The sequence below is a fragment of the Rhinolophus ferrumequinum genome, chromosome 26, assembly GCF_004115265.2.
Source record: "Rhinolophus ferrumequinum isolate MPI-CBG mRhiFer1 chromosome 26, mRhiFer1_v1.p, whole genome shotgun sequence".
NCBI lineage: Eukaryota > Metazoa > Chordata > Mammalia > Chiroptera > Rhinolophidae > Rhinolophus > Rhinolophus ferrumequinum.
Window position 1 is genome coordinate 20,043,166 of NC_046309.1, and position 141,780 is coordinate 20,184,945.

A 141,780-nucleotide genomic window follows, 5' to 3' on the forward strand; every position below is an offset into this window, starting at 1 on the left:
GCTATAAATAGCCCCTATATGTATAAAGTTAAATAATATATATTACCAAATCTACATTCCACTGGTTACGTCCATGAAACCGTAAAGAATAATTATTTTTAAAGCTTCCTTCTTCACTCTTAAATATAAGTAAATAAGTTAATCAAAGCCCTGATTTATATAAGAAGTCCGATTGATTCTAACAGCCTTCATGTCATTCCAATCTGTCTACCTCCCTATTCACACTGCCTTATGTATAGCTTTCAGTTTATTACCCAATCCACTTCCCTACTGTTTCCAGAATGTTTCTCTGTGCTGTGCAAGACATTTTAAAGGATTCTCTTTGATTCTTATGTCTGATTTCTGAATTGGCTCTCAGGGAAAAATTACAAATTTGCACACAATTCACAAAGAATAATAACATAAAATGCTGTTTGCTATAAATGCTATGTAGCCAATTGGTTCTCACAGAACAATTTTGTTGATTTTTGCTGAACTCTTATGTCCGTAGTTAATCCATGGAACAAACAAGTGTAACTTCAATATTAATGTTGGTTGATACTTTCATTCTACTAACAAGTAAGACGAAGGTGAAGCAATGAAGAGATATCTCTGAATCTTATTTGTTGGGTCAATGGCATGAGGGACTTCTTTGTTGAAACACATTATAGTTTTCCAAACCGGGAAGAACATTTATTTAATGTGTTTTGATACATTGTAACACCTTATAACGCTTTTCAAGTTTAATCTGTATGACTAATATTTTCTCTATCACTTTCTTAGGTTTGTACAGTCAACAAAGCAGTAAGTCAAGTTCTGATTAATCCAATTTCTAGCATTTGCCAATTTCTGTAATGTCATACTCCGACCATGGCTAATTTCAAGCTACCCATATGACATCGCTAAATGCTTAGTTGAGAAAAGCTGCACAGTAGTGCTTCATTATATGATATTTCTGTGATGCAGATGCAATTGGTTATAAAATAAGAGTAAGCCTCAAGATACTAGTAAAATGTAGTTCAAAAAATTAGGAAGTGAAAAGTTTTGAGTATGTATTGCCTTTGTTTCAAATCTAATGTATTTAATCTTAAGTCTGTATAATGTCTATAAGTTTTAAAATAATGTCTGGGTTTAACAACTGGCACACAAACTTCCTGAAAGTTTAGCTCTGACAAGTGGATACAAACTTCTTCACAGCAATGTGCAGGGGCCATATGATACAGTGTCTCACAGGCCATGTTGAAAATGTTTGATATCAAACTAAGTGCAAAGGGAAACCATCATGTGCTTTAAACATTTAAAAGTGAAGTAGTAGGAACAGTTAGACCCACAGAAATATTATTAGTTTATTCAATACATTCTTGGTGGTTGCTTAGTAATTCAACAAAACAGGAGAATTTAAAACCATGATTTGATGGATGTTAGGAAGAATAACGTTGGAATATGCCACAAATGGTTGGCACTAAATGATTTTTTTAAATCCCTTCCAGCTTAGTTTTTCTGTGATTCTCCAAGACCACACCAACTGTTAGGAACATGAAAATATAGGGCCCACAGCTGACACTCTATAAGAGAGACCTAGGATGACTGATGCTTCAAGCCCAGTAGGTTTCAGTAGAAAGCATGCTGATCTCAGTTCTGGTAAGCTCTTTTGCAAGGTCCAAACTCTTCTGATAAATCTGGTACAATGAATAACTCGGCAATGTTAAAAAAATAACATGGTACCCCTGGGTTTCTAGTACTAAACTAAAAATGTATGAGTGGCACACATAATCAAAAGTGAATATTAAATTTGGTTTTATTGCTATAAAGCTAATGAAAAAGTAGTTTAGGAAAGAAATGAGGTCATGATAATATTTGCTAGTACGTGCCATCCCTAGCAGGAAAACTTGTAAAAGAGACAAGGAGAAATGAATTCACTCCACAATGAAAATGTAGCCTGAACAAACCTGAAATCCTTAGGAAAACCAAAATTAAACTGCAGAATTAAAAAATGTGGTTTCTATACATGTGACACTAGCAAACTGGCTATTTTCAATAGAGCTCTAAAAAGTGGTTTGATAGGAGCCAAACTGTTTTCTGGCTTGTGAGCCTCAGTAATAAATTGCTCAGCCAGCATGTTTTCCCTCTCCAAACCCATAGAAGCTTTTAATTATACTGTCAGTGACAGTTGGTTAACAAGTCTAGATAATCAAACTCAAAACCACTCTTATTAAAAGTTGAGAGCTTTACCGTAAGTCTTGAAAATAACTTGAAAAGTATACTTTGTAGTGAAATAATATTATAAACCACAAAATGTAACTGTGGCTCCAAGACCTAAAAGGAAATATTTTAATTAGAGAAGTGGGATGATTAAAAGTGAAATCTCAAGAGAATTGATTGAACATTGATTGAGCTCTCTTTCAAATTATTGTAAAAAAGTGATAATTTTCTTGCTATTGTAGATAAATAATTCTCTTGAGAATGTAGAATTAAATTGACATACCTAGTTTTCATAACTTAGCTATATATTTAAGAACTTTATTTATTACATCTGTTTCATATTCTTTGTTGATCTATGCATAGAAAGGGCAGTATACTTAAGTCATTGTTATTAAAACGTTATTAGCAAAAACAAGCCACTAATAACTGTTATTATTCATTGACAAGCATAGATATCTAATGTAACATACTAACACAGAGGAATAAAGGACCTAACTGGAAGCATAAAAACTAAAAATAGAATGAATTGATTTGCATATAATGATTTAATATTGTAACACCATATTTCCAGAACTCCTTTTCTACCTAATCCTGTAACATTTGTTAAAAAGCAATTACTAGCTAATGCTTTGTAATTCCTTACCAAATAGTTTGTTGTTACGTAGTCCCAAATACGTGATGTACCACATTAGGTAATATAATATGTAGAATGACTAGTTTTCACTATATAGACTTCTTAACCATCCCCAAAACTCTCCTCTATAGTACCTTTTTATTTGGTAGGATAATTAATTCTCATTAATTTTCTTTAGAAATCAGTTTTGTTTTCCAAGTGTCTGATTCAGAGAGAGATTCTTAATGAGTACATGGCTATTAATTATCCATCGGGCTGAGAGATAATAGACAGAGAGGAAGATAATAATAAGAAAAATGGTAGCAAGTAGTTGTATTCACAATTTGACTTGAGAGAAGTGCATTGTCGTAAGTTCATGAATGAGTTGGCAGAGCAGTTTTCTAGTTTGTACCTCTCTCCGTTAGAAAATCAAAGCTCTTCAAGGCACAGGGAACATTAGCAATATTAAGTCAAGGTTTACACAAACAACCAGTTCACATAAAAGATAAGGATACCTACTGCTCACATGATCAAATATAAAAATATAAGTGTTAAAAATCTGAGTTATATTCTTCCAAATCAGTAAGTTGTGCATAGTAATAGTAAACACTAAGGATTCTGTTGTCCCAATATAAATGAATAAATAAATAAGTAATCCATGTAATGTGAGCTGTGTCGAACACACAGTAAATGTTCAAGAATGATGACTATGGTGAGAAGGAGGATAATGAAGTCACCTCAAATGTCTTACCGTACCTGTCTTTAAAAGTATCTTTTAGGAGGAAGTTACATACACTTTGACCCAGCAATGTCTACTTTGAGAAGATTTTCCTAAAGAAATAATTACATATGCATGCCAAGATTTACATGTAATGATTTTCATAAAAGTTAATTAGAGTGAAGAGTGTTAGTAACCTAATTATTAAACAAAAGGGTTTAATATGGTTAAGTCAAACACGATGAAATACCATGCAGCCATTATAAATGGCGTAGAATAGTACTGGACAACAGGGTCCATTTTTCATAGTGTATTCCTAAGTGGTAAAATTTGTACATCTGGGATGATTTAGATATGTTTTGAGTATACATAAACAATACATACTTGATATTATTTACATTTCAAAATTTATATACAAATTATACACATAATGAAAAAATATATATCTAAAATGAACAACTGTATTTGGGTGGTGATGACTTGTGTTATTTCCATTTTTTTCCCTTTTCTGTATATTTCCAATTTTCCTGGGCTTTCCAATGTGACTGTGCTTTATTTTTATAAAGTTAATCTCGATTGAATGATCTACTAAAGGAATTTTTCTAGACACTAATAGGACCAGGAAAGGTATTTAGTGAGAACATTAATTTGATTTGATGTGAAATTTGAGGTTCTAAAGGATCGTTGACTCATCAATCAAGCAGTAGCCAATGCTGGTATGAATGCGGAAATGGATGACTCTGGGAATCTGTAATGTCAACTTTGAGTATTTTCACAAGCCACAATCTGATAATAACCCACAGCGTCTTCAAGCAGTTTACGACCTTAGTTCACTAAATCAAGCAAGCACTTCTTTGACAAGTTCATTTTGAGATGATCTCAGTGATTACTAATGCCTTAAAATCCCTAATTAGAGAACATGGCCCTCCCTCCACTTCCTGAACAAATGAAGGTAAAAGCTAACAAAGTGGGCAAAACGGGTCTGAGAATTCAAGAGACAGATGGCTCTGGTGGTCTTCAGCAGGTGCTCGTTTACATATTTTGACCATCACCTCCCTCGCCTTTTGCCCAGCATGCCAATATGCTCTGGCTTGCATGCACATTTAGACCAAAAGCTGTGTGATCTAGTGATAAATGTACTGAATAAAGAGGCTTAGGTTTGGTTTATAGTCCTGGACCTTATGCACAGGCACAGTGCGTACACAGCCCTAAACATGTCCCTTCAATTCTGTGGATGCCCCTGAGCTCCCTGGTCATAATATTCATACTGAGATTAAAGGGAACTAATGGAAAATCGTGCTTGAGAGGACTGGGATTTTACCATAAGTTACTGATATTTCAAGGGCCCACGTGTTGGGGAAGAAACAGAATGATGTAGAGGGCAAAGCCACAAAAATGGGAGACAAGGAGATGACGGTCCTCTCCCTGTCAATAGTCATAGCGTGAACTTCAATACTCAGATAATTTCATCTGTCTTCAATTTATCTAAGTGCAAAATGGGGATAGAAGAAAGGGGAAAGAAAAGGGAGGAGTTAAGCTAGATTGTGTGTAAGATCTTATTAAAGTATACAATGCTTTAATTATGTTCTATGAAGTGAATAATCTGATAGCTTTTTTTTCCAGTAAAGTAAATTTATTTTGAAATTTTCAGTGACTATCATGTGTTAATGGGAATATACAGTAGGACATCATTGAAACAAGGAGTAGGTAAAAAAGAATATCATGACACAAAAGGATATGTAAGGGGGTATAATATTGAAAAAATACTTTGCCAACACGTTTATCTATGAATAGAAAATAATTGAAATATCCCTTAGATATATGTTTTTATCTCTTTTCATACTAGCTATATAAGGGTTCTTTCTTACATGGAATATCTTCCTATATCAGTATTATAAACTTCTATCAATATGATTCTTTCAGATAGCAGAAATATTGCCTAATTTAGTCTTTACAGTACCAGTGAGACTTTTGAAATAGTAGATTAAGTAAATATAAAAATTGTAAAGAAACTATTCAAACTAGTTATAAACACTTTTGTAGAAAGTGACGAGTTGTTTTTTTTGTTGTTGTTGTTATTTGTTTGTTTTTATGTTGTGTTTTTTTTTAATGTTCATATTTCTAGTATGGTCACTTCATAATCTGTGCCTCATAAAATCAAACTGATTATGGAAAAATTGTCCTCTGCAAAGTAATAAAATCATCTGGACAGTTGATAATGTAGTAAAATGTTTTACTATCACATTAAATAGTTTTAAAGTTTAGTTTTTAGTTTTAAAGTTTTAAAATTAAGTGTACAGCTTTATTCAAAGTTCATTTGTTGAACAAGCTTTAATCTAGTGTCTGATATGTAAATAGCACTGCCGTAGGCATTCAAGTCTTGAAATAACATAAGTGAATATTTGAGAAGAAATTCACTTAATCTCAGTTTCTTTACATTGTGCTTTAGTCTTTACGATATGCTGATCTTTGTACTTGTAATGGCATCTTTTTATCCCATGAGAACTTTCCGTTATTTAGAAGTTAGAAAAATATAAACAGAGAGCAATTTTATAACCAAAGATCAACTTAAATGAATAGTATTAGAGATCACAAAGAACCCCACCGACCTAATTATTTTTATTCTAGGATGCAGAAAAATGAGCAGATTTCAAACATCATAGAGTTGAACCATTTTGAGAATGAATTATGTCATCTCCTAAAAGGATAATATCTTTTGTGCTGAATTTCATAGATTTTAGAGAGATGACAATGAAGCATACTCAAAAGTGACAAATTTTTTGCCATAGATTTTTTGCTGATAGAAATGCATTTTCATCCCTGAGAGAAAATGATGAAATTTTGAAATTTGAACAAGTTACCAAGTTTTCAAGCAAGTATAAAGCAATACAATAAAAATACTTATGGGAAAATACAAGCTCAAAAATCTTGTGAACAATCTATTTCTTTTGTGATAGTTGCTTCAAATCCAAAGAGAATCAAGAGCTTCCCTGTTACTGAGCATTAAATATTGTCTGAAGATCTCAGTTTCTAAACTTTTCAGAAACCCACTCTGCAGATAGCAATTGAATTGGTTTTTAAGTTTTTTAACACTGATAGTGAGAAAAATAGGCCAAATCTGTCAGAAGTTGTATCATTTTTCAACGGTGCTATAAAAGTTAATCATAATACTTCAGGTAAATGCACTTAACATATTTATGCATAAGTGTAAGGAGAAAGAAATAATTTGATTATCACGGAAAAGTAGAGCATTTGCCATTAGGTCTCTTAAAAGGCTAGGATGCAATTAATGCATAAATAATTACATCACAGGTTGCAAATCAATTTTTAGTGGTCACCTACTAGAAGCCTAAATGGCCACTTTTGATCACCTTTTACTCTTGTGACATTTCATGTTTTCTTGCATTTTTTGTTTCCTTCCTGTCTTTTAAATTAATCCTGACAGGTAGCCAGTTTTAAAACAGACTTCTTTCTCTAATGGAAAAACGTGCAACAAAATTATTTAAAATAATAATAGCTAATAATAAAATTTTGTATGGCATCACATAATTGAAAAATAATTTTACATTGATCTTTTTGTTTTCAGATATCCCTTTAAAGTCTTTACTGATATGTCATAAGCTATTTTGTTTCTTAAAGATAGGCTGATATGCATGTAGAACTTAAGTGAAATTGTTTCTGTGACAGTAAAAATTGAGTTGTATTCAAAGTCATTAGTGAATCTGCCATTTTTAATGCATATTAAAAGAATGAAATTGAACTGCTAAATTAGTCTTTCATCAATAAAATCCATATACATGTGTACATATATATATATACATACATATATATATACATATATATATACATATATAGTAAAGGTATTTCATGCAAGTAAGCATTTTTGTATTCATTCTCAAGAATGAGAGAGAGAGAGAGAGAGAGAAGAGAGAGAGAGAGAGAGAGAGAGAGAGAGAGAGAGAGAGAGAAAACAATTGTTTTTCTTTAGAAATGGCTCTTTTATTTCATTTTTGTCCCGAAGAAACAAAAGTGTAATATGGAACATTTCACTTTGACAGACCTAATATCTTAAAAACAAAGGCAAAATGTGACAAGCTATTTTAACAAGGGCGAACAAGAACTCTGTTTAATTTGGAGCTGCACAATGAATTGTGATGCAGGAACTTAAAACTGGAAGAAAGAACAGATAGGGTGTTTTCTCATTAAGTATCTTCCCAAGAGCTTTTAGAAATAATGCTCTCCTCTACAGGTTATATATTGTACATCAGCATCATCTTCTTAATGACAGATGGCACATACCACGAGGGAAATTTAAAAGCTGGACAACAGAATATACACAAAAATGAAGTAAAATCCTCTAACGTTATATTACAAATCTGTGGGAAACAAATAAGAAACAGATGCCCAGACTTTGAACTTTCTCTTTGTTGCTCAATCCATTAGACATGTCATCTCTCAGGATGTGTTGAGTCGAGCAATTCTTATTCTCAATACTAGAAACAAATGGGAAAACACTGATTTGGTTTCCAGCCCGAATGAGTGTAAACCGACAGGTAGTTTGATGAAGGTAGTCATATGATGACTGTTCATAAGAAAATGTTTGACAAGCTATCAAAACTCTTCTGGAGAAAGAAATAGTGGATAGAGTTTCTCTAAGGAATACATGTCAATTCAGTTATTCCTACATCATATTTCAAAACTAAATGAACGATGTCTGTGAATCTCACGCTAGAAATCAGATTAAAGTGACTCAGATTGATTTTGAAGCATTCAGTTAACGTTATCAGAACAGTAATGACATCCATGTCAAAATTTTGCCACAAGGTAGTCGTGTTTTTACCAAGACTTAAAACAAATTGGTGTACTGACAATACACAAATACAAGTTTATGCTTCTCATATGGCTTAATCAATTAATTCAATACAAACACTATAGTTCAGAGGCTCATACATCAAACGTCAAAAGTTAGAATTTGAAGAGAAAAGCTATCAAGGAATAGGGAAAGAAGAGTCATTCTCTGGAAGTCAACTGAAACCTGCAATCTATCATCTGGGTAATGAAATCAAGAAACAGTTGTATAGTAGACATGTTGAGTAGAACATGATTTTAAAAATATATATATTATCACCCACTATACGTTTTTATAACTTGGCATTTCCTAAGGAATATCATCCAACTATTCTAACTTTGGCATTCTATGCTCCCTGTGATCTCAACCACATGTGCCTCTCCATCCTTAACTCCCTGTTCCTTATATTCCAGCTCACTAGACCACTTACTTGCCTGATGTTTACACTGACTGCCTACAAGACTTTGCTGCTATTCTCTTTGCCTGAATTCCTTGCTCAGTTTAGTTACTCAAATTCCCTATCTTCTAAGAAAACACCTCTGACTTCCTACTGAGAATCATGCTTTCTCGTGTACGTATAGATCTCAGTTTGATTCTGCAATTGACTCATCACATTCTGCCATAAATCATACTTAATTTTATGTATCTGTCTCTTCCCTGTATATGTAGTCCTAGATTACAGAAACTACATTAGTCACTTTATATTTGAAAGATTTGTGGAACTTAATTGAATGAATTAAGAAGCAGATTAGGAAATCATGGAGAATGTTACCTTTAAATACCCTTTACAAAATAAACAAATACTAACAAAACCTTAGGTCTTTGCAGACCTTGCTTTTCCAGTTTATGTAAATGGGGGAAAATATACTGTTGGGTCTTCTGCTGCATGTCTTCTTTGCCATTTGAGCACCCAAGTGTTATGCTTAGGCGGTAATGTATCTCTGAAAAATTCATCTTAGACTCACCCTGTATATTTATGTCTTGATGCTCAATTATAGCGTCTTGTACAGTAGTATCCCCTTATCCCTGGGGGGACCAACACCCCCACTTGAAGTTTGAAGTCATGGATAGTACCTAACCCTATATATACTATGTTTCCTTTCTGTACATGCATACCTGTGATAAAGTTTAATTTATAAATTAGACACTGTTAGAGATCATTGACAATAGCTAATAAGATAGAACAATTACAACAATATATTATTGTAATAAAAGTTATGTGAATGCGGTCGCTCTGAAAATATCTTATTGTACTGTCCTCACTCTTCTTCTTGTGATGATGTGAGACGATAAAGTGTCTTATTAAGTCAAGAACTTGCACCTTTTTGCTTAAAGAAAGCACTATATATGACTTCTCTTGGGCATATAAACTGCCAACCAACATCACTACTCTTGCACTTCGGGGCCATTAAGTAAGATGAGAGTCATTTGAACACATGCACTGCAAGACAACGGCGGTGGATCCAATAACCAAGCTGGCTGCTGAGTGAGTAATGAGCAAGTAGCACATACAGCTTAGAGACGCTGGGAAAAGGGACGATTTGTCTCAGGCATGATGGAGGTGGAGGCTTGAAATTTCATCATGATACTCAAAATCTACACAATTTAAAACTTAAAAATTGTTTATTTCTGGAATTTTCCATTTAACATTTTCTGACTGCGAGTAACTGAAACTGCAGAAATAGAAACTGCAGATAAAGAGCGGGAACTACTGCATTCAGGCCCAACAGTACTACACATTTTCTTCTCATTTGGGATTACCATAGTTTCTTGGCAAAACACCACACTAATTGTGCTCTGAATGTTGAAAATTAAAGTTGGAGCCATGATATATTGACAACAATTGTTACATACTTTTATATATACATGGACTTTCAGATGCTAGACTAAAATGAGAAATATTCTTTTACTCTGCCATAACTGCAGGGTGTTCCTCAATAGCACTGAATTTTCCTATGTAGTGACAAAGAAAAGTATCTTTGTACTGATTTAAAAGAGAAATATTATGTTGGAGTTGTAGTCCAACATGAACTCAGATCTCACCAGAGGCTCTCAGCAGTTAACATCTTCTAACTCAGCCATGTAGTGTTAATATTTTATGAAGAGACTAGCTTAAATGATCAATATAAGAACTACCTCTGCTAGAAAATTGTGTCGGCACCCTGCTCTGGCAATCCCACAGTAGTCAGCTATTTGTTTTTAGATTCTAATACCTGTAAGCAATCAGGCAAGAGTCACTCAGGACGAAACTTATCTGTATGAGACAAAAATAAAGGAATCTGGCTGGGGTGTGGGGGAGCATACAGCTTCAGCTGCGGGATTTTTCCTTTCCTTTCTCCAGTACTCTGGCTCTGCATCACCGTTCTCGTTACATGTCCTTGTTCTTTCAATTGATGAAGATTTGTGATTCATCAATGTTTCCAACTAATCCATCTCTTACTGCTGATTCAATTTCTCCAGATCACCTTGTTGCTGATTACTTACATGAACCTAGACACCTGCTCCGCTCTGTTTCTTCATCTGCTTACCCAGCATTGGATACTTCTCTTGCCTGGACATACCATATTTATCTCGTTTTGCTTCCCTCATTGTGGTTTTTCCAGGGGCTTCTCTACCCACTACCTGAAGAAGCAATCACAAATAATAGCATTCCCACTCTCAACTTTTCCTGAATACTAGTCATCACTCATCTTATGGAAAGTATTGAATTTAAAATAGTCACTGTGAAAAATGGATAAGGGAGGAGGGTGTTATATTAGTTATCCGGGGCTGCATAACAAATTACCACAAACTGAGGGACTTCAAAAAACACATTTATTCTCGGGCCGGCCCGGTGGCTCAGGCGGTTAGAGCTCCATGCTCCTAACTCCGAAGGCTGCCGGTTCGATTCCCACATGGGCCAGTGGGCTCTCAACCACAAGGTGGCCAGTTCAATTCCTCGAGTCCCGCAAGGGATGGTGGGCAGCGCCCCCTGCAACTAAGATTGAACACGGCACCTTGAGCTGAGCTGCCGCTGAGCTCCCGAATGGCTCAGTTGGCTGGAGCGCATCCTCTCAACCACAAGGTTGCCGGTTCGACTCCCGCAAGGGATGGTGGGCTGCGCCCCCTGCAACTAGTCACGGCAACTAGTAACGGCAACTGGACCTGGAGGCAACTGGACCTGGAGGCAACTGGACCTGGAGCCGAGCTGCGCCCTCCACAACTAAGACTGAAAGGACAATAACTTGACTTGGAAAAAAGTCCTGGAAGTACACACTGTTCCCCAATAAAGTGCTGTTCCCCTTCCCCAATTAAAAAAAGAGAAAATTCTTAAAAAAAAAAACAAAACACATTTATTCTCTCGCAATTCTGGAAAACCAATGTGTTTTCCAGAACTCCAAAACCAAGGTGTTAACAGAGTGGGTTCCTACTGAAGACCCTGAAGGAAACACTCTGTTCCATGCTCCTCTCTTAGCTTCTGGTGGTTGTCAGCAATCCTTAGTGTTTCTTGGCCTGCACATACATCACTCCAATCTCTGCTTCCATCATCATGTAGTGTTCTCCCTGCATGTCTCTGTCTCTATGTCTCCTCTCTTCTTATAAGGACACTTTTCATACTCGATTAAGAGCCCTCCCTACTCCAGAATGACCACACATTAACAACTAATTATATCTGCAACAATCCTACATACAAATAAAGCCACATTCTAAGGTATTGGGGATTAGAACTTCAACATCATTTTGGAGAACACCATTAAATTCACTACAAATAATTATAGGCTGACTGGACCAATCAAGTGTGTTAGTCAACATTTAGGACTATTCAAAATTATTCGAATTGTTGCTTCAGATAAACACATTCCTGCTCCTGTGGATATGATTATGGCGGGTTTCTCTGCTTTTATTTTTCATCAAAGAAAACTTCTCAAACTCTGAATGTCTTATGTATATTAATGCAATTTAGCTGTTTTGTTTATTATGTTTGTCATAATTGCAAATAGTTTCACATTTGTACCCTAAACAGGCTTATATTTTATTCAATACACACTTACATTTCTTTTCATTATAAGATACTGTTTCAGGAGCAACAGGGGGTTATAAAAAATATATAAGAGCAATTCATTCCTTCAGGAATCTTAATTTAGAAGAAGAGTAAACTCTAAGGTGCTTACTATACTAAGCTGATTAGAAAATAAAAGGTACAAATGAAGCATTACAGATTCCAATAGAGGTGAAAATGACATCAGCTGAGGAATGAGGAAAAGCTTCCTAGAAAATATAGTTTTAATTTAGATCTTAAAGGGTAAGTAAGGAAAAAAGCAATGCATCCTGGATTAGGTGGAAGGTTGTATATCTTGTCCCCCTAAATTCTAAAATTATGAAAGGTGGGCAAGGAGAGTATTTCGATGTGGTGGATTAAGGCTAAGGGAAGCAACTGGGGATTAGACTGGAAAGGTGGCACAACGTGGGGTTCAGGCTAGCACCCAATAGCCTCCGCCCAACCTCCTGCTCTCAGGACCAATCCTGATCAGAAAAAGGAGATATATAAACACTTCCCAGCCAAAAATCTTGGGTTAAGTTTTAAGTTCCCTTTACTGCATGTTCTGCCTCGTCCCTAAAACCCATCATGTCATTGGTGTCCAAGTCTATAAAAATCTAAAAGAGCACCACGGGAAGTGGGTAGTCCCATGCTTTGCTAGTGGATATTTGAATTGTAACATCATATTTGCAGAGCAATTGTGCAACATCTGTTAGAAATGAAAATATATAAATTACCTACTCAGGAATTCACCTCTGAAAAATCTATCCTCAAAAGTATAGACAGTAGATAAGAATCTAGGTACAAGGATATTTATGGTAGTATTGTTAGTGATGGCAAAAATAATAAATAAATAAAACCTTAGGTGAATAACCACCATCGACAGAGGATGACTGAATGAAATAAAATTCATTAATAATTTAATTTAGCATGTATGAAGCTGCTATTTAATCCACTCAAGTTGATCTGATTTTATTTGTTCTGTTTGTAAAGGATTGCTCTATGACTGTAAACAATAGTGTTCTCTCTCAATTTTCCTTTATATGTTGAGTGCATGTATTTCATCATACTTTTGAGTATCTCAACTAAAATCGTGAAAACCATTCTTTTTCTTCTTTAAAAAATCATATATTATGAAAGAAATATGTATGGTAGAAAAATCTGAAAAATTGCATAAGTAAAAAGGAGAAAAAACATTACTCATTAATAAACACTGTATACCTTTCAGTGTACATTGCCCCAGTCTTTTTTCCTGGGAAAAACATTTTTCACCAAAATGGTATCATATTGAACAAAATGAGATGTTGAATGGTGAGTTGGTTTCCTGTAACAAATTGTCACAAACTGAGTGCATAAAACATGACAAAAAAAATATAATTTCACAGTTATGGAAGTCAAAACTCTCAAATGGATTTCACTGGATTGAAAGTGAGTCTTCAGGACCAAGCTCTCTCTCCAGAGGCCATACAGAAGAATTTGTTTCCTCACCTTTTCCAGCTTCCAGAGGCTGTCTGCTTTCCTTGGCTCATCATTGTCCTTTTCTCTATCTTCAAAACCAGCAGATTAGTATCTTCAAATCTCCCTCTGACTTTGTCCTCTGTTTTTTGGCTGTTGTTGTTTAGTTTTGTTTTGTTTTATTTTATCTCCTCCTCTGACTCTGATCTTCCTCCTACGTCCTAATGAGGACCCTGGTGATTAAATTTGGCCCACTGAATCATCTCAAGATTCTTAACCTAATCACATCTGCAAAGTTCCTTTTGCATGTAAGGTAACATATCTACAGGTTTCTGGGATGACAACAGGGCCCTCTCTGGAGGTGGGGAGTGCTCTACCACACTGGGTTCTCCAGAAGCAGATGCTGAGATGGAGTTTGGGAGGCAAGATGTTTTACAGTCCATAACCTGTGAAAAGGCAGGGAAAACCAGGTTGGCTGACAAAGCCTCAGCCAACTCAAGGAAGATCTCTAGAGCAAGTATTACCTTTCATAGTGTTTTATGGCAGGCTCCTTAGACCCTGACCTGCTTCAACCACTGTGTGTGGGCTGCCCCAAGAAGGGAGTGAGGTCAGGCAAGACAGATCTCTGAAGCTGAGCGGACCATGGAAGTGACAGCTGGAGGCTGTCTGCTAACCACACACCCTGTAGCTGAGCAGCAATCTATCCCTGAAGGGGGAATCTGTGTGGCACACCCCCATGTCACCTCCTTAATGTATTTAAGACATATCTATGGATTACTCTTGTATTGCTTGATTTTTTCACTTAGACTGTTATGAACATTTTCCAATGAATTGTATATTTCTTAATGTCTAACTAATACCCATAGTATCTGTAACAGATACCTTGGATTTGAACATCTGGGTTATTTCCATTTTTATGCTCTTTTGAACAATTAGGCCATGAACTACGAACATTAGAAATACTGAATAATATTCACCTTGGACTTGCTCTTTCCCACCTGCCCAAAGAAGTAATCGCACTTCTCCCCATCCCGCATAACAATCAGATCATATTGGAATAGGACACGTGAAGCCATTCAAAGCTAAAACTGCAATCTATCTTTCAAAAGTTTTATTATAGGACAAGATGTCCTTTTTCTGGCATTAAGATCTAGAGTTTTTCTTACGAATATACTTTTATCCTAACGAATACTAAGATATAGGAAATCTTGTCATAATTTTTTAAAGTTAAACATTAATTTTAAAAATAAAAATCTATAGCAAATCTGAAGTTCTCCATCCACGGTCAAACTGCTTCCCCCGATGTTAGGTGCCCTAGATGCTCCTGACCTCTCCCCACTCCATCCGGTCAATCCCGTTGTCAGGCTCTTCATCTTTATTCCCATGACACACAAGGACCGCTCTCCCAGTCCTTGAGATTTAAGGCGATGTCTTGGAGGCATGCAGACTAGGGAGATTTCTACATTCCCCTTACATTCAGCCAAACCCGAAGGCACATTTATAGTATCAACCAAGGAGAGCTAAGCATTCTCCAAACACAAAGAGTGATTGGGAGATTAACAAAATTCATTCTTCTCTGGACCAAAAAATTAGTCATCTTAGGAGTCATGTCCATTTATCTTCTTGGCAAATGTCTTTATCCAGATGCACGGAGAAAATTAGGACCCATTTGAAAACAAATTCATATCAAATAGGGAGAATTTTGATAACATATTCAAGTATGAATTTATTTTTACATAGACAGGTACATTAATAATTCTCCCAGCATTTGGAAGTGAAAATGCATTCACCAGAATGACTCTGTGTAGCCTTAAAAACATCCCACACATAATTGCTCAGTACAGAATGCTTCTCCCATGCCTGTTTCTTTCCCCTTTAGAAGAACAAAATTCAATTGGCTACTAAACTGTCATGTTTCAGATTATATAATATATTATATTATTTACACATGTAACTTGTAAATATCCTGTAAAGAAATAGTCAGGGTAAATATTTACAATGTTAAAAATAATTTTAGGCTTGTATAGCCATAAAATCTCATGTACCTACACTGTCTTCCTTCATTCAGAAAGTCAAAATGAAATATCCTTGAAGACACATAAGGAGTTAAATAATAAAAACTTCTTGTTTATGAAATAATTCATTAGTAGAGTAAGTGCATTTTTCTTGGTAGAATTTATCAGCAAACTAATAATTACATGTCTGTGTATGTGTAGAGGTTTTTTTCTTCTTTTTATCTTCCAAGGTAAGGAATGTTACACCTGAATATAGAGCAGTCACTATGACAAATTATTAATGAAAACAAACAATAAGCTATTGTTCACTTTTAGGCAAAGGTGTTGGGTAGAGATGAAATTAATTGAATTAAATATGATCGGACAGTAGTTTGAACTAATTAGTATAACACTAAGTGAAAGGAAAGGATAATTGGGCACAAAACCAAGATATCTCATTTTAAACAGACTCTTCTGCTCCCTTTTAAAGTATGTGAAGAAAGTGACAATTTCCAAATTCATTTCTTACCTACCCCATTAATTAAGACACAAACAGTGAAGAGGATAAAAAAGCATCAGTGAGATTGTGGACCATTTAGCACTTCTACTTAAGGAGCGAATTTTTTCTCTCATTGTAAGGCCATTTTTTATATAACAGTTAAGATAATAATACCTTGAAATGTAATAATTTCATAATTATTGCTATAACGTGGTAACTCTTCTGTCAAAGCAGCTGCTATCTGTGGAAGCAGAGTACAGGTGAAAGATGACAGTTCTCTCCAGGTCTTGGTTTTAAAGCAGACATTGATGGCAGCAGGAATATAAACGCGTATGTATGGTTCATGCTAACTCCCCAGTTTTAGTTGCTGAGACAGATCACAAATGCATTGGATGGCCTTCACAGAAAGTGGGACTCCACAAGGAAGAGTGGAGAAAATGCAGACCACAGCAATAGAACATCTTTGTGGTAAAAGTGGCTTAGGCTCATCATTTCTACAATCTGTATAGAGCCAGAAAATGGTCTCCCAGTTCATAGCAGTATTGGTTGGTGTGGAAAGGTTGATGGGTTTTTAACAGCTCTGGACCTTTATCTGAGGCTCACTCCCATGTGTATCCAATGAGGTAGAGCTTTGGCTGTTTCATCCCTGTTTTGGGCAAAATATTTGGACCTTCTGTTTTTGCTGTGATCTTTTCTTCTCCTGTCTTCTTTTCCTTCTTCTCCCTCCTCTTCTTTCTCTTCCTCTTCTCCTTCTCTTCCTTCTGACATCACTCCTACTCTCTCCAGATATATTCTTGATTTTATTTAGCTTTTCCTCCTCCTACATGTGTTACCCTGAAAGTTACAGAAGATTTGGCTTTCTGGTTTGATATTCCTCACTTACTCTCTGACTCCCTTTACCTCTACCAGGAAAATAATAGGAATCAGAGTCAAGGAAAAGTAGACGGCAGGAAAATGGTATTAAAGAACAAGTCTGACAAAGCTATAAATAAACAGGGGGAAAGGACGTGAGATCCAAAGGGTGAAAGATCAGAAACAATTAGAATGTGGTGGATGTAATGTTAGGATTTACTCTTTAAGATAGTTACCAAAAACAAAAAAGAAAATTGCAGAGGTTGGTGACCAGTTATTTATTTGAAGTGCCAGCTGTGTGTTGTGGAAAGGAGCCAGACAGCTTACAGGGAATGCCCTGGTCCACCCACACCCTCTGCCGGAACAACTCCTATTTGTTACTCAGCTCTCTCTCTCCAATTGCCTCTCTTTTATGACCTGCTTATTTTTTTGATAACATTTGCTACCATCTGTAATGAATATATTTTATTTATCTGTGAACATGTTTATTGCCTCTCTTTTCTAATAGAGTGTATGCTACATGATGTTAGGAACCTCTCTTTCCTTTTTACAATTTACAGTCAGCACTAAGCTCAGTGCCTGCCAAAAAAAAAATGTTGCTTAATAATTTTGATAAATGCATGCATAAGTAAACGAGTGAGTTTAAAATCTAACTCAAGCACCATATCTGGGCACAATGGCTCAGTCGCATGAAACATATTCTTGCTTCACCCCACCTACCCCCCATTCTTTAGCCTTGGGCTCTCCCTTTACACACACACACACACACACACACACACACACACACGCATGCATACATGCACACATACATACACACATGCATACACACGCATACATGCACACATACACACACGTGCTCACAGGCATACGCGTGCGCGCGCGCACACACGGGAGGGAACACAAGAGCTCATTTTCTCTGCTGGTTTCCTAAGCCCAGTGTCGGTGCAAGCTGCATCTTTAAGATTGTGTGATTGAAACCAAACGGCCACCGTACTCCAAAAATGCTCCGTTTTGCATGCGCCAGGCACTGTTCTCAGCTGTTTGCAAAATTCACTTATTAATCCTCATAACAACCCCACCAGGTAGGTACCATTATTATCCCCATTTCAAGATGAGGAAACAGGCACAGAGAGAGTAAGTGACTGAACAAAGTTCACACAGGATGGAAGGAACAGAGCCAGGATTTGAGCCTGAGCAGTCAGGTCAGACTGCATGCTCCTAACCACTAGTCTACACTACCCTCAGAGGGATTCTCTAACCTCTGAAAGCAAGTGTAGGTCACAGTCAAACTTTGGGGCCACATGACAGGATGTGATCACAAATGGGGGCTAACAAGAAGATGGTGGCTGAGCTAGCAAGAGCACATTGCAGAGAGGCGGATGCCGCCAGCGAGAATATAGTGGTATGACTCCTCTACCTATGGCTCCGTGGGTGTTCCTTTTTGGCCTCACCATGTCCTGCATTCTTATGTGGGCAGTGGGAGCTGAGACCCCGCATGCCACCCTGCGTGACAGTTGCTTAATAATTTTGATAAATGCATGCATAAATAAACAAATGAGTTTAAAAATCTAACTCAAGCACCATATCCTTTCTGAAGTTTTGCTATACATCTTAGTAACATATTTCTTGTTATAATGATGGCACCTTCTATACACAATTGTATTGTATTGTACTTGTGAGTTCTAGCAGGATATAAGCCCCTTAAAAGTTGGGTTGTGTTATTCCTCTTTGGAACTCCACTACGTATGCAGTTTTGTGAGTGAATGAACATTTTTGAGAAAATGTTATTAGCTTCCTAGAACAATTTTGACAACATAAAAAAAATTAAATTGTACAAGTCATCAAATATAGAAAACATACTTCTTTAAAATTCAGATAGCAGGGATATCTATATTGTTTATGGAAATATTATATTTTAACCACATATTTTCTCTTTATCTGTAAATTCTATAGTCTATTTTAACCACTTCTTGGCTAAAACATTAGCTGTTCAATATAGGCGAATTCAAGACTATAAAATAATTTTTGAAATATTCTGCTTAAGAATTGCTGACTGGTTTCATAACTCCTTAACTTTCTTCAACTTATCAGATGCTGTAGTGCCTAAAAGTAATTGTGCATGTCTTTAGAATGCTTAATAAAAATTTCAGAAACACCAGAGACTGCTTGACAACAGATATTAGTTTAAGGGAAAAGTCATTTTCCACCATTTTGCAAATTTTTCACTTAACACCCTGCATTCAATCAAATTAGAAACAGATACTTAGGCTACAAAAGTGTAGACATTTTCTCTTTTTAACAGTAGAAATAGATTCAAGGACTCTGATTAAGAAAAATTATACTTTTTTCCATTATAGATGTTAACTTTTGATCTTTTACCTAAAACTTCACTTAGATAAAACATCTAATAAAAGGTGTAAGGTTTATGTGCTTTAGATTTCTTAATAGAAGAGTGACGTTATTGTGCAACCAACTATCCCAGTTTGCCTGGGACTCAAAGGTTTCTTGGGACATGGGAACTTCAGTGCTAAAATCAGGCAAACGAAGATGGTTGTTCACCTTTACTGAAATAGCATTATTATTATTTTCGCTTTTTAACTTAGATAATATACTTGAAAGAGTTTCTAGAATTTTACAAGGCTCCATCTCTAAGGTATGGTTAAATAGAGGAAGGTAACTCATTTTTGTTTGAAGTGTTGACACTTTTATGTTTTATTTTCATCCCAAGATGATGATGATTATTTATTTATAATGGTTGTAAGGGTACATGGCACTTACAAACATATACAAGACAAAGCTCCTGTGAGGTTTCCCATCAAACTCAATATACAATGTACCTTATAAGAGTAAAACGGGAGGTAGAGAAGGGTTGGAAAAAATCAATACTGGAAGGCTTAGTGAAAGAAATGTGTCCTAAACTTCCAAGGAGAAACGGGAAGAAATGAAAAAAAAAAGAAGTTTGCTGAAGTATGACTAATCTAGTTTTAAACCATTTGAGAATTATACATTCATAAGTGCTAGGAAAATGGATTTCTGTATCTTTTTATTGTATCTTCCTAGTATTTTTTTTAATTTATCATTTTATAATGACCCTCTTTAACCGTAATGTTTTTTGCCTTAAGCTGTTTTCCCAGAGAGGTATAAAGCTACACCATCTTATTTTCATTAGTATTTGTCAGATGTGTCATTTTCCTTCCCCTTTCAAATTTACCATGTCATTATGTTTTAGATGTACCTTTTAAAAAACGTATAGCTGAAATTTGTAATCCAATCATAGAATTTCCTTTTAATGGTCAAGTTTACTTATTACATTTCTCTTTACTGTGTTTGTTAGGATTTTATTTCTGCAACTTACTTTGTATTTTTGTGTTCTTTTTTTCCCCCTTCTTTGCTGTCTTCATTTGGATGAACAGTGTCTTTCTTCCATTTTTCTACTCTAAATTATTGGAGGTTATACATTATTTTTTCTGTTGTTTTAGTGGTTCCCCTTAAATTTCTAATACGTGTAACCTAATCTGGCAAAGTCTAATATTAGTTAATATCTTTATACTCCCCATTGCTTAGTGAATTGTCTTGATACCTATGATGGTTAATTTTATTTGTCAACTTGGCTGGGCCACAGTACCCAAATATTTATTCTCTTTCCATATCGTTGTGTGTACACACACATAGACGTACACGCATATCTTACTGATTCTGTTTCTCCGGAAAACACCGACTAATACAGCACCATCATCAAAAATCAATTGGCCTTCATTGTAAGGGTTTATTTCTGGATTTTCAATTCTATTCCTTCTATTTCATTTATCTACGTTTATCCTTATAGCACAAGTGCCAATGTTAGTACTTATGTTTCTATTTCAGGATTCACACATATAAACAAGTAGTTTAGGATCAGGCTTCAAATCCATGCACGGCCAACACTTGGTTTTGACCTCTCATGAAGTAGTTCTGTTTTCAACCTAGAGAACTGAGCAGATATACGATAACTCGATGCTTACTAAGTTGCTGGAAGCATTTTGTAACCCCTTTTTCACCAAAGGTGAAAAACCAGAGCCCCCCAGATTTGTGCAGTTATAACTCATGCCTTATTTGCCCCAAATGTCTCACCTTTTGTCTCTGCCTACATTTTAAAACTCAAGTCCTTGAGCATGGCAGCCCATCTTTAAATTTGATAACCCCCTCCTAGATGTGCAGCACCAACTTGTGTTCTTAATTGATCTTTTTAGCACTTGAAGATTTTCATTTGTTCATTGCAAACATGTCTATATATAGAGAGACAGATATATTTACACATATATTACTTTGAGTTACAATGTTTCCATCTTTTCTAGTTATTTATCAGGGTAGACCTAAGTTTAGCTACAATCTTTGCTAGAAGCACAATTCAAATATGAATACAACAATTTTGTTCGACATCATCAAAGGTCTCGATTATAACTTCAAATACAGTTGAAAAAATGCAAATATGGATATAGTCTCCTATAAAAACAAGAACATGAGTACTCTAAATTCTATTAATATGAATACACTAAATTTTTTATATATTGAATGTACAAAGCTATTATCAGGATTAAATGAGATAGTCCAAATAAAGATATTAGTAATTAGAAAAAGTTAGTAGCCACTTAAAAATGGAAATTATTATATTAATTTTGTTATTATTCAGTTATACATTGGATTACATGTGTGTATAATTTGCCTTGGGAATTACTTAATACTCACTGTAGTGTTTCTTTCTCCATAGGAAAAAACATGCATTCCGAATTCCAAATAACTAATTTACAAATAAATTTTGAAATAAAAAAAAATTAGTGTCATCACATTTTATATTATATATAAGGTTCTATTTACTTGAAGGCAAGACCATTTGTTCAAATATAAGGCAGGATATGTTGTAATGAAGTATGCAATTTCTAAATACTCTCTCTCTCCTTCCCTCGCTGTAATGAAACATTCATTGAGATGCATGATTTGAATAATTGAGTTTTAATGTCTCAGAAAAAAGGCTCAAGGGAAAATTTTAACTATTTTTACTGTAAAAATAATTAGCTCTAGGGAATTCCCCAAGTTCAATTATTAATGCATAGAAATGATACAACAAACCACAATAATCTTGAGAACATTTATCATTAATTCTTGAGATGGACCATCCATCTTCCATTTTCTAATGAAGGGACAACAAAATAAATGTTTAATATTTTTATTTTAAAGCTCTTTGAAAGCTGATTTTATTTACAGTGACATTAATGTTATTTTAAAAGTTTAGCTACAAAAATATATTTTTAAACATTTAAAAGTTTTCTTGTCAAAAAGTCTTTGTTACTGGAAAGTTTTTCCTTTCTTGTACACTGTCAAATACATTTGGAGAAGCAATAAATCAGTATCTTAACACCAAAGCTGATTCTTTTCAAATAAATAGATCAAAAAAATATTTATTACAAATAAATGTTTCTTACAAAATATGGATGATTTTACATAGCCCCAAAATATCTTCTACCACACAGCTTTGATTACCTTAATTTTACCTTGTCAGAGAGCTAGCCAAGCTGGGTATTCATATTAAATGTCTATGGGATTTATTCAGAAAAGGAGACAAGCAAAAACCAAGATATACAATGTGCTCTGTATGGATAAATTTACAGATATGGTTACGTCATCACTTAGAACAACTGCTAAGCTACACACCTCATAACTGTAGGTACCATACTGTATAACCCTAGTTTTCTTGTCTTCAATACAAAGGTTTGACAGGAGCACATGGATATATGTACAGATGTAAAACTTTGTTTTATTTTATATATTTTTTAACTTGTGTTTGAGTGAAAATTGATCTAATTTAAGCATACTTCCAATTTATTAGGTATTTGGTTTTGCATTGTGGAGGAGGAAAAACAGTTTTCCTTCTACCTTTCTAAGTTCTGGCTAGTCTAATAATAAAATTATCATAAAACAGATTAACTGGAGAAAATAACCATGTACATATGTACATACAAGGATTTTGTAAAAATATGTCCCCACCACCACCACCACCTCCCAGGACAAATTGGCCAGTTGAGGCTTACACTAGGTGTGATTAAAAAAATACAGTGAATGTTTAAATTTAAAAAAATATATATATATATTATATATATATATATAAAACAACAGGAAAAAACACATTGCCAAACACACTTATCCCATCGTTCCTGCCACTTTCTGAAGCAGTTCTGAGGTATCTTTACTCCAGAGTATCTTCAGTTGCGCTGTTGAGGCTGCATCAATGTCCTGAATCATTTTGACTTTGGGGAAGAGCCAGAAGTCGCATGGTTCCATATCCGGTGAATAAGGTGGATGAGGACACACTATAATGTTTTCATCTGACAGAAATTGCTGTACCAGAAGCAATGTGTGACAGAGAGTATTGTCATGATGGAGGATGAAATAAAGACACTCATGAAAGAGGACTTCTAGAACTGCTTCAGAAAGTGTCAAGAACAATGGAATAAGTGTGTTCAAAGTGCCGGGGGGGGGGGGTATTTTGAGGGGGATTAATGGCAATGTGTCTTTTACTGTAATAAATTTTTTAAATTTAAACATTCACCATATTTTGTGATCACACCTCGTATACCATCTTAAGCTTAGGAGAAAGGCGGGTTGGTTTGGGACTCCAAAGGACAGGAAGGCAATTTACATGGAGATGGAAAAGCAAATGTTTTGGTACAAAAATGTTTGCTGGACAATCTTTAACCATGGGACGCAGAGAGGACTTTGATCAAACTGGCCTTGATAGGTTCCTCCCTGTCCATACATGTAGTTCACATTAAACTATAGTTATCTATGATGACAGCTCCTGGAGCAGGCCCTCTACCTAAATTCTTTTAGGCAGTTAGCGAGATCAAAGTTTCTTCCTGAGTCTTTTCTTTCTTAAAACTAGCTTAAAATAATCAGTATCCCAAAGAGCCATATTTTGCGTGACAAACTCTGTTCCACCTCAGCATAATTATAATATATAGGTTTGATAGTGTGGAATGAAGCTTTAAACAGATGTTTTCTCAACAAAATGAACAGCTGACATAATCTGCCTTAGCTGTGTGAGTTTATTTCATAAAAAAATTTTTTGCCCTGTTACATTTCTATCCTGATGCTAATCTCATTTTCTCATAATTTAATCTTTTAAAATCTTTAGAAAGAATGTTTTATTATTATGCTAATTAACTTCTAAAGAACATTTTTTCCCCCTTTAGAAATAATCTACTCATTTTCACATTTAGGTGAAAGTGTAAGATTTTAATTTTTAGCTTATCTGTTTCTGTAGCTCATTTGCTTTTATATCATCCATTATTTAAGAATTGCCTTTGAGTTGTTTGATGTCAAATAACAATAGTACATAAAATAAATATAAGGGCTTTCATTAAAGATATATAAGATACAGTATCATCTCAATTAGTCATGAGATAAATGCAATAAAAAATGCTATTTTTCCCAAAATGACAGGAAAAACCTCAGTATATTTATCTCAGAATTTTTCTGTTAAGGTAAGGGAAAAGTTACGACTGCCTGCAACCTCGTATTTGAAGGTAAAAATTCAAAGTTAATTTTCCGGCCTATCCCAAAAGAGATTTTGAAAATGTTGGTAATTTCCTAGATATTAAGCATTATAATTTAGTCCTAAAATAATTCTTAAATATTTTTGAATAAATTAGTAGAACTGCAAGAATAATGTCAAGTACAAATACAATGCATAAGTTTTTGTCACTTGTGATATTTAACTTTCCTATAGGGAAACTCATTGGTATTATAGTTTACCTACCAGTTTTTCTGAAATATGTACTATCTTTCGAAGATTTTTGAAGACCAGTATGAGGTAATGGCTGGACATAAGAACTGAGAATAAATATGACATTTTTCATTTTAGGACATCAATTTTCAGCTGATTTACTTTAAATTTCACATGAGCTGTGTTATGAGCAACAGATTATGAGGGCATACTATTCTCACTGTAGATTTTGCTGTGTTCACACATTCTAAGATTCCAGTTACCAAATATTAATAAAAAAGCTAGCCTCTCTGCTTGCAGAGATAGCCTTCATGCTATAAATCACTGTACTGTCTTCTTATGTAAGCTGCTTTGCAACCAGACAGTCTGGAACAATTTAACACCAAGAGAGGTGTGAATTTCCTCTATTTATCTTAATAAAGTGTTAACTTCAAAATATTTAAGTGCTTGCTGTCTTAGTCCAAGATAAAAATGTTCGGAACAAGTTATGGGAACTTAATTAAATTACTTTTCATTTCTGTGTCTTTCTTAGGTTCTGTCCGCTCTTAAAGTACTATATAAAAAAAGGTTTTCTCTGGAACAAATTAAAATGATTAGTAAAACAAATTTCTGAGCATAAACTTAAAAAGCATTTTACTATACTGACAAAACTTCTATCAGTAATAGCAATAACAAAATTCTATCAATAATTCTATCAGTAATAACAATTTGTCTATCATGTAATAAAACTACAGAATTTTATATATTACTACAGTTACACATTGGTATAGAACGGGATTGGGCTTGGTTATAAAGCACTGAATCTGGAGTGAGATTTTTCTGGATTGTGATCTTGGTTCTACTATTTGCGATGTCAGATTTTCTTTGGGTAAATTATGTAACTATGCTGTACCTCAATTTAGTCATCTGTATATGGAATGATAATGATACCACCTCATACAGCTGTGATAAAGGTTAACTGAGTTGATACTTCTATGTAAAACAGTGCTTGGTACATATAAATACTTTTTAAAAGATAAACTGAGGTATATATAAAATTTTAAGAGTTTATTTGAGCAAAAATCAATTCAATTTGGGCAGCATCCTATCAAGCAGATTCACAGGAGGAGCTGTACAAAATGAAAGACTTTATAGGCAGAAGGGAACAGAAACAAGAAAGTTATACCAGGCCAAAAAAGTGGTTGGTTATTGCAAAGTTACTTTCCTTTAGATCAGGAGTATCCAAACTTTTTTCAACGTTTTTCACCAGGGCCATATGCGGTAAAATACACAAACAGCCGGGACCCTCACTCGAGGTGAAGTACGTATTGCCTCACCTGGTTTATTTAAGTAAACTAAATATGTTTTTTTGGAATTTGCTGCGGGCCAATTAACAATGGATTGTGGACCGCAGTTGGCCTGCGGGCGCAGTTTGGACACCCCTGCTTTAGGCGATGGCAGAGGTATATCAGGCAGATTTCCTAACTAGTGCTAATAAGTGATTCCTGATTGATTTATTTAAAAATCCACTGCTGCAAAAGAGCCAAAACTGTAATTAAGTCTCAGTTTGGTGACAGGAGGCTTTAGCACTAGCAGATGCAAAAAAAAAAAAAAAAAAAAAAAAAAGACAATAGATAGGCTCATCTAAGGTAAAGAGTCACCTTTGTCAATAAAGCTACAGGCCCAGGATGTGACTACCCACCATGGCTTGCTTTTAATTAGGAATTTTTTTTGATGTTCATACCATCCTGTGTGCTTACTTTGGGTCTCTGAGTTTGTAGCGCATGCCATGCTGGTCTCCCCTGAGCTTATCAGGTTTAATATGTGGCCCCTTTTCCATGCACATGAGGCACTTTAGTCTAAAAAGAAGAATACAAAGGTATTTCACAGCTGTTTTCAATGTCTTAAGCTCTATAAAATTCTTAAAGAGTATGGGACCTTAGTTCTGTTACTTTTGGAGACAGAAGTCATTTCAAAATGCTTAAACATCTACTATTTTAAAAAGTTTTTTTTCTACTTAAATATTTTTGCTTTTGAAGTGGAATGGAATTTGCCATTCCAAAATACGTCTCTGTCACAAGGATTATCTTGAACTGATTATTTTTAAGAAACAGAAGACACAAGAGAAGCTTTCTAAACCCAATTAGAACTTACCCTTTTACAAGAAAAATTTTAATTTATAACAAAAATCTTCATTTGTAAGGATATCTCCCTCTGTGTACCTGGAATAGGAGGATGACTAGATCTTTAGAAAGTCTTATCAGCGGAGAAGGCAGTAACTTAAATCTGCATAAAACTAGATGATCTTTTACTGTGTTTCTGGCAACCTCCTATAACTGGCTTTTCCTCCCCCACCAATACGTCTTTTGTCTTTAGTTGATACCTTTGTCTTTAAGGTAGTTGCTGTCATGCAGGGCATCCTGCGGGGTCTCTGCTCCCACTCCCCACATAAGAACGCAGGATGTGGCTAGGCCAAAAAGGAACACCCACGGAGCCATAGGTAGGGGAGTCATACCACTATAGTCTCACTGGAGGCTGGATTCACACGACGTGCAACCTGCTGTTCGCTTTTCTGCCAACCGACCGACTCCACTTACTAGCTGCAATCCGCGCTTGCTAGCTGAGCCACCATTCATACGCTAGCCCCCATTTACTGCTAGCCTAGCCACAGTAGTTATATTAGTGGCCAATGGCTCACTGGTTACAGCTGATGGCCAACTAGCCACAGCTGATGGCCATCCAATCACAGTTGATGGCCATTTACTACCTGAGCCAGCACCTTTCCACGTGAGGCCGAGAGCCTGGAAACTGCTCTCCTGGCTCTGTCCCCACACTCCACCGCTACAAGGTCTTGCCTCACAATCTACGTGACAAGCGTCTTCCTTCCGCAAGGGGCCCTGTGCGAGGAGCCTGGAGGTAAATACAGTATCCTGGACACAACCAGGCTTTCTGGACACAACCAGGGTTTCTCAGGGCACCACCAGTCCTTCTGGGCACAGCCAGACTTCCTGGGCTTCTTAGGGTACCACCAGTCTCCCCGGGCACAGCCAGGGTTTTACTGGCACCACCAGTCCTTCTGGGCATAGCCAGACTTCCTGGACTCAGCCAGGGCTCTCACTGTACCACCAGTCTTTCTCACATATTCTCCACGGCGGCTGGTCGAGACACAAAAGCAAACATCTGCCAGTTCCAGTACATGGTGGTAGGATCCCAGACAAACAGTCAAGCGGTCCATTAAATTAGGGATGGAGCCCATTCCCCATAGTCCACAGTCATTCACCAGGGCTGCACGTTAGCCTCACAATGTGTGCCGTCTCCGCAGGGCAAAGGGCGAGGGCTCCAAGTCCTCCCCAAACTGGGGGTGAGGGCCTCAGCAAGCCCTTCCCAGCCCACAGGGCCGCAATGTCCTTTGCTTTCTCCAGCCTTTGCTGGTTGGGGAACTGTCCACGTTTTTCCATCCCTCCACGGGGTTCCAGCTCTCCCGCAGCTGCTCTACTGGTCTTCCTGAGACTGAGTGTTCATATGTATAAATGGCTCCACCTCCCTTTGGAGAGCTTTGGCCGGCAGGAGCTAGAGCCTTTTTGTAGTTACTCAGTTTTCCTGGTCTCTCTCATGTATACAGGAGGTGTACATGTTATTAAGCTTCTGTTGGTTTTTCCTGTTTAATATGTCTTTTATTACTGTAACCTCACATGAACTTCATTACTTTAGCATGCATTTTGCTTTAATCCAAACTTCTTTTGTTGTATTATTAGTTTCCTCTGAGTTCCTGTATCTCTGTCTTGAAATCTTCATGCATGGGGGCATTTTTTTTTAACCAAGCACTTTGATTCCATAGAAAAAGACGTCAGTTTTTATCTACTCCATGTTAAAATAATTTGTTGGTCATCTTGTTTTTAGCTTTTTATATTCTTTTGTGACTTTTTTTCTTTTATGTTTCGTTTACATTGCTGCACACCTATCAATGTGAGACATGCGTCCTGGCCCTAGTTATTTACAGATTTCATGTGGGACGAGACCAGAAGTGTACTTTAGGCTAACCTGAAGAGTGTGGCAAACTGCTTTGTTGCAAAAATGGAATATATGTAGGTTTTTTCCTTCAACTCCAACTCCCTTGCCACCATTCCTTGAAGACAAAGAAGGATCAGGAAGGCTCTTCAGCTGCACATTCTGTCCTAATGTTCGACACTGAGTTAATTTTCCATTGGGTGGTGCTCACTGCTTTGCAAACCTGCTGCTCTGACAGATTTGCTCATGAAGTGGTTGGTGATATTTCAGCTTTCTCTCTCAAAATGGTCCAATTTTCAATGCATTTAGTATCTTTTATTAATATGTTTGAAAGTTTGGGATTACTGGTGCTAATATTTAAGACCAAATTTCTATTTCTACTGATCATTTTGTTGGAAGTGGCAGGGACTTTTTCCTCCTCCAGCTTAAGAATGAATGTCTCCGTTGTGAATTTTTTGAGTAGAGCTTTTACTGTCTTTTCCATTTTACCTATAAACTCATTAATTCATAGTTTCTATCACTCTAGAGCCACTGTGGGTAATTTATATTTCCCTAGAGAAGTGCCCATTTTATTTAGCCTTTAAATCTAATTGGTGTAAGTTTGTGCACCCATTAACATCTCCACATCTATACTTCATTTAACATTCTACATCTATAACAGGCCTCTTTATTAATTCTGATATTTTTGTAACATCTTGACTCATTCTGAAGATGTTGAAGTCTTCTGTTTGTTCTCTAAAATCTTGAGATTAATTTCTTGTCATATTGGGTTTGGTGACTTATGTCAATAAAATATATTTTCCTCAAAACTTCGGTGTTATTTTTTCTAGCTCCACGTATTTCTGTTGGATGATTTGTGTTTGCCTGGCTGCGGATGTATGTTCTAACACCAGGGTTGGCCCCAAAGGATTGTGGGAGCAATATGATGGTAGACAATGCCAGAAATGTCTATCTGATTATGTCTGGCTTCAGCGATGCATGCATTCACCTTTTCCACTTTGCTCTGAGAACAAATGCAGCTGATGGCCAGGAAAAGAGACGACTCTGTCCAGTTATTCCACATGCACTCACCCAAATCCCTTCCCTGGGGGCCTCCCCAACTGTTTAAATGTGTTACTCTGAGCTTGAGACATCCTTTGCTACCCTTCGCATCTGCCACTCAATCCTCTTCTGTATGCTTTTTGGGTTGTGGTTTGCATGAGCCTCTTCTGTTTTCTGTATTTAACTAATTCCTCAGATGATATGGCTAATTGATAAGATATTCTGCTTTTTCATCACCATTTTAGACTTATCATATTGTAAAATATATATGACCATTTAAAAGTGATTTGGATGGTGGGGGTTCTTATGTTTTGTCAGCCATTTTCATGTAATGGCCTTGTTTAGCACTTCCTGTGATTACTGATTTGAAATGTGGTGTTTTATTCTGTGACCGGGGTTAAACATTTCTAAGAAGGTAATATAGTATCTATGTGGATTTAGTCTCATCTTCAAATTTGGGGATTTGTTTATTTTAGCGGGAATTTTGTGAGGGAATTTGTCACTTGCAAAATGTTCTTCTATATGTGTTTAAGGGAAGAGGCAGCTTATAATGGTAGAACGGCCAGATTATACTTTGTGTACTAAAACACAATAACTGGTGGTGGAAAGAACTGAAGAAAATCATTAGTAATTTTATTATCTAATGTCCCTAATTGAAAGGGGCCTTTTAAAACTTGTGATTTAGGTTGTCTTGAGGGTTTTAGATATTTAGTTGTGCCCATGTTTTTCATTTCTGTGGTAGTCATCACCACAGAATGCAAACATTAGGGTACAGGCATAGCTGAGATGAATCTCTGCAAAAATGTGGATATTTGCATGCTCACATAAATGGCTGTTGATCTCATGTTTCCTTTCATTAAAAAAAGGAGGTACATCAAAGATAACTTGAAAAGTCTTCTATTAAAACTTGAAGCTTTCTGAATGTACGCAAACTAGGCAATTATAATTAGAATTTGCTTAAGACCATCAATCTACAAATATTATTCTTACTGTAGTGTGTATTTTATTATTTGATTCCAGGAAAAGTTGGGAAATTCTGAAGTTTACATAGGCCTATGGAAATTACCCTATTTAAACTTCTGGGAAGAGTCTTACAATTTTAATATTTCATTTTTCCATTAATATTTTATGACTTTTGTTATAGGCCTTTGGGATTTACAGCGATGCTAGTAACATATTGTCACCTACTTGCTTTAAAAGATTCCAAGATGATAAAGAAGTAATAAGTAAATGGTTAGGAAAGTACTCTCAGATAAGGTGACTTTCACCAGAGACTTGAAGAGAGTGAGTTTCATGAATATTTGGAAAAGAGAATTTCAGGTAGTATGCTTGGGATGTTTCAAAAACAGCAAGAAGGTCAGTGCTGTTTCACAGAGGGACTGAGGGGACCTGTTTGGGGGAAAAAAAAAAAAGTAGAGGTGGTGAGAGGCCAGATTGGTTTGGTTTTGTTTTTTAAAGAATCACTTTGAGTTTTATGGGCAGAATCAGATGTAAGAGGATAAGAATTTGAAACAATGAGAGTTCCCTTTTGGGCTTGTTATAGTTTGAAAATTAGCAATACATTCTAGATATACAAATGGAGATGTCTAGTATGCAGTTAAAAAAAAACAAGTCTTCAGTTCATGGGATTTATAATTTTTGGACATAAATATCTAGAACTCAATATATAAATTGAGAGGTCATGAGCATTTAACTGCAGTGAAAGTAGCAAGGGAGTGGTTGGTAAATAGGATGTCAAGGTATTGTGGGAAGGTGGATGAACAAGAAGTTAAAATCAGAATTCTTAGAAGATATTTTCTTTTATTCTCCCATCTAGTATCAGATTTTGTTAAATGATATTTTGTTAAAAATAAGTTTCAGAGTTCATTGATTCAAAGTGTTAACGCTACCAACAAGATAGCAGGATTTTGTTTTTGTTTTTGTTTTTTTAACTTGACATTCTGCTCAGTCACCACACACTGACTTCATCTTACATCTGGTTCTTTTTGCTTATGGAATGGCTGCCAGGAGTATTCGGTCTACATATTTTTGTTCTTGTTTTTCTTTTCTTTTTTTCCTTTTTTTTTTACTTGATGCTAGGAAGAGGAAAGGCTGATTTGTCATGATATCTGCACATAGAAAAAACACCTGTTCCAGAAGTTCCAGCAAGTATCTCTTCACCTCTCCTTGGATTGCATTGGGTCACATGATCATTCCTAAATCTGTAACTGCGGCAAAGATAGAGCTTTCCTGATGGCCGAACAGATAGTTTGATGTAAAGGATATCCGGAGAAATGGCAAGAAAAAGAGGAATTTCTAATTCAAGGAAAAATTAGGAATATGTTGATTAAGGTTAATATTATTAGTATTTGCCAGTCTAATATGAGTAAAATTAGCAGATTACTTGGGTTACATCAAAAAAAAAAAAAAAAAACAACTCTTGATGGTCATCTGACAAAATAAATAATAGGACAAAAAGAACAAATTTTCTTTTCACCATACCCTTTCATTCTAATAGACTTACAAAACTCTGTTAAATAAATATGCTTCTTGAATTTGGACCTGTTTACACCATCTTAATATGAAAATAAGTAGGAATGGCAAAGTGTTTTTCTCCATCTGTTCTGTTCCGTTGGTTGTGCTACACTCTGACACTGCATCCTAGGTTGAGTATACCCTCATTAAAAGGAAGTTTTTCAAACGTGATTATATGGTAATCAATTCTCTTCTGCTTTAATCGTAGGAAAGATATCTTGGACTAATTTTTTTATTATTGAGAATTAGATAAAAGTAGGGCCAACACAAATGATATTTTATTCTCTAATTAATACAGTAGTTATAACCCTATCATTCTAACAACACAAAATCTTTGATGGGCAATTTGTGGGGAGAAAAGACAAAATGTCATTTAGACATAGAAAATTTAACTGTTATTGTACACAAGTGAAATATGGATAAAAACCCTCAATTTTCATCAAGAGGACTCGATGTTTTCCATTCCCTGAAAAAAAAAGTATGAACATAATGAATAAATGCAGATTCTATTTAAACTAATAGAAGGAAGATCCAACAAAGTTACAAAATGTCTTTCTGTGTTAAAAATGCATTTTGAACCTTAAATGATCCCAAGTAGTCCAAATAATGATGAATTTAAAAAACATGCAAATGCCTAATCAATTTTCCATTCTTCAAAATTACTTTTTATAAAAGTGTTAAAGTGTGCCTATTTCTATCTCTCATAAAAAAGAGGGTAAAGAAAGAGAAAAATATCAGACTAACATATTGCTACTTGCCGCTGTGCCTTCCATCTTTTAGAGTTGGACCATTGTCTTTTCAAGACAAACAAACCATCAATACAATTTTTTAGTCTAAGATTAGATAGAAATAAGGTTTTCTATGTGAGTATTATTGCAGGGTTTTTCAGGACATATCCTCACGGTATAAAATGTAGGGCACGTACAAAAGAGAGACTAAACTCAAGACATAAACCCTTACTTCTACAGTGTTCAGAAGTTGAAATATTCTCCTTGATTTATTTATCTTTCATGCTTGTTAATTTCCAGCAGATCTTTTCCTCTTATTTTTCTTCATCTCCCTTCTGTGTGTGCTGCCTCAATTATACTTGTATCAATCTGAACATAAACTGAGCTCCTTACTTCCTTACTGTAACTCAATAATTTTACTTTGTCAAAGATTTTTTTTTTTTTTAATGGTTGAATAGGGACAGCACAGGCATCAAAGGGTGACATCTCTTTTGAGAATCATGCCTACCTTTTGGTGTTTTTTTTTTATGGTTCCTCCTCAATTTTTCTCTCTCCCCCACCTCTACAGAGAAACCTGAAGAACTAACCATTTTCTTAGACGACCTGATTCTTACCACACATAGGCACCTGGAGGTCTTGGTTGTTTCCTGTAAGCTGGTCAGAGAAACTTTTTCTAAATTAACACTCTGTTAGCGTTTAGGAATGCAGTTGTTTTCATCTCAACATGTATCTTTGGTGTAACTTAATCAAAGGTCATCTCTATTGAGACAGCCTATCTCAACCCTGTGCCTTTTATACATTATGAGCCACCCAGGTGTCACGTGGCATAGTCCAAAACAGAAGAACCATCCATCCGTTCCTCTTCATGATGAAAGTTTGGCCCTTCATGCTCTCCCTGCTGTTCTTCACACATTTGGATTGCCTGTAATGCTAACTTGGCTTTTAGACGTTGATTTTTTGTTTTCCGCCATTGACTTTTCCCTTAGCGTATGGCTTGTCCCCTAGCATTCCTCTCAGACAGGGCTTTTCACTGCATTTAATTTGAAGGAAATTGGAAGTTAGGTACTTTGAGTGTTCATTTTTTATTAGTGAGAATCTTATTTTCACTTTTCTTAAAATTAAACATTTTTATATTGTAGATTTTATATGAAAAGTTTCTCCTTTGCACCTTTAAAAATTACAACTTGTAATAGTTATTACATTAATTGCTAGTCTTGGAGTAGCTTTTATGCTTCAATAGACATAGAAAAATAGTAATGAATTGTTTTGGCATATATGACTTCAGTGCCTTATGTAGGTGATTCCATCTTTTTCCCCTTTCTCATATCTTAAATTGCACTGTACATTCATGTTCAATTTTCTTGATTTGTAGAACAAATTGCTAATGTGAGGGAAAGCAGTAGAGGGTCTGGAGTCATGTGCATCCCTAGCTCTGCCAGGAATTAGACTGTGAAAAAGAAACAAGATTGGAATGTGCTTGGATTTGTAGGAAGTGTTTAGGTCCTAAAGAAATGAGAATAATCACAACAATAAGAGCAGTTATAGACTTCTGTTAGATGTCTTCATTACACTAGAATATGGACATTTATAGGCTAAATAGAGAAAAACAAAAAACCTTGAATAGATTCAATGGCTAGAGGATAAGAGGAAAACTAAGAACATATGGCAGAAAAATGAAAATGCTTTAAAAAAAAAGATGAGTAAGGAAGACTAGAGAGTGTTCTTTTGTCTTAGTAACAAAGAGGTCTTCAGTGATCCTGACAGTTTCAATATAATGAGGTGGGGGTGTGGTTAAAATGAAGACAGGGAAGCCACAGAGGAGGAAAGAGAAACATTTTTTCCTGAACATTTGTTCATTCAACAAATATTTAGCCCCTACAACGTGCCAAGCACAAGAGATTCTCTATGTAAATAATAGTTAAACAATTCTCCCTGCCCTTAATAAGCTTAGGCTGTGGAAGAATGTGTTTGAATCTGATCGCAAAGAATAAGAAGGAACAGTTGAAAATATATAGACAGAAGATGTAATTGATGATGGAGATGAAATGAAAGTAGCCAGATCTCAGGTGGAGGACTTCACTTACTAGGAAGGAGGAACAGTTATTTCTGAGCTGAGTGAGGCCAGGGTAGGAAAGAGGAGAACATGTACCGGTAAGCCTTAGCATACTTTTTATCAAAAAAGTCTTGTGTACTTCTAGTTTATGCATTTATATGAATACAGGGGTGGGAGGGAATATGGGCTGACACCAAACACTTCCTACTGAAAAAACTTACGTTAAAAATAGCTTTTTCCTCCTGCAAATACGTACCTACAGCTGATATCTGAGTTCAAATTTAGCCTTGGAAATATTTAAGTAATTCTTTATTACTGTTTTGCACTGAGGTGGTTTCACTTAAATGAAATGATCAGAGGCATGAATCAGATATTAGCAGAGGATTCACATTTAACAATATCTTGTCAAAACTTATGAGACCTTAACCAAGACCGGAATGGGGAGGGCCTGCAGGTGGACCTCTTATATCCTATGTCAGTTGTGAAAGCCCTACAGGAAGAACTCTAAGGTCATAACAGAGATATATGGTTGTAGCCCCCCTCCCCCCTTACCTTTTCCCTGCATAAAAGGGCTTCCTATTGTTTGGCTCTCTTTTTCCAAGTGGCTTGTCATGACTGCACGTTCTTGATTACAAACCTTCCTACCGACCCCCCACCCCGACTAAATCCTTTTCGCTGAAGGAAGACCTGACCCACTTTTTGCGGTGGACAGTCTTACTAATTACACCACAAAATCAAAACCCTATAGACAAACGGAGTAGAATGTACATTTGGGTGATCGCTTGGGGGGGAGGGGCGGGAAAACTGGAGGTTAAAAAGAAGTGCCGGTCCACAGGAGCTTCCAATCTACTTAACGAATCTCAAATCCGGCCCTGGTGTTGGAATAGTTTTTAATTGGTTACAGGATTTGGAACTCAGGCCCCGCCTCCGCTACGGGTTCCTCGAGCCCCGACAGCGGGAAATTGACGGGCGGGGGGGGCGGAGCTAAGGGGAGCGGCGAGAATTCCGGGCGGAGATCGTACCTTTGTCTCACCGTCCCCCAGGCACCGCACCCTCTACGTATTTTGTATTCCAGGGCGTCTTCGAGGTAGGGAAGCATCACACAGTGTGTTCTCTGCGGGCGCGGGAGCGAGCGGCCCTTTAGCCCTAGCAGTCGTGTACGCATGCGTGGGAGGGAACGGAGCCGCCGGCGTGCGTGTGACGTCACAGGCGCGCCCGTCTAAACAACTGCTTTGGAGCGCGGTGGGTGAATGCCTTGGTCGGTGTGCCGTTCGTGGCGTGAATACAAGGTGGGTTGGGACCGGAACTGGCATTCTAAGGAGGCTGACTTACTTTAGAAGTAAGACTTACTTTTGATGTAGTTCTTGCGGAGAAACTCTTCAGACGTGTCTTTATCGTGAGCCTGCTGTGTTTCGCATTTTCCCTGGCGTTTTGGGAGCAGCTTACTTGGGTTAATGCATGTCCCCTCACGGAGCTCTACTGGCTTGGGGAAGGTTGGTGCGTACACATTAACAAACATTAACTATTCACTACTAGTGCATCCCCCAGTCAAGAGTTTTGAGAAATATGATTGACCCTACAATGCACAAGTTAACGTCCGTGAAATAGTCGTTTCTTTCGATTGCTGCAGGGAGGAAGCCACAGATATGCTTTGGAGTAATTTGCTTTTGGTGTCCAGGTTGCGTACACAGTATTAAAACGGTCAAAGGGGTTAAAAAACGAAAGCAAAACTTTTCAACGCCCCCCCCCCCCGGCCCCCTTCCTCAGTAGCTTGTGTATTTTCAAGCACAGTGTAGGGCAGTTGTTAGCGCGGTTTTAACAGAGCTTAAAAGTGGCTTTTCGAGGTACTTATTTAAATACAAAACTAAGTAGAAAGGGGTTAATTAAGATTCAGTGCTTTAGGAGGATGCGTGTATTGATCCTTGTAATAAAATTATAGAATCATCCACTGCCCTTCCCTACCCCCAAACAATGACTAACTTGTAGGAAAAGAATAGCACTGGTCTTTGTGTTTCAGCAGCCAGATACCAACTTCGCATGTTGAATTGGCTTTGGACAGCATTGTGAAGCAAAGCTGCTATGCCACTTGAATTAATAAAAGAAGTCAATGGGGTGCCTCAAGTTGAGCCCCTAACTAAATTACAGAAAGTACATTTCAGATCCCTGCAGCCAGGCTGTGATTATAGCGGGAAATATGTCCAGGTAAGACTTTTCATAACACAGAATAGTTATCTTTTGCTTTTAGCAGATTGTCAGCTGCCTGCATGTGGCTTTTCTTTGAATTTCTCCTGCTTGTTGGTAACTGAGCTTCTTAGATCTGTAAGTTATTGTTTGTTTGTTTGTTTTAATCAGGGAAATTATAGGCTACTGTTTCTTGGAATTTTTTTTCCCTCTCACATTATTACTCCTTTTTCCTAACAGATGTTAATCACATGTATATTTATTTGTATGTTAGGCTGTTAGCTATTGTCCTACAAGTCTCTGAGGTACTGTTCCTTTTTCTTCAGTATTGTTCTTTTTTTAGTGGAGGGCGATTTTGAGATTGAGTAATTTCTGTTGATCTGTCTTCAAGTTCACTGAACCTTTTTCCTGCCATATCCAATATTCTGTTGGGCATATTTAGTGAATTTTTCATTTTCGTTATTCTACATTTAAGTTAGGGACTAAGGAGGGAATGACGGGAGGGAAGTGAGAAGCTTATTAGTAAAATGGGTCTGATAATGAAAGAAAGAGAGATAATGCTACATGTCAGTTTTACATTTCTAATCAAGATACTCCATGTAGACATATGTTTAACTTTTATTCTGTTTATTTTTCATTTTCCTGGTATTTTATTTCAGAGGAAATAAAAGTTTTCTGTATTAGTTTTTTTCTGTTTTCTTCTTCCAGCTGCAATGGGTTTTCACCAAAGCTTTAAGATTCATAGGTTTGTTGCCCTTCTCCTAGCATTTTAAGGACTTGGTTCTGGAAGAAAGATCCAGGCAGGGTTTCTTGCCTTTCCTGCAGTAACTAACTGCTACCACCCTTACCCTGCTCCTAGCCTGGATCTTGTCCGGTTTGTGGAGAAGAGCTTATAAGTGGGTATGAATTGCCCTTGTGTTTGCAGCTCCCAAAGGCTCCCTATCTTTTCACTAGCCCATAGTAGGCCTTTAGCAACTCATTAAAAATGTTAGATGAATTTTTCTTAATAGATGTCAGGCAGCATTTGCCATTTACCTTAGGTAAGCAAGTGCTTACTGCCTATCTCTCATTGGAGGGCTTCTCTTTACTTAGATTTCTACTTAGTTGTGGTCCTTTGACCGCAGCTCGCTTGCCTCCCGAATCTCTCGTTGGAGGTACTTCTCTTTTTCTGGATATCTGGTTAGTTGGTTACCGACTTCAACTCTGGTGGGTGAAGAAAATTTTTGAATTTGCACATTATCGAACATTTTTTTGTTCTTTCCCGCTTCCTACCTCCTATGTGGAACTATTTACCTTTACTTTTACTTTTTTTTTTTTTTTTTACTGAATTTATTGGGGAGACATTGGTTAATAAAATTATATAGGTTTGAAGGGTACATTTCTGTAATAAATCATCTGTATATTGCATTGTGTGCTCACCACCCAGAGTCATTTCTCCTTCCATCACCATAGATTTCACCCCATTTTCCCACTTCTACCACCCTCCCCATTACCCTCTGGTAACCACTAGACTGTTGTCTGTGTCCATGAGTTTTTGTTTGTTTGTTTGCCTTGTTCCTTTTTGCTTTCAGTTTTATATACCACATATGAATGAATGTAAACTGGTACACTATGGAAAACAATATGGATGTTCCTCAAAAAATTAAGAATAGAATTGCCATATGACCCAGAAATCTCTTTTCTGGGTATCTACCCCAAAAATCTGAAAACATTTATCCATAAAGATATGTCACTGATGTTCATTACAGCATTATTCACAGTGGCTAAAACATGGAAACAACCAAAATATCCTTCGATAGATGACTAGATAAAGAAGATATGATACATATATACAGTGGAATCTTACTCAGCCATAAGAAAAGATGAAATACTGCCATTTTTGACAACATGAATGGATCTTGAGATTATTATGCTAAGCTAAATAAGTCAGAAAAAGTCAAGAACCATATGACTTCACTCATATGTGGGATACCTTTACTTTTGAATGAATCGTTATAGATTGCTGATAGTCATATTTTTAATTTTTTTGATTCCTGTCATTTAAGTAAAATTGATGTGTGAACAAAACATATTTTTTGTTGTTGGTATACTAAAGTCTGGAATATTAGTGTGGGAGATATGTATTATAGAATCTGTTTAAACTATTAAATAAATTACATTTCTGTGTGGATGTTTTCAAAGAGCCCTATAATATATTAGATGGGTGCAAAAGTAATTGCAGTTTTTGCAGTTATTTTTAACCTTTTAAACCACAATTACTTTTGCACCAACCTAATATTTGCTCATAGAATCATTCAATTTTAGAGCCAGAGGAAATTATAGAAACTACCCAGATTAAATACTTTATTTTATGTGAGATTCTGATTAAATAACTTTTTTTATGCTGACAGAGTTGGTTAGTTATAGAGGCAGAACAAAGACTAAATTGTATTTGTCCATTGATTTGTCCACATTTTCCTTAATTATGAGATTATCATTTTGTACTTAGAAATTTAGTAAGTTTTAATTTCTTCGTAGGAATAAACTCTTAATGTTTTTCGTAGTAGAGAACAGTATTACATGTAAAAATTAGCTGAAGTTAAGCTAGTTTATCTTTATATGTAAAATGAGTAGTTGATATTAGTTAACTAATAAGATTTTTTAAGAAATTAAATTATGAATCTAAAGTATTTTTAGGCCCTCTGATTTTTCTCTAGAAAAATCACTTTTATCTTACAAATAATGACTGATTTCTTGAAAGATAGTAAGTTCATTGCCTTTAAAAAAATTACTCCAATTTTTACTTATATCTTGGTGTTCTAATAGGCTCTTTTGGCTTTTTGTGTAACTTTTTTTTCTCTCATTTCAGGGAAAACTTTCACATATCTCTTCTTTAACTTATGGTGGAAACAGAATAGCTACTTTAAATGTTGGACTACAAGGTATATAATATAATAAGACCATTTGTTTAACTTTTTCCCTGTAATCTACAAATGGGTAACTTTGTATATATGTACACACATAGATAAATACACTCAAGCACTATTTTTCTTATGATATGATTTAGTCTTAGCATTTGGCCCTGCTGCATTGGTTATAAGAGGTGACTTATGGAGAATAGATTATGGATATATTTTTTTCCCCAAAGCCTAGAAGATCCAAATGAAGTTACTTGTAGAATGTTTATTTCTTATTCCCAAGTAATTTTCATTTTTAAAATCACAGATAGTTTGGTCTTTACACGCACTGCTTTTTCACTCTGCGATGTATGGGTGCTGGGGAAGAAGACCACACTTGTCTAGATTAAAACTTAATACACCTATAACTGTAGATTACTATAAGTTAAGTAAAAATGAAGTATTTTGGCATGATATGTGATATACTATAAAAATTGAATAATTAGTGCCTTGTTCAATTTCTTTTGATTATAATCGGGAAAATAAATAGAAAGTGGTCATTATGTGATGTTAATGTGATATTTACAGAAATTTGCAATATGGATTCTAGTTGAAACTTGTTATAATTTTGGTTTTAATGCCTAATAGCATTGTATACATTGTTTTTGCAATTAAGTATTAGAGTAAACTAAAAGTGACTTTTAAATATTTTAATTATTCTTCATGATTATCTTATAAAGTAACTATTGTTTTTATGTGTATAAAATTGCTGTATCTAATTGTTCTTCTGTATGTGTGTTTTTCTCTATAGAACAAGAAAATTCAAATTCTGACATCAACACCATCAATGTATCATTTTTTGGAAAATTAGCAAAGGACTGTGCAAAAGTTTTCTATAAAGGGGTAAAATATTTTCATATTACTTTATTATTTTAGAACTGGATTTAGAATTATTAATGATATATGCATCCTACAGACCTTTTTTAGAGATAACATAATATATTTGCGGCTATGTAAAAAATAATACTTAAAAAAGCAACATCTTTAAAATTGTAATGATTTTATGAAGTCAGTAAAAGTTACATTAATATAAAATTGGACAATTTTTCTTATCACTTCATTTTAATTTTTAGTATTCAATAGAATGTCTTAACGATATGTATGTTTCCCCTCATATAAAAATAGTTCTTACTAAGAAATAACATGAGCTATAACTCTGTATGTTTGTAATATTTTTTTCTAGTTGTTTTAGAAATACATGCCTACCAAATCCTCCACAAAAGGCTACCCCAAACCGAACCCAACAGCATATTAAAAATAGACACCGTGACCAAGTGGGATTTATCCCAGGAGTGCAGTTTGACTCAAGATAAGAAAATCAATCATTGTAATATATCACATTCATAGAGCAAAGGGAAAAAATGATCATTTTAATTGATGCAGAAAAGACATTAGATAAAATCCTACACCCATTCATAACCAAAACACTTAGAAAACTAGGAATAGAAGGAAACTTACTCTACATGATAAAGGGCAATTATGAAAAATCCACAACTAACATCAAGTCAATGGTAAAAGACTGAAAGCTTTTCCCTAAGATTAGGAACAATGCAGGGATTCTCACTTTTAGCACTGCTGTTTAACATTGGACTGGAAGTTCCAGACAGAGTAATTAAATAAGAAAAAGAAATAAAAGACATCTAAATTGTATAGGAAGAAGTAAACCATTAGTTCTCAGATAACATAATCCTATATTTGAAAACCCCAAAGAATCCAAAAGAAAGCTACTAAAGCTAATAAATGAATTCAGCAGTGTTGCAGGGTACAAGATCAACACACAAAAATCAGTAGTGTTTCTCTATAGCTACAATGAACAATCTAGAAATGAAAGTAATGAAAATTCCACATGTGATAACATCTAAAAGAATATCATACCTAAGAATAAATTTAACAAATGTGGTAGAAAACTTGTGCACTGTAAGTTAAAAAAACATTACTAAAAGAAATTAAATAAGACCTAAATAAATGGAAAAACCTGCATTTTCCTGGATAGGAAGACTTAATATTAAGCTGTCAGTACTACCCAAAATTATCTACAGATTCAGTGCAAATTCCAACCCTTGTTGCAGAAATGGAAAAGTTGATTCTAAAATTCATAAGGCGTTTCAAGGGGCCTGGAATACTGAAACAATCTAGAAAAAGATTAGCAAAGTTAAAGGACTCATGCTTCGTGGTTTTAAAACTTACTACAAAGATAATATAATCAACAGTATGGAAATGGCATAAAGATACATGTGTACACAAATGGAAAAGAATTCAGAGTCACGAAATAAACACATATGTCTGTGGACAGTTGATTTTTTAAATTTATTGGGGTGACATTGATTAGTAAAATTAACCAATGTCAGTAAAGTTTGAAGTGTGCATATCTCATCATCTATATATTGCATTGTGTGTTCACCACCCAGAGTCCATTCTTCTAATCACCATATATTTGACCCCATTTACCTTCTACTACCCTTTTTCCCTTACTCTCTGGGAACCACTAAACTATTGTCTGTGTCTATGAGTTTTTGTTTCTTTGTTTATCTTGTTCATTTGTTGCTTTCAGTTTTGTATCCCATATATGAGCGAAATCATATAGTTTTCTACTATCTGACTTACTTCAGTTAGCGTATGATAATTTCAGGATTGAACCATGTTGTCGCAAATGGCAATATTTCATCTTCTCTTATGGCTGAGTAATATTCCATTGTGTATATATGCCACGTCTTCTTTATCCAATCATCTGCTGAAGGACACTTTGGTTGTTTATGTGTTTTGGGCACCGTGAATAATGCTGCAATCAATATAGGGGTACATATATCTTTATGGATAAATGTTTCTGATTTTTTAGGTAGATACCTAGAAGTAGTATTGCTGGGTCATACGGTAATTTTATTCTTAGTTTTTTGAGAAACCTCCGTATTATTTTCGATAATGACTATACCAATTTGCATTCCCACCAGCAGTGTATGCGGGTTCGTTTTTCTCCACAGCTTCTCCCACACTTGTTATTACTTGTCTTGTTGATAATAGCCATTTTAACAGGTGTGAGGTGGTAGTATTTCATTGTAGTTTTGATTTGCATTTCCCTAGTAGCTAGGGAAGTTGAGCATCTTTTCATATATCTCTTGGTTGTTTATACATTTTCTTGACAGAAGTGTCTGTTCAGATCCTATGCCCAGTTTTTAATTATATTGTTTATTTTGTTGTTGTTGAGTTCTTTATATATTTTGGATATTAATTCATTATCGGAAGCGCTGTTTGCAAATATCTTCTCCTATTGGGTTGGTTGCCTCATTGTTTTATTGATGGTTTCTTTTGCTGTGTGTAAGCTTTTTAGTGTGACATAGTCCCATTCATTTATTTTTGCTTTTCTTCCCGTTGTCTTTGAGATCAAATTCACAAAATTCTCTCTGAACCCAAGGCCCATACGTTTAATACCTATGCTTTCTTTTGTGCAATTGTTTCAGGTGTTATGTTTAGGTCTTTGATCCATCTTGAGTTAATTTTAGTACATGGTGACTGAGAGCAGCCTAGCTTCATTCTTTTGTACGTGGCTTTCCAAACACTTAACGTCCATTCAACCTTTTTTGTTTATTTTTAAAGATTAAAACAATCATTTAAAATTTTTAAATCTTAAAACGTGAATAATAGTACGTTTCTGGATTGTTGTCAGTGTTAGAAATTACCTACTATAGGCGCTTAGTAGGAAGTCAATACGTGGCACCTGTTACTGTTGCTATTACTGTTACTGTCTGAGTGTAAGTAGACACAGCCCCAGCCAGTGAGGTAGCGCAGGGCAGAGGAGGGACATCTGGGCCTGAGCCCAGGAGTTTGGCTTGTGGCCCTTGCTTTTTCTGGGTAATTGTTGGATTTTGAACAACGATTGAATGTCTCCAGATTTGAATGTAATCAAATATAAAATTTGAGGGTATTAGATTAGCTGAGAATTCTGAATTGTTCTGGCATACTATGGTTTCACACGTTGTGATGATTATAATTTTTTTTGCAAAACTTGTCTTTGGAGTCTAGGATAAAGATCCATTTCCAGGAAACTGTCAGAACATCTACCTTTTAATTTTCTTGTACAAGAATTTTGGAAATAGATTGCCAAACTCCAGTTTTGCCTTTTTTCTAAAGCTTCTGTGAAGAGTTGGAAATTAAGTTTTTTTCCCTAATTTATAATTTAAACAAAGAAAAGGAGAATCAGTATACTGTTTTTCCCCCCCTGTGAAAAGCTGTTAAGTCAGTGGTATTATTATGTTAAAATCTTACTTTAGAATTTGAGGAAATAAGATAGCTGTAATGCAGTTCATGTCCCCAAACTCCTAGAACAGTTCAGCAGACTGTTTCTCTCAGAATAATAAATAGAGTAATTTTAGATGACTAATTATAAAAACTTGATTTAGATATAGTTTTAATCTAGTTGGAATGGCACAACGAGGTTCTAGAAGCAAATAGTATTAACAAAAGTGTTACCCCAGGCCATTTGGGCGGGGCAGGAATCATTAGGGCTGTGTAATTATCTTGATGAGGCACTTCTGTGGGTGGGTCCAGTGAAGACTCCTTGTCATTACTGCTATTACTCCTGTTATCATTCTTGCCCTTGACAAAGGCCTGACTATTTCAGCTTAGTTAAAATAATTAATATTCATAATGACAGTTTTCAATTATTAAGAATTCAGTGTTTAAAAAAGCCCGAAATCTGAGATACCAGGCGTGCACGTGCACAGAGGCTGGTCATGTGAAGGCAGAAAGAGGGCAGCCATCCGCAAGCCAAGGAGAGGGCCTCAGAGATAACCAAGCCTGCCGGCAAGTTGACCTTGAACTTCACCTTCCAGAACTATGCAAAAATAAATTTCTGTTGTTAAAAAAAAAAGCCTGATACCATGCTGTTGTTTTTTTTAAGGAAGATATTCTTTAGAAATGACAAGATGAAGACAGAGAGGGAGGGAGAGAATATGAATGAAAGACTATTAGGAAGGTATTGCACAGGGGAAGATTCAGTTACTTAGGTAACTTTACAATTTTTTTCTTTGTACTAGGAAACTTTACCACGATACTTTGTGGTGAAGTGAAAACAAACAATTTATTGACTAGTTTGCATAACAGATATTTTCCCTGACTCCTCATCCTTCAAACGAAAAATCCAAACCAAAAACAAATAGCATTAGCAGTTTCCTTATTTTTTTCTTACGAGTATTATATTTGTATGGTACTTCACAGATTGCAAAGTACTTCCATATATTTGATAAACATAGTAATCTCTAGTAACCATCAGTGATAAAGGTCCTTAGTATTGTTGTGAAGGTATAACCATTGTAAGGCTAAGGTTTGTTATAGAACTTGTAGTAAGTGGAGAAACTACTCTGTCTCCACAAATACATTCTTTTTCTCTCTCAGGGAGATATAGTGGTCTTGCAGATATTTGGCTTGAAAGATTTTGTTCTTCTTGTGTGGTTACGGTTTTGAAACCATTCAAAACCATAAGGAAGCCTTTTCCAAAGTATCCTGAGAGTTTAAAAAATACATCACAAAACTGTCAACATTATAGACGTTTATTAATACATTTGTCCCATTTCTGTAAGATTAGTTCTGAAAGAGGAAGTAAAACAGTACCCTTCTTGGAAGTCAGGAAATCTGTATTCTTGTCTTTATAACTAATTAGCTGTATGTGACTTTAGGCTGTTCCTTTAGATCCTCTCTGGCCCTTATCTTCTTACCTGAAAAATGAAGGTGTTTGGTTACATGATCTCTGAGGTCCTTTTCAATTTGTAAAATGTTAAAGAGTCTAACGAGTGAGTTTTGTAGTAGGTGCACAGCTTATTTTATTTAAGATTTAATGAAGTTATTCGCTTTGTACGTATTCATATATTTGATTATTCATTTGGTTGTCTAAACACTTGTTGAATGTTTTCTGTCTTCAGTGCTAGATGTCAGAGATATCTTAACTGAATAAGACAGTTATGGACCTTGCCATTATGGAAAGTGTTCAGTGGAGAAGAGTAGAATTAAATCACTATCATGAAATTAATTGTTGTAGCCAAATGTAATACGTAACCATAAAGATTGAGTAGCAGAATGAGAAAAGTAGCAGAAAGAGTGAGCACAGGGGTATTGGGAAGAGTGGATCGATCAGTCAGGAAGAACAGCATATCCAAAGGCCCTGAGTGAGGATCCTCAATGCCAAAAAATTGTGAAAAGGCAGAATCCCAGAGGGAGTCCCACAGTATGTGGCTGGTGACATGGGTGGGCATCAGATTATTTTTTTAGGCCATTTAAAGATTTTGGTTTTTCTGCTAATATTACACAGATTGCTTCCAATTATATCCTTGGTGTTACATGATCCAAAAAGTGCTAATACTATGAAAAACACTTTTTATACCAGAGAAACATTTTCTGTCAATCATTATACTTATTAGTGACATCAGATCCCTGGCTTCTCCCTGTATCCTTTCACTTTTTAACAGTCTTTTAAAATATGATATCCTAATAAGATTTACAAGGTTCATTTAGTGAAAATTACTTAATGCCTGTTAAAGTCAGGTAAGTGTTTTTCTTTTTCAATTGGCAATCATTTCATATTTTCTATGCATTTTTCATGCTCAAGTGTAACAACTTGAGAATTTTTACTATATTGTCTATTAAAAATTAGCAAATTAATACACTAATCTTGTAGTTTATATTTTTGTTATTCACCTATTTGCTTTTTATTTCCACCACTTTGTGTTCTTCATTAGGACATATTATCACGTAAAAACCATATTTGTTAATGTGCAGTAAGTTGTCTGGTTTGTTTTTGCCTTTTAATTGTTAATTTTTCAAGAACACTTACTTATGTTAAAAAGCTCTGTACTGAGTTTGTTAATTTTCTTTGAGACTGGTTCATTATAGAAATATTCCTGTTGGCTGAATTAAACAGGAAATTGTTTCATGACAAGGGCTTACTCGTTCTAAGGCACTGTGACAGGATAGTACAGACACAAAAGGGAAATAACCCATTTGCTGATATGTGAATAGCCTGAGTTAGTTCAAATATTTCAGACCAAATGTGTTTTCACTTTTATAATGTTCATGCACAGATATTGATAAAGCCTTATCGCTTTTAGTAGCATGGTATTCTCAGGCTTCTTTCCTAATACTCTTTTAGCAGATTGAGATCAACAGTCTGATATAGCAGAATATACTGTTAGCACTGAATGTGTAATTCCCATGCTTGTTTGAACGGCTTCTGTATGCTCTTCTCAGAAGCTTAGAACTTAGAACAATGCATATTAAATCTCATTTTCAACTCACTCTAATGAGTGTTTGTACAAACTAATACTGCCTATTATGTATTTATCTTTCTTATCCTCTGTGTGTGTGAATTAATTTAAAGGCCATTGCGATTTGTAAATTCATGGGAATGTCCTTTAATCAGTAATAATTCATGTGCTCAACAGATAGTTGTTGAGCAGTGACTGTGAGCAGAAGCCGCTGCCTGTTGTTTGTGTGGGATATACAGATGGATAATACATCATTCTTAGTCCCAAGGATCTTACAGTTTTAATGGCATTAAAAACATTAAGAAAGGTTTATGAGCAATGCACAAAGTGAAAAAGATTAAAAAGCTGTGTAGGAGAGTTCAGAGAAAGGAAGAATGATTTTTTCGGGGAGAGGGACAAAATCTAAGATAGACCTCACAAGGAAGAAGCATTAACAGCCCAGACTTCAAAAGATAGATAGGGTCAGATGTGGGCAAAAGAGAAAAATGCTCTTTATTCTTAGTGGGGGCTCAGAATAAGCCAAGAGTATATGTGGAAAAGCAGTAGGCATGTAAGAGAATCTGACGTGTGTGGTATTGAATGGAAGTATATGGAGATAAAACAGACAAGGTCAGTTGGGATGAGATCACTGAGGGCCTTCAATGCAATTTCTGTATGTGTATTCAAATACAAGCTCATGTTTATAAATACAATAAACACATTTTTCTTTCCTTAAAAAGATTTTTGGTCATTTACATGTTGAATGTATGGTAGAGGGTTAAGTCATAACTTTTTACTGAATTTTGTTAATTATGTTAAAGTAGAATAGACTTTTGAAAAAATTTTTCTTGGGAATGCTGATGTTCAGCTTTTATTAATTAATTCCCTTTATAAAATGTTTTCTCCATCATAAAAGAAACACCCATTCTAAAAAACAATTTAGATTATACAGGAAAATACAAAGAAAAACGTGCATCTGTATCCCTAGCACTTGCATTTTAATGTATTTCTTTCCATATAATATTTATGTTTAAGAGATTTTTAAGTAAAATAGACAGTAACATGAGGTAGGTTATTTTTTGTGCTCTAAGAGTATTTAGAACCGATAAACGAATGACTCATCTACTTCTATTTCTTGTGTTAGTTTCACTGAATAACTAAATCTTACACTAAAATCTTAATTTTTCATTTAAATCAGAATGTATTGGTCTGAGATAAATTGAAAGCATTCCATAGTTTTCAGTTTGTAAAAATAATTTATTCCAAAAGTAATCTTAGTGTATATTTTTTTGCCCTTTAAAGTTGCATAAAACATGGTATAAATGTAGAAAATCTTCAATGAGAATGAAAATTTTCTTCTATATAACTATGAAGAACTTGTGGTTTATTTAGCATTATCAGCACAGACACAATTGTATTGGCAATCTCACCTGAAGAAAAAAAGGAAATTCAGAAATTGGCAGAGCTAAACTGTCTGCATAGGGCCAGAGATACTGTGTTTCCCCGAAAATAAGACCTCGCCGGACAGTCAGCTCTAATGCGTCCTTTGGTGCAAAGATTAATATAAGACCCGGTCTTATTTTACTATAAGACCAAGTATAGCATAATATAATGTAATGTAATATAATGTAATACTGGGTCTTATATTAATTTCTGCTCCAAAAGACACATTAGAGCTGATTGTTCAGCTAGGTCTTACTTTCGGGGAAACACTGTATTAGAAAGGCAATATAAGATCCTTCCATTGATTTAGACTGTTTACGGAGGGCCTACTTTGTGCCAAACCCTGAAGATACAAAGCAAATCCCTGTCTTCAGGGTGCTCACAGCCACTTAGTGGATTTAAATGGAGAATCCTGGGGATTGACTCAAGCAAAGCAAAAATGAGTAACGCAGAAGACGTCCACTTGGTAGAGATTATTAAAGGAAGCTGCGTAAAGCCCAGGAATTTTTATGTATTTTAAGATTTTGGTGGTAAAATTAGAGGAGTTAAGAATATATATACATATGTGTGTATAGAATATATATACATATATATATGTATGTGTGTGTGTGTATATGTATATACATATATATACACATATATATATAATTATATATTTTGGTAAATTATATATAGGTGGTAAATTATATATATTGGTGGTAAAATTAGAGGAGTAAGAATATATATAAATATGTGTGTGTGTGTGTGTGTGTGTGTATAACATGCAGCAAGATAGAACTTGTTGAGTGTATATGTTCTAGTATTTGGAAAATAAGAGAGATTTAACTAAAGAATGAGAAGGGCAGGGATAAATAGAGAATGGCTTCTTATTACTATTATAAACCTCAGTAGAAAGAAAAATCTCAATTCTTACTAGTTTATAAATGGTAATTTCTTATTTATGTCTCATAACCTGGATTTATAGGTATATATGTTACCTTTGTAACAATGTGGAGTTCTCGTAGGTACTAATGACACATCTTTCTCAATGTAGTCTCTCAACTCCGAGATTGTTTCATTTAAATTCTAGGCTTAATACTGTTGGATCATCTGTTTTCTCTTCATTGTGTTTACTCATGCAAACTTATTGATAAAAATTGAGATAAACATTGATTTTTGAAGTCCCATTAAATGAAATTGTCTAAGTGATTTAGTCGGTGTTTTCCTGGTCCGTGAAGGGGGGCATTATACCCATCTATTTTGGGTATAACGTTAATACCCTTTTAAAGGAGGTGGTTGACTCAATCTTATATTTAGAAAGCATTAAACAACATTAGGCTAACAGTTTCCCATTTTATAGAAAGGATTACTGTTTTTAAATAATACAAAATAAGGATTTATATGGCATTCAGACTTGTAGACATTTTGATAATTAAAACCATTTTTTTTCTAAATAGGACACCATTGCAGTGGCTGAATTTATTGTTTTGTCATCTTCATCTACAAGCAGAGATGGGGAACATTGCTTAGTTTTGAAAGCATTTGAGGACTTGCAATCGACTGTTTATGTAAGTGTGTAACTTTTAGTCTCTATTCGTATTTTGGTTTTAATGAGCTAAGGTGATGGAATAGAGGTAGTATTATATTTCTGTTTTTCTGCAGATAAACTATTTAGTCTGACTGAATTATTTTAGTTTAATATTTTAAGTTAAAAAAAATAGAAATTCTTTTCTTGGCTTTGTGTTCTGAATGACTCCAGGTAGAAAAGAAAGATCCCTTAAACATAGTTATTTATTGAGGAAAATTTTATTCTTTATGAAGGTGCTCATCCTGTCCCTCTTCAACTCTTCCTTCCCCCCCTCCCTACCCTCAACACACATATTTAGAGACTACCTATGTGGTGAAAGCTGTCAGGTAGAGAAGTAGAATTGGGCCAAGCCATGTGCTTGCAGGCCAACATCTGCCTGGATTTTTCCAGCATGCACAAGGGCATTATATGGGCTAGGGGTGGTCCTGTGATACTGAAATTAATGAAATAGACTAAAGCTTAGCTTAGACAATTTTGCACGTCACTCTTAATTTGTAAGCCATAACTTGATGCCATTCTGGTGAGTTTGACTGTTATACAGTTAAATGTGTAGTTTTACTACAATTAAAGGTCTGTAATCACATTGGAAGTTGTTTGTATACAAATGCGCCCTTCTTTTTTTTTTTTTCAGGTTTATGTTAAATCCGTAAGAGGTTTTTCTACACAATCAGTGTCTTTGGTAAGATGATATTTACTTTAGTTTAAAATATGTACACACATATGCAGATACACACATGTACATATATACATATACATATTCGATCCACTTTATAGTCTGATTTTAAAAGAGTATCAATACAATGGGAAAACATAATCTCTTATTTTTTTGATATTTGATGTTACATTCAAGTTATACATTTACCTAGTAATTAATATCTGGTCGTTCTGCTGTCTGGAATAACTGGTGATATAAGCTACATACATAAGAAAGGCTAAAATGGAAAAAAAACCTTTATTATGTGAAGACACTGGGATTTTTACCATTTTTAAACCTCAGGCAAATGTATTTCTTTTGTTTTTTTCAGCTTCTATTTAAACAGATTGTTATGTCCTGAATTACGCAATTTTAAGTAAAGAAGTTTATTATATTTGTCACACATTTTGCTCTTTTTTGTCATTTTGTTCAGTATTTTATAAAACTTTGCTATCTCATAACAATAGGAAGGTTCCCACCTGTATAGGTGAGCTAACCTGTAGCTGAGTGAAAACGGGAAGAACTAATAACACTGGTCAAGTTTAATGTTAAATTTCTGTTCTGTTGTCGTAAACCTTTAGTTTCTAATGAACAGATTCCAGGGACTTGGTTCCAATGGACAATGACTATGAGATACAGGTTTCAAATTCTGAATAATACTATAATAGTATCATTTGAATTTCTGATTTAGGGAAACTGGAACCAATAAGAGGGTTGATCTACTTTGAAAAAAATGTGAATTAGGCCTGGGTATTAGTATTTCTCAAAATTATATAAATAGTTCCACTTCAGATATTTAAAACATCCATGAACCCACAAATAAGGCAGGAGTAAACAAAGGAGCTTCCGAACTCAGCAGATATGGTTCTTCAGAAAGCCCAGGTATTCTGAATTATTAGAATATGCCTTAGCTGCTGTGTGCACATATACTGGCTTATTTACATGGGAAGCCAAATTATAATTAAGAAGTATTTGTTGGTCATGAATTAATGGTTATGAATTAATGCCTGTAATGGTTGTGGTCATTGAGCTGTGCGTGCTGCCCTTCCCCACTCACCTCTACATTAGGGAGATACTTCTTAAGACAACATACTGGGTCCAGTTATTTTGTCAGCTGAGCACATACATATCTTCTTTTCTGTCCTGTATACTGACCATGATTCTTTCATCATTGATGTGCTACAACATTTTTTTTTTTACAACAAGGTTTGACGCGATTTCTAAGCCTTTGCCCTTCTCATATTTGACCTGAGGGATTACCTTCCTTGAAAGAGCCAATTAATTCATTTTGACTTAATATTAAAAATTTTAACTCTTAGTGTAATAGGTATCCTTATTTCTAATTGGGGATGGAATGGGTGGGTGATGGGGCCAGATGTCTGAACTCTTTTACAGATTATTTGACTAATATGCACACATATCCTTGTAAATCACCTTCTGTTTTCCTTCCAAACTTATGTACAGTTATTTCAGAAACATTTTTTTTCTCTTATTACCATTTTTAATGTCTTTATACCATTTATTATCAAAGCCTGGCTTCATTTCGGCCTAAGTGAAATCTTTATAGCAGTATAGGAAAAAAAGAAAAAAATATATATATATGTTTATGATATATATATATATATCACAAGTTTTGAGGCAATATCAGTTAAAGTTAAAAACCAGAACCAAAATATCTTAAACTGCATTTCTTAGAATTGTGTACAAATTATACCATTTAAAAAGTTATTTCTATGAAAAACTAGTACTAGTGGTTTATGTAGTAACCTTTATAAGCTGTGTATTTTCTTTTTTCACTTAAAAGGAAACAAGTTCAGTTAGATGGCTCTTCTAATTTACAGATGTGATCATAACGTGATTCTAAAACCTAAATACTTCTATTGACATATTCGCTGTCTTCTCTTTCTTTAGGTGCCAGCATCACATTATGCGTACACACCCCTGAATAAACTGAAGGCTGGTATGATCGTCAATGTCTATGGTGTCGTGAAATTCTTTAAGCCTCCGTATCTCAGCAGAGGAACTGGTAGGTGTTAAGATTGGTTGAGAGTTTAATGGACTGGAACTGCTTTATTGGTTTCAGAAACACAGCTTGTTTAGTACCCTGTCTTAGAAGCTCAATTCTGATTTATAATTGCCAAGCAACACTCAGGCATATTTTTTTGGCTATTTTTATTTATAAAATAATTATGGTCTTTAGAGTCTGAAGAATAAATGAAGAAAAGGATGATAAACAGCAACATGACAGCATATGAAAGTATAAAATAGTCTAGAAAATAATGATATAGACAAATTCAGAATACTTTAATACTATAGCAGTGATATGTGAATCATTTTTAATTCTGGCAAAGGAGTTAAAAGACATAAGTATAAAAAATAATTACCTGAAAGCATAAGTTAATGGATACACAATATTAAAAGATATACAGTGTGACATCAATAACATAAATTGTGTATGGGGGGAGGTAAGAGTGTAGAGTTTTTGTATGTAGAAGATTATTTTTTATCAGTTTAAGATAAATTGTTACAATTTTAAGAGGTTTCATGTAAACTCCTTGGAATCACAAAGAAAACACCTGTAGAAGATACACAAAAGGAAATTAGAATGGAATCAGGAAACACAAAGGAAGACCATAAGAGAAGAAGAAATGTGAAAAAAAGAGGTATAAAACAGATGGAAAAAAATTAACAAAATGGCAATAATAAGTCCTTCCCTATCAATAATTACTTTAAATGTAAGATGATTAAACTTGAGTTCTTAAAGATAATTAAAAAGGCATAACCTATTAATTCCATATGATAACATAAGCTTTTAAACAGACTAACATAAAAGAATGAACCAAAAAACATGAATTTCCGTTTTCTGAAAGTTAATGTATGAATAGTTAATAGGCAACACACTTTCACCTTGGTTTAATTCAGTTCAACTCCATTTAACGTTTATTACATTATTTAATCTAATCTGAAACAACATCATTTGTACAAGGCATCATTATTTTATGTGTCATTAAGAAGAGCACAGCACTGCCAATTAAGCTGTGCTTTACTGTCAATTGTAAGATGTAGCCATATGTTAGAGATGTTAAACATGTGAAATGGTGTTGGTGGTGGTGGTGGAACACTGTCTTCTTATCTGCTGGGTGTCAGGAGCTGTGGCTCATGCTTGGGACATAAAGATGTTCTCATTGAGTTCCTATTTTTAAAAGATTTTATTTATTAAATTATACAAATTGTATTGTTGTAGAATGAGTTTGAAGTATACCCTTTAGTGGGGTGTCTTGGGGAAAAAATCTTATCTTTATATGATCAGGATATTTTGTTAATATGTAACGTAAGAACTCAGTCTGTGTGAAAATTACCATGTTAAGACTTAAAATAGAGATGAGAAGTTTGAAATAGGTGGTAACTAAGTCTGAAGATGCAAAGGATGTTTTATTGAAAATCCTGACGATTTCTGTTTTAGCAGAAAGAGAAATGTTAAACATTAAGGTTGAAGCAGAGTATTTTCATTTAAATATGTAGTTCTCACATATTTTCATCTGACTTTCCTTTTCCTCAGTCTACATCCCCTGCCCCATCATACCATTCAACACATACTTGCATACTTTCACCGTAGTGGTTTCTTCTCGTCATCAGATTTTTTCCCCCTGAATCTTACTTGTCCCCTTTCTGGGAATTTGCTGTAAAGATGTGATCACTATGATGCTCTTCCATTTGCAAGTGTTATCTGGCTGGCTTTGCTTGTCCTGCCAAATTTTGGAATAGCTACATTGCTGGTAATAATGTCTATCTAACTTGGTAGAAGATACCGTTTTTAAACTTTTTTTCATATGTTGCTGATTCTTGTCATTAAAAAGTTTTTAGTAAATTAGTTAAAAAATAACAGTAATTTAGTTAAAAAATAACAGTAACATACAATAAAATGATAGCTCTTTTTAAAACATTGATGACTCAATACTAATTTTAAGTTATTAGCATAATTGTTTTCTTCTGACAGTGTTATTAAATGATGTGTAATTAAAGCATTGGGGAACTATAATATTTATTATATATTCGTATATATCTTATATCTCTATCAGATATGTTTAGTTGGATCCAGTCCCTTAATTAAAAAAAAATATATGACTAGTAGTAATAAGCCATCTGTTATGACAAAGATAATACATTTCTCTGTTTCTTCTTAGATACTAAATTAAACTGTTATCATGTTATCTGAACATTTTCATTGAAACTCTAAAATGTCTTAAGATATAGTGAGATGTCTTTACTACTAGCAAGACAGCAAAATTTTAAAACTGCCTTATAACTTTATTTATACTTCACATTTTTATTTCTGTTGATAGAACTTGTTCTTTAATGTGCTGTAGGAGAGTCAGACAAATAGCACTGATTTTTGTGTTCAGGAAAGGGTCAACTTCATTAGTATCACCACTGAGAAGTATCAGAATAAATGTACAGGAACAATTCACAGCTGTGCCTTTTTTATACTACAGAAAGCAATATTATTTTGTAAATAGAAGGCCACAATCTAAATATTACATCTAGATTGTACATAACTACTTATGTGGAGGAAAATTACCTTCATGCCACTCAAATTTAGGTAGATGGAAAACAGTTTCTTCTATTACATGTCATTAGCTAGAGTTTTTCATTAAAATGTATTTTATAAATGTTAAATTCAATGTGATAGAGGCAGTTTGGTGCAATTGAGCATTTTTCCTTCTTGACAAAATATTTCTTGACTTTCCTCTCATCCTCAGTAACAATGATTACATGTGACCTATGGCATACTTACTGCTCCCTTATTTCTGGTAGCAAATGCCTTACTTCCCAAGCTTCATAATGCAGTCTTGGAGGAGTTGTAGCCTTTATTTTTGAAGAAGCCTATCAGACCTGTTGTTAAAAAAACGATCAATATATTCTTATTCAATTGTGGCAAAATTCATCATGAAAACTGAGACTTTCTCAAAGTTCATGGAAAGAGCATATATTAAAAGACCACTGTATCATCAAAATGGACTCATCAAGGGTACATACTATGGCCTCTTCCATGTAGGAAGACAGGGTCATTGCTGCCTCCTTAGGATTTTGAGATTTTATAGCCGTTATCTCCTCTGCAAGCCTCACGTTTACTTTGCTTTGGAGAGCTGGCTAGATAGTTAAGAGATGCAGTTTTTTGCCTTGCACAGATAACATCGATAATATTTTCTTAGAGAAAACATATAAAGAATTTAATTTTAGCATTGTCTCAGACTTTAAGAAATAGCTTAATGTTTTTTTTTTAAAACTTGAGACTCGTTTAACCTGTTCTTATTGTCTGTTCTTGCTAAATAGATAAATGTGTGCAGGCCATGAAACATTTCCATATTTGTTCCCAGTATACGGTTCATGCTTGCTTGATTAATACCCTAATGCCCACTCACTCTGAGCAAGTGGGAAGCGTAAAGGGAACTCTGTGGGTGCTTGCTCTCCTAATACGTGAGGCTAGAGAAAGGAGAAAATAGTCAACATGTTCATATCATTTTTAATGTTTTTCTTCTCTTTGTTTCCCCAAATTTTGACACCATAGAGGTCTCAGCCTTTTTGTGCCACGTCATGTGGCACATCACCTGTGGCTCCCTGCCTAACCTCAGCAGTGCTCTGTGTTCCGCAGTGGTTTCTCCTGCCCTACCTCCTATTAAAATTCTCGGTTTTAGAAAAGCAGTTTGATTAAACTTGAGCAGTTTGGGATGTTACGATATTTTTACAAGCAGACCTTTCTCTTGCTCTTCATTATCTTATAAAAGGATATCTGCCATCGTAGCCACTTACTGATCGTTACAGTCAAATTTCTTAGAGTAGTATCCAAAACATTGAACTTCTGAGAGCCTGTATCAGTTTTCCTTTTGGTTCCTAGGCTAAGGTGCTAGGACATTGGGCCTTATGATTTTTCTTTTCCTATTCTGTAAAAACATCTCAGCTAACCCTAGAATGTTATTTTTGGCTTTGTAAATATTATTTTCACTTATGAGAATGACTTGCCATTTATGCATTGTTACGTAGCATAATTGTTTGAAAATTTGTGTTTTGTATGAATAATATTGATTGCATATTAAATGCTTATATAGTTATTGTCTTTAATTTTGTAAAGAATAATAAGAAACTCCCATGTATCCTACATTAAAATAATTAAAAAGGAATTTATTAGTTACCGAATAATTAATAACTCATTGGCACTCCATAAGATCCAGAGCCCTCTGGTTCATCAAAGAGATTCAGGCATCTAGTACAATGTCAAATTATATCTAATATTTAATTATTTATTTTAAAAAATTGATAATGCATCTTTCTATTTCTCAAGAGCTAAAAAATTAGAATATCTAGTTGAGGGAGGTAAGACTCTTCCCAAGCCCTTGGCTATCTTACTTTCAGGAATGGAAGGCAAGCAGGGCATCGCTAGTCATCCCTTATCTTTCTAAGGATTTGGAAAGGCACGCTAAGCCTCTTCTCAACACTCGTTTGCAGCTATTCTGTCCATGCCAGCTGGAAGTAGTTTTCCACTTAGAGAATGAAGGTGGAGAAACGTCTCTCTTCCCCTTTTTCTGAACCTTTATATTGCTTGCTTTCTTATGTTCAGGAATGAATTCCTTGATGAAGCTCGAGGCTTCCATCTGGCTTTCTGTCCATGTCTCAGGACTCCGTCTTTTGTGACCTTTTCCTCTAACAAATTATTAGACTGCTAATTTAGTATATTATTCTTATGTTTCATTAGTTTATAATTTGAATTGTTTTAATGAATCATAAAAATCAGTACTGTTTTTCTCATTCTTTATTGAATGATGTGGTACATTCTTATTTTCATTGAATTAAAAAATTTATTTGCAAGCCTAATGAGGCATTGTCCTGGACTTTGTTGTCCATATTGAAAAAATGATGGACTTTCAGTTTACAAATAAGGGAGACCTAACTGTAATCAACTAGCTATTATAAGGAACAGCAGTATGCTGTAGCAGAAGGAACAGGCAGAGTGCTTTGGGAGTGGGAATGGAGAGATTAGTGCTAACAGGGGAGTGGCTTCTAAGAGATAATAGCATTTGAGCTGAACTTTCAAGGATAAATTGGATTTTGATAGATGAGGAAGAAGAGGCTAACATTCCAGACTTCAGAAATAGAAACAAAACTTGTCAGACCTTTATAATGAAAATAGGAACTTTTCAATTTCAAAAGCTAACTGCAGAACAAATTGAATTAAATATACGCAATAGAATGTCAGCAGTATATTGATGCATAATTTTATGCTACTATAGCAGTCTTTTTCAGGAATCATTATTAAGGACTTGTGATATTTTTGTGGTATACACTTTGTTTATAATCTAGACCTAAATAAAACAATCTTTTCTGTATTTAATTTATGGTAACCACTAAACTGTTGTCTGTGTCTATGAGTTTTCGTTTGTCTTGTTCGTTTTCATATATAATAAACTGATTATTCAGATTGTATTGGTCATGTATGCATGAACATCTTTATTTGACAGAACTGTTATATAGTTAACATTTGGCCTTTGAAAGATTATTCAGAATTATTACAAATAAGAGGTTTTATGTGGTCATCAATGGCTTCTTAGGTCAAATGGAGTATAGTAATATTTAGGATCCCCAAAATTACTTTCTTCAAGTTACAAATTACTTTGATTTTCATTTTGAGAAAGGCGCTGGGATTTAGGGCCCTAGAATCTGCATTTTTACAATCTTCTACTTTAGTACACTATTCCCACCCATCCCCACTTTACACATCATTGTTTAAGAAAATCAAAATATATTCTCTTCCTTATGTTTTCAGTTTGGTTGTTTGTCTTTTTTTCAATGATGTCTGGATACTCTTTTTTTTGTAAAGTATAATTTAAGAGCACTTGGAAAGAATTTATGAATAAATAAGATTACATGTCAACAGCAAAAGTTACACAAATGTTTCCATTTTTCATGAAACGAAAGTCCAAATGAATTTAAATTTAGTTTTCTCATGTTTTTTTTTTTATTATTATTTTTAGAGATTGAAATGGTCACAGAAAAGTAGTGCTTTTTAAGTTAGGAACAACAGGTACTTTAAAAAAATCATGCATAACTTTTAGAATAGTAGAATATCCTTCAAGGATTGGTTCAATCTGATACTGTTTTTTCCAATCTGCCCATCTCAGGACAGGTTTGTTTTTCATTGCACTTACTGAAACAGTTGGTAAATGCATCTGAGATACTCTGTTTCTTTTTTAAATTTTTTATTAAATTTATTGGGATGACATTGGTTAGTAAAATTATATAGGTTTCAAGTGTGCATTTCTATAATACATTATCTACATATCACATTGTGTGTTCACCACCGAGTCAGTTCTTCCATCACCATATATTTGACCCCCTTTACCCTCTACTACTATTACCCCTCCCCCCTTACCTTCTGGTAACCACTAAACTGTTGTCTGTGTCTATGAGTTTTTGTTTATTTGTTTGTTTGTTGTTTTCAGTTTTACATACCACATATGAGTAAAATCATAAGGTTCTCGACTTTTTCTGTCTGACTTCATTTAGCATGATAATCTCAAGATCCATCCATGTTGTCACAAATGGCAGTATTTCATCTTATGGCCGAGGAATATTCCAGTATATACTCGTGTGTATGTATTATGTATGTATTTAGCAGAACACTTCACTTCTTGGAGCAGTTAAGTACAACTTATTTTTAGTATTTGTTAAAATTATTAGCTTGTTTTCCAGTCATGTCCTAGATCTACTGCAAATTGAAAGAACCGAAAGCTGTTTAATATTTCGTTGAGATTGCTACTTGTCTTTATTGTTTTAGAAACAAATTATTAGACAGTTTTTTTAATGCCACTGGTCTCTTGAATCTGAATTTTTGTTTCCACCTTTTATAAATATATGCATACTTAAATACAAAAACAAAGTATATAAAATGGTATTTTATTTTGAAACTCCTCATTATTTTATAGATAATCTTGGTTGATTCTAAGAACATCGTCATGTTTAGTTATGCCATTCTAGAGAGCTGCATTGTAGCAACTACATGGTATTTTGAAGAATGTTGCTATTGCAAGTCTATCTGAGCCTGAAGCTTAGTAATTGAATATAATTGCTTGTGTGTGTGTGTGTGTGTGTGTGTGTGTGTAAAGAAAAGACTTATTCAGATAGATTTAATATACTAACAAATAAACTTCAAATGAGATATTTTTAAATTCTACTTTTGTAATTTTTTTATATTAAGGAAGTAGTTCTTTGATAATTCTGTGATTAAGCATATACACATCTGTGTATGTATATATTTTTTCCGCAACTCAGAAATATCCATAGATAATGTGGTAGCACTAGAAGTTCTTTGGTAAGAGTGGTGATATGATGGATCTGTTTGTAATTTGGTATGGAAAGATAAAAACATGAAGGTAGGAAAAATAATTCCAGATTATGACAGTAGTCCAAAATTAGAGCTGTAGTAATGGAGGAATAAAACAAATTTGAGAATATTGTACAGGAGAGTTTTATAATTTCTCAGTTTATCTTTCCACTGTGCAGTATTTCTTTTAAGTGCAATTTGTATTCCCCTTCCCTTAGTTACCCCAACAGATGTTTGTAGTGTACACTGCTGTAATTATTTGAATAAAGTAAAATAGTTTAATTCATTGATGAAGTCCTAAGCTTTGCTGTGAACATTTTTGAAATGCTTGCTGTTTGACATAACACAGAATTATAATGGATATATTAATGTTACCATTTGAATTTATAGTATGAATTATTTGAGGGCAAAATTGTTTTAATACAATAGAAATTCTACTGAAATGTATAACTTAAACAAATGACTCAAAAAGAGATTGTCTTTCAACTTTCGTCAAAAACTTTTAACTTTCTGAGAGTTATGTCATAACCCCAATTCCCCTATGGCCCCTTCCCTGAGTGAAAACAAACAGGACATTTTGGGGGGTTAAAAAAAAAGAAAAAGATAAAAAGTAGGGTTTTGGAATAGAAAAACCAGTTAAAATTAATTAGTGCATTAGAATATTTTTTATAATTGTTTTATGCTTTAATTCTTTGCCTTTAGGAATTTAAAATATTTTGCTTTATTTGGAAAGCAGTGTAAGAACTTCTTAGAATTGTGGATATGCTTGGATGTTACCCGTTTGAAAAATGGTGTTTGATTTTTAAAGTAAAATGATAAACCAAAACATGTTCTCTGTTTTGCAAAAACATGATAAGAAAGCTCCTATTTTAGGCTAAATATTTGAAAGACTTATTGTCATTTATATGTGTTATATAAATCAAGCTTAAGCAAAAGATTATTGGGAGTATGTGCCAACAATAGAATAAGAACTGAAAAATCCAAATGAATTTCTATCAGCATTAGAAATAATTGTGATCATTTGATAATAAACAGAATGAGTACTTCCCCAGTCTCCACCACCACTTCAGCAGCTGTCCATCAGTGTTTAGCATACTCATCAGGCTTCTGATAACTCCTTTCAGTTTTCCAGGGTACAGGATATAACTGAAAATAAGATTCACGTCGAGTTATAGTTATGAGAACAAATTGAGAAAAGAACCAAGATCAAAACTATGGTTTATTGATTATTATCTTCACAATATCCTTCATAATATTGTGAAACTGCTTGTTACTGTTCAGATAAGTTTATCAAAACCTTTTAAATTCTGATATGATTGATTCAGAATTTTTTGAGAATTTTAACAGGTCAAAAGATTATATAAAGTTGTAAATGACTGCTATTAATACTACTGACAGAAATTATTTAACTAAAAAAATATAAAGTCCTTGTTTTTCTCAGCTTTTTATTATAAAAATATTAAAATAACAGAATATTTGGAAGAATTATACAATGAATAGCCATATAATGATCATCATCAGTGGATCCAGTAATTCATTTCTTTTTTGATTCACTTCAGAGTAAGTTGAAGATATCAGTACACATCTTCCCTAAATATTTCAACATGTATATCAGTAACTATCAATAAGTAGAGTTCAATATTTATTTATAATTTTTTGAAGAAAATATTACATACAATGAAATGTATGGGCACTTTGCTTAAATCCACAACATTTACAGGTACAAGTTTTTGAATATCTGTTTTTTTTTCTGTCCATAATGATATATAGTCAAATACCATAATACTTTTGGACTCTCTTTTAAAAAGTGAGAAGCTGTAATTATTTTATTGCTTAAGTACTGATTTCTGTAGAAAATTGTAAATACAGGCCTATAAACTTTAATATGCATAGAAGAAGATAGAAACTAGATTAGTCTCTTCTGATTGCCTTTGGACTTTTACTGTAAAGGTTACCAGTTATTGCATTATTAAACACAGGTCATAAGGTTAGATATTTTACTCAGGTTTTATCAGTTGCTTCAAAGTTCATTTGGTTTTATAGTTTTTATAAATTCGGCAGTGTTCTTCAAGATGCTGTCCATCTTTTAATAACCTGCAGGACGGGTGGAAGAAGTCAAGTTAGCATTTGGTTTGACCTCAGGAAGCATTAAAATGGAAACTTACTCTCTTGATTTTTTTTTTCTTTTTTGATTTTTTTTTTTAATACTCTTGTAAGTAACAACAAAGAGGGAGATAGAAAGGCAAAAGGGAAACAAAAGTTTCTAGCAGTAGATTGTCAAGATAGAGGAGGTAATGGCGTGGCAAGAACTGCCATGTAGAGAATGTCCCAGAACAACAGTGTACTCTAAGGTTGAGCTCTGTCTTCCTCTTCATAGAGTGAGGCTTTAAGCTGTCCAACTTTCTCAGCAGTGCTTCTTTTAAAATAGCTTGCAGATCTAATCTACATAACCTTTTGTTTTTTCCCTCCTAAAAGACTACTTTTTGGCTTCCCGACTTACCTGTAGTTACTAGATTGTGGAATTTGTCTCCTTTGCTTTATATATAAGTAGTTATTTTTCCAACTTGATTTCTGCCTTGAATGGGAAGTCTGACAGAGACATTTAGTACCACATAGGGCATGTTCATTGAAAGTGTCAGTGTAGGGCGGGTGGGAAGAGAGCTGTCTATCAGACATGGCCCCCTACTGTGCTAATGAGGGAGGGATTTATTCTGGGTGCTAATACCCACATTAAAAGCCTTACCACTTAATCAGTGAAACTTCCTTGGAGAACAGCTTATGTGCTGGGAAGTGATGGGGTTAAAGATTAAGATACTGTGCTTGCCTACATGAGGTCATCTTCACAGGGAGTAGGGGTCAGGATGGGTGGATACTGAAACAGTAGTTCTGTATGGAACCTGTGAATTAACCTTGATTTTGGCTCTACTTTTCGCTCCCATCCTTAATCCCAGTGGCTCCCATCTTTGCTGTAGCCACTTTATAATCTCTTGTGGTTTGTAGTCTGTGTTCATTTTGTCCCTTAACCATTTAGTTTCCCATTTTCCTAAATATGTTTATATCTTCTCCCCTTTCCTTTACTCTTTTTCCTCTCTACTCCTCTCCTCTCCCTTTACTGTTCTAGGTTTATTTTTTTCTGTCTCTATGTTATAATTACTGCTATACTGGGAAGGAAGGGAAATCAACGTATTTTTTTCAGTGGGGAATTTCCTGAAACGTGTATATTAAAAGGCAGTATCTATTACAGTTTTTACTACCACCAGTATTTGAAGTTACGGTTTTCATGGCAACTCAACTGTCGTTACTTTTTTTTCCAGTTTAAATTATATAAAATACCTCTTTTATACCAGTGTGTAATCTTTTATAGGTAACTAGCAAATCATCATTTTCCTTTGTGAATTTGTTATTGTACAGTTTTCTATGAATTGTTTGTTCATTTGAATTACACATTTACTGTGAAATCGTAGATTTTATAACCAATTTTCATAATATCTTTATGCAGTATATTGACTCTTCATCACATTTGTGTTGGAACTATCTTTTAGTCTTTTGTTTTCAATCTAAATTTATGTTTATTTTATAAATTATATTTTAATATGTTTATCTGCATCATGATTTTTAAACTTTGAAGTAATAAAAAAGTTATTACCACTCGAGATAATTTACAAATATATTAAGTAGTATTTTAATTTTTGTTTTGCTAAAATTAGTTTTTGTAGAACACTTTTGCAGAATAATTTGGTAGCACATTTTGAGAGCCAAGAAAATGTCTCTGTTTTGATCCTGTTCTTAGAAGACTTAATTAAAGGGAGGAATAAAGTCTGTTCGGTGTTTTGAAATCACTGTATTCTTATTTTGTCAAATCGTGTGAAATACTAAAAGTCGGGTGAAATATTTTTATGTTTTCCAGATTACTGTTCGGTTGTAACAATTGTGGACCCGTCAGATGCAAAGTTAACCTGCCTGCTCTTTAGTGGGAATTATGAAGCCCATCCGATGGTTTATAAAAATGGAGATATTGTTCGCTTTCACAGGCTGAAGGTATAATTCATACTGTCTAGAACTTACATTTTTTTTAAAGAGAACTGTATTGTTCACCAAAACTATTTAGCACTAATTATGTAGTTGCTTTGTTAGAACATGACATCAAGTATTTGAAGAGATAAGAAGAAATGTAAAATAGTGTCAGACTTCACATAATTTATAGTAGGAAACCTTCATTTAAACAAATTACCTGCCCTCCTTCCACAGAAATGCATTAGATGCCGTGATTCAGTCTAGTTGGACTCTGTCTTGCTTCTAAATTTAGGTTGATGTTTTAAAAGTTTTTCATGTAGAGTTTGAGGAAAAAAACAAAAATCTTGCTTGGGGCAAAGAAAAGCATTAGGTCAACAACAGCAAAAGTATACAAAGATTGGGAGATTGTATTATTTTTTGCTGTTTGTTGTATTAATTCAGGTACAATGGAAACATTGAGATATTAAGTATAAAATCAAAATAAGTTGATCGTCATTTATGAGAAATATGTTAAAATATGAATAGAGGTGATTTTTGTAAAATCAGCTTTTCAGTACTTTAATATTTTCAATCCCTGAGGTTGTAAGCATTTCATTCCCTTCATCTTTTCCTCTTGTTACATGGATTTCCATGCATCCCCTTCATTTTCTTGGTTGTCTTTTCTTCTAATGCTTCATTTTGTCTGTGTCCCTTAGGGTCAACGCAGTGCTCGTAAATCAGCACAATATTCCAGGTGTGTTCTGTTCTTCGATATGGTGGGAATGACGTTTCTTGATCTGTCAGTGCCTTTTCCCTGAGAATAGACGAATAGTAGAGAGCATTTGCGTGAAGATAAATGTAGAAATAGAAATACCATTGTAGCAGTATATCACAGGCTTATTCAAACTTAACTAAATAGCTTATTTCTCACACACTGTTGTGTCCTACAATATATTTATACAATGCACCCTCCTCTTCTAACGTTTTTAGTTGTTATTCTTCTTGTTGCTTAATTAAAGCAGAACATACATCTCTCCATTCATAATATAAGTATATCATTTAACTAGCACTCTAGAAACTTCCTTCTTATCTCCACCCAGACTAGTTATTAGCACCCATCCCCAGGAATAGTCTTATAACGTCTAACAGCACGTATTATTTTCATATGTATTTGTTCTGTATATAAAGGGAACAGACTATAGTTTTTTCTTTTCTTTTTTTAAAATGGCTGGCTTATGCGTATGTGATTCAACCATGTTACTAAGTATAGTTTTACGTTGTTCATTTTTATTGCTCAGTGGTATCCCATTATGTACATATGTCAGCATTTATGTATTTTCTGTTGGAAATTAGGTAGTTTTCAGTTTGAGGATATTATGCTGTTATAAACAGTCTCAACTACATATCTTTTACTGAATATGTATTATAATTATATATATGAGGTATGATCAAACAATACAGTGAATGTTTAAATTAAAAAAAATTATTACAGTAAAATACACATTGCCATCAATCCTCAAAATACTCCCCCTTTCTTTGAATATACTTATCCCATCATTCCTGCCACTTTCTGAAGCAGTTCGGGGAGTCCTCTTTCGTGAGTGTCTTTAGTTGTGCTGTCATGGCTTCCTCGAAGTCCTGAATCATTTTCACTTTGGAGAAGAGCCAGAAGTTGCACAGTGGTAGACCTGGTGAATAAGGTGGAGGATGACACACCATAACGTTTTTATTTGATGGAAATTGCTGTATACCAGAAGCGATTTGTGACACGGAACATTGTCATGATGGAGGATAATTTATGGCACACTTTAAAAACACCTTCTCTCAACCATAGCTTACACCTGACTGGCTACACAGGACAAATTGTAACCTGTGACACACTGTTACTAACGTTTGACCCACCACTTTCTGTGTTGAAGATCCCTGCTTTTGTATGGCACTCGCAGCACTGTTCACCGTATTTTGTGATCACAACTGAAAGCCTCCGTGTCACACATCACTTCTGGTACAGCAATTTCTGTCAAATAAAAACATTATGGTGTATCCTCATCTACTTTATTCACTGGATCTGGCACTGTGTGACTTCTGTCTCTTCCGCAAAGTCAAAATGACCACAAAAGGTAAATGTTTTGAATCGATTCAGGATACAAATCTTTTATGAGATATGTGATTTCCAAATATTTTCTCTAAGTCTGATTTCTCTTTTCATTTTAAGAGAGTGTATAGAAAATCAGAAATTCTTAATTTGAACAAAGTCCAATAAATATTTTTTTTCCACTTACGGGTTGTGATATAGATGTTGTATCTAAGAAATCTTTGTCTAACCAAATATCACAAAGATGTTCTATGTGTTATAGAAGTTTTCTAGTTTTGGGTTTTATATGTAGATCTATGAGCCACTAATTTTTGCTATTGGTGTGAGGTACAGATTAAAGTTCTTTTATTTTGATTTGTTTTTGGTAAATGAATATCCACATGTTCCAGTACTATTTTTTTCTTTTTATGAGTAGTCATATTTTTAATATATTTTTTTAAATTTTCAATTACAGTTGCCATACAATATTATATTAGCTTCCAGGTGTATAACATAGTGATTAGATATTTATGTATCTTACAAAGTGATCACCTCGGTAAATCTGGGACCCATCTAACACCATACATAGTTAATACAATATTATTGACTATATTCCCTATGCTATACTTTACATCCCCATGACTATTTTGTAGTTACCAATTTGTACTTCTGAATCCCATCCCCTTTTTCACCCACACTCCCGACCACCCTTCCATCAGGCAACCATCAAAATGTTCACTGTATCTACCGTGCTACCCCGAAAATAAGACCTAGCCAGACCATCAGCTCTAATGTGCATCTTTTGGAGCAAACATTAATATAGTACCTGTTCTTATTTTAATATAATATAAGACCAGGTATCATATAATATAATATTAACGTTTGTTCCAAAAGACGCATTAGAGCTTAATGGTCCAGCTACGTCTTATTTTCAGGGAAACACGGTACTTGTTTGTTTTTGTTTTGTTTATTTTGTTTTTTAGATTCATATGATAAGTGAAATCATATGGTATTTGTCTTTCTCTAACTTATTTCACTTAGCATAATACTCTTTAGGTCCATCCATGTTGTTGTAGATGGTGAGATCTCACTTTTTTATGGCTGAGTAACATTCCGTTGTATGTATGTACCACTTCTTCTTTATCCCTTCATCTGTTAATGGACATTTAGGTCCCTTCCATATCTTGGCTATTGTAAATAATGCTGCGGTGAACATATGGATTCTTATCTTCGAATTAGTGTTTTGGGTTTCTCAGATAAATACCCAGAAGTGGAATTACTGGGTTTTTCTTTGTCTCTTGTTATATCGCTTTTGTTTTAAAGTCTATTTTGTTGATACAAGTATTACTACCCCAGCCTTTTCTTTCATTTCCATTGTCATGAAATATCTTTTCTCATCCCTTTACTTTCAATCTGCGTGTCTGTTGATCTGAAGTAAGTCTCTTATAGGCAGCATATGTAAGGGTCTTGTTTCCTATCCATTCAGCCCCCCTGTGTCTTTTGATGGGAGCATTTAATTTGTTTACATTTAAAGTAATTGTTGATATATATGTGGTTATTGCCGTTTTAGTATTGATACTTTTATTTTTTCCTCCTTCTTAAGGAAGTCCCTAAACATTTGTTATAATATTGACTTGGTGGTGATGAACTCCTTTAGTTTTTTCTTTTTTAAGAAGCTCTTTATCTGTCCTTCGATTGTAAATGATAGCTTTTCTGGGTAGAATAATCCTAGTTGTAGGTCCTTTCTTTTCATCGCTGTGAATAGTTCATGCCAATCCCTTCTGGCCTGCAAAGTTTCTGTTGAGAAATCAGCTGACAGTCTTATGGGAGCTCCCTTGTAGGTAACTAACTGCTTTTTTCTTGCTGCTTTTAGGATTCTCTCTTTGTCTTTAACCTTTGGCATTTTAATTATAATGTGTCTTGTTGTGGGCCTCTTTGGATTTATCTTCTTTGGGACTCTCTGTGCTTCCTGGGCTTATATTTCTATGTTCTTCCCAGGTTAGGGAAGTTTTCCATCATTATTTTTTCAAATAGGTTTTCAATTCCTTGCTGTCTCTCTTCTTCTGGTACCCCAATGATGCTTGATGTTCTCCCAGAGGTCCTTTAAACTTTACTCATTTTTTTGGATTCTTTTGTCTTTTTGCTGTTCTTTTTGTGTGTTTTCTGCTACTTTAGCTTCCAAAGCACTGATATGATCATTTGCTTCATCTAATCTGCTGTTGATTTTCTCTAATATATTCTTCATTTCAGTTACTGTATTCTTCATTTCTGACTGGTTCTTTTGTATGTTTCTGAAATCAGTGTACTTCTAAAAATACATCAATAAATACATTGAAAATAAATTATTATAAAATTTTATTAAAATGCATTTTTAATATGTAGGTTATTTTGTATTTAGCTTTTTATTTTTGTTGTATGTTTTGGTCAAGGAACATACCTTGAAATGTTTAATATTTTGAAACTTGTTGATGTTTATTTAGTATTCTAGCATATGGTCAATTTTAGTAAATGTTCCATGGTCAGGTGAATCTGGTTGTTTGGTACTGTGTTCTATGAATATAAATTAGGCCATGTTTATTAATTGTGTTGTTCATACCTCCTTTATCCTTTATGATTTTATGTATACTTATGAGCTATTGAAAAGCATCTTTTAAAGACTTTAATGTTATTTATCTGTTTCTGTCGATCTTTGCTTCATTATTTGAAGCAATATTAATTGGGTTTAGGTTTATTTAATTTTATTTTATGTTTTATATATATTGAGGTTACTGTATAGATTTAGAGTAAGATGTGTTTCTAAGATATTATTCTTTTATTGTTAGAAAATGTTACTATTTTTCTCTAGTAGTACATCTTTACCCTCTTTGTGTTGATATCTCAGCTAGTTTTGAGTGGCCCTGAAGTTTTTCTTTAGTTGGACAAGGCCATTAAAAATATAGACATTTCTCTTAGAAGTCCAGGTTTGTTAATATTTTTTCTTGTTTTTCTTTTGCTTGTTGCAATTTGTAGATCATGGTTCATAGCAAAAATATAAAAAAACAAGAGTCAAGGTCTCTCTGTTTATTTTTCAACAAATATTTATTGGGTGCCTGTTTGTACAGGCTTATGTTTTAATGCAGAGAGCCAGCCGATACAAAAGTAAACATATAAGCTAAGGTAAGTTCAGATAGTGATAGCTGCTATGAAGAAAATAAAACAGAATCAGGAAAGGCCTTTCTAATGAGACATAACGGAGCCCAACCGATAATGGTGAGGAGTTCTGTTGAGATAGGAGGGAAAATATTTTCCAGGCAGATGGAACTATAAGTACTGAGACCCTGGGGTACTTATGAGCATGGTATTGAAAAAAACAAAGAAGGCCATTATGGATCCTAGTGAACTGTATAGGAGAGGGTGGTACAAGGTGAAATTTGGGAGGAAGGCAGAGACTAATTCATATATTGCCTTATGGTAGGTAAGTTGTTTAGATTTTATTCTATTCAATGGGAAGTCATTAAAGGGTTTCAAATAGAATGAGCTGATTTATATTTTGAGGAAAGCATTCTGACAATTCCATGGGCAATGAATGGATTGTTACGAGACAAGCCAGAAAGGAGATCAGTTATGGGTTTATTTCAGTTGTAGTCTTGAGATGCAGGCGGCCTGAGCTAGGATGGTGATGGAAACAGAATCAGATAAGGTATGTTTTGAATGTGAAACAAAGTAGACTTGCTGATAAGTTAGATGTGAAAAAAGTTACCAGCACACCTAAGCTAGAAGATTGTTTCTGGTCTTCCCTGATAGTTAGCAGAGGCAAACTTTGATGAACAGTGTAGACTAGTGGACGTGAAATTGGTGATACAAAGAAAGATGAGCACAGAATCAGGAATCATTAGACATTTGAGTGAAGCCCAAATCAAAAAAGAAAAACAGCATTTGCAACAAACAGAACCCATTTAAGCATGTGTAAATCAAGTTAATTGATCTTTATGAGACAAGTATAATTAGAACCTGCACAGTGAACTTTTTCCTTCTATGAGAAAATAACTGGTGTTAGACTAGCCCTATTGCTATAAAGATCCATAAAATTGGACAAAATCTGAGGCAACTGTTTTTAGACATTGGACCAAATGCACCTGTGATCAGAGAGAGAAGAGAAACTGGTAAGTTACGCCACATGTTCACCAAAAGTCTGCCTGGGGGCAGTTTTCCAACCACTGCACTGCAGCACGCTGAAGTGCAAGCAGAACATAGTGGTCCTGCTAAGCTGAGACGCCTAAGATCAGAGGTCAAGGCCGCTGAAAGAGCTTGGAATCTTCAAGGCAGTTCCCTGGAGAGGACAGAGTTGTACAGAGGGGGGCATCTAAAAGACTGCTGGGGAGTGTTGTTGCCCATGAATCCTTGCCTAAAGCTGGGTTATATATTACGTAAGGGCAAGACTAGTTAAGGATTACAAAAGCTGCTGTGTGGCTGTGCATTTTGGTTAAATATGAAACAGATACTAGAGGTGTAGCAGTGGGGATGCTGGACGTCTAACCTAGTCAAAGGAAAAGTAACCTTATAGATAGCTCTTTAATATGTTGGCTGTTCAGCTGAGACAACGCAAAAATCAAACAGTTAGCATTAGGAAAATGAAATAATTATATTAATATCAGAGTATTACAAGAGATTAAAAGGGGGAGCATTTCACAAGGACAGAGGGGTTGCTTTATGAAGACGATGTGACAGTCAAATGCATGTGCATCTAATAACTGCGCTACAAAATTCAGAAAGCCCAAGTGGGGCGTATCTCAGCTCTCGGTCAGACTGATGAAACCTAAGCCTCAGCTGCATTTTAGTCACCTCAAACTCTGAAGTATTCTAGTATCCCATGTTACTTTCATAAGTAACTGTCACTTGTTATTCTTTTTCCTTTTGTAAATGATATCTTAATAAAAAACAAGTGTAAAAGTACAAGATTGATAGGATTAGGGAGTCTACCACCTAGTTCTTTAAAAAACTAATAAATTTTGCAGAATGTCTTACAGTTTACATGGTGCTTGTGGATCTTGATAGAACCCAGTTAATTTTATAATTTCATATGCAAATTAAATGAAATATTAAAGAATGATGTCTTTTATTAACTATGCTGGCAAAATTTTATAATCTCTCAAGTTTCTTCACTTCCTGGATTCTGTATCAGTAAGCTGTTATGTGTGTTTCTGTTTTGTTTTCTACTGTGTCCCACTTTCTTAGATCCAAATATATAAAAACGAGACTCAAGGTATCAACAGCAGTGGCTTTGCGTCTGTGACATTTGAGGGAACTGTCGGAGCTCCTATCACACCTCGTACTTCAAACAAGTGTTTTAACTTCACAACCGAGGACCACAAAATGGTGGAAACCTTACGTGCTTGGGCATCTAGTAATATTTTGCTTTCTTCGACATTAGTAAAATTGTGTGATATTCAGCCAATGCAGTATTTTGACCTGACTTGTCAGCTCTTGGGCAAAGCAGAAGTGGATGGAGCATCATTTCTCCTTAAGGTAGGCATGTTTAAACACTTGCAGTTATAAGTTGGTACCACCTACATGCATATAAAGAGCTTATATTTTTTATTTTAATGGAATAATTATGCATACCATGTATTAAGAACTTAAAATCTAACTTACCATTGTTAATAAGTCTGGATATCCATGCAACTCTACTCTAGAACTTCTCTTTTTTATCCTGTACTTCCAGAGAAAAATAGTATCATCAGATCTATGTATTAAATGTAGTGTAGTTCATGTTATATTTATTTGTTTTAATTATTTTAATACTAATAAAATATGGAGTAATAATAAAATTATAGTACTAGTAAAATATATTTATGTATTTTAGTACTAATAAAAACGTGTTTCTTATTTTAGTACTAAAGAATATTACTATTTTTTAGCTGCAGTTCTACATATGCACATTCCTGGTTAAAATTTGAAAATTATTTTATTGGTAATTATTTTTCTTTTCAAACTCAAATGTAATAGAATACACTATGGGATATTTGTAATTTAACGATGAAAACAGTTTGATTGAATCTAAGGTAATAATTTTACCGTAGCAAAAATACTGCAATTACTTATTCCCCATAAAGAGACATTAAAGATACATTCTTTTGACTAAAATCAATAAACGTATAAATTTAAACATTTGTTACAAACCAAAAACTTAGATGTTAAAAAAGACAATGTTCCCCCAGTGTTGTTTCAAAGAGAAATTATAGGTTTCTAAGAATATAACGTTAATTACAATAGATTAAAGGCTATAGTCAGAGATACACTCAAAGACAAAATTTAAAACGTTCATGAACAAAGAAAGAAAAACTGTGTATTAGAATATGCTTTTAACTCAAAAAATTGAATAAAGTAACACACAAAATTATATAGAGTGTGGGGAGTAGTATTTTAATAAGGTGTTTAATTTTGGATAGTTAATGTTAACATCCAGAAATTTAAAATATATTTTTAAATGATATGTAGTGAAAAGTTTCTCTCCTCGAGTCCATCTCTTGCCCCCACCCCGCCATCTTCTCAGTCTCTCCCTCCAAACACTAGGTAACCACTGAAGAGAGTTTTTTTGAATATCTTTTCAGACATAGTTTAGTTCATATATAAATAGTTTTTTTTCTTGTGTACATATGATAGCATACTATACACATTATTCTGCCATTGCTTTTTGTACTTAATTCTATCATAGAGATTTTTCTACATCACCACCTAAAAAGTTCCTTGTATTAGTTTCCTCGGGTTGCCCTAACAAACTGGCACAAACTGGATGGCCGAAAATATCATAAGTGTTTAGCGTTCTGGAAGCTTGAACTCCAAAATCAAGATGTCGGCAGCGCCATGCTTCTTCCGAAGTCTCATGGGAAGAATCCTTCCCTGCCTCTTCTTAGCTGCTGGTGGCTGCTGGCATTCTTTGGCTTGCCAGTTGCATCACTCCAATCTCTGTCTCCGTTGTCAAATGGACGTCTTCCCTTTGTGTTTCTTACAATGACAGCAGTCACATTGGAGTAACGGCCCACTATGATCCAGTATGACCTCATCCTAACTGATTATATCTGCGGAGACACTGTTTTCAAGTAAAGCCACATTCACAAGTTTCATGTAGACATGAATTTTAGGATACTATTCAACTGCTTTTTTTTTAATCAGATGGAGGCGTGGCATGTTTTGAACTTGCATCCTATTGATACCTTAGGAGGTTGACTTAAACATTTGTCATTTCACATCTGTGCTCATAGAGCTGTGAAGATAAATTGCTAGAAATAGAATTGCTGATTCAAGGAGTTTGTGCATTTGAAATTTTGATAGCTCTTACTAAATTACCCATCATGTATAAAAGAAGCTGTTTCCCAATAGTAAATACCTGTTTCCTAACAGCAAGTAAGGTATGTAGGAATTGTTATATGTAGTTAATGATTTAAAAAAAAAAAAAAAGATGAAGATAAAACTGATAAATAAGTTCAAAAGTTTTAAAAAACAAAGTTCTATTATTATGATTTTTTAAAAGAAATAATTTTCTGAATTAGGAATGATGCAAGATATATGCTTACATATGTGGGGGTATTTAAACCTCATAAAATGTTATATTCAACTTCTATGCTGGTAAATATGAGTCCAGATTAAATTGATTATTTTTCATTTTTAAAATTTAAAGTTAATTTATGTTTTTTTAAGTTGTTGAATTAACTAATGAAGTGATTGAGCCCAGATGGTGAACTCCTTCAGACTGCGTTAGACCAATTACAGACCAATATTGCACAAAACAAGGGCATGCATCCCAGTTGTATTTATTAATATAGAAACCGAAATGTTTATTTTTAGAAATCACACATGGTTCAATATCAGGAAAATTATAGTCATCTCCATGAGTGTTAAAAAGTATATGATCATTTCAGTGAATGTTTAAAATATTTATGGAAATGTTTAGCAAAGTAGAAGCATGCTTCCTTAACTTGGTGAGTAATTTCTGTCATAAGGTAAACAGACAATATGTAGTGTTGGAATTCTGGAGTCAATAATATCAGAAACAGGACAAAATACCCACTATTTCTGTTGTGTAATGTCGTTTGGGAAGTCTTGGGAAATTCACTGAGATAAAAAGAAATGACAGATTTAACTATTTTAAAAGAAAGAAATAAAGAAAAAAGGTCAGTATTCACAGGATATAAAAACCCCAACAATTAACTGTAAAGCTATTTGGATTAATAAAATTACTCAGTGACCTGACTTGTTTAAAACATTAATAAAATATAGCTTTCCTATATATCAATAATAAATAGAACATATAACTGAACAAAAGATCTTTCAAAGTCTCAACGATCGTAAAACAAAGTTCATGCAAGAAGTACCTGGCCTTCTGTGAAGAAAACTACATAACTGTACTGAGAAGCTTGAAACAAAATGTGAACTATTAAAATTTTTAAATTTTTTTTCCTAAAGTGTTTTTAAATAAAATGTAATTTAAATTAAAACCACAGGTTTTTTTGTAATTGGCTATAATTCTGAAGTTTATTAGAAACATTAAATGATCAGGAATAAATCAAGAAAACTGTTTTTCTTTTCTTGTCAAATAAAACCAAGTGGGAGCTCCGTATCAGATATTAAAACATGAAATTATAATAATTAAAGCTATAGTGAGACTGATCAATAAACAAGGTTAGGAACCTCAGGAAGTCTTAATTATAGCTATAGTAATTCAATATGAGATGAAAATAACATTAAGTAACGTTTCAAATTGGTAAAGAAAGATTAAAAGTTTGACTTCTAGGCGATTAAAACTGAAGCATAAAAGCATATAGCAACTCTATGCTCTCAAATCCTCACCCAAAAGACTTATGGATTGGTTTATAAAGCCATTTTAATGTCACAAAAACAGTGTACACAAAATAAAAACAAATTTGAAGAAAAATGTTAGTGAATAATGATGTTACTCCTCTCAAAAGTGATTGTCCTGGTTCTTTGAATTATGTAGGAAACAGAGTGAATGACACCAACGCGTACTTGTTTATTTGAAACTTAGAACTGTCACCAGTCTGTACTTCCTCTGTAATCTGACACTGGCAGACACCTTTTCTATAGAAATGTAGTGTTTTTTATTCAAACAGCCTGTTTACTTTCGTCCAGCCAAACTTCTGACGTGCAGAGGTATTCCAACCTCACACCGACATCTTTGTCATACCCTTTTATAGCATAACATAGCCCAGCTCAGCCCTTCAAATCCTAGCACATACAGGCGAGCTCATGGCCTAAGGATGGAGTAGAATGTCCTCGTCCCTGCCCATGCCGTTGTTTCCATCCTTATCTCCGTGTACATACGCAACAATCCAACACCTTTTCCTTTCCCAGCACCTTGTTTATTACCTTGGATTCATAACATCTAATATAAGCAAAATATTCATGTCTGTGCCTTAAAAGGCATTTTCCAAATCAGAACAAAGTGGGAAAATGGGCAAAGGTCAGGATACATTTCTAAAAGCTAGGAATTTATACTTAAATTAGCAGAGATACTCATAAAGGTTTATATACAGGATGGTAATGACTAATTTATTTGAAATAGCAAAAAGTTTGAAACAACCCAAATGATGGATGAAGGGATTAGTTTAATAAATTGGTGTGCATCCATACTATAAAATAATGTGAAACCATTGAAAATCGTATTTCAGAAGAATATTTAAATTCCCTGATAAATTGTTCAATAATAAACTAAGGAACAAAAAGTATATAATGCCAGTTTGTTAAAAAGAAAAAAAAAAGACTTATGTATTGTAAGTACACAGAAGCAAAAATAAATTCAACAATATGTTAATATTTTTGAGTCATAGCAGTTTGAACTTCTTTATGTTTTCCGCACTATCTGTATATATGTAGTCCTTTTTACAATCAGAAAAAATATATATATCATTTAAAGGTAGCAGAAATTTGCAAGTAAACATTTAACTACTTTTAAATTACATTGCCAGCAAATAAAACTCTTTTAGCCTCCACGGTTTTACAAAAAGATCATTAATCTTGTCTCTCCCCTCTTATGGCAGGTGTGGGATGGTACCAGGACCCCCTTCCCATCTTGGAGAGTCTTAATTCAAGACCTTGTTTTTCATGGTGATTTAAGTGACATCCAGCGGCTACAGAATCTGACAGTAGACATTTTAGTCTATGATAACCATATTCAAGTGGCAAAATCTCTGAAGGTGATGTTGAGTAGCAAACATGTTTGCTGTTTTTCATTTTTATAAATCTGGGGGTAAATCACATTTATAGATGATAGTTGAGGTCTAGAAATGAACTCCAAATTTATTTATTTTTTTAACTTTTTAATTTGTATTAATACAATGTATGTTCAAAATAAATATCTGGTAAATATATTAAACTATATTGGCTTGAACAGCTTTTTAAAATTAAAGAATGTTTCCTGAATATCTTAGAGCTGTGTACAGTTTTACTATGAAAATAGTAAAGCAACATTGTACGAGGATTGTGCAAGATAAGACTGCTTTAAAATGACAGAGGATACATAAAAGATTTGTAAACTTACACATTAAGCTTTGATTATTGGTTTGATAAAATCTAGCCTGTGACTTTGTACTCATTAGTTTAAGAAAATGTTAATCTACCTCTAATATATATCATAAATTGTTTCTGTGTGTGTGTGTGGGGGTACAGTTTATTAGAACTTGCTCACTGTTTTTGAGATAGATTTTAGGTAAAAGTACACTGTTTAGATATTGCACTTCTTGCTTAGTACCGTGTTTTCCCGAAAATAAGACCTAGGACAATCAGCTCTACTGCGTCCTTTGGAGCAAAAATTACTATAAGACCTGGTCTTATAGTATATTATATAAGACCCGATTTTATATTATAGGGTATTGTATAAGATCGGGTCTTATGGTAAAGTAAGACCCAGTCTTGTATTTTTGCTCCAAAAGATGCATTAGACCTGATTGTCCAGCTAGGTCATATTTTCGGAGAAACATGGTTATAACACTTTAAGGAATATTTTTCTTCATTATATCTCATTTGCAAGTATTCTTTCTAGCAAAGAATGGCATTAATAATAACAATAATAATATTTGTTACATTCTTCGTATGTATTTAGCACTGTCCTGTGCAGTACATAATATCATTCCCATTTGACAAATTAGAAAACTGAGACACAAAAATTTAACCCCAAGAATTCACAGCTATGTGGCTGAAGCCGGTATTTGAACCTTCGACGTCTGTTTCCAGAGCCACTTCTCTTAACCAGGATAAAGAAATACTTTTCTTTATTGCAAATAGTTCCTATCTCACCTTTAAGGAGTTATGCTGCCTGTTTATAGAAGTTATACAATCTACTTATAGGAAGAAAACAGTTCAAGTAAATTGCAGTTTTTTAGAACTGAATTTTAATGCCCAGTTTTCCTTTGTAAATACTTCCCCTCACACATTGTGTTACAAATAAGCCCACCCAACTCAAGTCAATAAATTAGGTTAAAGTCAGGGTCCAGGAAGGTGACAACTGCACTCTTGTCCTTTGTGTGTGTGTGTGTGTGTGTGTGTGTGTGTGCGCACGCGCACGCACGAGCTCATACCCGACATTGGAGAAAATTGACTGTTGAAGGTATATTTTGATGCTTTCCCGATTAGTTTATTTAAAAAAAAAAAAAAGTAATGATAAAGCAAGTTCTAAAGCCATTTTAAAAATACAGAGTTATTTTATAAGTGAAAAAGATTTACATTTTAGATCTACTTTCCCCATTTAATCCCCTTCTCTTGTCCTATGCTGCTTCTATAGGTCTTTCCGTTCTCCCCGCTAGTCCTGACTTACTCTTCCAGGTCCTGAACAGCAGCCAGAACAGTGCTTTCCATGTAGAAATGATGAAGTAGATACCGTGTTTCCCAGAAAATAAGACCTAGCCGCACAATCAGCTCTAATGCGTCTTTTGGAGCAAAAATTAATATAAGACCCAGTCTTATTTTACTATAAGACCCAGTATTATTTTACTATAATATAATAGTGCGTATAATTTAATACCCGGTTTTATATAAGACTGGGTGTTATATAACATATAGTAAAAGAAGACCAAGTCTTATATTAAGTTTTGCTCCAAAAGACGCGTTAGAGCTAATTGTCCGGCTAGGTCTTATTTTCAAGGAAACATGGTAGTATCTGCTGATGAATGAATCAATGAGAACTGCATTTTTTTCAGATGGTTTCCATTTCCCTTTCTGTCTTCTTAATCTCACCCACTAGAGGGTGCTGTGAGCACACATAATTAAAGATAGGGCGCTTCAATTTTTTTCTACAGATAGGACGTTTTATTATTTATTTGCTATAATAGAAAAATGAAAAGGATTTTCTCTTTGTATAAGTAATTTAACTGTAGGCTTTTATTAATGTATATAGACATCGCATTTTGTTTGTCCTGAGACAACCTCTCTCTATATCAACCATTTCCTATTTAAGAAATCTCCAGAGGCACATGACATTGATACAAATTAACTTTTTTTTTTTAATTTATTGGGGTGACAATTGTTAGTAAAACAAATTAACTCTTATCCGCACTTGAAGACAGCTGTTTAAAATTGCATTTTTATACCAAAATACATGGACATGTATTTTTGTTGTACAAGAACAAGAAAAAATTGTTTTTAAATAGAGACAGTTAAGGCAATTATAAAGTGTAACATAATAACGACTTCTGTATACACCACAGTTTGCAGCCTAAGTTGCCCTTAACATTTTTGCTAAATCTTGCTTTTAAGTAAGTTATCTTATTCCCTAAGCATTTTACAAAAACACACAGAAACACACATACACACACACACACACACTCACTCACTCACTCACACTGACATTTCAAACCTTTCATCTAGAAATTAAAGCAGTATATTTTGAATCCCCAGTCTTATGCTGACACAATTTTAAAATAATTATCAAATATATGTATTAATAATTATGTTTGGCCTTCAGTGACTCAAGAACTATAATTTGGTTATTTTCAGATATATACAGTCGTTGAAAATATTAAACCTAAAGTGTAATTCATGGTAGTTTATAAGGAACATTTAAATGTTTTCTAAAGGGATAGTGATTTCTTAGTATCCATGTTTGCTTTGCTTTATTTTTAATGTTTCTATATTGAAATGGGCTTTTATAACAATTTTTAAAGTAATTTTTATAATATTTTGTTATGACTCCTTTGCTTATATTTTTGGAATCCTATCACATTACAGACAAGACTAAGCAATATTTTTCTGTTATAATAGATCATCTGGAATATTTCCTAGTATATTTAGTGACTTTAAAAAAAAAATACAATACTGACTCCAGAAGGAATTTCTGGAAATAACAGTTTATCATCTTTAATAGCTCATTTATATAAATAAATTCTCTCGGTCTTTAACTTTTGTTTTATTATGAAACCCATAGTAGACAAGATGGTGTACTACACATCCATGTGCCTACCATTCAAACTTAACGTTTCAAAATGTTTTGCCACTCTTACTTTAGGTACTTTTAATTTTTTTATTAATTTTTATTAAATTTATTGGAGTGACATTGGTTAGTAAGATTATCGAGGTTTCAGATGTAGGGTTCTGTAATGCATCATCCGTGTACAGTAGTACCTCAGTTTTCGAACGTCTCCGTTAAGAAACATTTCGGTTTACGAGCACCGTAAACCTGGAAGTAAATTCTTCGGTTTTCGAACATGCCTCGGAAGTCGAACATATTATGCGGCTTCCGGTAAGGGCAAGATCCTGAGGCCTAGCTGTCGGCTGTTTTCAAACATTTCAGAACTTGAATGTTCTTCTAGAATGGATTACGTTAGAAAACCGAGGTACCACTGTAGTGCATTGTATGTTCACCACCTAGAGTCAGTTTTCCCCCCATTGTCATGTACTTGACCCCCTTTTCCCACTTTTAATTTTCAAGAAATAAATTCCTGTTGGACCTTCTTTGTACCTCTGTTTATTCTCATTTTTTGCTCCCCAATAGTCTGTTTCTATGTATCCTAACAGGAAGGTATGTACACCCATGTTTATTATACTTTTATGTACTTTTGTCTGAAAAATGTATATGTATCATACTGTAATTTGCTGTTTTCTTTGACATTATATTTTTTGGATTTATCGATGTTCATTGATGTGTCTACATTTATACCAGACTGTCTCAATTATTATACCTTTGTTTTTAAATGCTGTTTCATAAGTCAAGCACCCACTCCCCGTTTAGTCTTCAAAATTGACCTGGCTATTCACTTTCATATATCTTTTTAGAGCAACTTCTCAAATTCCATGAAAGACACTGAGGATTTTATCGAAATTCCATTGATTTTTAAAGATTAATTAGGCGGAAATTATCTTCACAGTGATGAAGCTTTTTATTTATGAATGTGATACCATCCTCCTTGCGTTGGCCTTCTTGAAGTCCTTTGTGGGACTTGCATGTCCTGTGCTGCTGTGTTATGTATATAAAAAAGAATTGCCGATTCTAATAAATGTTCAAAAAAGTCAGATAAAAGTGAATAGATACAGTTGTTTCATATTTTCTTCCAGTATCTTACTTTAGAGACCATGAGGAAAATCAGTTTTGTCTTCGTTTTTTTTTTTTCTTTTTGTCTTTTCCTTCTCTGACTAACCTGTTCCCCTGCCGTGATGTAGATGTGAGTGGAAGAGGTCAGAGAGGAAAAGACTAAATACCTTATCTCCTCACAAAACCTATTACTGGAATGAAGGACTAGCATCTGGGCGTGGAGTATTCCCCTTTACTTTTTTCTCTCATTTCTCAAATCCGGACAGTGATGAGGAGAAATACAGTCAACTGAAACAGTAATAAGCAGAGGTGGGAGGTTGGTTTACTAGCTCGTCTTTTTTCATATTCCCCCTTATATAGCGTTTCTGTTGTATAGAATCTCATCACTGTTACTCATTCTGACCTTGAACAGAAAAAAGAGAATGAGAGTCCCACAGTCATCAGCAGTCAGGACTGCTGCCTCATGCAGATGAATTAAATTTCCTGTTTTGTAACTCTTTGTTTATAATTCTTTCTTTATACAAATAAATGTAATTTAGGTTATTTAGCTTCTTGTTTTGAGTGGGTGTCAATTTCTTTGATAAACATTCTGCATCTGCCTCATTTTAATTATTCTACACTAAAAGCATATCAGTTGTGTATAGATACCACATCTTCTTTATCCAATCATCCATCAGAGGACACTGTTTCCGTGTCTTAGCCACCATAAATAAAGCTACGATGAACATTGGAGCACATATATCTTTATGGATAAATGTTTTCAGATTTTTGGGGTAGATACCCAGGAGAGGGGTTGCTGGGTCATATGGTAATTCTGTTCTTAATTTTTTGAGGCACCTCCACAGTGCCTTCCATAGCGGCTGCACCAATATGCATTCGCACCAACAGTGTATAAGGATTCCTTTTTCTCCACAGCCTCTCCCAGTTAGATAGCCATTCTAACTGGGGTGAGGTGATATCTCTTTGTGGTTTTTATTTGCATTTCTCTGATGATTAGTGATGTTGAGCATTTTTTCATATGTCTATTGGCTATTTGTTTACTAACAACTGTCACCCCAGTAAGGTTTAATTTTAAAAAAGCATATCAAGTACTCTATAATTAAAGATATTTTTAAGACTAAGTTTAGCATAACTATTGAAATTAACTATCAAACATTTAATTAAAAACTATAATTGGTTTAATCCAATATTTGAACTCATAGAATGTGTTTCATATTATGATATACAAACACATTGTTTATAACATGTTTTCTTTTCATGGAACTTATAGGGGATGTATTACTTTGATATAGTAGCACATTTTAAAATATTTTCTAGTATTCTTATAATGACAGTGCTTTAGTGATCATATTTAGTTAAATCTTACCTTAACTAAAGTTAAAAGAAGTTATTTTCAGAAACCTTATTAAATGGGTTTATTAATCAAACAGGTCTTGGACTTGATTTAGGTCATGGGTTTCTTAACTACTATATTTTATCAATGCTGAGACTCAATGTTATTTTATACTTTAACATCGCTGAAATGAAAATATGTCTTACATTTGAAAACACGCACTCACACAGATGTTTTGGTTTGGATACCATGTCCTTGGGACAGCTAGCTATTCAATACACACCGGTATAATGCACCATTATCCTTTCTGATTGGTCAGTGCCCTGGTTGTCAGTCTGTGCCCCATATGGTTGTTAAATATTTTGAGTATCAGAAATTGTTCTCCATTTTCTAAAAAACAAATCTATTTTTAGGTTGGAAGCTTTCTTAGAATTTATAGCCTCCATACCAAACTTCAGTCACTGAATTCGGAGAACCGAGCGACATCGTTAGCTCTAGAGTTTCATCTCCATGGAGGTACCAGTTATGGTCGGGGAATCAGAGTCTTGCCAGAAAACAACTCTGATGTGGATCATTTGAAAAAGTAAGCATATCATATACCTATAGAAATTGTAAATAATGTATTAATTCAACTGATTTTCAAGATAATCCTGTTCTGGGGTCGGGGATCTAATAGGTTCCTTGTAGTTGATCGTCATAGCCTTCTGTGCCATTATCCATTTTGTAAAAAACAGATGAATTAAAGGAAACAAGTCAAGTGATTGTAGTTTCAAATAACTACATAGTAGCAGAGCTGGGTCTAAGCTCTGGGTCTAAGTAGCAAACCTTATAGTCTAAGGTTTCCATTAGTTACTTACACACTCACGTCTACTTTGTGCACTTACATTCTCCTACCATTTACTGCATTCTCCAAGTAGAGGAACAGACAGTGAAGACTGGAGTTTAGCTAAAGTTTGGAAAACTTGATCCATATCTAGCATCACAAACAGATGAGCCTGCCATGAAAAAAAGACTGCCTTTCTAAAGTGCCTGTGACTGCTAAAATAGGTAATCAAAGTGTTTTAGGGTATTTTTAAAACTTAGTTGTTTCCAGTTAATACTACCTTAAATCCTCCTTTATATGCAGTTCTTTTCCTTGATGTGTTCCTAGTAGTCTGTTACAGAAACTTTTGGACCAGTGTTCTAGAGAAACAAAAATAAATCTTTTGCGTATCTTCAGAGATATAAAAAATACCCATTCAGAATATTGAAATGACATAGATATTATCTGTTTTAATATGTTTAAATCAATGAATTTAAAATCAATTAAATTACCTATTTCATATACATTTTCAGCAATTTCATTTCAGTTTCACTACTTTATTTTTTTCCAAGTCTCTATTTTTTGTGTTGCAGCATATAGCAATATAATATTTTACTTCTTGAATCTAAAGTGAGATTGTTCTGACTCAAAATGTTATCCATTAAATTCCCAATTTATTTTTGTTTTCAGTATTTCATCATCCCACTGTTATACTTGTATCTTTCTAGACTCAGATTTTTTTTTTTTTTTTTTAATTTGGGGGCACTCTTGAAACACCAGATGATCTCATAAAAGTTATAGACCTTCAACTAAAGAATGGATATACACACATGGAATTTTTTATACAATTTTAGTGAGTTCTTAATTTCTGTGGGTAGAGCTAAACTGACTGTGTTGACTTGTTTTATACAATTGAACTTACATTCTTTTACTTCTAGGGCTTTAGAATGTGCAAGTTTGACAGCCAATCAATGTTCAGATGATACGTGTCAGTTAGACTATGAGGACAGCTTTCCATCAAGTAAGTACAATTTTTAACATTAACAGTTCAGTTTCTGCTAAGTAAAATGCCTTTATCAACATTAATTCTCCCTTTTAATATCTTCCTATCTCTGTCTCTCTTTTTTTTGAATCCATATTCATTGTAAACAAACATGCTAAGTCTGTGTGTCGTATGCCAAGGTAAACATTGTTCTTCCTTTAATTGTATAATTACATGCCCAAATTGGGGTGGTAGGATTACTGGATTTGTGATATGTGTAGTATTTATGTATATACGTTTATGTATATGTGTGTGCGTTCATTAAATATCTGTATTAATTTCTTAGGCAACTATTTTGCATGTCAGTATCTAAAAGGAACAAAGGTTGTTTTTGCTGCTTTATTTCAAACAGCCTAAGTATTTTTTGATTGTACAGATCTTAGATGTATACATGATTTCCCCCCCCTTTATTGAGTTAATCAAATACCTAATTGAAAGATATTAACAAACAGTTGTGTATTTATAATATTGTCTACCTGAATAGGTGACTGTTCAAATCTCTAAATTTTAAAACTCAATCAGTAAGGATTTTTTCTTTTATCATGTTGTCTCCTTGTACATACTGGGACCTAGAATCTATGTTATCCGATATATATACAGAGGGTGCCAAAAAATATATATACACATTGAAGAAGGAAAAAACTATTAAAATTGTAATACTCAATATGTACCAGTTACAAAAGATGAATACAAGTCATGTGTACACATTTTTTTGGCACTCCCGGTATAGCTATCCTATATATGTATTTTTTTTACAATCTAACTTCTTCTCTACTATTAGCCAAAGAATCATTTTATCAGTATTTACTCTCATTCTACACCAGTAGTGATAAGCATTAAAATTAACGTGTGTGTCTTGGTAGGCACTTAGTAAGTGCATACATGCATGATTATTTAATGCTGACAGTACTCCTATGAGGCTGGTAATATTTTCTCCTTTTTACAGAAAGGAAACTGAGGTTTTGAGTAATGGGGGGAATCATGTAATTTGCCCAGGGTTACTTAGCTTTGAACTGATGGCAAAGTCAGATTCCAATGCAAGCTATTCGATTTTTTTGTATATATTTTAAATTTATGTCTTCTTTCTCTCTGCCTTAAAATTCTCCACATTTCCTACTGCCTTGGTGATGGCATTTTAGCCTGAGCTATAATTACTTGAATAATCATTAGGAGGCCAATTTAGTTTGATTGACAATCATTTCGAAACAGTATAATTAGTAATTATACTTTTTAAAAATTTTTGTTAAATATATCAGGGTGACATTGGTTAGTCAAATTATATAAGTTTCAAGTGTACAGTTCTATAATGTATCACCTATATAGTGCAGTGTGTGTTCACCACCCAGAGTCGGTTCTCCTTCCATTACCACGTATTTGACCCCCTTTACCCTCTCATACCGTCCCTTCTCCCCCTCTTATAACCACTATACTGTTGTCTGTGTCTGAGTTTTTGTTTGTTTGTTTGTCTTATTCATGTGTTGCTTTCAATTTTATATCCCACATATGAGTGAAGTCATATGGTTCTAGACTTTCTCTGTCTGACTTATTTCGTTTAGCATGATAATCTCAAGATCCATCCATGTTGTCGCAAATAGCAGTATTTCATCTTAAGGCAGAGTAGTATTCCATTGTATATATGTCCCACATCTTCTTTATCCAGTCATCCATCAAAGGACACTGGTGGTTTCCACGCCTTAGCTACCATGAATAATGCTGCAGTGAACATAGGGGTACATATATATTTACAGATAAATGTTTTCAGAGTTTTTTGGGTAGATAACCAGAAGAAGGATTGCTGGGCCGTGTAGTAATTCTTAATTTTTTGAGGAACCTCCATACTGTTTTCCATAGCAGCTATTCCTATTTACATTCCCACCAGCAGTGCATGAGGGTTCCTTTTTCTCCACAACCTCTCCAACACTTGCTATTACTTGTCTTGTTGATAATAGCCATTCTAACAGGTGTGAGGTGATGTCTCATTGTGGTTTTGATTTGCATTTCCCTAATAGCTAGGAAAGTTGAGCATTTTTTCATATATCTCTAGGCCGTTTGTATGTCTTCTTGGGAGAAGTATCTGTTCAGGTCCTCTGCCCATTTTTAATTGGATTGTTCTTTTGTTGTTGAGTTGTATGAGTTCTTTTTATATATTTGGGTACTATCCCTTTGTTGGAGGCCTTGTTTTCAAGTATCTTCTCTCATTCAGTTGATTGCCTCTTTGTTTTGCAGATGGTTTCTTTCGCTGTGCAGGAGTTTTTTAGTTTGATATCGCCCCATTCATTTATTTTTGCTTTTACTTCCCTTGCCTTTGAGATCAAATTCATAAAATCCTCTTTAAACCGAAGGTCCATGAGTTTAGTACCTGTGCTTTCTTCTTTCTCCTTCTATGCAATTTATTTTTTCAGGTCTTATGTTTAGGTCTTTGATGCATTTTGAGTTAATTTTGGTATATGGTAACAGCAGTCTAGTTTTATTCTTTTGCACATGATTTTCCAATTTTCCCATTACTGAAGAGGCTTTCTTTTCTCCATTGTATGTTTTTGGCTCCTTTGTTGAAAATTATCTGCCCGTATATATGTGGGTTTATTTTTGGGTTCTCAATTCTATTCCATTGGTCTTTGTGTCTGTTTTTCTGCCAATACCATGCTGTTTTGATTATTGTCACTTTGTAATACAAATTGAAGTCAGGGAGTGTTACACCTCCAGCCTTGTTCTTTTTTTTCAGGATTGCTTTGACTATTCAGAGTCTTTTGTGATTCCATACAAATCTGATGATTTGTTTTGTTCTATTTCTTTAAAAAACACTGGGATTTTGCTGGGGATTGCATTAAACCTGTTATTGCTTTGGTTTATATGGCCATTTTAGTTATGCTGATTCTTCCAATCCATAAACATGGAATATTTTTCCATTTCTTTGTGTCTTTTTCATTTTCTTTTAATAATGTCTTGTAGTTTCAGTGTATGAGTCCTTCACATCCTTTGTTAAATTTATTCCTATTTTGTCCTTTTTGTTGAAATTGCAAAAGGAATTTTTTTTTCTCTTTTTTGAAATTTCATTTTTAGTATATAGGAACAGAATGGATTTTTGCACATTGATTTTGTGTCCTGCAACTTGACTGCATTTGTTTAGTTTCTGACAGTTATTTTGGTGGAGTCTTTACGGCCATAGCACCCTGACTGCACCCGATCTCATCTGTAATTGCTCTTTTTGAAATCTCTTTTCTCCTTTTAAAAGGATTTTAGAATTATTTTTAAATTACAAAAGTAATGCAAGACATAATACTAAGTTTCATAGGTTTCCCATGCCTTTAAGCCCACTCCCTGGGGTAATGTTAACAGTTTAGTGTGATTCCTTCAAAACTTTCACGTTTATTCAAATACATATGTATATATACTAATACATAAACAAATAGGACTTTTCCCTCTGTTTAAAATTTTTACAAAAATGGGACCATACTATACCAGTTGCTTTATCGTAGACTTCTGTCTGGCATAATTTATATAGCTCAAACTCATTCTTGTAATAGTTGCATTACATTTTATTGTAGGTATCATACATTGTTAATTCAGCTGTTTTCCCTTTGATAGACATACAGGTTATTTCCCATTTTTTGCTCTCACAAATAATGCTTTAATAAACATTCTGAACAGTTGCGCTTTCATGTTTTAATTTCTGTAAAATAAACTCCTAAAAGTAAGGTCGATGGATGAAAGGGCAACATTTTTCTCAGCTTCATAGATTGTGCCAGATTACATGCCAAAATGTCATAGGATTCATATGTAAACAGCCGTGTAGCAGAATGTCCTTCCCTGACACTCTCAGCATAGTGGAGGTTAACAATATGTGTAATTTGTGACAATTTGGAAGGTAAAACGTGTTATTTAATTTCTCTGAGAGCTTGGAAACTTAAAAATCTTACGTATTTAACAGCCCTTTCGACTCCATCTTTGAATTATCTGCTCTTACCTTTTATCTGATTTTCCTTTGGGTACTTTATCTTTTTTCTTATCAGTTTATAGGAGACCGTGTATACATTTTACACATATTTTCTCATTATTTGACTACTTTTAAAGTTTTTCCCATTATTTTCACTTCATGCAGAATGGCAAATATTAAGTAATCAGGTTCATTGAAATCATACACTACCAGTTAGTTTAACATGTCCATTCAAGTTCTGTTGCCGTGGATTCTTACGCCATTTATTAGTTATGCCCAGGAAGAAGGACAAGTAATCCATGTTTATATGTGATGCCCCATAAATTATCAAAACGTAATTCTATTATACATTCTATCATACATAATAAAATGTAAGTTAAAGTAATTACAAAGTATGGATATTTTTCAAGTCTTAAATTCTTCATTTTAGAAAGCATTATTAAACTGATTGCTGTGTTCACTACTTTTGCTTTCTTGTTAAAGTAAAATCCTATTTTATGGTGATCAGCAAGTCATCCAATTGAATTTAGTAAGTTTATGATTTTTATGCATCTCTCCCTTTATTTCCTTCACAAAATATTTTTCCAAAATAATAAAAATTTTCAAATGTGCAGAAAAATCGAAACAATTATACAGTAAATACTTATATACCCACAACCAAAGTCTTTCTCCAATTAACATTTTATTCTGTGTGCTGTGTCATCTATCTCTTAATCTGTCAATTCATCTTTTTTTTGATGCATTCCAAGTAAGTTGCAGACATTAGTATACCTCCTAAAGATTTCAGAATAGACATCATTAACTAGAATTCAGTATTTGTTTTATTTTTGAGGTAAAATTATATGCAATGAAATGGATAACTTAAGTGTACTATTTCATGAGTTTTGATTAATTTGTGTAACCTGAATCCCTCTTAAAATGTAGAACATACACTTGTCACAGAAAACTCCCTCATGCGCCTTCCTAGTCAGTCCTCATCACCACCCCCAACCCCGAAGTTCTGAGTTTTTCCCACCACAGATTGGCTGCACCTGTTCTAGACCTTCAAATAAATGGATTAATAACGTTATATGTTTTTGTACATACTGTATGTTTTTTTTGTATTCATCCACATGGTTGCATGTATCAGTAGTTTGTTTCTTTTTGATGCTAGTAGTATGGTATGAGGTAGACCTTTTTTTTTTTTAATATGAATTTTCAGTTGTTATAGCACCATCTTTCTTCTGTAAGATGGCTTTGATGTCTTTGTCAAAAATCACATGGGTAGATATGTGGATTTATTTCTGGGCTTTCTGTTCAACACTTAATAATATGAAGTAAGCATTTTTTTTTTTAAATACTAATTTAAAGTTGTTACAGCACCACATGTTGTAAAGAGTTTTGCTTCCCTTTGGATTGCTTTGCTGCCTTTATCAAAAATCAGATGATCATGTAAATGTGGATTTATTTCTATTTAATTTTGTTCTTAGGTTGGTCAATCTTTATGTCAGCACCATACTGTCTTTGTTAGTATAGCTTAATGTAAGTCTTTAAGTCATGTAGTATAAGTACTCCAATTTTGTTCTTTTTCAAGATTATATTCTAGATTCTTTGCATTTCCACCCAAGGGATAGAGTCTGCTCTTCTCTTTCTACAGTCAAGCCTCTGCAGTTTTGATTAGGATTGTATTGAATCTACAGATCAATTTGGGATAGAATTGATATCTTAACAGTATTGTGTCTTCCAATTCATGAACATGGCATATTTCACTGTTTAGATTTTTTTCAGTTTCTCTCAGCAATGCTTTATAATTTTGAATACCACATTTAATTTGGAACGGATTTTAAAACTGTATAATTCCTTTTCCTTCTCCTTTCTATAGGCTCTGGATCAGTATCAATATATGAGGAAGAACGATGTCAACAATTATCAGCTACAAGTAAGACCATGTTTCATTTTTGAAATACGGGCAGAATAGCATAATAAAGCCTGTCCTTACGCTTATCAACAGATTCATTCCTATCTAATATTGAGATCAGATATCCATGAGGGCAAAAATATATCTATATTTATCTTAATCCTCCACTTCAGCCTAACTCATAAAATGGAACCCAGAAAGACATATGTTTTTACATTAAATATGTATTTTAAGTCATGTGTCTGTAAGGTTTATGGAACCTACGAGTATACTCTTTGACAGTACAGTGGGGCTTATTTGAGTTTGAGAATGTAAAATATCTTATATGGCACTAATTTTAATCAGTTCACATTATGCACTTAGCAGTATGTCCATAAAAGAGCTCCTTACAATATGCCCCAAAACTTTAATATTAACAAAAATAGTAAATCTATCACGTGCCCTCCTTCTGTTACTTCAGCTAAAATAAAAAGTAAAAATTTAAGAAAAAAGTATTTTTAAATACAGGTCTATTAAATGATGTTCTTTAATGTACTATTATAAAATGCATTTCTCATTATTGGAGAAAAGATATATAACTACTATGAAATGGGGGAAGGCTAGAAGAAAGAAGCTGGTGATATTGTATTGGAATTGGTGGTGTCAGTATGTACTGATGGTTTTATAGATAGATACAGAAATAGGTGTAGATGTGTATTATTTGTGTATCTGTATTCACTCAGATGCATATTCATGCGTATATTTGTAGGTCATGATGTGTGTAGTACAGGTATGAACATGTGTACACATATGCCCAACCTCTGTCAACGAAAGGGCATGGGAACAATGGCACCCAGTAGCAATGAGCACACTTAGTGTACAGATCTTAGTTTACAAATAATATTCTGCCTTAAAAGAAATCAGGGCTCCTTGGAGTAATAGAACATTCCTGGGTTGGGATAGGAGAATTCCAAGATGAGTCTAGAATACCTTGTGCCAGAGAGAAAAGAAATTCTCAGTTAATGATGAAACATATTTAATGTGGTACAATTTGAGCATCAAAATAAAAAATACTGGTGTTAGAATAGAACTTACTGAATAAAGTAGGACTCTATTACTCCATGTGCATAGTAAATAAAACAAAACAAATAAATGAGGTTGAATGGAAAGCTCTTATTAAAATTTAATGCCAACTAATAAATGTGAAAGGAAGGATGAAATGAAGTTAGGAAAAAACATGATTTTGCAACCATGATACTAATAATTCATTTAATTGTGGATTACCCATATGTCCTAAACTAGCAGGGTCCTAAATGTTTAGTGTAAGATTGGGATATTTATATTTTCCCAAGTACTTTCTTATTAGTTAAAAGGGAGAAAACTAAGTTTATAGTGGAGAAACCTGTTGAACAACACCACCTTCACTAACTGTATTAGTGGTACCACCTCCAGGCATGGAAACACTGATATCCTCTGCCTGGTGATGTGATGCACCAAGATGCCCACAGTATGGCTCAGATAGTAATATTCCTGCCCAAATGCATAATTTGTATCTAATCATGAGAAAAAGCAGACACACTAAAAGAAATGACCTCTCCTCAAATTTATCAGTGTCATGAAAGACAAGGAAAAGTGAAGAACCGTTAACCTATGTTAAAGGAGTTTGAAGAGACAGGAAAAGTAAATGCATTGCATGCATCAGGATTGGAGCCTCAATCCAAAAATAAAATGCTAAATAAGAACATTATAGGGACAGTTGGAGAAATTTGAATTCAGTTATGATATTACATTAATGTTAAATGTTCTGATATTGAAAATTGCACTGTATTATGTCAGTGAAATTTCTTGTTTGATGTCAGTGAAATACACAGTGTGAAATATTTAAGGATAAAGGAGTGTGATGTCTGGAAATTATTCTCAAATGATGCGTATATATATATATATATATATATATACGCACACACACACTATATACACACACACACGTATATTAATTGTATATCTGTAAGGTATGTGTGTGTGTGTAGAGAGAGACAAATGTAGATGATAAACGTGGTAAAATGTTAATAAGGTTGACAGTACAACTTAGATTTTGTTGTATCTGTTTGGTTCAGGGGGCTTCAAGTCATAAATGTACTTAATTTTTTTTTTTTTTAATTTATTGGGGTGACAATTGTTAGTAAAATTACATAGATTTCAGGTGTACAATTCTGTATTACATCATCTATACATCCCATTGTGTGTTCACCACCCAGAGTCAGTTCTCCTTCCATCACCATACATTTGATCCCCCTTACCCTCATCTCCCACCCCCCACCCCCCTTACCCTCTGGGAACCACTAAACTATTGTCTGTGTCTATGAGTTCTTATTTCTCATTTGTTTGTCTTGTTCTTTTGTTTTTGGTTTATATACCACATATCAGTGAAATCATATGGTTCTCTGCTTTTTCTGTCTGACTTACTTCGCTTAGCATTATACTCTCAAGATCCATCCATGTTGTCACAAATGTTCCTATATCATCTTTTCTTACCGCCAAATAATATTCCATTGTGTATATATAGATACTTAATATTCTTAATCTAAAAATTCTTTATAGTTCTTACAGATCATCAGTATTTGAAGAACAGCCAACTATGTACTATTTTGAAACAAAAAGCTCCTCAACAATTTCGCATCCGAGCAAAACTGAGGTCATATAAGCCCAGAAGCCTCTTTCAGTCTGTTAAACTTCGTTGTCCTAAATGTCATTCACTGTAAGTATTTTCTATAATAAAACAACTTTTCACTTCATAATATTTGTATATATACCGTGTTTCCCCGAAAATAAGACCTACCCCAAAAATAAGCGCCAGTTAATATAGTCAGACAGACGGTTGCATTTAGTACCTTATGACAATGTTCCAAAAGAAGATGACATGACTCTATTTGAATAAATGTAGATTGTTGTACATGAAAAAAATAAGACATCCCCTGAAAATAAGCTCTAATGCATCTTTTGGAGCAAAAATTAATATGAGATCCAGTCTTATTTTCAGGGAAATATAGTATAAGATCCGGTCTTATTTTTGGGGAAACATGGTATGTTTATACGTATATATGAGTGTGAAGTCCTGGCAATGAGTAAATTTTGATTGAATTTACTAGCTCTGATAAATGCAAACAAAAAGCTATGAAAAATATTTGGAGAGACTTTCTCACCTGTCACAAAAAAAATAAAAATTCTTAAAAATAAGCCATTATTGACTAATATTCTTAAATAGAAAAGACTTCCGGTTAGTTGAAATTTTTAATTAAATGATATAGAAAGTCTTGTTGGAATTATTTCTGTCCTGCTTAATAACTACAGTATAGAAATTATTATTTAATTTTTTTTAGTAATTGAGAATTTCTCAGTGCCACAGTCTTTATTATAACATCAATTATTTCATAAACATATAAATAAAATTATAAGACAATGACTGTGTACTTATTAGCTCAAGCCATATTCTGAAAATTATTTTTAATCCCTCTCCTTTTTTAATGCAAGTTGACTGTCTTCCCTCTATATTGTGTGTGTGTGTGTGTGTGTGTGTGTGTACATACATGCATATATACACACAGTCACCTCCATTATATTTGTGTGTTTATATATTATTTGTGTATGCTTCTTTGTTCATTGATACACATATATTCCCCTCCTAAATCTAGGCATTATACTGTTTGTGGAGATTTTTGATCATCACATCTCCTTAAATGAAATGGGGATGTCTTTTACCTGTTTGAGCTTGAAATGGTAGTTGGAATTAAAATATAAATATAGATTTGTAGATAATTCTTGAAGTATTATCAAATTATAGTTCATCAAATTCTGTAACAACTTTTGAAACAGAACCACGGTCTATGATCACTTCTTAAACAAATAAGGAAATTACCTCAGAAAGGTTAAGAGGTATTATCTACAGGTACACAGCTGGTTGGTATCAGAACCAGGATGAGGACACAGACCTTTTGATTTTAGATCATTCCATTTCTACTCTATCATACTTTACCATATGACTTTCTAAAATTATTATTCTAGATTAAAAGGAATTGAAAGTAATATTGGTTTGTAAAGTAGGTGCCCTAGGAAAGTGAGATTGCTTAAAATGGTAAGTGGATATTTAACTAGAGTAAAGGTGGGACAGCTGCATTTTCTCTTCTCGGTGGGAAGTTTAGCATTCTTTACAGAGGAGAACAAATTGGTGCCAGAAACAATTATAAGTAACCTTGGTTTCACAAAACCAGGCAAGGAAATTGCTGGTGGTTAATGTAATTATGATATGGATCTACTTAGACATGAAACATTATCAAATATCTTTCTATTGAATCAGTCATTTAATCTGCAAAGTGAATTATCTCCCTATTTTAAAATAAGTAGCTGCCTCATCAGTATAGAAACAATTTTTTTAATTGGATAATTTGTAAAATTTGAATTTCCAAGCATATGCCAATTATTTTGTGTTGTTGCATTGTTGATGATTTTAGGCAAGAAGTTCCATTTGAGGGTGATTTGGATATAATTTTGCAAAAGGGTGCAGCTAAAACCCCAAATACCAAACTACAAAATGCATCATTATATGAATCAAAAATCTGGACCACTAAATATCAAGGAGGACGAAAAGTAGCTATTCATTTTGTGAAAAATAATGGTAATCTCCCACTTTCAAATGATTGCCTAATTTTGGTAGAAGGTAAGATATTTATGTTACTGTCTTACTAGATTACAGATTTTGCTTATGTCTTTGTGTAATTATTAAATATATTTTAGGGGCTACCTAGGACATATAAAGTCAAAATAGTGTTAATTTAAATTTCATAAAATAAAGTATATTATCTATAACAATTAGATTCAAATATATACATACACACATACGTAAATTGATCTGATTGACATTTTGAAATTATACATTAAACTCAAGTATTTACATTTGTTCATTTTGTTAGATTCTTGCATATAATCTTAATCAGATCCAAGCAGATTATTGAGCTGAATAATAATTAAGAGGCTGCTTGTTATTTATAGTTGCTGTTATCTTAGCCTCTGGATGTCACTGTTGTTTTATAAAAGTAGAATGAAAGTCGTGTATTGATAATATAAATCAAGGAAGGGACCCTTGAAACAATTAAAAACAACTTGACATGTTTTGAAAAAATGAAACTTTGAGTCATATTTATTTTTGTATTGCCTTTCCGCTTTTATTTTTATCTAGTATTTATCTAATATATATATACCACATATTTTTTCCATGCCAAATTTAATGTTTCATTATTTTCCTTGAGACTTTTCTTTGTTAATATTCCATAATAAAAGGAAAACATCCTCTTTAATTTGCATTATAGAAATCTTTAGTTTCATTTTATAAATGAATGATCTTTACTAAAATGGATCATGGTCATTTTTATTGCTGACATTTTTCTATTTGTAAAAGTAATACATAATCCTTTCAGAAAATATGTACATATAAGAATACACATGTGTATAAACATTGGTATCATTTTCATGAACATCTCTTGTTTTAATACATCTATAGTATGCCAGAAGCTATTTTAATTAATTTCTGTGTATTAATTCATTTAATCATCACGGCAGTCGTATGTAGTTGGTGCTATTATAAGCTGTTTTTATGCATGAGAAAAACTGAACCACAGAGAAATTTAAGTGTCTCTGTTTTTTGACATAGTAACTCGAATGAACTTCATCTCCCCTTGGATGAAGTGTAATTATGGGATACAAGTAACGAAGTAAATGTTGCCCAATTTCTAGTAAAGTTGTCCTAGTCTGCATCTGCTTTAGCAGCATATGAGATTATTTATTCCCCTACCCTCATCATCATATACTAGCACTTTAAAAACTTGGCTACTTTGAGAATTGAAATGTGATATCTTATTCCATTAGCAATATTTTAATCTGTACCAGGAGACTGATGTAAAAGCAAAAAGACACAGACACAGACACATGCATACAAGAAAAACTGGAGTATTTGTAGGCTGTGAAAATAAAATAAAACCTTGGTTTTAGGAGATTCTGTACGAACTGTCCTTGTAGGGCCAACTGAGAGGATGCCGTGCATACCTCAGGGCTCCCCTATGTTATCCTGTCTCCCACAGAATTCTCTGCTGGTCACATTGGCCTTGAATGTCCAAAGGGAGCTTGAATAAAGAAGTCCTTTAAGCTCCCAATCCTCTTTAATAACCATTCACCCCACAAACTTGCAGTCTCATTTCCTGCGGTGCCTCAATTCCCATCCTACCCTCTAGCCATATTGCACTGGTGACAATTCCAAGTCCCAGTATATTTCCTCTGCCTTTTGGCCATTCCATTGCTGTTCTCTGGCCAGTTTCTGCTCTAGTACATCTTCAGAAATAAACTCAATAATTCCCTTTATTCAGCAATTCATGTGGAATATTTAATGACCACCTATATGTACCAAGCGCTTTTTCTGATTCCCCAGGCAGATTTGAGTGGTTCTTATTACGTCCTGTATGAAATTCCAAAAGAGCACTTTTCTTCTGGTATTTTATTTGTGTTATATCTGTCTGTTTACAGATTTGCTTCCTTATTAGAATGGAAGCTTCTTATGGACAGGATACATGTTCATTTTAATCGATGTATCTTCACCTTGAGTAGTGCACCTGGCATGTAACTGGCTCTCAGCAGATATTTACTGAATAAATAAGTACATCCAAAGAAGTAACATTTTATCTTATAGAGTTTTTTTTTTAAATGGACACAAAAAAAATTTCAATTACAGTTGACATTCAATATTCTTTTATATTAGTTTCAGGTGTACAGCATAGTGCTTAGACATTTATATAAATTACAAAATGATTCCCCACCCCCATAAGTCTAGTACCCACCTGGCACTATACATAATTATTACAATATTTTTGACTATATTCCCTATGTTGTACTTTACATCCCCATGACTATTTCAGAACTACCAATTTGTACTTCTTAATGCCTTCACCTTTTTTACCCCGCCCCCATCCTCCTTCCATCCAGCAACCATCAGTTTGTTCTCTGTATATATGAGTGTTTCTGTTTTGTTTGTTTATTTTGTTCTTTAGATTCCACATGTAAGTGAGATCATGTGGTATTTGTCTTTCTTACCTTACAGAGCTTTTTAATGAAAGTCAAATGAAAGTGTATGTGAAAACACTTTCAAATATAAAAGGGTTTCATCAAAATGTAACATTATTATTATATTTCTGAGTATTATAACCCTAACCAGAGGCTAAGGTTTAACTGCAGCTTGACATGGCAGAACTGTCATTAAGCTGCAGAAAGAGGGATGGAAGCTGAATTAAGTTAAAACACCACAAAGCTTGCTATTCTTACCAAAATGTATCCACCTTTTTTTGAAAAAAGTTTATTATTGGATTGTTGCAAGCCTTTGGTTAATTTCTGGAGTTCTGAAAAAGTAGGATTTAACAGTTTTTGCTAATGTTCTTTTTGCTTTTATGGAGAAGTGTTATTTTTGGCCATCCTTAGTCTGCTATACCAGAAGTGCTTCCCCTCACAGTGAAATTTTAACGTTACATATTTTATGCAAATTTTGGGAAATGCACAGAAGTATTTTGATAAATTATATTCTCTTTTCCTGGAGAGGAATGGTTATCAAGCTAAGTAAAAAGCACACCAGAAAATTTACCAGTAGCTTTGAGTTACAGAATATCCTTCTGATAACAGTGCACTATTGGGCACAGTTTCTTTTCAGCCAACATGATGGCTTAATCTCCACTCTGTCATAGAATTGGGGTGATTGTGATGGTTTTCCCAGGAAAAATGAACAAACGTTGTTCATGAATTCATATTACATGAACTATTTGCATCTATAAATTTAATGTTCACCTGAAAATTTGAAAGGTTTATTTCAAACTCAGGACTAAATTTGCCTACACATCAGTAGTATATAGCAAATTTAATAAGGAGGACCTCGTCATGCTTTGGCTCTCAACTTTATTATCTTTTGATTTTTCTGAACCAAAGTGTTCCTGGCATAGAGAGTAATTTGTATAAGTTTAAGAAGATGATTAAAATTTCTCAAGCCATATAGTTGCTCAAGTCTCAGCATTTTTGTGCGGTGGTTTCTTTAATCACTGTGTAGGATCCTAAGTTCACAAATCATTATTTTTCACAATAAATGTATAAATGAATTAAATCTCTAAATTCATTGTTTTCATTGTCTTTTTCTGTCATTCCCTTTAGTCTTTTACTGTACCTCATGTGTTACTTAATGCTTTATTTTGCTTACATTACATTTGTACTACTTAAAGGGTTTATTTATTTTCTTTGATAGGAGGTACACTCTATGAAATCCAGAAACTCGCAAACAACTTTCATAGTATAATTCCTGTGAAATCTGGCCGTAGAAAACTGGAAGTCCTTGACCTTTCAGCACCATTCCTTATACAAGGAAAAAAACATCACTATGGGTATGTTTTCAATTCTGGGATTCTTTGGAATTAAAAATTGTTTAAGAGTAATTTTTACTTTTATTATCTTATCCCACTTATTACTATTAGATTGGTGCAATAGTAATTGCAGTTTAAAACGTTAAAAATAATTGCAAAAACCACAATTACTTTTGCACCAACCTAATATATAGTCTGGATGCTTATTGACTACCAGTTTATATATACTAGATTTTTCGTATGTATTTCTTCTTTTGATAGCACATATATAGGACCTACCCTAGGCTAGGTATAAGGCTATCCTAGAGGCCAATTATCATTTATTTTCTTTCATAAGGATTTACATACTCTTTACAGAGAAAGGTTCATAGCTGCATTCTAATAAAAGTTAAGTGGTTGAATTCCAGAATTACTGTGCCACAAGGTTACAAATTAGTTGTCACTAAGTAATTGGAAGATAGCAGAATACATTAGGAGCTAGAAACAGGTTTTTAGGTTTGGAAGGAGGCAGTGGAGATAAAATCTCCTTTGCTTCTCGGCTTGATGAAACAATCACCCTGAAAATACTCTGTTTAGAGAAACCTTGGATTATAGAATACATCTTGTACCATCCTTCTCCCTTTTGTATTCCTGTTTGTAGCAATTGTTACTCATTGTTATATTCGTAATACATACATCTTGATTTCAATTGAAAGTCACATAGTGCAGTCATGATCTCTCTCTGATTGTGACCGCTGAGGTCATTGGTAGGCAGGTGGAGATTGTCCTGGGTTCTGATCCATATACAAAATACATATCATAGAACTTCAACTATAAGTTGGAACTGGTGTCACTGAGTTAAATCCCTGGTTTATAGCTATTTTTACTCTAATCTGCCCAGTGCCTATAATTGTATCTTTCATTGGACTCATGACCTCAGAATCAACTTTATCAAGGTGTATAATTAGTTCAAAACTAAAACTATCAAACTCTATTTGTTTCTTTTTAATAAATCACTAACATGGCCCTTCTGTCTTTCATGTGCCCATCCTCACTTGTTCTTTCTCTCCTCTCCCTGTCTTCTCTCTTGCCTTCCTAGCATCAGTCACCTTGGCCAGTCTAGAACCAGGAAAGCAAATAATTAGTTATAAGCTTTGGAATATCCTTCACTTACTAGAAGGCTAAAATAAAGTTCTGTATGACTCTCAACTTTTCCCCGATTTTCATCATAAACCAAAAAATTCTGCTCACGTTCCATATTTTAAGACTTTTTTTAGATTTTTCCATTACTTTCATTGTCGTCAGCAAAAGGTAATGTATCTTTTTATTGACTTTTCCCTTTATTTTTAATTATGAAAAATAATTTTAACTACATACCAATATCAAAAATTACGTCATAAACAGTTATGTATCCTCCACTTAGATTCAACAAATGTTAACATGCTAACATATTTTTCAAGTCTTTGTTTTTTAAAAATAAAGTTGTACAGAACAGAAGAAACACCATACCAGTCCCTTCTTTCCCTTCCTTCTCAGAAGTAACTGCTTTTCCAAACTTGGAGTCAGCTCTTCTCATCACTGTTTTTATGCTCTTAGAATAATATATGTGTGAACTTTTAAGGAGTATAAGTGTATTATTTTGTGCTTTTAAAATTTATGTAAACCGTTTCATAGTATGCCTTTTCATTTTGCAACTTGCCTTTTTCCTTCACATAGTATTATTTTCAAGATTTATCCATATTTATTCATGTAGATTAGTAATTATTGTTTATATAGAATTTTTATTTCATATAAAATATATTATGGTTTATTAATCCATTTTCCTATTAATGGATATATGTTATTTTCATTTATTACATTTACAGGCACTGCTAAATGAAGTCCTTTTATATATTTTATTACGTATTTCCTTTGTCGTAATATAAGTTCACTAGATCATGCCCAGTATTTATTTTTAACGATATGATATGTGATGGTGTGGCATGATATGGTATAAAATGGAATAAATCAAAATGGTTAACAGAGACCTTTTTACTTAGTAATGGTTAGTATTGTTTCCTAAACTTTTGTTTCAATTGTGTGTATGTTATATTCTGGGTCATGATATAAAATAAATTTCTTACTGTGAGTTCTTGCCAGAAAATTTGAAAGTTACTACAGTAAGGTGTTTATAATTAGTGGTACGCATATTTTCTGCTTTATTGGAAAATACCAAATTGTTCTTCCAATGATTGTAACATTTTATGGTCCCATCAACAGTGTGTGCGAGTTTCACTTTCCCTCAAGTTTTCTGTCACTTAGTGCAGTTTTGTTACACTGATGAGCATCAGAGGGTATCCATGGCGTTTTGATTCGCATTTCCTAGATAACTAGTGAGTTTAAACAGCCCTCATGTTTATTGGCTATTCAGGTTTTCTATTCTATGAGTTTTATATTCATACCCTTTTACCTGTTTTTCTATTATCTGGTCTCTGTTTTGGTGCTTGTGTGTTTAACTGATTGTAAGAATTATTTCTAAGTGAGAGATACTATTTTGTCAGTTACATGTGTTTTAATAAACTTCTAGTCTGTCTTGTACCTTTTAAAACTGTAGTTTCTTCTGTTTAACAGATTTTTTAAAACATTAATTTAGTCACATTTACCAAAATGTTTGTCAAAACTTTAAAGGTTTTATAAAACTTTACTTAGATTTCTGGACCTGATGCTTTTTTAAAGAATTTAAACTAATGCCTAAGTTTTTTGAATAGTTATGCATCTTTTAAGGGTTTGTTTCTTATTGAATCTCTTCTATTAATAAAAATTTCTAGAGCAGTGTTCATTTATTTTTTTGATTTAAATTTATTGACATACAATTGTTCATAGTCCTTCCTGATGATTTTTAAATCCCCACTTTGTTCTTGAATTCATGAAATACTATTTGCACCTTTTTTTTCCTTGATTTTTTTTTTCCAAAGCAAAAAGCTTTTATTTTTGTTGATGCTTTCTATTGTGCTATTGTTACTGTTCTTATTTTCTTCTTTTACTTTGTTTAGGTTTCTTTGGTCTTTCCTTTTAAAATGTTTTAATTGAATTACTTTTTAATACATTTTTTAATATTTAAGTCTATAATTTTTCTCTTGAAAAAATAACCATGGCTTTAACACGAGATTGATAATGTAGTTTTTCTTAGCACTTCTAAATGTTTCATAATTTCCATTATATCTTTGTCCCATGGTTTAATTTAAAAATTTTTACACATACATTTTAGGTGCTATCTTTTTGTTTGTATTTTGGCTTGATGACTTTATAATCAAATAATGTAATGAATCTTGTAATGATATTTCAAGATTTGTTTAGCTTTGCTTTATCCTAGAATAAGTCCATTTAGATTTTGAATATATTACTTAGGTTTTTTAATAAGAACATGTATTCTTTAAGAGTTGTGTTTAGTGTTTAATAGTATTTAGGTAGGTCCCTTAGACAAGCTCATTAATCATACTCAAAACTTCTTTTTCCTTTGTAATTTTATTGTTTAATCACTTCTTAGAGAGTGTGCGTCGTGTCTTCTGTGATTGTGGTTTTGTGACCTTTCAATCTATCAGTGTGAGCTTTATATATTTTGAGGCCCTTTGCTGGTTCATTCAGGTTCAGCATATTATCTTCCTGGTGAATTAGTTGTTTGGTATATCCTTTGATAATGGTTTCCTCGCTAATCATGATTTTTTGCCCAAAAGTTTGTTTTTTTCACGTATTTTTTTAATACTGTGTCAGGCGTTTTTTTGCTTCCTAATTGTTTGGTATCTTATCATCAACCCTTTGCTTTTATGCTCCTTTCTTGTTATACTTTAGTCAGTCTCATAAATAAATACTTACGACTAGGTTTTAGTGTTTTTTAAATAGATGAGTTTAAAATATGTTAACTACTAATATAGTTAAGTTGTATTTCTGCATTTTATGTTGTTTTTTACTTATAATACTGTTAGCCTCTCCTTCAGTTTTTATTACTATTTTGCTTAGATTTTTCATCAGTCTTCTATTGAATTGAGTTATAAAAATGATTATAATTTTCTCTTTTCCTCTTTTTTCACTTTGGAAGTAATGAATTCTCTATTTAATTTCTATTTGTTACCCTTAATTTTTAATTTGTTATACTTAATTTCTAATTTGTATACTTGCTTTACCAATGTGTAAATTAATACTGCTTTTTTTAATACAGTTACGCTCTATTTTCCCCAGATTACAAATGAAAAGGAGTCTGTATGAACCTTTTGAATATTGATTTTTATAGTATTTGTATTCAAGTATATATTTATCATCGCCTAAACATTATGATGTATTAATAAAAAAATCACTTATACTTAAAATATGTTTGTATATAAATAAAACCAAGTACCTATGCTAAATAATGTATAATTTTAGTATATGTGTAGTTTTAAATAGATTTATATTACGAAGAATAACTATAGTATTAGGCATCATAAACTGTAGACCTCTAAATATGTGCTTGCTGAATATATTACCCCAAATGTTGCTAGCGCTGACATTTCTAGTCAGAATAATTTTCTTATATTGGCTCTATTTAATTAAGACCTTGGCTATTATATATTGTTTACAGAGCCACAAAATGAAAGTCCTTAGAGATTGTCTGTTTAAACTTTTTCATCTTACCAAATAAGGAAATCAGCCAAATTAATTAATAATCTGGATTTAGAACCTTTCTCTTATTCTCAGTTTAATGTTGTTTATTCTGAACCATACTATCTTTTTGATTGTTTCTATTGTAAAAAGCTTATTTTTTGTACTATGCACATAATAATATAGGAAGTGAGTACTTTTGTTTAATAATTTACCTTTTTACATTTTAAACTGTATATTTGAACAGCAAAAATAAGCTATAATATTAAATGATTTCTAATAATAAATTATAATAAATTATTAATAAATATTCTTTTTTTTATTAATTTCAGATGTAAACAGTGTTCTATTTTGAGACCAATACAGAATCTAAAATCCGTGGTTGATAAAACATCATGGATTCCTTCTTCTGTGGCCGAAGGTTGGCTAAATTTCTGTCTTCCATTTTTAACTGTCTTTGAATAAGGTGATCTCACTGATTATATTTAAGTATTTGAGGATATAGTAAAACCATATCAAAGCAAAGGCTGAGCTAAAGTTTAATTTTTCTTAAACAAAACCATTCACAGTGATTATAATAAAAGTATAAGTAAATGTTTAAAATATTGGGAAATTTATTTTCAAGCATCTGCTAGTATCTTTTATTCATTACTCACATTTTAACATTCAGTAATTTGCTTTAGTATTAGTCATTAATCATAAATACAACTTCTCAAAAATCTCTCCAATTCATAGTATCTTTGGATTTAAACAAGTTTTAGAGATAGGTATTAAAACTTTTCACTCAATACAAGAGTTTAGCTGGAATCTTTTTAAATCATGTTCTCGACTCTGGTTGTTCATCCTCAGCTTAAAACTCTCAGTGACAGGGGGTTTATTACATTGCAAGGCAACCTATCCCTTCATTTTTAGGCAGTTCTTAATAGTAAGGCAAAATGTGCCTACCTATAATTTTAACATGGGCCACATTCTATCTACTAGAATTAGAGTAAATCTGTTCCCTCTTCTATAAGATGGACGACTCTGTGCATTTGAAGGTTATCTGTTGACCCTTCCTTGAGTATTTCTCCAAGCAGTCATCTCACATCCCTTGGTACTGTCCCACATTTTTTACTATTTTATTTCTCCTCCTTAGTAAACATTCCACTTTGCCAGTGCTCTTCTCAAAGCTTGGCATTCAAAGCTGGAAATAGGGCTGCAGATGTTGGCCAATTCAGAATATAAAGAAAACCTTTATTTCCCTAAAATTGGGCACTCTGTTTCTACTGGCCTGAAAATTGCATTAAGGAATAATGTAATCTCATTCAACGTTTATGAGATGCCTTACGTACTTAACTCTTATTTATATTAATTAGCCTATGGTAAAATTGGTTGTTATGTCATTTCGCCGCAATTCCAAGAACCTGTCGATAACTTTAAGTAAGGACTTACTACGTAGATATTTATTTCTGTTTGGTTTTGTTTTCTTTCTCCTTTAATCCAGCTATGATACTGCTATCTCGTCTTTTGTTTGTGGTCCAGTGAAATTCCAGGTTACTTTCACATGAGCATCTTGCAATCCTGCTTGCTCTCCCTATCCTATTCTTAATGTAGGTGTGTTTGTCTGTCTGTGTGGTCCCTTCGAGTAGGTTTTAACGTTCATACTTCTTGGTTTTAGTTCACAGTTTAAACCTATTGAGACCTCTTGACTCCTAAAACTCAGTTCCTCTGTGTTAATACTTTCTGTCATGTCTGTGCCCTGATTTATTCTTCTTACTTGCCCTCTTAATTAAGTCTATTTAAATAATGATTCCACAAATGGAAGACAATATTCCATCCTACAAACATGTTGAAAGTCTTCCATTTCCAAACATAAAGTAAGATGATCATTTTAACCTATACATTTTCATATGATTTAATTTAGTATCTCATTTTCTTCTTTTTTCCTCATCTTCAATTATGAAATCCCAGATTCTGACATTTTTGTCCATTCAACCAAATGGTATCTCTTAAAAAATGTGATGATCCCTATGCTTATAATGCAAAAAGAAGAGACGTGTTACATAATCATAAATAATGAACTGCAAGTGATTTTTTAGAACATTCTAGGATTTTAATTTTGTCTTTGATAAGGCTAACATGCAGTGAATTGTATTTCATGAATCAGTTTTTATGTTTTCTATCAAGATCGACTCATTTTAAAGATACATTATTATTTAATCAGAAAAGATACAATTGTTCATAAGCCATAGCTCCTATATAGGTATAGTGTAATGTTCCAAAGTGGACCTGCTAAAATGAGTTTTAATATATTGATATTAGAGAACAAAAAGGCATAAGTTCTTTTCTCTCTTGAATTACTTTAGTAAACAAAATTAACAGGTACATACTATCCTAAAACAATTTTCGATTATAAGGAATAAAGGGTTCATATGATTTGTTTGGTCTTTTTTTTCCCTTCACTAGTACTGGGTATTGTACCCCTCCAACATGTATTTGTGATGACATTTACTCTTGACGATGGAACAGGAGTATTGGACGCTTATCTTATGGATACTGTAAGTAACAGAGGTAGTGAAGATTTCTCTAACTAAAAAGAATACTTTTTTTGATTTTTAATAAATTTATTCATGCCTACTTTATTACTGAGAAGACTTAAAGCAACTTAGAAAAATGAAATACAAGCACATAAATCTTAAGTTGTCTATGTGTTTATCTCTTGGTTTGACGCTGTAAATCTTAATATCCAAACAATGAAAAATTGAGTAGGAATTGGAGGAAAGAGTCCTTCTCTGTACCGTACAGAAGTTGTATTCCAGGAGCAAAGACAGAGGTATGGCCAAACCTTCTAGGCATTATCTGTCAGCATTCACTAGGCTTGTTAAGCCTCCACAGTTCTTATTAAAGGGAACAAAATTACTTTGATAGGGAGTTACACTGGATGAAGCTAGGGAACTGTCCACAAGACCATCTTCATTTCTGACGTTTCCAGATTTGAGGTTTCCCAAGACCACCCTCTCTTCTGGCACCAGTCACAAGTTCAAAAGTCCCCAAGACCACTCTGAGTTTTGATAATTCACTAGAAAGACTTACAGAATTGACTAAAAGCTGTTATACTCAATGTTACAATTTATTACAGCTAAAGGATACAGATTAAAATCATCCAAGGGAAGAAAGAAGGGCATAGGGCAGAGTCCAGGAAACTCTCAAATATGAAACGTTCATTTGTCCTTTTTCCATGGATTAGAAGGCAGTGTTACTTTCCTAGCAACAATGTTTAACAGTACACATGGAGTATTGCCAACCAGGGAAGCTCAACTGAGTTTCAATGCCCAGAGTTTTTACTGGAACTCCATCATGTATGTGGTCATGGTTGACAATACATGCAACTGATCTCAGTCTTCATCCCCTTCAGAGGTCAAACTAATACTGCATGACACAAACACAAACACCTTACCCTAAAATCACATCGTTAGACTATCCAGTGTGACCCAGCATCCTCAGGCAAACCTGGACACTCCCATCAGGCATGATATTCCAAGGGCTTAGAGGTTACCTCCCCGAGGCTAAGGGCAAAAGCTGGTAAAGTTAAATATTTTACTACACACATTGGAAAAGAATCTCAGGTAAGGTTGAGAGGAGAATTTTTCTCCTGCCTAAATAATTCATTTATCCATTTATTAAAAATATTTGATGAGTACCTTCTATGTGCCAGGCCCTGTTCTTTGGAATAGGGATCTATCAGTGAGCAAAGCAAGCCAAATCCCATCCTGAAGTTTATAATCTAGTAGCAGAGAAAGAAAAATAAATATGTACTATATGTTGTACTCTTAAACTTAACACACATCGTAGGCACTCAATGTACATAATCAAGAGTATCATAAGCCTTGCTGTTTTCTGATCATTATTTTCATTAAAGTCAAAGCAATTTAACTTGATTTTATATATATATATATATAAAAACTGTTTTTAGATTAAAGTAGTAAGTCAGATAGTAGGATTCAGACTAGCACTCTATGAATTCTAAAATCTTGATAAAAGTGACATAATCTAGATTATTTTAGATAGTATTGAAATACTTTTATAGTAGAACTTTAATAAAAGATTAAGATCATTCATTTCCTTTTTCGTCTATAATTTTTTTAAGGGCGAATTCTTCCATATTGCACCATCAGAAATCCTAAACAGTGATGACCTTCAGCAAAGTATGGATACGACCATGGATATGTTATGCCCTCCAGGAACAAAAATTGGTAGGCAGTATTTTAACAATCCCATTCTTTTTTTTTCTTAAAGTAGCACCTGGCATATATCTAACCTATGGACTGTTAGAGGTATAAAAACTTTGAAATATGAATCCAAATAAGTTACTAAGCAGTGATTGATGACTGCATAATTTACCTTTTGGTGGAGACAGTGGCAGGGATAAAATGGGTATGAATCATAATTCCTGAAATGAAAAGACTTTTCAAATATTTTGAACTATAATAAAGGGGAGGCAGTTTTGATCACAAACACATTTGATACGATGTTTGTGCATACAAACATTTTAGTTAAAATCATATTAATGGATGAAATTTTGACAAACATTTCCTATAACAAACTCCATTTGGCCAATTTAATACATTGATGAATTTTCTACTCATTATTAACTAGTTTCAGATTTTACAAGTTTTTGTTTTACTAATTCTTTTTATCAGCTTTGGTCGTTTGCTATATAATATTTGATTCATCAAGGAGATCGTCAGGTCAAATTGTATCAAATATACCCACTGCCACTGAGTTTCCCTTTTGTGGCCATTATTTCTATTTATGTTGAAACTTGCAGATGTAAATCATATTAAGACAGTTTAACTCTTTATCAGTTCTTTCATCAGTAACAAATTTTACCAGCTGCAGATTTAACTGTTAACAGTTTAATTTTTATAGGTTATTTTTAATCAGGCTTTATTTTCCCCTGGTCAATCTTTGCATTTGGTAACAATTCCAAAAAGATAGTTTTTATACTGTAACAAAGTTTAACGTATACCTTTATTTGATGTCAGTTTTAATTTTGACTGTTGGATTCTTTTTGATAGATTTCTGGAAATAAAACTTCCGTATCAAAAAGCACAGGCCTGGTAGACTTCTGAGACATAACGCAAAGTTGCTTTTCAAGAAGATTTGACCTATTTATATTATAGTTCTACCAGCTGTGTAGGAGAGTGCCTGTCTTCTTGACCTTTGCCGATATTGAGAACTAGATACATGTCTTTCACACTTGAACTTGAAGAATCATTGAGAAACTTTTCTAGATGTTGTAAATAGCTTCACTATGGTTATAACCAAAGCGTGGAAATAGCATCTGTGGCCACTAACTTTGCCTTGACTCAGTCAGTACTTGGTACCTGATGGTAGTTTCAGCTTGACAAATGTAAGGGCTTCAGCTGGATCTCTAACTTCAGGATTAGTTTCTTTGCAGTCAACCAAGAGAAAAACAAACAAACAAACAACCAATAAAACAGGGAGGTCAGTAGCGGGGGAAAAGAGGAATAAAAATTGGGAATGATGAGATAGCTTACTACCTTCACTGTCAACATTCTGAAAACCCCACATTTAATGACTTTTTCCTGTTCTTAGGAAAAAATTTAAATTGGTTGGAATTGCTGCAAAACAATAACCTGAATCCAATATGTAATTTGTAAGAGTAGATAATGTTAAATTTGGTAAATGTATTTATTTGCTTTTCAAGCTAAATGTTAATTTTTCTAGCTAAGCATTATGCTTAGATACCTATTTCAGAGTTATTTGTTTAGTTTTAATGGGTAAGTAACATTTTCTTTTGGATTTATAGATGCATACCCATGGTTGGAATGCTTCATCAAGTCGTATAATGTCACAAATGGAACGGAACAGCGAATTTGCTATCAGATTTTTGACACCACAGTTGCAGATGATCTTACCTAATATTGACGTTCAGCTTACTATAATGTAAAATATTGTAATTTTCGAAAACATTACTATTTTCTGTGAGATTGCTATAAAACACGTAAAAGATTTACCTCATTAGTTTATTTTCTATTTTAGCTACAATTTTATTTTTTTTTATTTAACAAATGGACATTGTATTATTTTCATGCCTTCTTGTAAGTTAAAAATGTTCCTGTTGCTCAAATATCGAGTATGATAGCTGCTAAGGATATAAAAGAAAGAGGGCATTGAATAAATAAGGACTTGTTTTAATTTACTCTTTGTGGTCCCTTCAGAGAAGCTATTTTGTTACCTTGCACTAGCAATCACTTTTCGTGTTGGTTTTTCCATGTATCAGCCACTGATTTGTCTGCAGTCCACCATCTCTGGTTGAGCTTCCTTTCCTGCCCAGATTTTTATATCAGCAATGTTGATAATTTTAGCCTGGTCGTGGGATCAGGATATGTCCTTACCTTAAATCTCTCAGCTTTGACTGAGTGTACACCATGTAGTAGCTTGTGGTTTTGTTTTGTTTTGTGTTTGTACAAAGGGATCTGCTTAAACAAGTACTCTCGTCAAAGAAATGCTTTTCCAAGTGAGCTACACTGTACTTAAAAGAGTGGTTTACTTTAAGTGGAAGTGGCGGAATTGCTTTCTTTGAGTGCTGATATTGACCAATATAGGCTAAATCCTTTTTTCAGACCAGAATTATGTGTTTTGATTGCTTATTTTTCTACATGATATTAGAAGTTACTCCATTTCACCTCAGCTTAATAAAGTGGTCAGATGTTAGTGACTTACTTATATTACCCTTTTCAAAATAGTCTTATGTGAAATGTATTTCAGATTGAACAGTGAGATGTTAACTCGGGTATATAGTCTACTTTTTATCTGACAATATGTCCAATTTAAAATCATGAATATTCAATTTTATACAAATTCTTCTGTATAATCTCTATATACATAGATTTATGTATGTTATTTGCTAAAGAGAGAGAGTTACAGATCTGTCTAGTTCAATATTGAATAAATGTACACATTTCAACTGTTTCATTTGTTTGCCCTGTTTGAGCCGAGGCATGATTTGTGGCAAAGAATCAAAGCAGGTATGTCAAGATAGCAGGTAGTTAGGACTGTCTGCACACCAGGTACTATGCTAAGCACTTTACATGCAGTTGAGTCTCACAACAACCCATTTTCCTGATAAGAAAACCGAGGCTTGATTGATTAGCTAACTTGACTAAGTTCACACAGTTATTAAATGTTAGTACTTGAAATTAGAACAAAAGCTAGCATGGGCATTTCTGTAAATGAGTCCTGCCTTAAATAGCTGAAGTAACACTGGAAGTAGGAGGAGTCACTGGTATGTTTTCTTACACTAACCAAAGGCTTGTAACACCTTATTGGCAAGAAGGATTGACTGTCTAATTTCCTGCACTCATCATAACTGTAAGTTCTAGTTCCTGAGTATGTTAGCACGTCTCCAGACCTAACTACCCATCTCCGATTTATCAGCTCGTTTGAGACCACGAAAGAGACGGATGCTGCTGTTGGAGGGATTTAAACTCTTGTTTCAAAACATATTCAAGGAAAAAATGTAAGAACTCTAAACTTGAACAGATGCGTTTCAGTCTCGATGGTGTGCTCGGGTGCAAGGGGGAGAGAGACAGCGCCTCGTCCTTCAGGAAGCGCCCAGGTGAGAAGAGTAAGGGACAGAAGGTGCCGCAGGCTCAGTGTCAGCCTGCGCCATCTCCGAGTTAGTAACAAAACTCTTCCTGGGAATCCTCATGACAATAGTCTGTTTCTCTTTCGTTGCCTTTTTTCAATAGAGCCCCACATTGTCATCATTTGTTGTTGTTGTTTTTAATTAAATTTGTTGGGATGACAGTGGTTAGTCACATAGGTGTCAGTCACAAAGTTACGTAGGTGTCAGGTGTACAATTCTGTAAGACATCATCTATATATCACATTGTGTGCTCACCACCCAGAGTCAGTTCTCCTTCCATCACCATATATTTGACCCCCTTTACCCTCATCTACCACTCCCTCCCCCCTTACCCTCTGGTAACCACTAAACTATTGTCTGTGTCTATGAGTTTTTATTAATTTTTCTTGTTGTTGCTTTCAGTTTTGTATCCCACATACGAGTGAAATTGTATGGTTCTCAACTTTTTCTGTCTTATTTCGCTTAGCATGATAATCTCAAGATCCATCCATGTTGTCGCAATTGGCAGTATTTTATCTTTTATTCTGGTTTAGTAATATTCCATAGTGTATATGTACCACATTTTTATCCAATCATTATCGAAGGACACTGGTTGATTCCATGACTTGGCCACCGTGAATAATGCTGTAATGAACATAGGGGTACATATATCTTGACGGATAAATGTCTTCATATTTTTGGGGTAGATACCCAAAAGAGGGATTGCTGGGTCATATGGTAATTCTACTCTTAATATTTTGAGGAACCTCCATACTGTTTTGCATAGCTGCTGCACCAATCTGCATTCCGAACACCAGCAGTTTACATTTGTTTTGTAACTTTCCAGTTTTGAGCAAGAAGAGTTCCATTAACACCTAGTTTATCCACTGCTGATGTATGTGCCTCATGCTGATCAGGAACCCAGAGTATTAGGAGAATTCCGTTTCTGGAGCAACAACTACATGGTAGTTTATTGTGTGCAGCTTTGGGCCCTGCCCACTTAATTGTCCATGTGAATACTGGTAGAGTCCTGTCAGATTGAAAAGTACATAAATCTGAGAATGTGTGTGTATAGCCTCTTGCTCAATTCCCAGTGTCTGCAGCGTCCATCGTTTTCGACACTATGGGGTTGTTCTGTGGCCCTTGCACTGATCCGTGTGAGGAAGGGAGTGCATGTGCTAGAAAATCTGAGGCAGTCGATTGTTCTTTCTGTGGACATGATAATGAGAAACACACTGCCTGCAGACTCTTTCTGTGGCCACTCAGTATATATACTGCTGTATCATAGGAAACTATACATGCCCCACTGCCGTGCACCACTCCCGTTTTTGTAACTCCTGGTCATGTTATACATTGCTGTTCATGGAATTGAGGAAGCTGAATCCATCTGTGTCCACCTGAGAAAGCCGTCGCTGTGGAGGAGGGCACAGGCCACCCCGTTTTTGCATCACTGTAGATCCTGTGTTGTAACTACTTGTGGGTCACAGGAATGGGCCCGAATCCTTTCCCTACTCACTTCCCTGCTGACTGTGCCATTCTGTTTCCGGAGTCAAAGCACAAGCTGGTCACTATTTGTGACTCAATCCAGGCAATTCTCTTCTACATTTTCTGGAAGCCTTCCTTGGTATCTGGGAGGAAAGCTGGGTTCTCCTGATTATTTCAGTGTTTTGAATTTGACCGTGCATTTCAAGTTTTGTCTTTATCCAGAATTTTTTTTTTAATAAAGTAACATGCACTTAGAATTTGAAACAACATAAAAGTATGTAACGTTGAATTAATTCTTGTTCTAACTAGCACCCCAGAGGAAACCTTACATGTATGTAAGTATGTATGTCGTGTGTATGTATACAGAGAGTACCCCAAAAACTGTATACACATTTTAAGAAAGGAAAACTGTGTTAAAATTGTAATAATATATACCGATAACAAAAGATGAATACAAGTCAACATGTGACATCTGCAATTACAGGCGGTGCTCAAAGTGGTTACCATCAGAGTCCAGGCACTTCTGATTACGGCGAACTACTGCTTGAGCAACATTGACCAAAGTGTCCAGTTGTATACATTTTTGGCATCCCTCTATATACATATATGTGTGTGTGTACTTTTTTTGAAAAATAGCATCATCATGCTATAAGTATATTTCTGTAACTTGCTTTTGTCACTTTATAGAATAGACTGTTTTATGTCAATACACATAGAGAAAGAAACTTGTTTGTAACTCTCAACATAACTAATTTTTTAATGGGAAATTCTCTGATTATTTCACTTTCTATTTTTGTAGTGAATTTTGGCTGTTTAAAGTGTTCTATTGTGCCTAATTTGGAATTTTACATTTTTGTAAGACTATATTCATGTTATCTCTTGTTGACTCTTACTACTTTATAGTTATTCATAGTATTGCTTTTTAATATTATTTTAGTCTGTATTTTAGCTGGTGTTATTTTCACTTTAAATAAATCTGGAGCCGCTGGGACCTGGTTTCACATTATCTCCTAGAGGTTTCCAGATGATCAGTATTTTGAAAGCCTGTCCACACGTCCTAATACAGATTAGGATTCTGCCATGACCTAGTTACCTTGAAATATTCTTTCATACTTTAAAGAACTCATTGTGAAAAGAATTATGTTAATGTAAGAAAGGAAAACGCCTCCTGTAATACTTTTCATTATGAAATTCAGGTTCTGCGAAGGCGATGATGTCACACTAACGTTATAGAACATCATTTTAGGGGAAATAAAATATATCTTCCTGTGCAGGCACCTCAGGATCTCTGGATAGTGTCAAAGCCTCCTACCCACTCCAGGAAAGAGGAGGACTAGTCAGCTAATAGCATCTAGGCAGAGTGATCTATCTTCTCTTCCCCTGGTACTTGGAAATAGTATTGGGACTCGCTAAGCAGAAACCCACCAGTGTGCTCAGGTATGTGGGGTCATATCTGTTGGCAGTCAGGAAATGAATCAGTAGCACTATGTATTATTTTTCCCTGCAGTATTGTCATTGAAGCTGTTAGGAAATTTGAGATCACTTACGGTTTCAAAGTGATGATCACCTTACATGGAGATGAATGTCCCTTCCATTCAGGACTGCATTTGATGGGTTGAGAAGTGTCAGGCATCAATTACATGATAAGGATAATGCATCGATGTATATGGAAGCTCGTGTTCAGATGTGCCAGTTGCTGAAACATGGATAGTTCAGACTCCTGAGCTATTGTTAGAAGACGGCAAGATTGTAATGAATTTCCATTTTTTTCCCCTTGAAATCTAGCTCACAAAGTCACATTACTATTGTGTGTGGGTGTGTATGTGTGTGTGTGGGTGTGTGTATGTGTCTTGCTTTTACTCTCTCCTTTGAGTTCACTTTGCAGGAAGTTCATTTGGAAGATGTGCAATCCCATACTCACCTTCAGTGCTCCAGGAAGGGGTTGCTTTATCATCAGTAAAACCAGCTTCACAGTGGTGCCCGACTGGGAATTTGCTGGGAGAGGATTCTATCTACACTGGATTTACGAAACTCTAAATGCCCTGACATCAGATCTCATCATCCTTTGATTCTTTTCTTTCATTCACAGCCCCTTTGAGAAATCATCTTGACTCGCTCTTTAAACATACCCAGAATTTGACGACTTCTTGCCACTTCCTCTACTACCATGCTGACAGTGCCACCATCTCCTGCCTGGACAACAGTCGCAGTTCCCACTGGCCTTCCTGCGTCCACAGTTTCCCCACATGGCATATCCTCCATACAGCAACCAGGCTCACCCGTTAAAATGTAAGGCAGATCCTGTCATTTTCTAATATAGTCTAACGTCACACCGAGTGACGTTATCATGGCCTTCACCACCCAGTGCGATCCATTTTCTTCCTGCTTCTCTGACATCTAGTACTATCTTCTCCTGTCTCACTCGCCAAACACTGGTGTCCGTGTTTCTGTCAGCATGCCAGGCAAACGTTCCCTTCCTGGACTTTGTACTTGATGATGTTACTTTAGTGTGAATATTGTTGAGCTGCTCCAGGTCCCATGGCTCACTCCCTCATGTCCTCTTTACAAAAGCCACCTTATCGGAAAGCTTCCCCACCCTGACCTTAAAGAAGGCCAGTCTACCCCCCCACGCTCTGACCCCGCCACTGACATCTTTCTCCCGGGCACTTACCCATCTGACATGTATTGATTGGCTCATACTGTTTTATTTCCCCAACAGAGTCTGAGCTTAGAGGCAGGGATTTGGTTTGTTCATTGCTGTTTACCCAGTGCCCAGAAGTCCCTGGCATATAAGAGGTGCTCTAGTAATATTCCTAGAATGCGTAAAATATTCGAGAGTCCAGCCTCGAAATCTGAGAATACTAGACTTTATTAGCACTTCAAGTGATTTTAGAGCATCTAAAGTACTATCAGCACTTAAGGTGATTTCCGGCTCCTAGAAATTTGCATTAAAAATAAAATCTAGATAATTTTGATGCAGATTGAACAAAGATTTTGTGGGGCTGAGGTTCAGTAATTTGCGTTTTTAATCTCCCCAGGTGATTCCTTTCAGGTAAAAGATTCAGATGCATTGTTTTAGATATTGTGCAGAGTATGGGACTGTATCTGCTTGCTTCATTACTTGTACCTGACTGGCCTTGAAAGCATTTTAGTTGTAAATGCTCTTTGCTCTCGAATCTGAAATGGTCAGTAATTCTTAACCCTGGCTTTATATGATAGCCACCTGAGCAGGGAGTTTTAAAAGCATTGGGTCTCGGGGCATCTCGGCCGGCTGTTGCTCAGGAATGCATGGATTCAACCTGTCTGCACACCAGATGCTTTTGGCCTCAGGCGGGTTGGTTGGCCTCTCTCAAAAACAGAATAGTATTAATAATACTGCCCACCTCAGAAAACCATGGAGGGGTGGATTACATGAAATAATCTATGTAAAACCTTCAGCTTCTGGCACATAGGAAACCCTCTTAAAGGGTTACGTACTAGTATGCTTTGGTGACAAAAATGAATTTTAATGCTATTCACTGTAAAAGAAAAGTTGAAATTTATCCTTCCACTTTACCAATTCCTTAACACCCAAGAAAGCCCTGCTGCACTGGTGACAAAGAGCAACAGCTACCCAGTGACACGCCGGGTCATTTCAGGCCCAGTCTAGTGAGGCTGTCTCCACGGTGGGAATGGGGTGGAGTGAACATCACGGGACCAGCTGACCAGAGAATCCTCTCCTTACATGGCTATCTCGGATCGTTTTATTAATTCAAATCTCATGTTCTCAATATTTCATTCTTGTGAAAAATACCAAACAACAAAGAAACTCAAGATAAACAGCAATCATGTGGCAGTAGGGCTGATGTTGATTTTAAAATAGGGAATAGCTCAACTAAGTGACAACAGGAGGACTCTGAAAATAGCACAGTGTGCAAGCCCTGAGAAAGAAAATATTCTGTCTGATTCAAAAAAAACAACACATCTCACAATGGTGGAAAGGAAAGGAAGAAAAAATCATGCAAATTCTAGAGACTTTTTTTGCAACAGAGTCTGTAAATGTTTCTTCAGTTTCTTCATTTGAACCCCTTAAAACTAAAACCCCTTAAAACAAAGCGATGGGTTTCCCAATGCTTTTATTACTCCAGAGTGGTTGTATTTAATAAGTCATTCACTAGCCATAAGCTGTTTTTCACAGTCATCAAGAAAGTTCCTTCTTAATATTTGGTAGGATCTAATTTTGGAATGGGCTTATTATATGACTCCATGTACCTGTCTCTTCTTCTTATAGTAGAGATTTAAACAAAGAATAATGATGTAATGCACGACTAGTGTTGAGTCCCTATGGTTTTAGTTAAATCTAAATGCAAATCAAAATGCATTTTTTATGCCAGGATACTTGGTGAGATATTTTAATGCTTATTTTATAGTTCCACAGACCATAACTGACACCTATGTGAAAGCACTGAATTTCCAAAATTGAATGTGCAAAATTACTTTCTACTCTAAGATCACAAAAAGGGCATGTGCCATATATCATAGTTGACCTGCCCCAGAAAATGAGATTTGGTTCTTACAGAGAAGACACACATTAGGTAAACTTGACTGAAACCTGGCTTCCGTGAATTCCTGTCTCTACGACACAACACTTGGTTATCCTAAGACAGTGATAAAACAGACGTTTCAGAACCAGACAGACCATAGCTGAAGGATCACAGCTGAAGAGGGGGTGAAAACACACAGCACGATTCGGTAACTGCCCTTATAAGTAAATCCAACAATGGAAACATTTGTAACACGATTTCCCCAGATCCACTCTAAGTCAGTGTTCTCTTGGAAAGCTAGAATCCACTCCATGCTTGTCTTAATCATTGGCTGTCTGCCAAAGGAACACCTAGGGAGAGGTTGAACCTCTTGGAAGAGCTTCACTTCTTTCCTTAGGCCTTCTTCATGCCATGCAAATAAGTCTGGAGAAAAGGCAACACTTTATGTTGTTAGGAATATTTTAAAAAGTAGTCCAAAATCTTAACTGACATGTTACTGAAAATAGAGGACTGTTCAGGGTTTCCAAGTACGAAAGTCAGAGGGCCCCAACTGCACAACTGCAGGGGTCTCCCCTCAGGCTGCAGCGGGGTGGCCCCAGCCTGGGGGAAGTTTGGGAATGGAGGCAGAACTAGAAGGTGAGGTCGCCTACTCCACCTCTCACCCCTGGGGTCAGAAAACTGGAGGTGCAGTCCCAGCCTTCTCACAGTCTAACCCCACTGAGGATGTGTGTGTCTGCATTTATTCAGCAAGCAAATTTCATGAGCATTGTGAGGAGAACTGGGAGTGCAGCAGTAAACAAGACAGTCCCTTCCCTCAAAATCACGTGCATGCCAAAAATGACAGGCAGAATCAGTACGAATGCTCATTGTTTGGGATTTTTTGAACCTGTCCATACTTTTCAGAATCCTGTGAGGATCATTTATCAACTCATAGTCAGATGAAAGCAGAAACACATTTTTGTAACTTGACTCACTCACTTTACTCTCTGCATAGATGAAGAGAAGCCCTAGCAGAATATTAATAAAAGTGCTTTTCGTAAGCAGCTTGAGAAAAGTAGTCCCTTTACATCATAGCACTTACGACAGTCTTCACAACATGTTACTCCTCTCTGGGATAAGGCGGGAACTAATTAAAAAGAGCACACTGTTTTCTGAGATGTCTGTTTTGCAATTAAGAGAGGTATTCTTTAAAAATGTAGTCAAATTGTCTCCAGAGAGAATTGGGACAAAAATGGAAGAACCCTACTGTATTATTCATGCTTTGGCTATTCAGAATTTGTATGAAATCTCTTAATCTAACATCTGAATAAACTAGGACACCGTAACATCTGTCATTTTTAATTATGCTAAAAATACTCATTTAAAGATGGCATCAAATAGTTTAAGTATCAATTTATAGTCGTCATTGGAAAAATTTGATTCCACTAGGTTTCTAGATATAATGCATAGATGAAACTCTTTTCTGCAGTACTCAACTTTCTATTTCACTCAGAGCAAATGTAGTTTGTGTGCTTTGGGTGTGTTTATTCCTCCATCAGAAGTTCATTTGAAATTGCTTTTCAAAAGGAAAATGGGATGAATCGGGCTTATGAATACTAAAGAAACTTTGTGCACCTTTCCAGACATGTGCTGTAGACTTCAAAGTATAAAATGTTGCCTTAGTATCAGGGAGTCCTGAGTAAGAGGGAGAATGTCAGAACACTAACTAGTTTTGTAGGTAGCCATTATACATCTCTCTTTAAAAAGCAACTCCTTTTGACCTCAATAAATCTGAGTAAAAGGATCAGAAGTAAAGTTCTATGAGATCCAAACCAAATCGTCCCTGCTCTTATCCTATTTGATAGAACCAATAGGCTAAAAATCGTTGTGTCTATTGGAACGCCAATATTTGTTTAAAAGTTAAAAACCGTGATTGAATTTAGATTGGTTTAGAAACCTTTGATACCATAGTTTCAGTCTCTTCATCAGAGTTTGTTAGGCAGTGCATTTATTTCACTGAATGGTTTACATGGTTCATTGAGGAGAGTCTTTTGTTCATGCATGTAACATATATGTATGAATATCTGCTATGGAACAATAATAATTCATAAGCCACTGTGATTATCAAGAACAAATTGGACAACTCTGTATGTGTGAAATTCTGCATAAGGATGGGAATATCTGGTAGGCCAGGGATGTTCTTGTAACTGAGAAAAGTCAGCCAAACTGAAATGTCTTATTGTTTCTGGCATTAATTTATTATGGGATCTACCACAAATGACTTACCTGCTCGGGCTGCATTTTTTTCAAATTCAAGTGCAAATACATTTGCCATCTTTTGAAGCACTATTAACTACTTGTAGTGAACTTTTATAAGAATTAAAGAAGCTTTGGTAAAGTTTATCAGGGCATATGCCTGCTACAAATTTAGTGCAAAGCATTTTCATGAAGGTCACCAGAAAACTCTTCTCAAGATTTTAGAAATCTTCATTTTCTGATCTCAAATGCAGATACATTTGGCCTTTAAATTTCTTCCACAATTTAAATAAAAATAACAAGGATTATTCACAATTATGCCCTAAATACCAAATATTGCTTTTATCCCGAAATATCACAAAACAGTAAAATAAGTATTTTATAGATGTGTACCTTTGTATATGAACAAAAATTGCGTTGAGAAGTTGGTTTGTCAAAGAAACTAAAACTCATAGACACACACAATAGTTTAGTGGTTACCAGACGTTAAAGGGGGAGGCGGATGTTAGATGAGGGAAAACGGGATCAAATATATGGTGATGGAAGAAGAACTGACTCTGGGTGGTAAACACACAATGTAATATATAGATGATGTGTTACAGAATTGTACACCTTAAACTTGTGTACTTTACTAACTTTACTAATCATTGTCACCCCAATAAGCTTAAAAAACAAAGTTGGTTTGTTTAATATTGATTTTATTTCAAATAAGCAGAGGCAGACATAGCCTAACTTCATAGTTATCCATTGGCTTTTCATTCATTTTCAATCCTATTTTTAAAAAATATAATTGACTAATAACATTGTGTAAGTGTAAGGTTGATTTGATACATTTGTATACTGCAAATGATTACCACGGCAGCTCTAGCTAACAGCTCCATCACATCAAATAATTACTCTCTATAGTTCTCATGGTGCATAATAGTTGATAAGACATCTCTCCACTCTCTTAATGTATTTATTTTGAAGCTCTGGTTATCTCCAGTACACCATTCTCTTCTTTCTTGACCTTTTCTTAGAAATGAGAGATTATTTGATTAAAATGAATCCGAGGGCCGGCCCGGTGGCTCAGGTGGTCGGAGCTCCGTGCTCCTAACTCTGAAGGCTGCCAGTTCAATTCCCACATGGGCCAGTGGGCTCACAACCACAAGGTTGTCAGTTGGATTTCTCAAGTCCCGCAAGGGATGGTGGGCAGCGCCCCCTGCAACTAAGGTCGAACACAGCACCTTGAGGTGAGCTGCCACTGAGCTCCAGGATGACTCAGTTGGTTGGAGCGCATCCTCTCAACCACAGGGTTGCTGGTTTGACTCCCGCAAGGGATGGTGGGCTGTGCCCCCTGCAACTAGCAATGACAACTGGACCTGGAGCTGAGCTGTGCCCTCCACAACTAAGATTGAAAAGATAGCAACTTGACTTGGAAAAAAGTCCTGAAAGTACACACTGTTCCCCTTCCCCAATAAAATCTTTAAAACAAAAAAATGAATCCGATTAAGTTTTCATTTGAGAAACTGCATTGTATAATTGTTTCCAATATTTATTCCATGTTTAGGTGTGAAATTCCTCAGGCCTTTGTCCTTGAAGTGGGTATTTGTAACAGAAGGAAACTTTTGTAAAGAAATCCATTGAGAGCATGTGCGATTTGTCTTGTTTTCTCAGAATTATTATAAAGGAGAGAAAGGTGTATGCATGTGGTATAAGGGAGTGGTCTTCACTTTTCTTACTCTCACAAATACAGAAAAATGTCACTAATACTCTACGGCAATAGAGAGATTAAAATTGATGAATGTGTTCAGGTGCCCAAATCATTTTGAAATGTCAGCATACTAGTAATGTATTTCCCTCCTTCTCCCTCTTCTTTGGGCATATGTGTGTGGGGTGGGGGGTTTTTAGTGAAATGGAAAGAGAAGTGTATCAGAGTTGTATTTTTTCAAAAATTAGATGTTCTTGTTAGAAAGCAATGAAGAATTTCAGTAAGAGTAAAGGGCAAAGCCACTCTAAGTGTCTGGATGTGTTTTTCATTGTTGCTCTTTACAGTAAACACTATTGGTTGGCTGATCCCCTACCCATTTACTAGCCTCTTTCGCTCTAGCACATTTCAGCTAGTGATGAGCCTATCATACATTTCTGGGTCAGAGCTATGTAAGCAGAACTTTGCTATCTGAGAGGTTTGCTTTCCTGACAAGGAGATACATTGAGCTGGCACCCCATTGTAACATAACCTCTGTCCCTTTACTTTCTCCTTCTTCCTGTGTGGCATGCAGATTTTGTACCTGAAGATTCAGCATCACTTTGCAATCATGAGGTACTGTGTACAGAAACCTGCACCCTGAAGATCAGGGAGATCAGTGTTTAAAAAGAGCCTGAGTCCGTGTGACCATCAGAGCATCTCTGAGAAGCTGAACTCACTTCCCACCTCTGGACTCACTGTTCTCTATGAAAAACGAACGCCTGTTTGCTTCAACTTCTATTTTTTTTGTTTTCTGTTATTTGCAACTGCATCCATTTCTAATCGATCTATAATTTTAAACCTTTCAGTTATCTGACGTTAATGGAGTACGCATTACGACGCACCAAGCACCATGCTAAACATTGTACTCCACGTGACAACTATGAGGAAAGCCATGCTTTATTACAGGTAAGCTGGCATACAGGCTGGGTGGATCCCTATGTGCTTGGAATGGATTTATCAAATGGAGAAACTGAAGCACAGAAATGGTAAGCAACTTTGCATAGCTAGTAAGTAGCAAGACTAGAACTCAAACAATGTCCATCATACTACGAAATCTCATTACTTTATAATTTTCCTGACTTGGCACTTGATTTATGGTGAGGCTGAAATTCTTTTCTTTTTTCCTTTTTTTTTAATTCAAGTTTACTGGGGTGACAGTGATTAGTAAAGTTACATACAAATTCATTTTTTGTTATGTATTTTGCCCATTTTTCCATCAGGATATTTCAATGATTAAAAATGGGGCTGAGCCACATCCATTCTTTCCTTTTTTCGTTTATCATTTTTGCTTTGCTTCGGGGTGTTATTTATTTTGTCATGAGAAATAATTTTATTATGAAGTTAAAATTATTAAACTCTTTTATACTTTTTGGTTAGTATATCATACTTAAAATTTCTTAGGCCATGTGACTCCCATAATTTTACTCAAATACTTTTATAGTCAAGTTCTTTCTTTTTAAATCTTTGATCTCCCTAGATTTATTTTGGTGTAAGATGAGAGATAAACTACAACTTTCCCAGCATATTAAAATGCTACCTCTGTCATGCAGAATGACATAGGGACTTCATAACCTAGTACAACCATTTTCTGCATCTCCACCAGTCACTTTTGCCACTTCACATTTACCCTGCTCTGCATGAGAATTCATAGTTCATCCAGATGCAACATGCAAAGTCACACCTTCCTGGCCCATTATCATGCTGTGCCCTCTGCCTGTCATGTCCACTCCAGCCATCTCTTTGGCAAATGAGCACGCACCTCTCAAGGATTATTGCAAATGTCACCTCCTTTCTGTCATTTTCTATGACCAAATCTCTGTGAAGCTAGACTCAGTAGCTCTGTCTCCCATAGCGCTTTGTTCACGCAATTTAGTAACCTGACTTCGGGTGACCTCTGATGAGCCTGTATCTCCTGTAGATTCCTTTCAGGGTGGAGCCTACCCGATGGTCCTTTCCTGTGTTTTATTCCCTTGCTGTTAACCTCAGTGGTAAGGCATAGTGGACACTCATTACGTATTTAGCTACATGGAGCTGTGAGGGAGAGTGCAATGGACACAGGAAGTCAGAGTGGAAAAATACTATATACAAGGAAACAAGGATTCCGAGATGATAGGTTTCTCCCCAAATGTTGTAGAGGCCAGAAGGCAATGGAACAAAATCTTGAAAGTGCTGGAAGAAAACTCTCAACTCAGAATTCTGTCTCCAGAAAGAATATCATTTAAAAAGGAAAGCAAAACAAAGCCTTTCAAATAAATAAAACTTGATGATTTTCCACCAGCAGACTTTCAGTACAAGAAATGCTGAAGGATTTTCTTTAGGTTGAAGGAAAATCATGACTAGGGACCTCTGATTTTCAGGAAGAATCAAAGAGCCAAAGGGAAGATACATATGTGGATACATGCAAAGGAATATCTTTTTATTTTTCTTTCAACTTCTCTAAAAGGCCATTACCTTTTAATGCAAATATTATAGGGTTGTATAATGAATGTAGACTTGCAATATATGTCAATGGTAGCACAGAAAATGGCGGTAGATAGGACATGCTGTTATTAGACTCTAGCATTTTAGCAAGTAGAAAAACATTAAGTCCAAGTAGACTATGATAACCTAAAGGCGTATGTGATAACTATATGTAAATTACCCCAAATAATCAAGAGTTGTAGATAAAAGCCAAAAAAACAAAAACAAAAAAGCATTTAAAATGGGATGCTAATAGGTAACTAATCCAAAAGAGGGAAAGAGATCTGTGCATTTCATTGTATGTAAAATTTTACTTTAGTAAAATAAAACATACAAAATTAACAAAAATAGATCTAGTGGATCAGAAGATTGGGAGTGGAATTCAGGAATTTATACTTTGCGATGATCATGTTTGAAAATACTGATGTCGGTAGACCTTAACCAACTTCCACATGTTATGAAAGTTCAGGCCTCTTACCGGCTAATCTCTCCTTCATATAGACGTGTCACTCAATTGTAAGAACAGCAGGAAACTCAGACTTGTTTGCTGAAAGGAGCTGGATACGACCTGACCTAACGGTCTGCAAGAACTGTGTTATCAAAATGTCAGCAGTTAGGAAAGCCTTGGAGAGTTTTAACAGCTTGCTGTTTCTTTCTTGGATTCTTACAAACTGCTTGCTAACTTGTGTCTTACCTCAGTTTTTCTGCCTTTTATAGGCATTTGATGTAGACAGAATTACCCTCATCGGACCCTTTCATTTTTATAGGAAAAGGAGACTTGTAGGGGAATCACAATGTCCTGTGTCCACTCAACACGTGGATGGCCTGAGCAAGCTTGGTACCAACGTTTTAAGGAGACAAATCTGCAGCACTTCCTGTGTATATAGAAAGCCAAAGCTGTGCAGAAGATGGAGAACCTGCCAGAAATGCCCGAGTCCAGTGGCGCCGGCAGTACGTTATAGCTACGTCCTGACAGGTTTGATACACACCTGCTTCTTAGGCCTCTAGATGTAACCTTCCATCACACTGAGGCAAAGATGTACAAGGGAATTCTTCAGAAAATATGCTGATTTGAAATTGGAAAAATAATTTATAGTGCTAGTTTTAATATGCATATGCTGAGTGTGCAGATTACATGTGTCCATCTCAACATGGACTTTTTTTTAGAAAGTGTAGAATTCATGGATTATAAATGCTTGTTTAATGTAGTACTATAACATAAAGACAAATTGTATAATCATTTTGGAAATCATGATACTGATTTGTTTTCAGTAGCCTTCCAGGATAACAGATGAGGTTCCATATTTCTAGGTATGTAATCTCATAGAAATTCTCTAGGTTATTAATTTAATATACTGATTTAGGGTTATGTCTACTTAATTTAATTTCTCTATTCTGACTCTGTGATGTGTTTTGTTTTTTTCATTCACTCCATATTTATTCAGTAGCTAGACTATGGTTCTCCTATTGCTCTCCTTACATCTCTCCATGTAATGAGAGATGCCCACAAGTAGAAGTTAGGAGCCCCTGTGTGAAGTGCCATGATAGGCAAATACAGTGCATAGGGAAGGGTAGGAAATTCAGACTCGGGAGGGCACAGAAACCTTCCTGACAGATATGGTCTCTAAGGTGAGATTTAAAGAATGAATAGGATTAAGGGCGTAATCGAGGAAGTGGACAGAGTACATAAGAACGTTCCAGGAAGAGGAACCAGCATGTGCAAAAGCCTATAGGTGGGAAAGGGCATGGCAAATTTAGCAAACCCCAAAATAATTCAGTCTATTTGAAATATGGAGTGAGGTAAAGCGAGTAGGTTAATTAGAGAAAGGGGGAGAGAGAGAGGCTTTTGAAGAAAGTAGGTGCTGGATCATGGAAAATGTATAAGTGATATGAGATATTTAGGACTTTGTAGTTTATTCCAGAAGCAACTGGAAATCATTACAGTGTTTTAAATGGGGCAGGGACTTGGTCAGATTTGTATTGTGGAAAGGTCACTCTGGCTACAGTGTAGAGAGCGGGCTGGAGGGTAAATTTAGAAGGAAGGGTCAGGAAGACAACAGTGGGTACTGTTCAGTCATCCACATGGGAGTTAATGGTGACGACCTGGGGTGGTGACAATGGTAAGTATGTCCTGGTACCAGTTCCAGTGTGGGGTCGGGGGTTCCCCCACATCAACCAGCAATTCTCAGGACACCAGCTGGGTGTCCTACAATTCAACTCACTTCCAACACTGTCTACACAGAGATGACATCAGATTTCACAGTTAAGGCTTCAGTCCTGCAAGTCTGTCATGCTCCCCCCTCCGCACTCCAGAGGCCAACCGAAACTCCCGGTTGTCGCCTGTGCTTCTGACTGATAGGCTACAAACTGGAGGTTCCAACGACCTCCTTGGCCTCGTTAATTTGTTAGCGAGGCTCACAGAACTCAGACATTTTACTTAGATTAGGAACATTCTGGTGGAAGAGCTGCAGAGAGCACGGCATGGGTTTATCGCATGGAGCTTCCGTGCCCTCTACAGGGGCGCCCTTCTCCCCAATCTCCACGTGTGCTCCAACCCAGAAGCTCTCGGAACCCAGTCCTCGTGGGTTTTTTATGGAGGCTTCGTTACATAGCCAGGCTTGATTAAGCCGTTGGTCATTGGTCACCAAACTCCATCTCCAGTCCCTCTCCCCTCCCAAAGGTCAGCGTGGGACTAAAAGTCCGAAGCCTCTAATCATACGGTTGGCTCCCCTGGCAACCAGCCCCCATCCTTAGAAGTCACCTCATTGACCTAAGAAAACATAGCTCTGTCTGCTCTCCGGAAATTCCAAGGGATTTAGGAGCTGTACGCCAGAAACGAGATGAAAACTAAATATGTATTTCTTCTTGTAAATCACAGTATCACAATGGGATCGAGAGAGGAGTGCAGATTCCTGAAATACTTAAGGAATCTCTAGTCCAGGACTTGCAATATAAGAGAAGGGGATCTTCTGAGTTACAAAGGATGTGAGCATCTAAAGGCGTTCACAGAAGTGGCTTCAGCAGAACTGAGCACTCGGCAGTAAAACAATGTTCCATGAAAGGAACAGAGTGAAAGAGCTGGAAGAGTACGAATCTGTACAGAATGGGTCTTTCCAGTTAAGATTCCAGAAGTGGAAAAATGCTACGTCATGACGAAGCCCAGGTGTGGCTTTGGGAGTGTGTGACGGATGTTGCGTGAAGCTGAGCATCATTGGATACAGAACGCCAAGGTGATGCTGTGTAAGACTTGCACTTGGGTTTTTTTGTTTCTTTGTTTGCTTTTTTTTTTTTTTTAATTTTGAAATGAAAATTGTGATGGAGATGAAAACCATGAGTGAGACACTAAAGGCTTCAGTAAGTAGAGTGGAGTTACCAGGAAGTCAGTAGATGACCGAGGTGGGGAGTGGAGGTTAGTATAGAGCAAATGGCTGCAGAGTACGTGAACCTGTCTCAGAAGGAATGGACAGAAAACTACTTCTTTCAGTGACATCCTTCTCTAGCTTGCCTGAGTCCCCAGATGGAAGCTGAGGAGCCAGTAGTTGCCCTCACTTCCAGGGTACTTCTCTGACCTCTCGACCCCAGTTAGCCCCTGCTGATTCACCATTGTGTGGTCCCTCTGAGTCGCTCCTGGAGGCTTACTCCAATGGCTTCTCTTATTTTAACATTTGTGTGTGTGTGTGTGTGTGTGTGTGTGTGTGTGTGTGTGTGGAGAGGTTATGATCATTCTCCTGTACAGTTTTTGTGTCCCATTTTCGGCTCATAGAAATGATGATCCTTGTGTCCAGAAGAGAACAAAAATGAGTCACGTGCTGAGAGGTCTGTTAAGCATACAAATGTAGGCAGAGTGCATGATGGATGGACGTAGACAAACCGAAAAGATTGAAAACGTGAGAAGTGAGAGAACCACAGAGAGCAGCACTAAGAGAGGAGACGTTTAGTCTGTTTTAGACGGACTGCTGTGCTGGAGGTTCCGGATTCTCAAGACTTAACTGGAGCCAGAATGAAAGCATAACTCTGCAGGAGTCGGTCTTTCTGTTAACCAGGGCATGGGAGGAATGGAAGTGGAATGGAGGGCAAGATAGTATTTTAGAAGCAATTATCACGAGGCCCTCTCAGTCCAAAAGTAACTGCTGTAACATGGGATAGCTGGGTCCTTTACATGTCTCCAGATTGGGAGACCATTGAGAACAAAAAAACTGCGTAGCTTTTCTTGCCTTTTAGAGGTTCCTGTGTTTCATTTTAACGTTTTTTTGCTACCTCAGCTTTTTTCTTTGTGTCGTTTCCATTTGCTTGACATATCTTTTTCCATCTGTGTATGTTCAGTCTTTGTGTGTCTTTCGATCTGAAGTGAGGGAGTCACTTACACACAGCATATGTAAAGATCTTGTTTTCTTATCCATTCTACCTTCCTATGTGTTTTGATTGGAGCATTTAATCCATTTACATTGAAAGTAATTGTTGATAGATATGCAGTTATTGTCATTTTATTATTCATATTTTTTATCTTTTTTACTTTAAAGATGTCCCTTTACAATTTCCAATATGGGTTTGGTGGTCATGAACTCCTTTAGCTTTTTCTTGTCTGGTGTCATTATAATGTTTTAAGGTGTGAATTTGTTTATTGTTTTCTGGTTGGGATTCACTGAGCTGCCTGAGTCTAAATATCGATGTCCTTTAACAGCTCTGGAAAATCTTTAGCCATCATCCCTTCAAACATCTCAGGTATTCTTCCTGGAATTTCAGTAGCTGCATAGTCCTTTTACTGTGCTTTCCATTCTTCTTCCTGCTGCTTTTACTTTCCTTACATTTTTTTTTTCCCTACAGATTTAATCATTCTCTCTTCAGCTATGCAAATCTACTATGTAATTCCTTTATTTGATTTATTTAATATTTGTCTTTTCAATTTCTTAAAGTTCAATTTTTTTTTAATTAAAGCAAGGACTACTTTAAATTAAAATTTTGACTCCAACTTTCTTCAGATAACAAAAGTGGTGATAAGTTGGACTAGAGACTCAGGTGAAAGCTTGCTAATGGTTATAAATCCTCAGAGGAGGCATCAAGTTCTAGACAGACAAGTTTCTTTGTTATCCTCTTCTAAAGAGAGAATTTGTTTCTCATTTACCTTTACTCTGAGGGCTGTGTATGCAGGGGTCCAAGCTGTACTCAAGCTTTAGTCTTTATCCCTTGCTTCCTCCTACACAGTCTGGCCATAGAGCTATAAAGGGAGTGGTTGAGCTTACAAAGGAGGAAAATGGAGAATGTAGACTATAAGGATAGAAGATAGAAATGGCAGGTAATCTCATGAGTGAAAAGAGCACGGAAGGATAAATATCAGATAATATAAACTAGGAGAAAAACACACAGTGAAGATGCTTGGAAAACTGAGAGACTACCTGAAGAAAGACACTACACAGACCAAAGAAATATATAGAGATGAGGGACAGAAAATTTACAAAGGAATAGAATTCAAAGGAGAGAGGTGAGATGGAGATCCTGAGAAAGGAAAGGAAGTGTGTTCAGTAAGTGTGTGTATCGTTTGGATTCATTCTGAGACTGTGTATGCATGTGTCCAAAAAAAACCATTTCCAGCCTTTGGGGAAATGTACCAATTCTCCATCGACAGGGAACTTAAGTGCTTCTTTCTTAGTAATATGTAAAGAAATGGATAAGGGGAGGAATAGTAACCTTCCCATGGGCAGTGAAATGAACTTTCATAAATAACATCTGCTTAGAATTTTTTGGTTTATATAGGATTTGACCTCTAGGATTTGACTTCTTCAAAATTCTTTAAAAATGATTTTTAGAAAGAATCTTTGAAATAACATGTGATTTCAATAAATATCTAAAGGAAAAAATATTTCCTACTGCAAACAGGTACTGAGGCCCCACTATGTTCAGATCCTTATATCGGCAGCCCCATAACATTTTAGTTAAATTGTGACTCATAATAACAAGCCAGACAAAAACAATAGATCCATTTATTTAAAGGGAAATAAAACATTTACAATATGATTCTTGCATTAGTACAATACACTTAAAAGTAATTTGAGATATACACTAGGTTTGCAATTATGCACAAAAAATTACTTGGAGGATTTCCCACGTATTTATTAGTTTTGAAAGACTTAAATTTCATTAAAAATATATGAAGATGGTCCCTTCAAAAGGAACTTAGATTTAAAATGGCAACATTACTACATGTCTAATCCCTCTATAAAATTTGCACTTAAAATTCCCAATGGATTATTTAACCAAAAAAAAAAAAAAAAGAAAGAAAGAAAAAGAAAAGAAACCCTTTACCAACGCAGTTGAATTTGGAATAGTGATAGCCACTCTTGAAAAACAGAGATTTCTACTCCATGTACTCCCAGAACCAGTAGAAGAGTGAAGAACAAAGCTAAGCTGTCCCCTCACAACAAAGTGTACCCGGGAATGGGGTAGAATCTCTCACAGAAATCCTTGATGCTGACCATCTGGAGAGCCTCGGGACCTCATTTGGTGCTAAAGCCGCGGTGAACATGTTGTATCCTCTAGATTTCACATGTCCTGGTTTATCATTCATACAAAAATAGTGCCCTATCTTAGTTAATTCCCCATTGCCGATCAAAACAAAGAAAATAATGTCTTCAAAGAAATTGTATTCATCTATTCACTTCCTACATTCTGTTGGACCTCTTAGCTTGTCAAGTAAATGTAGAGCCTAAGTTTATTCCTTTCCTTTTCCTCTGTACTCAAAATATTCAGACAGGGATCTATACCAATGGCTCATAGGCCATATTTCAAGACCCCATTTCAACCTTCCTTTAAAAGATGGAGTAAAAAGAAAGAAAAAGTCATTATCAGCTTATAAAAATACATTCCAGTTCATAACAAGAAAAATACAAATATTTCCTTCTTAAAAAGAATGTAACAAACAGTAGGGAATTTTAGAAATTTTTTTTTTCATTTCTTTCCATAAATGTGTACAGTTGTTAAAATTAGAAATAATATGCAGAGTTTTTCCGATTTAGCAACCAAATGATATCTGTTCAAAATCATCTAAAACATCTCTTTATTAACTCCCTCCCTCCTTATGTTTAAACATGGCAGCAATGGAATCAAAGAGTGTGGGTTCAAATCTTGGCTCTTTAAATTCTATCAGCTGAGTGTTCTCCAAAATGTTGTTTACTCCCTTCATCTATAACAGTGAGGGGGGAAAAACCATTCTAAGATATTTGTTCTTGGAGCAGTTAATATAAAAATTAAATGGAGTGACACATATAAAAAATGCCTATCCCACGGGGGATTCTAAATACATTTTAATTTCTCTTCCTTTATCTCACCCTCTCCTTTCTCTCTTCCTTCTTTCCATCAGCCCTTTCCAAATTACTTGTTCATTTTTTGTCTCCACTCTGCAACTACATTTCTTTAATATACATTTTTACATTTATCCTTCTGCATTTTGTCACACCCATTCCATTCTCTATCTTATCAGCTCACTGAAGCCCTATCATTTGTTAAGTTAGTCTCTGCCCAGATCCCAACCAAATCTGCTTACTCATATCTTCTTTCTAGTTATCTTCCTTTGACTTCTGGTTGTCTCTCACACCAAAAGCTAGTATTTCTCCTTCCCCAGCTCTTTCTTGGCATTGTAGGTGCTATCCTGGATCTTTTAACTCCAACTTTAGTTCCACACCAAATTCATTAACCAGTAGTGTACCCAGGAATTGGCAAAAGATTGTGGGAGAAATTATTGTTGTTAGTAGGTTATTTAGTCTGAAATGTGTAGTGTAGGGGGTAAGTCCTGGAGTCTGGGGCCAGGCCTTGGCTGCTGACAGAGCTCCACTAATTCCTGGCAGTGTGATTTTCGTCAAGTTATCTCATTCCTGTGGCCTCAGTGTGCTTAAATTTCCTTGAATTCTCAAGGTTCAAAGAGGATAATCGATATAATGCAATTAGTACACACTGCCTAGTACGTAATAGCAGCTGACATTTATGGAACACCCTGTAAGTGTTAAATCATATTAACTTGATGATCTTCCAAATGAGTGATGAGAATTAAAGAAAGCACGAATGAGTGACATTACTGAAAATTACTTTAATTACTTTGTTTATCTTTTAATCTCATACTTTTTTCGTAACAACTTCTTTTATTCAGAATCTCGTAAAGTTTCTAAACAAACAGTTGAATTTTTGTGATTGAGATTCAGAAACAGGAATACATTTTCAAATATTTATGAACAGAAAAACATTATTCTGTCTCAGAATGGTCATTTAAATGTATTCATTTTAATTCAGAAGACTATCTAAAAACCCCATTTACTGGAATGAATATTATAACAACACGTGATGGAGGTGAGGTTTTGAGTACAAGAGTATAATCGATGTAATGCAATTAGTACACACTGCCTAGTACATAGTAGCATTTTGAGTATTTGTGTTTTATATCACCTGTTATCAAGTGAAAAATTATCTGGCAAGTATTAATTAAAATGCTCTTGACCTTCAGTATGTCTACAGGTAAGGCAGAGCTTTCTGTGGTTTGTGTCATTTTCATTAAAGCTTTAAATTTTAATATTTGACATCCATACCTCTATCAAAATTAATTTTAACTCATACATAAACATGTAATTTGCATGTTGATTAACTGCCACACTTTTCTCTGTAACAATCTCAGATTGGAAAGGCACATAAATCACAACCACACAGATTTCTATTAATTCCAAAACCTCATATGAAATAATTGTCATTTTCCTGAAGACCATCTCTAGCCACTGCACAAATTATACATTTTCTTTATACATGTGATCTATAGTTGATGTTTCAATGACACATTTATTTATACATGAAACTTGGATTTCCAAATCAAGGACTCTAAATATAGAAAAGATCTAGCCAAACTGAAGTGTAATTTGATCACTTTATGTGCAGGAGGCAGTTAAAGAACCCACCCTGGCAGTTGTATGAAGTGGCATTACATTCTGCAGGGCACAAGTGGGAGCTCTTTCCCACAGGATTCTGGCCTCATCCTCTAGGAGGAAGTGGGGCTGGAGGAACCAGCCCAGTCAGAGGAAACACCACACAAGTTCAAGTTCAAGCAGCATCATCACAATGCCACGTTTGGAGACCTTGAGAAACATAGTTAGACCAATTAGACTTATCACAGCTGGGAGCAGGAGGACCTTTTTCAATTTGGTTGAGGCTTTCACAGATTCCAAGTAGTTTGGGAAGAAGACTAAAGTTACAGTGTCCACTGAGGGCTAAAACGAAGAGGGCTTTCCACCCAGGAAGCTCATTAAGTGCACTCCCAGCCTACAATGTTAAGTGTGCTGGAGCCAAACCAGCCTAATTGGGCGAGTGCCTTCCGACAAGATTTCCAGATTTCCCTGGATAATTACTGGTGCCGGGGTTGGGCCGCCTTCCCTCCTGGGTAAGGGTCTAGAAGGTAGAGGTTGCCCCAACTCTGAATAGAAAGATTTTGACTTTGGATTCTGGATTCCTTCCTTTACATATGTTCTGAACTACGAAATAAAAGTTCATGATCTTTGGAGGGTTGAAGCTTTGAACTGCCACTGCTCTTTTTAAATCGTGCCTTTGGCTATATTGGGGACTCAACAGTTTGAATTCTCCTGCATCCCTTTTTTTGTTCTGCTTTCCTTTGGACTATGATTGTCATGACATTCATGTCTTTACTTAAAGCATTATCAGCAGCGTGGAAACATTAATCATTTTAGTTAACAGTGAGAGAGGATTGCGTTCTCCCAGGCCTTAACACTAAATGTCTACTGAATCACTATATTGGTAACATCTAGGCCTATTTTTAATAGAATGGTTACCCTTAATCCTGTCCTTCTGATTTACTTGTATGTGTTATACATTATAGAGGCTTGGAGGTGCTCATCTTACCAGCCCAGTCACTGTGGTTCATGCCCAAAGTGGAAGCATTATGTCCTTGCTTGTAGCACGTCAACAGACGTTTCTTAGTTTCAGCCAATGGCTGAAAATTAAAACAGGGTTGATACTGAATCATGATAGGATGAATTACGTAGCTGAATTAAATTTGTTCTTAGAAGAAGAAAAAATCTTCTGCAAACATAGGTTACCATGCTGAAATAGTTTATTTCAGTAGGTTTCTAAAATTCAGAAAATAATGCAGGAAGGTATGTATGTTTGCAAGGAAAATAAGAAAAATGGAACCCAAATAGCATTGTATTGACAAACTGACATCTAGCTATTCTTCAAGTAAAATCTTCAGCGAGGGAGACAATCTGGGTCCTCGAGGAAAAAGCAGGCGAGTGAGGACCCCTGGGTCTAGCTGTCCCAGTGCAGTGTTTATTTCCTCCTCTGAGTCCTGGCTACAGAGTTGTCAAATGTGCAGGGTGGGGCACAGCAGATGAAAAAGTCCTTTGAGAAGTTAAAACTACGCATACTTACATGGTATTTATTTTTTAAAAATGAAAACATATGTCTTCTATATAAGTATCTGTGTGTATACGCGTAGCTGTAAGCAACAGGTACTTGGACGCTACGATGCCTGGACCCTCATCTCCACTCCATGTCCCCGGGACACATTCACGCACCTGATTCCCTCTTCTCTTCACCGTGCTCAGCCTGTCACTGCCGCCGGCCTCCCGGCCCCTTTCTGACGGTTGCATCCACAGAGCCACAGCCGTGCTGCTCAAGACCTCAGCCCTGCTGCTTGTTCATCGGGTGAGTTACTGTAATGCTCACAGCCCCCCTGTCTTCAGTTCTGCAGTGGGTATAATGGTCCCGACACTGCCACTAGAAGATGGTAAAGGAACTGAGAGAGACAAGGTTGTTAGCGATAAATGGTTAAGAGATTTACAGTGATGGGCAAACAGACAGCAGTTCCACAACGTAGGGGTTAAAACAAGGAGGTTCCAGGCACAGGGAGGGCGGCTCATCCGCCCCCAGCATTCCAGTGGAATTAGGAAGCCTCAGGTGGCTCTGCCTGCCTGGCCTGAGGGTTCCACCGGGTGGGAGAAGCTTCTTTTGCCCTTTTCAAGGTTTCTTTCTTGTTTTTTTTCTTTCTTTCCTTTTTTTTTTTTTTTTTTTTTTTTTTTTTAGGACCCTATTATTGGTACCAAGCAGGCTGTTCTGGAGACTGGCTACATGCCTGCCTGCTCACTAGGGGCAAATAACTAGTGCAAAACAAAGTTAGCACCTTCATGGGTGTTTCTGTGGAGGTGGGATGAAGTGAGGTTCCATTACCCACAATCAGGGTTCACAGGCTTGCACTGCAAACTCGGGGAGCACGCTACCTGCAAACAACTAGCTCACAGACATTCAATATAGGGGTGTCTAAAGCACCTGGCACATGACAGGCAATCAATCAATTAAAAGCTGGAAGTCCGTGACGTGTAATATTGCCCATAATTCTTTACGAAGATACCGTCCTATGAGCTGGGTTCGCTATTGCTGCAGTCACCCACAAGTTGTTGTTGTTATTATTAGAATGTGTTACATTGTCTATTGTCATTCCATGTCCTGTGTTTAGAGTACATGCAGATTCTTCACATTGCCAACCTCTTGCACGTTTACCATATCCTAAATCCCCTATAAAAGGAGTGCTATTCACATCCTATTGTGAAAGTGTGTTCCTTTTAAGAGAATTTAGGATATAGTATTCACCTTGGAAGGTAACCAATACTGGTGGGTATATAATATTCATTGTTTTGCTCAGGTAACACAATGTATATGCTTAAAGGTGATTATTCAAATATTTCATTGATTTTAGTCAGAACAAGCTTTCTCTTGATTCTCTTCATGTTAACAGCAAATTACACTATTTTGGAATACAAATCAGACATTTAAAAAGCCATTCAATTACACTATGTTACAAACAAAAACATGCAAAACTTGTGATTGTGTTTTTATGTACACTGGTTTAATATTTCCTTTATATATGATGCTTTAATTGTGCTTTCCACAATCTATATACCCTGTCTTCCCAAAAATAAGACCTAACCTGACAATCAGCTCTAATGCATCTTTTGGAGCAAAAATTAATATAAGACCAGATATTATATTATATATACATATATATTATATTGTATTATATTATATATTATATTATATTAAAGAGCCGTTCTTATATTATTGTAAAATAAGACCAGGTCTTATATTAATTTTTGCTCCAAAAGATGCGTTAGAGCTGATTGTCCAACTAGGTCTTATTTTGGGGGAAACACGGTATAACCCACTTTATATTCAACTCCAATGACTCTTACCATATAAGTACGAAGACACTGTTCACAAGGACAGTTATCTGTTGGCAAAATTAAGAAGTGATTAAATATAGAGTGTAAAAGCAAACCAAATCATGCCATGCAACTGAAATAGTGTGACATCCTCACCACCAGCAGACACACACCATGCATGAGCGCACACATGCAGACACACACACACACACACACACACCCCTACACCTGAAATGTTCTGATGACATCTCTCCCTTTACCCTGTCTGTGAGGTCTTTCGTGGTCAGGTGCACTCATCTCTCTCCAGCCCCATCACGTCCCACAGCCTGTTGGCACTCTCTGCTTTAGCCAATGGCGTCCTTCAGTCTCATCTGATTGTACCCCCTCCTGCCACCATGCCATGGAAGGTAGGTGTTTCTTCTGCCAGGAGCATCCTTCCCTCCCCTGTTGAGTAGTTAACTTCTAAGAGCCCTTTTTTATAGAAGTCATCTTTGAGCTTCTGGGTTAGATTAAACGCTCCATCATAGATTCTGAGAATCACATAGCACACCATCAACTTTGTATCCACTGCAGTTTCGTATTTGCTGGTGTGATCATGTGATTATTGTGCCTGCCTCCCATCTTCCTTAAACTGTGGGTGTGGTGAGGGAGCGTCCTGCCACTTTCTGCTCACCATGGCATCGCCCACTGCCCAGCACTGCGCCTTGGAGGAGGAGAAGCTTGACAAATAAGCTGTGAGAAACGAATAAGAGCTTTGTGTGAAAGGATGTAGTGTTGGCCAGGTTTCAAGCCCGGGTGTTTGTGCAATTGAATATCAAAAGACAGAATAGATGGTTTAATTTGTCTGTTTGGAATGTTGAAATCCGACGATTTCAATGAATGACGTCCTATTTGTTTCTGCCCTTGCTTTTGATTCCTTAGGGCACTTACTAATTTTCCAAATGCCTTTGATTTTGCATTTTGTTTAATGTTTATTTGTTTTCTTGTTGTCCTCAGGGCGAACGCCTGTCTGACTTACCCTGACAGATCAGCTGTGGCAGGTCTGCTGCTTTAGACAAGTCTCTCAAAGGCTGTAGCTCTCCTGCAGGGAAGGCTCATATGCAAATACTGTCACTAGCAACCATGCAAGGCTGAAGACACACAGTAAGAAAACATGTCAGGCATTGTTCCAACATACCGGCTTCAGTAGAAAACTATGAAGAATTTTCAGGATGTGAAATATAGATTAAAACAACAACCTTCAATCTAAATCCTGAGTTTTCTTTGGTATTTTGATTTTCAAAATATTGTTATTTTGGTTTTCTTTTCTTGCCCACCTATTTAAAAATTAATGCATTTTGCCTTCGTATTTTTCAGGGAAAGATGCTTTCATCAGAGAATTTTTTTTAGCTATACTGTCGGATTTCACTTCACTTTTTACATCGTCTATTTCATACTTCTTGGTTTAAAATCACCAAAAGAAACCTTTCCTAAAGCTAGGACAATAGGCATATCAAGCTTCTTTATATAAGATCTCCTTTTTCCTTTTTTTTGTGTACATATAAGCACACTGTACTGTCTTGTGCATCACAGATAGCCAGTGAATATTTGGTGAATGAATAAGCACTTAAAATAGTAACGTGTATATTTCTCCCTTCACAAACCATTTTGGAAAACAGTAACACTTCATTTAATTGAGTCAAAACAAAATGTTTGTTTTTTTTTAACATTCAAGACTGTAAACTAGAGTATAGTTGAGGGGGGGAAACAAAGTTGGGTGAACGGACTGAATTGACCAAGAAATGAATTCCCTTAAAAGTCTCGGTAATGAGAATAATAGTCAGGATTAAAAGCAGACTGTTAATGGGTACTTCTGAGGTCATCGTGTTCAGGCTATTTTCTTTCAGCTTGTTACAGTTCAGGGTATATCTTTGCTTTGTTGATAAAGGATTTACAGAGAAAGGAAGGGTTTCAGGTTCAATTGTATAATGGACGGAATAGGAAAGGGGCCACAGATTGATTATTTAATTTAACTGGCATCTAAATGAATAGTTGTAATAGGAATTCTCTTGTTTAATTCAACTAGAACCTGTCACTTGTAAAGCAATCTAAACGTAAAAGCATTTTAAGTTGTTTTCATAATATTTCACAGTTGTCTCATTGCCACCTAATTTAATAACAATGTAATCATTTCTTTATAAAATATTCAAATCCAATCCTTTATTTTCATAATCCCCATTAGTTTTTATATAGTGATAATTTAAATACTTAGAGTGACAAGTACGACTGGATTCACAGGACAAGAAACAAATACAACTGATTTTGACTCTGGAAATCAACCTAGTTCGAGGAGCAGGGAGGGTGCAGAAGTGCCTGGATCTATGAGAGGAGTTTGTCAGTGACTGAGGAGGCCAGGGGCCGTCCATGTCTCCCAGGTGGAAGGAAGCGCACCAGAGAAGCCAACAATTTGGTTAATTCTAACCAAACAATTTTCTTTTAAAATTTACTTTTTCCTTATTTTAAAGATAACATGTTTATTATAGAAATTGGGGAGGATAGCTATATCGATATATATATATATATATATATATATATATACACACACACATATATGTGTATATATATATATATGTGTGTATATATATATATAAATAAACAAAAACTACATATACAAAATGCACCACCTGGGGAATCACTATAAATATTTTTGATTATGTCTTTCATCATTCTCTATCCGTAAAGTTATTTTATGCATGGACCACATACAACACAATAATTTTAAACACAGTCCATGTTTTTTAGTTAATTGTACATGTATCGTATAAAGGTATAGCAACTTGTATTTATGATGAGCTATTATTCCTATTATCATAAATATTAGTAGTGATGTGAGAACTATATTAGGGTCTCTAGATTTCCATCTCTTCCATAAAACCCTGTACCAAAGAAAGATAAAAGAGATAAAAGATGTGCATCACTAATGTGGAAATTGTAGGCACATTTAAAATATTATTTTTTGGAATACTATATATTCTTTAAGCTTAAAGTGACTGAACCATTTACAAATAAAGATACATTAGTATATAAAGATTAGACACTCCCAAGATTACCTGGCCAGGTAGTTAATGAAAGAGTCAGGATTATTAGAACCCAGATCTCTTCTCAATATTGTCATATATACGTACCTGATAAAAGTCTCATTGTTATGATCAAGGTGAACAGTACGCTGTAATGGTCTGAGGGTATGTTTTCTTTCTATTACTTTCCTCTGTTGCACTTTTAAATATTAAATTTCCCATTAATAGTTTAAAAACTAGCATTTTTATAAGTGATTACAGACCAGCAACAAAATGTTCTCAAGAAAACAACAAAAAAAAACTGTGTTGCTTTTTCAAAATGGCACTTGAAGTTAAAAGGATTTCAGAACTTGTTAGATAAAAATGCCCTGTGTTATTGCCTCCAAAGTCCTGTATAGAATTTTGAAGTCCAGCCTTAAATTATAAACAACTGAAAATTAAGAACTACGTGGGCTCAGCTCCCTTTGTCAGGCACGCAGCACAGAGCCACATAAAGATGGTGTACGATGGAAGCTTGTTTGATTGACTGACTGCCTCCAATCATTTTTCTTTCTTTAATATGATCTCCACGTCTCTTACATATTGTCCTTGTTTCATTTCTCTTCACCTTGAGCTTGGAGAGGAGAAATGTTTTTTCCACCTACATCCCGTATTCTGTGCTAGAGTCAGATAAACCTGCTCTCCTAAGCTAAAGACCTAGTTACAATGACCCCCACACCCCTATTTTGTGTGTCCTTAAGGGCACCCAGAGAAAAAGGGGGCAAATCAGTCAACTTCCCATACATCTCCACAGAAGTGCTGTGTTTCAAGCTGATCTCTGATAATTCAGTGGGTAGAGGTGTGAAAGGGATATGACTTTCCCTTCTTTATTCCCTTCCTTTATCGAGCTACAGAGGAAATCTCTCTAGGTATGAAAACTTCCATGGTTTAACAATTTTGTGCAATATTCTGCTGTTGTGTAAAGTTCTACCTATGGTTATTCTACTAAGTTTAAAATGTACATTATAAGTCATTGCAATGATGATATTTACAAGTTTTTTTCTTAAAGGTCGGCAGTTTGTATAGCAAAAACTGTAATAAAGTGAGGATAGAGAATGAATATTAGCAATGACAAATTCAATTGCAAGTCAATGAGCCACCATTCAACCTAACGTAGTAGAAACCCACTGGAATGTCTCATGGACTCCAATGACTGAGGAGCAGCTGGATTTCAGGAACAGAACCATAGTCTGTAGTTCTGCTGGGTTTCTCTTTCCGTCTCCTTCATTTGTCTTCCTAGCTACAGGTTGCTTTTCTATGTGCCTTCATCCTCTTTGGAAATATGGGGGCCACCGGCTCCCATGTCCTATCTTCTTGTTTCTTTCCCAGTTAGAAAAGTTCCAGGCGTGGGACTAATTGGCCAAGCTTTGGTCGATTTGACATAGCCAGGACTAGGACAATAAACTATGTGGGCATACTTCCCAACAAAGTATGTGTGGCTGGATGTAAGGCAAAGCAAGGGATCCTTGTAAAAACGTCAATCTCTCTGTTGATATTCAAACAACTAAAACAAATGAGTTAAATAACAGTTACTGAATCCCCACTGGATGTCAGATGCACCCTGGTTTCACGTATGTTTCCTTTTCAATCATTGAAACAACCTTGTTACTCACTGAAGACCCACGACTTTTCCAGTTCAAAATCCCTTCTCAGACTGGGAAACGTCCCCACAATTCGGTGAACTCACTTCTCTGCATAACATAGCTTTGAGGTGTCCGTGGAGCTGTCTGCTATTTCAATGTGTGCATGCCCTCTGGCCACATCTGAGATTCAGGTATGGTCCTCCAGCCAAGCTGAGTCCCTTCCCAGGATACTGGAATTAAAAAGGGGAAAGTCAGCATCTTTCTCTCTCTAATGACTGAGTTTTTAATGTGTAAATGCAGAACGTGTTGGCAGGTGTATTCTATCATATATTTGAAGTGCAAAAGAAGCTGGGATCCTGGAAGAAAGGAAAGAAGCGAGACTGGCAGGAAGAAGCAGAGACAAAGGATGGATCCTGGTTCCGATTAGTTTCCTGGACCTACATTCACTCCCATCTCTCCCTCAGGCATTCCGTAAGGCCTCCTACAGGGGGATGTTCTCGAAAATTCGCTGCCTCATAAGGGGGTCATGTGTCCCTTTATTGCCTCTCTAACCTGCTCTCCCACTTCCACTTTCAACTCAGTTCCCAGCCACACTGGACGGCCCCCACCATGGCAAGTCCAACCTGTTGAATTTCAGCTCTGTCCTAATTTCTTCTTCATGTCCAGCTCTCCCTGGCCCCACGCTGCCCTCATCGACTTGCAGGGCTCAATGTAAAACTATCTTCTTCAAGAGCATCTACTTTAACCCTACTTGAGCAGTCTGCATAAAATAGCTCTGTATTTCTTCATAAGCCACCCACCTTCTCTATTCTAGAGCTAACTTGGTCATGGTCGATTCTCCCTCAATGCCTATTCACTTGATTGAATTCTCTCTTACAGTGTAAGCTCCTTGAGGAGATGGACCATAGCTGGTCTGTTCACCACTCTATGTCTTGCACACAGCACAGTTTCTGGCACAGAGGAGGTAAGCGATAAGAATTGTTGAATAAAATTAACATTAAGCTTTTTTTTTTTAAATGCTCGTGCATTATTCCTAGCACCATTGAATTGCTCCTGGTTCCACACACTTCCTTTTTCTCTTCTCCCTGTCTTTGCTGGAGTCAGTCCCTCTGCTTGTAACTTGAATTTTTCTTCCTCCTACTTCAGTAACTAACTTCTACCATCCATCTCTTTCAGGAGGTCTTTCTGACCCACTGACTGATCACCCTTCTTCTTTACTCTCAAAGAACATGGGTTTTAGTTCAAGGTCAGTATCTACTGCACTGCATGATACAGAGGAGACAACTCACCCAGTTTCCTTACTTCGCAGTTTCCTTCTAAAATGAAGGGTTGTACTGAATTATTGTTCTTTAATTTCTTTTTAGCAGCCAAAGTCTCTTATTTTATCAATAAAATTCTTTTATGAAGTCCAGTGGATACATTAATAGAAGTTTTGTCATAGAAAAATTTATGGTCTTTACTTCGGTGAGCTGAAAAGCATCTTGGAATCCTGACACCTACCTGACTCTACACTGCCTATAAGCCACTCTTGTGGACACCATGCAATTATCAGG

At 35.1% G+C, this 141,780-nt stretch overlaps 1 protein-coding gene across 5 annotated transcripts; it reads left to right on the forward strand.

Annotated features, from left to right (window-relative positions):
- Window positions 1-36,239: 36,239 nt before the first annotated feature.
- Window positions 36,240-111,048, forward strand: POT1 (protection of telomeres 1). 5 transcript variants are annotated; one of them, XM_033099305.1, is made up of 20 exons: window positions 36,240-36,348; window positions 37,282-37,463; window positions 40,291-40,363; window positions 41,130-41,221; window positions 50,487-50,597; window positions 51,249-51,296; window positions 53,223-53,337; window positions 64,595-64,725; window positions 71,969-72,259; window positions 76,789-76,944; window positions 83,016-83,185; window positions 84,343-84,425; window positions 90,242-90,298; window positions 92,855-93,011; window positions 94,762-94,967; window positions 98,577-98,712; window positions 103,617-103,705; window positions 105,730-105,821; window positions 107,411-107,516; window positions 109,097-110,711. In XM_033099305.1, the coding sequence occupies exons 2-20, from the start codon at window positions 37,341-37,343 to the stop codon at window positions 109,207-109,209; spliced, it is 2,349 nt and encodes a 782-aa protein (XP_032955196.1). In that variant the 5' UTR covers window positions 36,240-36,348; window positions 37,282-37,340; the 3' UTR covers window positions 109,210-110,711. The 5 variants fall into 5 exon arrangements, with proteins under 5 accessions (XP_032955196.1, XP_032955198.1, XP_032955193.1 ...); XM_033099307.1 differs by lacking the exons at window positions 36,240-36,348; window positions 109,097-110,711 and adding exons at window positions 36,479-36,550; window positions 110,728-111,048 and having other exon boundaries at window positions 37,279-37,463; XM_033099302.1 differs by lacking the exon at window positions 36,240-36,348 and adding an exon at window positions 36,479-36,550 and having other exon boundaries at window positions 37,279-37,463.
- The last annotated feature ends 30,732 nt before the right edge of the window (window positions 111,049-141,780 follow it).

Excerpts from the sequence above, each read along its gene's own strand:
- POT1 (XM_033099305.1), top strand. The coding sequence starts at position 37,341 with ATGCCACTTGAATTAATAAAAGAAGTCAATGGGGTGCCTCAAGTTGAG. Across the intron at positions 40,364-41,129 it reads TTTAAATGTTGGACTACAAG|AACAAGAAAATTCAAATTCT; the intron begins GTATATAATATA and ends TTTTCTCTATAG. Across the intron at positions 84,426-90,241 it reads TGAGGACAGCTTTCCATCAA|GCTCTGGATCAGTATCAATA; the intron begins GTAAGTACAATT and ends TCCTTTCTATAG.